Raw genomic sequence first — 122,545 nt, forward strand, 5'->3', positions numbered from 1 at the left:
ATACTATGTAACAAAATGGGTGGAAGCTCATGCCATGACACATGCAAGAGATAATAAGGTGGTTGAGTTTCTTTATGAAGAGATATTTACAAGATATGGAGTACCAAGGGAGATTGTCTCAGACCAGGGGCCTCAATTTACTTCAATAGTGAGAGCAGCTTTGGTCAATGAATGCAATATAAGACACAGGAAATCTACTCCATATCATCCACAAGCTAATGGGCAGGTAGAAATTACAAATAGGGAGCTTGAGGCTATTCTTACTAAAATAGTATCTGTTCATAAAAAAAACTGGTCTCATAGGCTTTCAGAAGCAATTTGGGCATACAGAACAACTTGGAAAACACCAATTGGTTTTACACCTTTTGAGATGGTTTATGGAAAAGTAGCAATGATGCCTATTGAATTTGAGCATAAAACTCTGAGGACAACTTTTCAATTAAATATGACATTATCTGAAGCATAGAAAGAACGTATTCAGCAATTGAATGCTCTGGATGAATGGAGGAAAATAGTTGTCCAGCAGACAGAACTAATTCAAAATCAGAGAGCAAAGTGGCATGATAAGTATATCAAAGAGAAGAAGTTCAAAGCAAGTGACTGGGCACTACTATATGATTCCAGATATAAAGATGCTATGGGGAAGCTGCAAACCAGGTGGCTAGGTCCATATGAGATAGAAGAAGTTTTCAATAATGGGGTTATTTGTTTGACCACAATTGATCTTGTTCGGTTTAAGCTTTTGCTGAATGGTCATCGACTGCGTCTGTATCATAAGTCAGCCACTAAAGAGGAGTTTATGTAGCAATTTCACCAAAAGGATGAAACAAAGGTTCTTGCAGCAACTACTAAGGTTCCTGCAGCAACTGACAAGGATCTTGCAGCAACTGATCAGCTTCCTGCTGCAATTGAGAAAAGTAATAAAGGTAAGGTTCTTGCAGCCACTGTAGTGAACATGCTTGCCGCTTCATAATTCTTCTTGCATCATTTCACAATAAATATTTCCATATCTTATGGGAATAGTCTTCTCTGTAAATAAAATTTCATCCATGTCATTCCATCCCACTTTCTTATCTATCATTTCGCCATCATTTTCGTACGACTGCAGGTATGTACAAATTGTGTTTTGTTTTAGTTACGTATTTATTATTTCATTATGATTATGCCTTTTTAAATCTGCTACACTCCCTGAAATCTTGTCAGCTTGTGTGGACACATGCTAAGTTAAGTTGGGGGGTGCTTTATGGTTCAATTTCCAAAGTTATTCATTATCTATCCTTTTTGGTACTCATAATTGATTTCTTGCCATCACTCTTTAACAAGTTATTATTTCACGCAAGGAAATAATAAATTTTGCCGCCAGAATTGAGATATGTATGGAATTTTCAATTTAGCAAGTCTATCGGATATTTTGGTCCTTTGTTTCTCAGTTGCAGAGTGTTCAATACTAGCAGAGTAAGAGATGGGTGGTGATCCAATCCGCCATGAGCCAATAGTTCATGAGGTGTTGCTACAGGATTCTCTTTGTGAGCATTATTTTAGACACCATGGCTGGCTAGATTACTTCTTGAAAATCAGAGATTATAACGAAGAAATTGCTGCAGAATTTATGCATTCCTTCAACGAAGGAGAAGCTACAGTTAAATGTTTAAGGGTTATTGCTACGGAGCAGCGAATAGAAGAAGTAACAGTGTTGCCGCATGAAGGGGAACTATTTCCAGAATCAAAAGACGCAAGGAGCGCCAAGGCAGAGTTCACAATTCCCACGGATGGACCTCTAATGGTGGACAAGCAAGGGACTAGAAGGGTTTCCCTGCCAGCAGAGTGGCCTCATGTAGCTTTGTATGTCATTAAATACATTACTTATGAAGGGAGATATTCAAATCTACATTCACCGCATTTTAAATTACTTAGTCATTTACGACATGGTCAGAGGGTGAATGTCCCTAATTTTCTATACCACCTCATTTCTACAAGAGCTAAGGAGACATGGAAAAATGGAAATCGTTCTGTTAGCCATCATGGATTAGTTAAACTGCTTGTAGAACATTCCCTTAGAGATGTTTCATAGATGGAATGGGGAGTATTTGAGGATATACAACAGTTTAGGGTTGAAGATGCCCCTCTTGAAGATTCTCCTGTTGCAGAGAATCCATCGGTTGAAGAAGAAAATGTTGCAGAACCCTCTTCCCTGGTAGTTGCTGTAGAGGATGATTTGCTTGTTGTTGAAGGAGCTATGGTTATTATGGAGGAAGAGATGGCTGAAGCAAATGTGGAACAACCCTCTACTTCTCTTCAAAGAGAGTCACCAATTGCTAGGAGAAAAGGGAAGAAGTTGGAAAGGAATGAAACAGATGAACAACCCATGGCCCAGCTGCAAGCAACTCAAATTTCTCCTGTAGACAAGAGACGTAGGACAAAAAGAAAAACTCCCGCAGCAACTGAAACCATTTCTACAGCCACTCCAAAAGTTTATGTGAGAAGAACACGAAGTAGGACCCAGAAGGCTCATCTAGAAAGTGATCCAAAAGAGGTTATTGCAGTGGAAACATCAGAAGAAGGAAGCCCTACAGATATTGAAATACAAGATGAAGGAAGCCTTGCGAATGCTGAAATCCAGGTAGAAGTTGATGAAGATAGATTGTCAAAACTTTCTTTTGTAGCACAGTAGGTTGATGAGGTTAATGAAAAAATTTCACAGCATCTTGAGGAAATTGTTGGAGATATTTCACAGCAGCCTGAAGAAATAATTGGAAAGATTCCAAAGAAGTTTGAAGAGACTATTGGAGACACTTCACATCAGTTTGAGGAAAATGTTGGAGAGATTCCAGCACAGATTGAGGAATTTATTGAAGAAATCAAACGGCCTAAGGTAACACCTATTAGACCTCCTTCATCCCTAAGCAGTTTATCTATTGCTTTAACATTTTATAGACAATGGGAAATAGAGAGGGCTAGATTGCAAGGGATTATTGATAAACAGCAAAAATAAATAGAAAAGAGGGATAACAAAATTGAGGAATTAGAGTCTAAGGTTGAAACAATTGTTAGTATGGTCCCCGAATTGATGCAATGTAGGGCACCTCCAAGGGTTTATTCTTTGCATTTGAAGGAATGGTAATTAAATTTCAAATTGAACAGCATTGTTAGGGACCTTAGCCCCTATTTAGAAACTCCTGAAGAATTCTTTTATGCTTACCAAACCTCTCCACCAGTTGTGAAGAATTTGCTATGTGAATTTTATTTACATAACTATGTTGTACCCTCAGACAGTGAGTGGAACCCTTTATTATATATTGGGGATATCCATATCAAAGCTTTAATGCCATGGATCCAAAATGAGCTCAGCATGGGGGCACAAGCCAGAGCATATAAAGATTTAGAGTTTGACTGTCCATTGCCATTAAGGAAATAATCAAAAGAACCAAGAGTTCTTTATTATGAATGGCAAAAATTACTAGTAAGGGATGATGTTATAAAACTAGTGCTTCCAATGAGAGAAGAAATCTATCAGGCATATGAGCATTTAGTTCAGACTGACAGTGCAGCTACAATAGATGGGTTAACTCAATGCTGGAATTACTTACCAGATAAATTAAAGCAGGGGGAACCTTGTTCACTACAAAATTTTCAAGCAGTTATGCAAAGAGCCCCTAGATATATACAGCTAGGTAGAGAATAAACCAACAACTGGCTACCACTGATCTTTCAGCCTCTTATTCTCATGTGGCCACTATTGGGATGTCAGCCTATGGATCAGAACTATGATGCAGTCACAGAAGAGTCAGCCAGATGGTCCAGGCTGGAAAAAATGAAGGGATTTTATTGGAATTTGGCTTCAGGAGGGACAGGTCAGGGCACCATTGGTGATTTGAGAGTTAGTGCAAGAGTTAGAAATTTTCCTTTTGATGTAGGATCAACAAGCTCTTAAAGTTGGAGGGCATGATAAGTTGAGACTTTGTTATATTTTTATCCTCAGAACTCTTGAGTTTTTGTTATCTTTTGGTTTGCATAGTATTAGTGATGTATTGGAAGTTGACTATATGTATTCCATATGTTCAGCTTGAACTTATTAAATCATGTTTTATCTTTGCCAATCTATTCCTACAGCCATACCATTTATTCCTACAGCCATATGATTTATTCCTATTGCTATGCGGATTATTTAGGGTAATATCATATGTGAGTTAATAGATGTGTTAATTAAATAAAATGTGTATGTATGTCCTTATATGTCATCTTTGTTGTAGTGTAGGTAATAAATAATGTCGCGGTGGATGTTCACCTATTGTGCCTGATGAAGGGAAGGATACGTAAGAGATAACTGAAGATCAAACTGTAGAGGACCAGAACAAGTGCAAGGTACGACATAAGTGGAGAAGTCAAGCGACACTACCAATGTCTAACTTCAGTGGGCATTGAATTTGCAAATACCGCCATGGCATGCAAAGACTGTGGTTTGGTTTAGATCCACATTTCCTGCAGCATAGCTCCAGTTATCTTCTTTATCGGTCAATCATCCACCTCTTCTTCTGGGCATGATTTGTGTGGTCTATTATAGTTGATTTCTTTTTACTAATAAGCTCTTCTTCTTCTGAGAAGCTAGCCAGAAGGGAGAAGAATTGAGCAGAGGAATTTTTATCATCATTCTTGAGTTTCTTTTTCATATTAAAAACTATGTAATCAAATTCAGAAAAAAATGAATAAAGTTATGTTATTCTGATCTATTAAGAGTTATTTTCGGGAAGCCTGGTATCACTCATCCAAGGAGGGCCACTTGGTGAGTGATCCTATGTGTTCATTAAAATTAGTTTTCTTTCCTTAGCTGTAAGAGAATTTTTTGTGTTGACTATTCTTGCAGCTGTTGGAAATAGATCCACTGACTGTTCCTGTAGCCAAGCCAGAATAGAGTAATTTTTGTTTATCCATATTGAATTTATCAAACATTGCTTTTATGAATTTATTCATAAATTTTCCTGTAGCCTTTCCATAGTTTCCATTCTTGTTTACCATTTTCGCATAATGTTAGTTACTACAGTAATGCAGAATAGTTGTTGCAGGAACTTAGTGCATATATACTGCAGACCCATTTCAAGTACTATGTCCCTGGGTTGACATTCAAATGAACATTAGCTATGGAAATAGTGACTTTACCAAATGAATGTCCAAACTTTGGATTGAGACTTCAATTAGAGTTATTATTCTTTTTTTTGGGGTGAACAGTGCCATAAAGAGATTAACTTCTCTTTCATCCTCATGGCCGTCATCGTCTGATGCACTTTCTTCCTTTGTGGCATAATCCTCAATGGTATATAAGTTGTTCTACTTCCGGTAGCTTCTTCTTCCTTGTCGGTAGACTTTCTTCTCTTTGTCTCTACCGGTAGATCTTCCAAAAATCCTTTGCTCATCTTCATCAGTTTCATTGTAGGGACATTTTGCAGCAAACTATCCAACTTTACCATAGTTGAAGCATTTGAGTGGTAACTTTCCTTTATACTTACCAGATCCTCTCTTGAGCTTTCTGACAAATTTTTCTACCTCTGCATCTAAGTCTTCACTGGATCCTTTATGAGCAACCTCTTCCTTGCCCTTTTTGATGGAGTTGAAAGCTGCCTCTTTCCTTGAAGATGCCTTACCGGTTGTCCTTATTTCATAGGTAGTTAAGGAGCCAAATAACTCATCCATTGTGAAGGTTTTCAGATCCTTGGCTTCCTCTAGAGAATAGACCTTAGTATCATACTTAGATGTGAGTGATATAAGTACCTTTTTGACAATAATTTCCTCTCCAAGTCCTCTGATAGTGTTCACAGTTTCATCTACTCTGTGAAGGTAGTCTGTAATCTTTTCTTCATCTTTCATTTTCAAGCCTTTAAGCTAACCTCTTAGAGATTTCATCTTGGCCTCTTAGACTTTGGCATCTCCTTCAAATAATCTTTGCAATTTATCCCAAGTTTCCTTGGCGGATGATCAGTGTATAACCTTAACAAACTCATTATCTAACAACCCACTTAGAATAGCATGTTTAGCTTTTGCATTGTTCTCATATTCCTTCTTAGCATCTGGATCTATGGGAGGAACACTAGGGATATTATACCCATTCTTGATAGACATCCACACATCAAAACCAAGAGAGGAAAGATAGGTCTCCATTCTTCTACTCCAAAAGGCATAGTTAGTTCCATCAAACATGGGAGCTTTTGAGGAGGTGGACTCATTTCTTGCCATTGTGTTCTTTGACTAGAATCTACCCAAGCTAGAGAAAGCTTTGACCAACCAAGAACCTAATGCTCTGATACCAATTGTTGAACATAATGTTCCACTAAGAGGGGGTGAATCAATGGTTCCTAAAAATCTTTACCTTTTAAACCAAGCTTGAGTACCAGTTAACAACCTAAGCACTAAGAAATAAAATAGGTAACACATGTGAGGATATCAAAAAGGCAAACACACAAATGCATAACTCACAACACTAGATGTATGAGGAAAACCCACTATGGGAAAAAACTTGGTGAGAAATGTTACTGGAGTCTATTGCTCCAATCCAACCTCACAATAGAATAATGGATTACAATGATTTAGGGCACCAACCGAAGGAGCACCAACCCCTACACCAAGCACCAACTCGATGTAATACAATTAAATACAACTCGATACAATAATATAACCTTGTCGCAAATGAGTTTTGCAACACCTGATCAACTGATGTTCCCGGTTACCAACCTCCTCTATTTCATCGATTCTTCCACTATCGGTTATCGGATTGCTCTCTCTAATCACTTACTAGTTACTCTCTACCTTTCTTCTCTTTCTCTAAACCTCACCCTACATATTACCACACTTGGATGCCTTCCTAACCTTTTAATCCCTACCAATATGCTTCACTGTAAGGACTATAACAGTTCACCGGTTACTCAGTCTCTGTTGATTATAACCTCTCACCAGTTTAGCCTACTAACAACACTTTGATTTTCAGCGAGATACTTCTCAAACTGACTTCTCTCTGCTTTCTCAGACACTCACTCTTCTCAATATTGGCATTCGGCATCAATCCTCTCGGTCTTGAGTTCACATGTTTATATGTGAGTGTTCCCACCAAAGGAAACATTCAAACGGTGGCGTGCTAGGGTTTTCCTCCACAAACTCAATCCACAACAAATCAATTAGCACCACATCAATTAGCACCGCCATTTCCTCACCTTACAATGTGCATTTTCTATTTTTAGATGTATACAACATGATTTTTTGGCATTTCTCTATCAAACACCATTAATGGCTCAGTTATTTCCTTTAGCCAATGAGCACAAGGATCAAATCATCCTACAAGATCAGTTCAATCACCTTGCCACTCTATCTCCCTCGAGCCGCAACATCCTACCATCATCCCATGATTTGTGGGATCTCCATTAATGTCGACCTACTCGTCAAGTACCATGTTGATGAACACATCACCAACCTCTGCATGCTTACCATCTGGTATCCACCTATCATTCTTGTCGACATCCACGTATGCTCATACTACAAAGTCAGTTTGGCATAATCTTCAGGCTGCTATGTCAGTTTGACATCCTTCACCAACCAAGACTCACTACCGGTTCAACTAACCTTACCTGTGGAGCTTCATTCCTGCTAACATCTTCTTTTTTTATGAATCAAGTTGATCTACCATCAAACATACTAGTCCATTCACTAAGTCCATTTACCGGTTGCATTAAACTTCTCTTTGTATACCAGTGATCACAACACTATGTTCTTCTTTGCTTTCTTGTCGGTGGTCCTGCTTTACCAATAGATGTTGCACTTCATTTTTACTGGTAACATGCCTTTTCTATCTACTTACACACTCCATCCTTCATACTAGTCACCACTACTTACTCACCGGTGACCATTCCATACTGGTTGACATCAATGACAACCTAATGCCAACATAATCTTCTTACCCCAAAAGATATTCTTGTTATTATGTTTGATGATTTGAATGTACTGATACATCCACTCATGATATGTATTGGAAGTAGGAATCCCTTTTACTCTGGTGAGAAGAGTAATAAAGTCATTCACTTCCTCCTTAAAGTCACTTTGAGGGAAAGTCTTCATCCATCTATAAATTGTACACCTAGCAGTCTTTAACCAATTATCATTGATGTTCCTCCTACATTTATTTGAATTCTTCTCATGATAGGCCTCAACAGACTTTATATCTATATCTTCATATTGCCCTATACTTGGACATTTGAATAAGGAATCAAATAAATTCTCACTCAACATAATTACTTTCTTGCCATCTACATCTTTCACACTTTGACTCATAGGATCAAAATGATTTTCCAATGTAAGCACGAACTTTGGATTTTGAGCTAACGTAGGGAAAGCTGCAACTAAATGAATACTACTATTAATGGTGGGTACCATTAGATATTAATGTGGGGGATTCTCAACTTGCATTAGAAATTCATCAATATCCATGTGGCCTATTTTGGTGTCCCTGATATTTGTGATGTTTGATGCCACTGTAGATGGTGGAAAGATTGGATGAGGATCTTGTTTCTTGAACTTCATTGTCCTCTTTCTTGGAGATGGTTCTGACATCTATAAGCAACTTGAACTACATCAGAATTCAAAAAGGCCATCCAAAATTAGATTAAAACATCATTGTGGAATAATATCTTCAATACTTATAGATCTTCAACATTGGTACAATTTTTATACGAAAACTTTTATAACTATTGGTTGCAAATTGGGTTTGTACATCCAACTTGCATATTGACATGCTAAGGGCGCTCATTTTTAAATGAAAATAAGATCTATAGACCTGATTTATACCTCAAATGAAAGGTATATGTATAATATAAATCAGGTCTATAGACCTAATTTACACCTTTAAAAAAGTGGTATATAGAATCGTTCGTGTGTTTTGGGTCCATAGGCCCAAACAACACATAAAAGAGGTGATTGGGGTGTAGTTCGGGTCTATGGACCTAAAACACACTTTTTGGTGTGATTCAAGCTTTGGAAAAACTTGCTTTATTATGTAGTTTGGGTCCATAGGATTGAACTAGACCAATGAACACAAACAATGGTGTTGTTTAGATCTATGGATCCAAACTACACCATACAATAATGGTAATACTTTCGATGCAGTTTGAGTCAATGAACCCAACTACACTAGTACAAGTGTAGTTTAGGTCCATTGGCCCAAACGGCACCGTAGCATAATGCAAAGAAAAAAAAATGTGTGGATAGGGTATATCAATCTATACTACATGAAAGAATAATGGTGTTGTGTAGGGTAGGTCGATAAACCCTATCTACATGATAACAACAAATACAAAGGATAAAGGAATGACAACAATAATGTATGGTTCAGGTTCATGGACTTGAACCACATCATAATGCAAAGCATTATGGTGTGGTTCGAGGCCATGAACTCAACTCATGCCATAACTAAGATCATTTGTAGGGCGTAAAAAGAAAAGGATATTTTGTGGCCATGGGCTCAAACTCAAGTAAAAAACAAAACTCTAGACTTAAGCCAAAACCAAAATAAAGAAAAAATAAAAAAAGAAGGAAAGAAAACATACCTGGATGAGAAAATGATTGAGGATAGATGAAAATGAAGAAAATTGATGAGCTTGTCTTCCAATTCGAGTGACAATGGTAGAAATAAAAACAAAAAGCTTAAAAGATGGATTAAAAAGAGGAAAAAGAGACCTAATAAAACTTGAACTTGGAAACATAAATGCTCAAGTTGTGGATAATAAATGAGATGCCAATCAGGTTTGTGGACCCAATTTGCACTCAAAGGTGCATTTTGGCTTCATGAACCCATTTTGCACAAAAAAAGGCAAACCAAGTGTACAGTCGGGTTTAGGATCTGATAATACACTTAAATGACCAAAAATAAAAATAACTTAAAATTGATACCAAAGATGAAATAATCACTCTAAATCAATTTAGAGCTTAGAATTTACCAACCATAATTTGGACAAGAATAGTGGGGGCTATCCCAAATTTTTACTGAGCTGAAACTAGGATAATAGTTGGCTCTAACTAGGAATGTGTTTTCTTGATCATTATTTAAAAAAATCAAAAAGTAAGAGATTCCCAAAACTCTAAGTTCCTTCATTTATTCCATTGGGCCACGGAGTCAAGCAAAAGACAAAAGATGCAAAAGAAAAGACACAAAAATTAAAGACTATACAAATATTTACAAGGGTATTTCACAACTTCACTAAGTGAATAACTTGAGATGTTGTACACTATGAGGTAGCACGAATAGAGTCTCATCGTCATATGAAAGGAGATAACTGTCATTCCCACAGACTTGACGAATTGTGAATGGACATGTCCGTAGGGAATTAAACTTCCCATGCATGCCTTTAGGTTCTTGCCACTTGGCCTAAAGAAGGACAAGATCATCAACCTTGGATTCTCTTTGCTTTGCTCTCTTTTCAAAGAGAAGCTTAACTTGCTTCAAATGTTCTGCAATGTAATCCACCACTTGTGCATGTTGTTCATCCAATTGAGTAAGGAACATGATCCTTTAGCCAATGGAACTTTCATAGGTTCCATCTTCAATGACCTTTGTTAGCCTTAAGGTCGATAGCTCTAGAGTAATTGGAATCTCAGCATTCAATCCATACAAGAGCTAAAATGGAGACATATCAATGGCTTGCTTAGGTGTAATGTGATCCATCCACAAAGCATCATACAAAGCCTTGTGCCATAATCGTCAATGTTCATCAACCAATTTCTAGATAATGGTGATCAGATTCTTATTGCTAGATTTTGTCTGACCATTTCCTTGTGGATAGTAATTATATGAATAAGTAAGAGTAATTCCATATTCAAAACAAAACTAAGTCACCTCCCAAGAGGAAAATTAGTTGCATTATCCGCTACAATTTTGTGCGAGACACCAAACCTATATATGATGTTTTCCTTGTGGTAATGGCATACCACCTCTAAAGCATGCTTTACTATGTCAAACTTGTGTGAATATTGCCATTGTTGTCATTGATGTCAAATCTAGTTATTCAGTTAGGACCCGATGGAGTATGTTGTTGGAAGAAGTTATTTGTATTGTAGTTTTGGTATTGCTGGAAGATAGGTATGTATGAGAGGTGAAGCAGTAAGGTATAGATCTATTGGAGTTATTTTCAGAAGATCGTCATCTCTAGAATCCTAAGTTGTGCTTATCTTGATTTACATTCAGTTCTAGTATCCATTGTGTGTCCCAACATTAGTCATATTAGTTGTACCCAATTGTATATATCATTTTTTATGTTCCAACATCTATGGTATACGTGGTATCTATATTTTGGAGTTACGAGTTTTTGTGCCTAGAGTTTTGTGCTTATGGGTTCATATCTATGGGTCCAGTAGACCCTTGTTTTGTTCTGGTAACTAAGGTATATGCATCGATAAATAAAATGTGCATTAAGGAAGCATGTAGGAGATCTTGCAGAGGCTAACTTTGTTATCATATTTTTTGGTTAGGGATTTATTGGATAACATGTTGATCTGAGTAGCATATTACATATTCTTGAGCGACATATTATCCCAATGTATAAGCTTTCTGGTATATATATGTGTAATGCTAAAGAAGAGTAGAAAAGTGTGAGATGCATGATGTGAAGTGGTATATGAGAGAGTACAATTTGTAAAGTGAAAGTTGTGGATAGAGAAGTAGTGTTAGTAGAGTCAGAGTGCAAGCAGTATTGCAGTAATCCTTTACCGGATTTGTTGTAGGAGTTTGTGGATAGTGGTATAGTAATCCTTTACCGGATCTACTGTAAGTTTTGTGGGTTGTGATCTAAGATTAATCTAGAACTGATTTCATGAAATTTGGAGATGCAACTTTCCTCGGTTCATTTGTATCTATTACAGTGAGCATTCCAATAGTGAACCACCTTTGTAATTTGGCAACGAGTCACCCAGCAGTGAGCCACTTGGCAATGAGCCACCCATTTTGTAAACACCATATAACTAGTTATATTATCTTGAGAGCTAACAGTCTCCATGGTTTTTTTCATCTGGGTTCTCCATGTATAAAATCTAGTGTTCCATTTGTGGTTGTGTTTCTTGTTTATTATGCATTTGTTATTTCATGTTAATAAGATTAATTGATGAAATTTGTATATCAATAAAAGTCGTAGAAATAGTGGGAAAGTTTTAGAATCGATGGGAATACTAATTCAGCCCCCCTCTTAGTATTCCGGTCCTTTTAACCAATAGAGCAATTGATATTAGAGCTTTGGCCCCTTGCTTGAAAGGTTAACCACTTGTGGGAGATCCTTGTTGGTTGAATCATGGCACCAATGAGTATGATCAGAGAATTTCAATTGGATGAAGAATTGCAAACATCCCTTGAAGATCTAGAAAGTGTTGAATTTGAGAATGATGAATTGAAAGAGAATGTCAAGGTAGTGAATAAATGTGTGCAAAAATTGAGAGATAAAATCCAGAAGTTCAAATTGAGGCATAAGAAAGTTAACAATCAATTGAAATAGGCGAATAAGACTGTTAAAGATCTAATGCAGAAAATTAAGGAAAAGAAAAAGATAGAGTAAACCCTGAAAGAATCAATCAAGCTAAAAAATGAAGATTGCGAGAATCTAAAACAAGAAGTGAAGAATTTGAAGGCAGGGAGTAAGGTTCTTGATAGAAATAAGCTCTTGGAAGAATTGATCAGCATGCAATACAAGACTTGACTCATATTTCAACCTAGAGAATGTTTAAATCGGAATGACAAAGACAAAAGCAAAGAAGTTAGGGCAGAAGCAGAGAAGAAATCAAAAGATGCGAGCAAGACCCAGAATCAGAGTAGTAATGCAAGAAGACTATTGGTTCATCAACCTAATGCACAAAGGTACCCATCATTTAATGGCTATTGTTTTCAATGCAATAAATTTGGTCATAAGGCAAATTACTTTAGAAATCATGCTATGAATCGAAATCACAATCCGGTTGGAACAAATAAAGTGAATAATAACTTTCGTGGATATTGTCATGCATGCAATGGTTATGGTCACAAAGCTAATTAGTGCAGATCTAGAATACATTCAACAAATTCAATACAGAAGATCATCAGTTGTTACAAGTGCAAGCAATCCGAACACTATGCTAATCAATGTAGAAATGAAAATATGGAGAAGTTTGTTGAGAAGAATGTTGTAAATGATAGTGGATCAAAGAAAAAGTAAATCTTGGTTTGGAGAAAGAAGGAAATAAACAATAAAAGAAAACCCGAAACCGGTGCAAGCACCTCTTCCTTTAGTAACTGAGCATATTGCTTTGGCTCAGGGGGAGTTCTTCAAGGAGATTTTTTGTTTCCCCCCTTCTGAGTGGATCATGTCATCGTTCTAGCATGACTATGTTGGAGAGGCTATCCAGTAATTAGAGGTTTGTGTTGACATCATTGACAAGACACTTTTGGCAGCAAAACCCTAAAGGAGATTTTTGGCAAGATAAGTATCCATGTTTGAAATCATTTTTCTTTATCATGTTAATAGTTCTTGAAGAGGTTGTGAGTAGTTGGAGATAAGTAGAGTAGAAGAGTAGCACAAATAATCATGGAAGCCAAGATGATCCTCAAAGAATCAAGTAGCGAAAACTTTCAGATTGTGAAGAAGGTATTTCTAGATAAATTTAACCTTGAAAAGATAAAAAGTGGAAAAGAGATTGTGTGTTGCAGATTTGCAGAAGATCAAGGAGTTAGAGCATAAAGGAATAAATCTATGGCCTTAATTTCCTTGGTTTGATGATGAGGAGATGATTAGAGTAATTCTTAGTCGTATAAAGGATGATTGCATCGTGTTGGATAAGCCCTATCCAATCACAAAGGAGATTATTTTGGTTGTTACTGGTTTATGTGACAATGGATCTGTTTCGGTTAAGAAATCTTTAAAGAATAAATAAGTTGAAACCCTAACTGGTGTAATGGGTGATCAAAGAGCATTGATTATCGACAAAATTATCAATCATGTGGTGAGGTATGTTGCATATGGCATTTCTTACGAGATTTATTTTAGAAATAGGGAAGGTTCCACTTCGAATGTTATTGTATACATGGTGCATATGCTTATTATGGAAGACAGAGTGTTCAACTTGTGTGAATTGCTAAGGGATTTATTGTCAAAAAATATCAAGATGTCAAAAGAGAAAGGTTAATCCTTTCAGTTTGGATCACTACTTGTATGCTTAGCTATGTATTGTTTGGGATCTCTTTCGACTAAGGAGAATGTGATATGGGAATCTAGAGTCCTATTTGAGAGGCAAATATTTAGATATTTGAATGGATTGGACAACAAAGAGGATGCATGCAATGTTTATTTCAAATATTCTTTGGACATGTGGAGTATCATTTGGGTATCCCCTACTACCGGTCCTACTAGAGAAGGTTCTTCCATCGGAAAGAGGGAAATGAGAGAGTATGTGCCTTCCAGTACCTTGAAATCTAAGAAGAGAAAGAAGGATTGGAAGGAAAAAGATATTGTTGTAATTGAATATTCAAAATCTCATGTGGCTAAGGGAGAGATGGTTATTGCAGAGCAGAGAGAAAAGGCATCTAAATCTGATGATGGATCTAACTTGTTGGAAATCATTGGCAATGTAGATGGAATAAGAAAGATTGGAAAGATATGGTTGACTTCATTTGAGGTAGATAGAATTGAGTGTGTCCTGATAGATCACTTGGTCCTGAACAATATCAATATTGAAGATGTTAGTGATATGATTTTGGAATCCCTGTCTGAGATTGTAAAAGAAAAATTGATTGAGAAACCTATTGATCTTGAAGATTCAGAAGAAAAAGGTGATGATATGTATGTTTACAAGTACTATCTTTCATTGATCGAGTATGTTTATAGGTATTGTCTTTCATGGCTGACAACTGCAATAAAGCATAAAGCAAAGATTGATGTTGTTGAAGATGAATTGAGCTCCTTGGGTAGGTCATTTGATTTTCTGAGAGACAAGGATCGAGAGAAGAGGAAAAGGATAAGTTCCCTTCAGGTTGAATTATTTATTTTGCAAAGGCAAAGAGAAGATTTTATGAATGTTTTTGGAAAGTGAAGGAGATTGTTGAAGCAAAATTGGAACATTTCTCGGTATTGCTTGATAGTGTTGTTGAGTATGAGTAGAATTCATCTGCTCTGAACAACTTTTCTCATGTTGTTGATTTATTGGTAAAATGCAGAAGTTAATCAGTTAGCATTAAATCGGTCGTTTATTCGTGGGAGGTTGTTCTTCCAAAACTAACGGAAAACTACGTGATAATATTTTAGAAGAAGAGAAGCAAAAATTCTTTTGGGTTAGTATGCAATTTTGACATTCTTTTTGCAGTTGAATGTATTCATTTTCTTTCTATCTTTTCTTTTTCAACAAGGGCATTGAAGCAGTCACCGGTGAGGAGGGACCTCAAAGAGATCAATCTAGAATGGTTAGCAAGAGTAAACACAATGGAAACATAGAGATATGATGTAGGTAATGCAAAACAGACTGTTTTATTGTATGAAAATTGATTGCAACCAACTAGTAACAACCAGGTTCCAACATACTGGTTCACAGGCTTGGTAGAACATACAGAATAGGTCACAACTAGGACCTTGAATCTTGATATCTATCTTCTATGCATAGTCTAGCTACCTGATTCTCTTATTAATTACATTCTAATGTGTAATTACAATTATATATCGATCCAAAGGATCCAGTTGGCCCAAAAGGGATCAAAACCCGAAGAACAAGACCTAATGTGTAAAATAACAAGGTCGGCCTCTGCCAAGAGATTCCTCTAAAAAATTCAAAGGATAAAATGTAGATCGCAGGAAAAGGTCAATCACATGCCAAGGAACATCGGAATCAACACCCAAGGCTCTGCAAGCTTCGGAAGGGGTTCTGGTAGATCACCAAAAATAGGCCCAGGTAACCAATAATAAGAATTGCCAATCGGTAATAGGAAACTGTCAAGGAAACCAATAGTGATATCTTGTCGAAAAATGATCCAAATGCAATGCGGTCTGGAAACAAGAAAGATGACCAAGTCTTCAAGTATAACCCAACTCCACAAGATCTGGAGAGCCAAAACTGAGACACATAGAAAGGAAAACTAAAACAGTAAACAAAAAGAAAAATAGAAAGGAAAATGTTTTTGGTTTATGCACGATTGCTATGAACTAGGGATGCTCCTGCATTAAACATCCTTTTTTCCTTGATGTTAAAGGAGGAGAAAGGTAATAGAGTAGGAGAAATAAGGAGATATATGAGTTATGGGGAGTTTGTTGGACTTGTGTGAATAATGTTGTCATTGATGTCAAACCAATCTTCTAGTTCTATACCAAACAGTGTTTGGAGGCCCGGATATTAGTTCGAACATGTGCAGTTCAGGTGTTGCAATTTTTGGTTAGAAGTTACTATGCAGCATGGACATGTTTGTTTTATGATATTTTTTAGGTCCTATTGAGTTCTCATTGACCTCAGTATCCCAAAGTTAGGAATTATGGCTGATCCCAGTATTAGTCATGTGTCTTTGTGTCAGCAATTTGCAGCTTTGGTATCTATCAAAAGTATCTCGTCAAGTTTTGTGATTGTGGTTTCCTTGGTACGTGAGAAGTCTACATTTTAGAGATATTTAGTGTGATCTTATGGCAATAGGTCTACTCTCTTGGGTCCAGATGTCCCTTTCCCTTTTCTTGGTAATCATAGTATATACATTGGTAATTGGAAGTATGTAAAGGAATTGTGTATAAGTATTGTGGAGGCCAATATAAGCTTATTGGTAACATGTTGGGCTTGGCTAACACACTATTTTGTATGTGTTCTCTCTGGTACATTTGTATATACATGTTCATGTGTGATAGAAGTGTGATAGAGAAATGAGACATAGATGAGAAGATCGATTAAGTGTGATGTGCGAAAGATAATTGGTAGTGAAAGAAGAAGTGTATATGAGTATTACAGACAGTGAAAGAAGATAGTAGTGCAATAGTCCTTTACCAGATCTACTGTCGAATAGTAGTGTAGAGATATCTAACTAGATCTTTAGTAAAGTATGAGTTTTGAATTTGATCTTGAACTTGGAACCGATCTAATGCATTTGTAGATGCAAACTTTCTCAGTTCAAACCTTTCTATTGTAGTGAGCATTCCAATAGTTAGTCGTATACATCTTTTTGTATCTACAATGAGTAGTCTAGTAGTGAGTCATTTTGTAATCTGGCAATGAGCCACCTATTTGTAAACTTAACTATAACTAGTTATATTTTCTTGAAATATAATACTCTATGTGGTTTATCCCATTTTGGGTTTCCATGTACAAAATTTTGGTTTCATCTTGTGGTTGTGTTGTTCTTATTTGATCTGTATTAACTGTTTTACTTCAGTCAAAGCAGTGTGATGTTTTGAGAGATTCAATTGGTGAAAAGTTTATTGCTTTTATCTTAAGTAGGAATATTGATTCAACCCCCCTCTCAGTATTCCAGTGCTTTCAACATGGTCAACAATTGGTATCAGATCTTTGGTCTCTTGCTTGGAAAGCCTAACAGCTTGAGGGAGATCCATGTTCATTGAGCTATGACACCTATGTACTTGGATAGAGAGTTTTTGTTGGATGAAGAATTGAAGGCAACCCTTGAATATTTGGAAAGTGTCAAATCGGAGATTGAAGAATTGAAGGAGAATGTGAAGATAGAAATTGAGTGTGTACATAAGCTAAGAGAGAAAATCCTAAAATTCAAATTGAGACATAAAGAGGTTAACAATTAGCTGAATCAAGCGAATGAGACCATCAAATACCTGATGCAGAAGATAGAAGACAAAGACAAGATAGAGCAGTTCCTAAAAGAGATATCGAAGCTTAAATTTGAAGAGTATGAGAAGCTTGAATGAGAAGTGAGAAATTTGAAGGAAAAAAAAAAAAGATCCTTGATAGCAACAAGATCATGGAAGACTTGATCAACATGCAACGAGTTAAGTCAGACAATGCCGAACTTGGTTACAAAACTAGTATGTGCCCATATCAGAATGTTAAAGAGCAAGTCAAAGCTGATACAGAGAAGATGTTAGAAGATTGAGAAAATTATCAAAATCATAAATCAAATGCAAGAAGACCACCAATCTAATAGCTCAATGCACAAAGGTACCCATATTTTTAATGTCTATTATTTTAAATGCAATAAATTTAGACACAAAGCAGTGAATTGTAGAAGCATTCAGTGTTATAGTTGCAAGATATTTGGACATAAGGCCAGTCTTTGTAGAAATCATATTGTGAATCAAAATCATAACCCGATTGTTGCAAACAAGAAGGGTCATAACTTTAATGGATACTACTACAATTATAATATCTATAAACACAAGGCCAGTCAATTCAGATACAGATCTCATCTGACAAGTTTTTAGAAGAAAATTGCTAGTTGTTTCAAGTGCAATCAACCCTAACATTATGCTAACCAATGGAGGAAAGGAAATTAAGAAAAATTAGTTGAAAAGAGTGCAATGAAGTATAATGAATCGAAGAAGAAGGAAACCTGGTCAGGAGAATAAAGAATGAGAACAAAGGAAGTGAGCCTAAAGTACCTAAATCTGGTGCAGGCACCTCTTCCTCTAGAAATTAAGTTCAAAGCCTTGGATTAGGGGGAGTTTTGATCTGAAAGAGAAATATTCAAACCTCCCCATCTAAATGGATCATTTCACTAATTCGACATGATAGTGCTTTTATGGTATCTGGTAATCAAAGGAATCATGATGACATTATTAAAAAGATAGTTCTTGGCAGGAAAACCCTAATGAAGCATTTCTAGTGAAATAAGTATTGGTTATTGAGTTTATTTCTTTCATATCAGTTAAATTTTCTTGAGATCATTGCAAATAGTAGAGAAATAGTAAAGTGAGCAGTGAAGAACAATCATGGAGAGAAAAATGATCATCGAAGGTTCCAATAGTGAAGAGTTTGAGATCGTGGACAAAGTACTCCTAGATGAATTCAACTTGGAGAAAATTAGAATTATTGAAGCAAGCCTGAAGGATGATGAATTGCAAAGAGTCAAAGAGTAAAAAGGTAAAGGTCTGAATCTATGGACCAAATTCCCTTTGTTTGACAATGCAGAAATAATCAGGATAGTCCTTAGCCGTGTGCGAGACAACTGCATCGTGTTGGATATCCCCCTATCCAATCACAAAGGAAATCATTTATGTGATCACTAGCTTGAGCGATAGTGAAGGTGTTCTGAAAAATAAATTAATTTTGAATAGAGAAGTGGAAGCCCTAACCAGCATGAAGGGTGATCAGTGAGCCCTTCTCATCAATACAATCATCAATCCTATGGTGAGATTGTTTGACTTGTGTGAATTGCTAAGAGAATTGTTGTTAGAAAACATCAAAATGACAAAAGAGAAGAATTATCCTTTCCGATATGGGCCATTGCTTGTGAGCTTAGTCATGTATTGTTTAGAATCCCTTTCAGCAAAAGATAATGTCATTTGGGAGTCTAGTGTGCCAATTGGAAGATAAATTTTTAGATACCTGAACAATTTGGGTAACAAAGAAGAAATATGCAAGATTTACTTTAGATCATTTTTGGATATGTGGAGATTTGGTTCGGTTTCTATATCTTTCTCTTATGGTTCTAGAGAATCATCTTCCAGAAAGAAGAAAAGGAGACAATATGTTCCTCTTGAAGCTTCAGAGTTAAAGAAAAGCAAGATTGAAGATGTTGTAATTGATGATTTGGAATCCCCTGTAATCAAAGGAGTTTCAGAAAAGGATAAACGAGAAGTTGGAGACTCAAATGATGTCTAATTTATCAAAGCTAATTGTCAATGCAGATGGAATTCACAAGATTGGTGTAAAATGGCTGACCTCAGACGAGTCAGATAGAATTGAGGGTATTTTGATGAAACACTTGATCTAGAATAATATCAACCTAGTAGATGTCAGTAATCTTCTTCCAAAATCATTGACAGAAATTCTGAAAGAAATAATGATTGAGCAAGAAGAAAGTTTGGATATTCAAAGTATGATAAATGAATGCACTATTGCCCAAAGGAACTTGTCAATATGCATAGAGGAATTGAGAGATTGCATCCGCAGTGCCAACAAAATCTATAGATATTGTATCTCTTGGCCAACAGCAGTTGTGAAGCATAAAAGTAAAATTGATACTATTGAAGCCTAACTGACAAGTCTAGGAAAATCCTTTGATTTTTTGAATGATAAAGATGGTGAGAAGAGGAAAAGAGTTAACTCTCTTCAGTCTAAGCTTCTTCTATTGCAAAGATAGAAAGAATACTTTGTGAGCATATTTTGGAAAGTTAAGGAGATTTTGGAAGCCATGTTAGAACACTTTTCAGGTTTGCTTGAGCATGCAGAAGAATATGTGTAGAATCCAACTGCTCCGGATAGTTTTTCAAATTCGATTGATGTGTTGGTTGAATGTAGAATCCTTTCAGTAAGTATCAAGTTGGCTACACATTCTTGGGAAGTCCTTCTTTCAGAACTGAAAGAAAAGTACAAGTTCATACTTTTGAAGAAGAGTAGCTGAAGGTTTCCTTGTGAAAGAATCGCATTTTTGGTTGTATATATTTGTCCTTTCTTTTCTTCATCAAAGACATCCTTTGTCCTTGATGTCAAAAAGGGGGAGAAAGTAAAGGAACATAAGTTCAAGGTTTTGAGAAATTGCATAAGGGGGAATTGGTACAGTCGTGTTTTGAATATGTTATGTCATCAATGACAAAGGGGGAGATTGTTGGACTTGTGTGAATAATGTTGCCATTGATGTCAAACCAATCTTCTAGTTCTATACCAGACAGTGCTTGTAGGCACATATATCAGTTCGTACTTTATGGATACGATGGATGATATATGCAAAGGCATTATAGTTATGTATGTGCAGTTCAGGTGTTGTGGTTTTTTGTTAGAAGTTACTGTGCCACATGGACAAGACTGTTTGATGATATTTTTGAGGTCTTATCAAGTTCTCATTGACCTTAGTATCCCGGAGTTAGGAATTATGGTTGATCTCGGTATCATTCATGTGTCCCGATGTCAATAGTTTGCAGGTTTGGTATCTATCAAAAGTATCTCTTTGAGTTTTGTGATTGTTGTTTCCTTGGTCCGTGAGAAGTCTACATTTTGGAGATATCAAGTGTGATCTTGTGGCGATAGGTCCACTCTATTGGGTCTAGATGTCCCTTGCCCTTTTTTCAGTAATCACAGTATATACATTGGTAATTGGAAGTATGTAAAGGAATTGTGTAGAAGTATTGTGGAGGCCAACATAAGATTATTGGTAACATGTTGGGCTTAGTCAACACACTAGTTTGTATTTGTTCTCTCTGGTATATATATACATGTTCATGTGTGATGGAAGTGTGACAAAGAAATGAGACATAGATGAGAAGATCAATCAAGTATGATGTGTGGAAGATAGTTGCAAGTGAAAGAAGCAGTGTATGCGAGTATTGTAGATAGTGAAGGAATATAGTAGCACATTAGTCCTTTACCGGATCTATTGTGGAATGGTAGTGCAAAGATCTCTAACTGGATCTTCTGTAAAGTCTGAGTTTTGAATTTGAGGTTAAACTTGGAACTGATCTCATGCATTTATAGATGGAAACATTTTGAGTCCAACCCTTTCTATTGTAGTGAGCATTCTGGCAATTAGCCATTTCTGTCTTTTTGTATCTAAAATGAGTAGTTCAGTAGTGAGCCATTTTGTAATATGGTAGTGAGCCACCAATTTGTAAACTCAACTATAACTAGTTATATTTTCCTGAGAGCTAACACTCTTCATGGTTTTTCCAATTTTAGGTTTTTTGCGTATAAAATTTTGATGTTCATCTTGTGGTTGTGTTTTTCTTGTTTGATCTATATTAACTTTTTTGCTTCAGTCAAGTTAGTGTGATGTTTTGAGGATAGATTCAATTTGTAAAAAAAAAAATTCTTGTATCTTAAGTAGGAATATTGATTTAGCCCCCCCCCTCCTCTCGCTATTCTGGTGCTTTCAACCTGATCAACAGAGTCATATGTAGATATGTTTCTTTTTGAGATGTTTTTCCATCAATGACAAAGGGTGAGATTGTCAAACTTGTGTGAATCTTGTCATTGTTGTCATTGATGTCAAATCTAGTTATCTGGTTAGGACCGGATGGAGTATGTTGTTGGAAGCAATTTTTGGTGTTTCTAGAAGATATGTATGTATGAGAGGTGAAGCAATAAGGTATAGATCTCTAAGAGTTATTTCTGGAAGATCCTCATCTTCGTAATCCTAAGTTGTGCTTATCTTGATTTACATTTTGTTTCGGTATCCATTGTGTCCCGACATTAGTCATATTAGTTGTTCCCAATTGTATCTATTATGTTTTATGTTATGGCGTTTGTGGCATATGTGGTATCTATATTTTGGAGTTAGGAGTTGATGTGCCTGGAGTTTTGTGCTTATGGGTCTGTATCTATGGGTCCAGTAGATCCTTGTTTTGTTTTGATAATTAAGGTATATGAATTTATGGAGGGTAACTTTGTTATCATATTTTTTGGTTAAGGCTTTATTGGATAACATGTTGATCCGAGTAGCATATTATTTGTGCTTGGCCGACATATTATCCCAGTGTATAAGCTTTCTAGTATATATGTATGTAATGCTGAAGAAGAGTGGCAGAGTGTGAGATGTATGATGTGAAGTGGTAGATGAGAGAGTACAATGTGTGAAGTGCGAGTTGTGGACAGTAAATCAGTTGCAGTAGAGTCAAAGTGTGAGTAGTATTACAGTAATCCCTTGCTAAATCTACTGCAGGAGTTTGTGGATAGTGGTATAGTAATCCTTTACCAATTCTACTATAAGTTTTGTGGGTTGTGATATGAGCTTAATCTAGAACTAATTTCATGCATTTTGGAGATGCAACTTTCTTCAATTAATTTGTATCTATTGCAGTGAGCATTCTGGCAGTGAACCGCTTTTGTAATTTGGCAATGAGCCACCTATTTTGTAAATACCATATAACTAGTTATATTATCTTGAGAGCTAACACTCTTTGTGGTTTTTCCCATTTGGGTTTTCCCCGTATAAAATCTAGTGTTCCATTTGTGGTTGTGCTCTTGTTTATTATGTATTTGTTATTTCATGTTGATAAGATTAATTGATGAATTTGGTATATCAATAAAAGACTTAGAAACTATGAGAAATTTTTAGGATCTGTGGGAATACTGATTCACCCCGCTCTTATTATTCTAGTCCTTTCAACCAATCCAACACACCAAAATAGCCTCCACCCACTTGGCGAAGTAGTTTATTGTTGTGAGAACATATGTATGTCTAGCACTTGAGGATGGATTGATGGCGCCAATGAAATCAATTCCCCATTTCTTGAAAGGTTATTCAATTAGAGTTGGCTTCAAAGAAAGGGTTGTCAACATTTGTTTTCTGACAAACTCTTGACAAAGATTGCACTTACACACCCACTTATATGCATCTTGAAAAAAGTGTGGGCCAATAATACCCGGTCCTAGTGCAGAGAAATTTCCATTGTAGGTAAAGTTATGAAATGACTCCAACAATTTCTCTTATTGTGTTTTACAACACATCTCAAAAAGTAACATCAATATTCCTTTTGTACAAGAAATTGTCAACTCATGAAATGCATAGGAGACTCAATCCCATCAATGTTCCTTTTGTACAAGAAATTGTCCCAAAGAACAAAATTTGCAGCTTTGAGATTAATGTTCCTCTTTTCCTTGTAACTCAAATGACAAGGGAATTCTCCATATGTAATAAAATAAGCAAAATTGGAATACCATTCATTAATGGTGATAATAAAGAGAACTTGAAGGAAAGATCATGAATTTCACCTTCTTCTTTATTAGGCTTATTTTCAGTCGTGAGATAGCAAAAACCTTTACCATGAACAAGCTTTGTAGGCTTGATCTCTAGATCATACTCTTGGATCATGACAATCCAATTACCTCTCTTATTTCTAAATTCTTACTGAGTCAAAATAGATTTGACAGCCATGTCAGAAACTAAATTCTTACTGAGTCAAAATAGAATTAAGAATGTAGAAATTGAAATGCTTCACTAACTTAGCAACAACAAAAGCATGATTTTCCATTTGGTAATACTTCAACTCATGAGGCTTCAATGGGCAGGTCATGAAAGCAATAGGAAACTCAATCCCATCTTCATTTTTCTACACTAAGATGGTGGACATCGTATTCTCTAAAGCATAACTATACATGATAAAATCCTTGGTGTAGTTTGGACAAACTAGAACTGGAGCATGTGTAATATCCTCCTTGATTTCATTGAAGATTTATTTCCCTTTAGCACTACAATGGAAAGTGGAATTAACTTTCATAATATCAACAATATGATGAGTCTATTCTATAAAATCAAGAATAAGCACAAGAAATTTACCTTTCCAAAGAACGAATAAATAGCTAACTTACTAGTAGGTAAAGAGAGATGTTGAATTGGATTGACCCTTTCTAGGTCAATCTTAGAACCTTCTTTGGACACAATGTATCTGAAGAGTTTTCCTTTTGTTACCCCAAAAACTGACTTCTTGGGATTAAGCGAAATACCATGTTTCTGATGTCTCTCTAATACTTGTTGTAAGTGATAAAAATGTGAAGGGGGTTAAATCTAAATCCTAATGGTTAATGCATGAACCAAAATAAAACCTAAATAAAATCATTCAAATGCACACATCAACCATTATACCTTAGTTAATCACTTCTTCCTCTGATTGAGCTTGATGAAGTAAAGGTGCCCTTGTTACTCTACTTGATTTTATCCTTGGATGAGGATTGTGGATTTCTCTCCACACACAACAAGATTGGATTTGGATTGGACTTGAATGATGATGAACGATGAGAGGGATTTGGCTTAGATGAGAGAATATTTGGACATTATGAGGATATGGTGAAGGATCTTGGATCTCAAATGGACAACATAAGATTAGATGAAAGGTGGATGATTTGTGAGGAGAGGAGACTCCAATTTATAGATTGGAGGAGGCCAAAATTAAGGGCCAAGATTGACTTTGGGATGAAGGGTTGAGAGAGATTTGAGAGGGAGCACATGGATTGAGAGGACAAGGTGTGGAGACCAAGAGATATGCCATAAAGGTATTTCTTGTATCCACACCCCTCAAGGTACATGGGGAAGAGAAAAAGGAATATAAAATTCCTTGGGGGGAGGGAGGAGAAAAATTCCAAAATAAGAGGATGCGTGGGAAGACTAAATGGATAAAGAAATTAAAAATTCCTTGGGAAGAGGATGCATGGGGAGATTCAAATAATTTGAATTTCTTTGAAAGGATCAAAGTGATTAGGGATGTGCAAATGATTAAAGGGATTGGTTAGGTGGCTTAATGTGTGATTAGAGTGCAAGTGGGAAAGTTAGGAGGATGTGACATGAGGAGAGAGAGAATGAGTGGAGGAATTTAAAATTGAGGAATAATGGTAATCATGCTTCTAGAAGAATTAAGAAGTGATTTGTAGGAATCACATAATTAACTTAGTTAATTGAAATTATTTAAGTAGGGTTTAAAAGAAAAATGATATTTGATTTTAGAAGAACAGAGGAATAATTAATTTATTGATAAATTAATTATTGGACTATAGTGATAAAATTAATTAAATTTGATTTAATTAATTTTAAGAGGAATAGAGATAAACATAATTAAATAAATTAACTATGTAGAAAGGCTTAAATTAATCAAATATTAATTTAATTAATTTTAGGTGTCTACATTTTGCCCCTCTTTGATATAGCATCATGAAGTCATGTTATATTAAAGAAGATTATAACATAGTGGATGAAAAGGATAAGGACTAGTAGCATGATGTCCCAATCATAGGTGAGATGAGGAAGGATGACGAGGATGTAGTGGTATGCCCCCTCAGGAGGACATGTAGTGAAAGAATGTAAAAAGGATAAAGATGATGAAGAGGCAATGAATGAATTGGAGGCTCTAAGATAAATGGATGAAATAAGATGAATGAAGGAGATGAAGTAAATGGATGGGATTTCTTGTTGTGTAGATGTGGAGAGCAAACCTAGTTTTGATATTGCCAAGGATGATCCACACCACCGATATAGGAATCAAGATGTTAATAAAAATCTGAACCGTGGACTAGACTCTCAAACAATAGGTATCTCAATGCACACAGGCTCACAAACACCAAAAACCATCAAACACATCATACCATTAAAACTATGCCTCATTATACACCAACCAAGACATACCAAGACATACCAAGATATAGGATGATCAAGGCAGCCCTAAACAGGTATAGTCCTAGGACACAAGATAAAAATCAAAACGAAAAGCTCAATCATGCAAACAACATGCATATGGCCAACTAATATCTCTTACCAAGAGTAGGAAATGGATCTGGATAGACTGATGGAAATGGGAAGGATACATCCCTAAGGGTAGGTGATGGATATGGATAAACTGCCAGACATGGGAAGGATGCATCTTGATGGGAAGGGTGAGGATAGATTGATGGGAGGCAACAAATAAGCTAATTGTGCAGGGTCTATAGATGAGAGGATTGCCACTTGGATTTGGTTAGCATAGTATGGATGAGTGTTTGGATTACATGCAAGTCAATATAAGCTCAGGTTGATGGGAAAAGCTCAATGTGATGGGGATCATGATTTCTTGGATAGGAGATGGAGAGATTAAGTAGATGGATAGTGATAGGATATGGAAGAATAAAAGATGAAAGATAGGTGGACTGGGGGTCAAAGAACTATGTTGCAAAGGAGGAAAATGCCCCACTAAAGGCAGTGCAATTAAGGATGAGATGGAAGGATATAGTGGAATGGACATGGATGGAGGGGGAATTAAGGGTTGTATTTTCCAAAGAATATATGGATATTATTTTCCCTCTATCTTGATCAAGATCAAAGGTATGAATAGAGGATGGATTTGGATAGGATGAGGGATATGGATAGGATAGATGGATGACATGTATAGGATAGTCAAGATCAAATATGGGTAAATATGATGAGCTTAGATAGGACGGTGGATATTGGATGAAGGATAGATGGATTGGATAGTCAAGATCAAAGATAGGAAAGGAAGATGGGCTTAAATAGGATGAGGATAAAGGATAAGAGAGATGGAGGATCCCATTGGTAGGATTGAATGGATGAAGCTTGCCCCCAAGTGTAGAGTGCAAGAGGATGATGAGATTACACATGACTCTTGTTTACCAAGTTTTCATCATGGTACTTACCTAAGGCACCACAAGATGTGGTTTTCACCATTGGATGATTTTTTTCTCTTTACTTTTTTTTTTCCTTTTTGCTTTTTATAAACTTCTTAGATGGATAAGGATGAAGATAAGTGGATTTGGAGGATAGTGGATGTGTGATAGGATAGAGGAAGGACTCAAGCATCTAGATCCATTGATGGTATCCATTGAAGATGTGTTATAATAGACTCATATAATTAGAGGCATGCTCATAGATGTTGGTTAAAATAGATGGGGATAAGGATTTATGCAAACATTTGGACTAGAGGAATGGGATTATGAAAAATGGATGGGGTTTTGAGAAACTTTTGGAAGATCATCATTGGAACACACCTTGAAGGGTGGTGGAGTTGGAGAAGAGGAGGTTTTGAATTAGATGGAGGATAAAATGTGGTTTTTGAGGCATAAGTACCCAAAATAGATGAAAGGGGTGATGGAGTTAAGATAGTGGATTTTATGACAGAAGGGCCCAAAATGGATTTTGATGATGGTGGATTGTTAGATGGTGGATTGGAGGACTTATAAGGGGAGGGAGCTTTTGGATTAGCAAGTTTGGATGCCAATTTGGATTTTACTTTGAGGTGAATTTCTTCTATGAGTAGCTTGGGAATCCACATAATTTTTGATTATTTATTTTTGGGTCTTTGTCACCTTTTGGATTTTTCTTTCTTTTGGATCATATTTTTCTTTTTTCGAACATGTCTTTTTGAGGGGACATGTTGATCCTTGGATTTTTGTGGATTTTTGTCTCTATGCATTTTAGATTTGGCATCCAAATTGCTTCCAATACCAATGGTGTGGGTGCATGAGGATGGGTGACTTAGAGATTTTATGAATGGGATGATGGAGGGAGAATTTTGGAAGGAATTCAAGGATGTGTGCCTTTGTTAATCTTGTTTAGGGATAATTTGAGGTGATGGGGTGGTGGATGGAGGGTTGTAAGGACCCAAGATGGATGGAAGGGATGAAGGGTTTATCTTTGGAACATAAGGACCAAAAATGGATATGGAAGATAAGGGATGGTGTGATTTTGATGTGGATTTAGGAGGTATGGAAGATATACTAACATATCGAGCATGAGATTTATAGCCAAGGCCATATGAACTTTCATTTTCTTTAACTTGAAGGGGTTCCAATATACCTTGTTCATGGAGGCCTAACCCTTTGCCTTGGTAATTCATTTTTTCACAGATTCTTTTTCCAATAGGATACTTATTATTTTGGAAACAAGATGCGAGTCCATTTTGAGGGGGATGGGATGTAGAATGAATTGTAAGCTCTTGGAGGAAACCAGAATGGATGAAGGTAGAAGAGGCAACTTGATAGGTATGGGATTTGTGGATAGACTGGATAAGGGTGTTGGGATCTTGTGGAGGATTGGGTTCTTATGGGGGATTAGGAGGAATATTAGGATTGTGAGATATATTGAGATCATGACATGGAGATGAAGGAATACTTTGATCTTGACTTAAGAGGGTACTATGTGTTGGAATGGAAGGGATGATTGGACCATGCAATGGAAGGAGAGGATTGGATGGAGGGATTATTTTTTCTTGAGAGAGAGTGGATGGGATGTGATAATGAGGTGGAGTGGAGGGTAGACATGGATTTTGAGATGGGGATGTATCATGAGGTGGAGGGATGCCTTGATCTTGAGGTGGAGAGGAATATATGCTAGCATACTTTGGAACAATCTCTTGGCATGTTTGGAGTTGTGGGGATTGTATGATGGAGGAGGATATGGAAGCTTCAACCTAGGTGGATGGAAGGATGGGAGTATCATGAATCTAAGGGGATTGAGTAGATGGAGGACTTGGGGATATTGGCCAACTTTGTTTGGAGGTGGGGATTTTTTTCTCTTTTTATAGTATTTCTTGGATAAAATTACAGACTTGGAGGATGAGGATTATGTGGATTTTGGATGATAAGGATTATTTGGAGGTTTGGTATTAGATGGAGGATTGGGATTATGGATTGTAGGATTAGGAATAAGGCTTGCAAAACTATGGTGTGAATGATTTGGATAGTGAGTGATGCGGAGCATCATGAAAAATCCATAAAACCTTCATTCAAGGGTAAACTTTAAACTTGAATCAAGAGACATATAAAAAGATAAATCACTCTTCTCAACTTCAAAACAATTTCAAAGGTTATATTACATCCTTAAAACCCTTAATTAAATATTTCAGATCATAGAATTCACCATAACATGAGAGAACAAATTCTTTATTGCCATGGAATACCCTAGTTTAGGGTTTCATCCCTTAACAACTGTTTTCACCAAAATAATCACAAAATATTCAATTCTTAACCAAATAAAGTAATACCAAAAGCAATGGAAAGAAGATTCAGAGACCTTTCCAACACATATATCCTTTCTTCAATATTATCCCTCATGTGACCACACCAAATGCTACAACCGGGTTGTTGCTGCCTTCACCAATCTGCTTTTCACCGTGAACTGTAACAAACAGTCATCAATAAAATTTTACATATTTCTCATAAATACAATCTCTTTGGTCATAATTTATATCACTAAGTTAAACAAGTTATCTCAAAATTTCAGCCAGATCCAACGGTTAAATAAAAATATATGATCATTTTCCCAAAACTAGGTAACCCTTGGCAGGGTTTTGACAATTATTGAAAAACAAACATATCTTGCCAAATACTCCACAAAAATGCACAAGAAAGGATTCATCTGAAATATATTTCATCAATATATCATTAAATAACATCTACATATAAAAATTACATCAAATTTGATCCTCCATGGATCTATGACAGCCATAGATTCCTTAAAACCTCATGACAGTTTGAGGGTTTGATGGATAATCTTTGTCAAATCCCCTCCAAACTGATCTCCCTTCTTGATTTAGACCAAACATGGTTTTATAAACCATTTCCAACTCCTTTCTAACTTCTCCAACCACCTCATAACCAATGGATTTCATTTTTACACTTTTGTTGCACTTTTGGCAATATTGCAACTTTGCAATTTTTACAATTTTTGACATAAATGACTCTAACTCTTACATGGACACTTTTAAAACTTCAATATGGACCAAATATGATATATTTGGACAAAATGGATCATTTAGCCTTACATATTATGATTTAATTGACTCAAATAACCTTAATACATTATGAATGACTCAAATACAATAAATTGTTCATATTATGACTTTTGACCTCCTGCTATGCTTGTGTGCTTAGGTGCCTCTGCACCAGTGAGTGGAGGTGATGGATTTATTTTAAAAAGATGGGGATTGGGATCTGGATGGGGGAGAAGATGAAGGTATGGATTTTGGGTGGGAGGGGTATGTGGCTGGAGGATAATATGAATAAATGGATGGGTAATAAGATACATTTCCCTTGTCAAAGGCAGAGGAAGGATAAGAGATGTGATATGAATTGGGATTGGATATAACGTGTTGAGGTGGGATAAATGAAGATATGGTAGATGAATGAGAGCTTATGGGATTGACTTGATAGGCAGGTTGAGGTGGGTATGACTAATAAGATGATCTGTGAACTTCCATGAGCATTTGCTCATACCAAGCTTTGAAGTTTGGATGTGGATTTTGGGTAGCCATATAACCTCAAAATATTGAGAAAAGGTCAACAAGTTGGGATTGGATGAATGAACTTGGTCAAGAAAGGTGATGAAGATGATGTTAGATAAAGATGAGGACTAGGACTTAGCAACTTTGGATTTGATTTGGATTGATTGGATTTGATTTGATTTTCTTGGATTTAATTAGGTTTGATTTGACTACATTGGATTGGTCCTTGGATTAGGACAAGATTTATTTGGATTAAGATGAAACCTTAGCCCTTGGATTAGGACTTAGGTGGGGTGTGAAATTGATGATGTGGACCACAAGAAAGGTGACAACCAATCCAGGTAAAATTTAGACCTTTGCAATTGATAAAACCTTATTCTACTTAGGGTAGTCTTACATTCCTAAGCAAAAGAGGGTAAAAGGATTAGGGTTTTGATCAACCCAAAATGATTAAGAAAAGGTACTTGGGGGAGATTATTTCCCAAGCACAAAAGCTAACTGATTGATTAATTGAAGATAAAGGTCTAAATTAAACTCTCACATAGTGGCGACCTTAGGATGAGGTTGATTGATTGATTCATTGGATAATTTGATTGATTGGATTGGTTTGGATTGATTAAGATGATGTGCTAAGTCTTTGAGGATGGAATGAAAATGATTATGGAAGAATGGATTGATGATAAGTAGAAGAAGGGGAAGGCTACCCAGCACTAGATTGATGATTGGCCAAAGATATTGGTTGGGGATTGATGATCATTTGGATGGATGAAAATGGATTGGGGATTAGACTTGAATGGAGATGATGAAATAAGGGTTTCATAATGACAAAATGAAAATTGAAGGGTTTGGTCAAATTTGGGAATGTTTTGGATGTTATCTATTCTTGGCAAGAGAAATCAAACAATGACAAACACATTAGCCAAGTATATCACTCAATGATGAGTGTGAAAGTGATGAGGGGCCTAGATTAATTGAAATTGATTTTACAAGTGTAGCACAAGTGAAGACACTTGAAGACAACATGACTTAGGCTATAAGATGGAAACCATTCAATAGGCCTCTCACACAAGCGATACCTCAAACAAGAGGATAGATAGAGATTATGGTTGCACTAGCTCCCCCTTACAACACACTTACTTCTCAGGCATACCAGATTCTCTTACCCCAAAGATCCAAGGATCTATTATATGGGGAATTCCTATCTCATATTGAGTGGGTACATGAGAGGTAACTTCGGGGTACGATCCACATCCCTTTCACTATGAATGTGGGATTTTGGGCTACTAAACAAGGTTCTTAGTGTAATTATGAGGGATCACCAATCCAATGATAGATTCTCAAAGCAAGCCACTTAAGGATCTAATTGAGCTTATTGGTGCAGAGGGGGGCCTCCACATACATTGAATTCACTCAACACTTTAGATGCCTAACCGACATATTTATATAGCGGCTCAGAAAACCCACTTGAGATCATGCTGGGAGAGTTGATATCCCTGATGTGTCCCAATTTGAGATACCCTTGTGAGGTGATCAAATCCTCATAAAAAAATACCCCTCACTACAAAAAGAAAAATACAGGTGTTGTTAATTACTTTTCTCTTACACCCAAGATCCACGAAGGCGAGGGGAGAGGATAGTAAGCGTAACGGTGAGTTCACCCTACACAGGTGCAAGTGCACAAGACACAGAAAATGCAAGTTCTTTTTAACCCCAAAATATATGTTTTCTAATCTAATGCATGAAATAAATATACTTTAGTGGAAAACCAAAAGCCTTTGACAAATGTCCTACAAAAGATGATTAGTAGTTTGAGTTTTTTTGTCTTGGACCAATGAAAAGGCTACAAAGACAAGATGATTAGTACAAAGATACAAATATTAGGATTTCTTATGATTTTATAATCACAAAATTGGATTCCTTATGTTTTTCTATATAATTTCAAAAAAAAGTTTAATGAAAAATGATCTCATATGCTAAAGTTATGCACATTTAAAGTTCAAAAATAAAGCTTGACTTTGAACGTGTTAAAATAATTTTTGAAAAATGATATGCAAAATATATTGACAAACATAAAATACATTAACAATATGCATTTTATTAGTTTACATCATTTTAAAATTCAAAGCATATATATCACTTTTTATTGATTCAATTTAAAAAGTCGAATTAGCATTGGCTAGTTCCTTTATAAAAGTGTGACACAACTTTGTGCTTTTACCTCTAATTACCCAAACCCACTAATAAATTTATTAAGGTTATCACTTGAAATTTAACATAAACTCTTCATGTGGTCCCATGACTAGTCTAGACCCTTTCCTAGTTGTCTATTGCTCATGAACCCAGTCCTACACATGCAAGAGCCCACTCTCCCAGCCATGGACCATAACCTTAGGGTAAAAAATACATCAAATAACATTACAATAACATCATGAAGGCTTACAAATGACATAGGTACAGTCACAACATCACTGACACAAACTGAAGCACAATATGAAGCATACATTCAAAATGCAAGCACGAGCCTTCACCAAAGCAACATCTTAAAGATCCAAAGCATAGGCATGAGTTCAAAAGATATTACAAAATAATTTCCAATCCTCAACAGTGAGGCAACAACATCCCACTAGAGCTATCATAAACATTCCTCAACAACGAGGCAATCTTCCTCTCGTTGGAGCAACTCATCGTATGAACAATCCCCTCAACGGTAAGACACAAAACCTCTTACCAGAGAAAAAAATCAATATGTGAAGATCAAGATGACATCATAAACACTTCTGAGGAACTCAATAAAATCACAAAATGCCTTTGGTAAATGCACAAAATTAGACTCCTCAAACACAGTGACCAAAATGGCAATTATCTACACCCTGGAGCAGTTCAATGCCCTAGGAACCTAGATTAGCATTCCTAGAAGCTATATTGGCATTTTTGGACCATGCTTTGGTGTTTTGGGGTCTTAATATGGCATTTTGGGGTCATACATTAGCAATTATAGGGCAGAACGTAGAAATTAAGGAAAAATTGATAAATAACATAGTATCGATGCCCAGTTCGACTTTCGGGCTCACAAACACATCCAAATCACTTCCATAAGGAATGAGAGGAAAAAAATAACATGAGGACACACATTAAAAAAAAAATGGTCTCACATATAGGATTCAACAACAATTTCCAATCAAGATTGCACTCAGAAATGCACAAAACTACACCAAATCTGCACTGCGACTAAGGGAGATACAATATTGAAAGAATAGGTTTAATACAAAATTTCAAAGGCTATACAAAGCCCAAACATAAACTAAGACATCCATAAATAGGATCATGACAAAATGCAGCACATAAGGCTTCCCGAAAACAACTTCTGGCAAGCCATATTTACTCCAATTTGCAAATAAACACAGAATCATGCAAAGGTGCAGAAAATGCATAAAGGATAATCATATAGAAATCCAAGACTCTTGAAATTAAAGAAATATCTTAGGGGAAAATAAATTAATGATTCAATAGGGAAAATGTGGAATATACATTCTTGACAACACACACCATTACCAGATTTACACCCTAATCATAATATATTATCATTGCTTATAAATTTTCCCCAAACCAAAATGAAATCTTAAAAATCAATCTCCAAGCCCCAAACAATAAATCAACAGTCACAATGTATACAATCTTTTCCAAATAGAAATGCAGAGAATGGAGATTGAAGCTCCAACCTAGAAGATCGTAATAATGGCAAAAAGGAAATTTGGAGAAGAGCAATCAAACCAACAACTTCAATCAAAAACTTCAATAAAAAATATCCCAACAATCCAATCCAAACTCCATCGAAAATCAAACGCTCAAACCAAAATTTGCAGGAAAAAACCAACCCCGTAGTGCATGACAAAATTTATTAAATAAAAATTAAACTCCAAACTATAGAAAATCACCGGCCAATCAGAAAATTCCAATAAACTATAGATTATACCTACCATGCACATTACCGAGGTAAGTATTATTTAATGATATTATTTACTTACCCGTTCAAAATCAACCAATAGAAATAAGGGGAAGGTAAACTTATAATATAACCAACTATGCAAATAATAATAATAATGCAATAGTATAAACATAAATGGGATAATAACAAATAAAATCCCATTAATAATTAAATAATCAAAAGCTTATATAAATAGAAACTCAATATTAAATATATTATCAAATCAACAATAAACATAAACATTAAATAATAAATCAATTAAATAATAAATAAATAATCATTAAACAATAAATAATTAATAAACCAATAAAGGATTAATAAAGCATTAAATCAAAAATCAAATAAATCAACTCAATTAAATATATATAAAATCTCCACAATAAATAAATATCAAATAATCAATTAAACACTGGATAAACCAAATAAATAAATAAATATCCAGTAAACAATTAGTCAATTAATTAATAAATCAAGATCAATGAATCATTAACCAAGCCATGAAAAAAGAAATATTAAATAACCAACCAAGTAATAATCAAATAATCAAACCATCAAATAAATCAACTATAGTATTAATACTATACTAATCAAATACTAATTACGTATAAATCACATACTCACAACACATCAAGCAACCCGACATAGGATCGAGCATTGACATAAGACTCTAACCACCAATTTGCGCCATGACACAACTGACAGGTAGACAAATTAAGCCTAAAATATGAGACGGAAACACATGCCATCTCCGACAACTTGCCATTGGGATAGGACACTCTCAGATCTGTGAGACCAGGTAGAGTCGATGTCCAGTACCTGCAAGCCTGCAACCACCACTAAACACAATACAACATATATTCATCATAAATGATCAGGCAAGTGATAGAGAATCGCAACATCATATCATGCTCACAATGAGTGGTATGACATCATCTCTAATTGCAAAGGAACTAGAAGACAATCAAAAACATCGTAGCATCAATTCAAGCATCACAATCTTAGAGTAGGGTTAGCGTAATCATAATGTCATCAAAATCTCATAAGCAGTATGATCCATCATGAATAATGAATACGTATAAATCATCAAATATAGATCCATCTTCATATCCAATTAAATCATGAAATAAAGTTAGTACATAGCATGATACCAACAAATCATCATAAAGAAGATTAAGCTAGATCAATATATTCCCTTGATGTACAAAAAGACAAGATGAAATATGTGTGTGTGTGTGTGTGTGTGTGTGTACATATATGTATATATATGTATGTGTATATATATGTATATATGTAAATATTAAATATGTATATACATATGTATATATATGTATGTGTATATATGTATATATATATATGTATGTATATACATATATGTATGTGTATATATATATGTATCTATATATGTATGTATATATATATGTATGTATATATGTATATATATGTATATATTACATGTGTATATACATATATATATATATATGTATGTATATACATATATGTATGTGTATATATATATGTGTGTGTGTGTGTGTGGGTGTATGTATATATGTATGTAGATATGTATATGTATATATATATGTATATGTATATGTACATATATATGTATATATACATATATGTATATGTATATGTATGTGTGTGTGTGTGTGTGTGTGTGTGTGTGTGTGTGTGTGTGTGTGTGTAAGAAGTTCAAATCTAAACACTAACTATTACATAAGAAAACCATAGATTTTAAAAATCATAAAAAGAAGGTTGGCATATGCAAGATTGATTACACTTTATGTAGTACCCCTCCCCTAATCAATTTCTAATCTCGGTTTGACCTTGGTTAGTTTATCATAATATAATGATTATAGTTAGATGTTTTGATTTTAGTGCATACCTGTTAATGTGGTTTTCACACCAATTTGTATGCAAGTTATTAATTCTCCTATTTCGTGTTATTATCTCGGGCTAACACTGTCATTAAATTTATATATGTATGCATGTATGACTCTTGGTTGCAGGAGATTTCAGGTACAGTACTGCATGGGTGCAAGGTTTGTCTCCGCCTGATTTTGTAGGTTTGAGTGTACCTCTTTAATCCTTAGAGTTGGGTTAGGTGGTCATAAGATCCTCATTTGACCATAGTCGTGCTCAAGTGAGCATCGTCAATCGTCATTAGTATTCCCTTTGGTTGGGTATGCAGGTCGTCTGTCTGTTTGGCTTCTTGGGTTGCGTGTTTTGTGTGTATGGTTAAAATTGAGTAATTAGTCCTTGGTATTAATGTGATTATATATGTGTTTGTGCATTAAAGATTAATGGACTAAATTAAACAGGGTTTCTTTATGCGATTATCGCTATTTGAATTGCTCGAGTTAGTTTGGTAGCAAGTTCAAGTAAATAGTTAATTTTAATGTTAAATTTAATATGTTTGTGCTGTTGGAAAAGAAAGATTTAAATTTAATTGAAATAGAATTAATTTAATCTTGTTGTCTTTTTGAAATAGAAAGGTTAATTTCAGTTGTTTGAGAAAATCAATTTTAAATTGAAAAGCAAATTTAATTTATTGATATAGTTTAAAAAAATGATTTTTGAGATTTATTTTAAATAAAATATTTTTAATTCCAAAAATAAATTTTTGGTCAAACTTATCCCATTTAACCTAGACTTTTGGAAAAATATGGAGATTGGGTTTTTTTGGAAAACATTTTTGGATGGAAAATTTGGGGGTTTTGGAAGGAGAAGGATTTCTTGAGCTGTCGGTTGGGGCTCTCCATCAGATCTTTTCCAAGAATGCTTATTGAGGTAGGAATTTTGTTTATCAATTTGGTTAATTGTTTAAATAAAAAAAATAAAAAATGGGCTTGGATGTTCTTCATGCTGTTTTAGTTTTAATTTATCCATTGATTGCCCTCAAGGTTATGAATTATTATGGAAATTAGTTAATAATGGCTTATTGTTTGAATCCTTGCATGAAAAATGAGTTTTCTTATGCCCAAAAAGATTATTTATTTGGATGGTTATTCCACAAATTCTTCAAATTTTGAAAACTTCTATCATGCTGGAAATTTTTATTTTTAAGTCTCATTATGAGATTGTTTTTTTTTTTAAATGGGGGTTTTTCTTTTAAGAAAGAAAAATGCAAAACAAAAATAAATTTCCTAACAAAATAGATTTTTATTTCAAAATCAAAATTTTATATTTGTTTGGAAAAAATATATATATATATATATATAATTTTGGGGATTGGAGGAGCGGGGAGCAGAGGCTCAACCCGCCGCCTCCTCCCCCTACGCGGGTCTACGACCAGCGGTGGCCACAGCTAGCTGTGACCCCCATAGTGGCCGCAGGGTCCCCCGAGGTGGCCGCGTGGGCGTTGCAGGACCTACGTCCACCGCGGTGGCGCCGCTCCGCGGCTAGGGCACGACCGCCCTACCCCTGCATGAGGGAGGTGGGCCTGGCCGCCCTCGCCGCCCCTTTTTTTTAATTGTTTTTTTTTAATATGTCAAAAAATATATATTCATTTAATATTATTTAAATGATAATATTTAATAAAGTTTTAATGTTAAATTTTATTTATTAAATTATTAATTAATGAGTAATTAATACATATATTAATTATTGGTTAATTTGCATTTTGATATATTTGCAAGGAAATAATATAGTATTTGGAAATTGAAAAAGAATAAAATCAAATATTATATTAATTTTTAATTCTTGGAAATTAACCTATATGTTAGTAGGGAATTTGTGAGATTAAAATAATATATTATTTGGAAATTGAAAAAGAATAAAATCAAATATTATATTAATTGTTAATTCTTGGAAATTAACCCATATGTTAGTAGGAAATTTGTGAGATCAAAATAATATGTCGATTTGGGAATTGGAAGATTGATAGATATAGTTGAAATTTCACGACAACCTCTCTTAATGAAATGTGGATATTAGATGAGGAAATGCATCTATTAATGTTTTGTTTTTATGTATTGGAATAGAGACACGATCTTATAATGGCAATTTTGGCATTGAAATTACTATGTAATGGTGATTTTGTTCAAATATTATTATTTTGGAAACTTAGATTATTTAGAAAACTTGATTGACTTTTATTCATTAAATCAATAGGAAAGAAGATTGTATTTTCTGGTTATTGCCTATGCGAGTTTAATTTCTGTATTCGCTTTTGCTTAAGTAATGGCAAGCCTTGCTTTGTTTGATTGGACCCTGTTGTATGGTTGATTTGGGTACCTGTTTCTATCCTCGGTCTCGAGTTGACTGTTATTTTGTTGTGGTGTTGTATTGGTCATATCCTTTATGTGGGTGTCGAATGATGATTCGTGGTTGACCATAGTTGGTCAGGTCTCTGGTTAGAGTACCATCAGTAAGTGTACCTCTATTGAGTCATGTTTGACCAAATGTTTGTTCCCTCCTTTTTGAATTCCGTTTGCTTGACCATGTATGTTCCTTGGTTTCTGAGGTCACTTGAGTATAGTCTAGTGTCATATGGAAAAGTGGCTTTCGATTGGGGGTCGTACCCAAAGTGGTTGCTAGGTAACCCATCGAAAGTGAGTCTAATAAGTGATAACCTAACAGTAGATTAGAATGTTAATCTCTAAGTAAGATAATTGTGCCTCACACATGGGATGAGTGCTAACACAGACTCGACATGTTGTGAGAAGGCTTGAAATGGCAAACCATCATCCTTGTCTTCACGAAAGGATGTGTGGGTCCACATGAGGCTTGGATGGGTCGGAGGTTCGGATTAGGTTGCCAGGGTAACCCAGTGTATGGGGCCAGAACCTATGAAGACCTTCCATGGTAACCATACCAGGTTGTGTGATGACACTTGTCCTTCGGTTCACTAGTGTGTGGTTGTATTGTCTTGATAGGAGCACATTTGTGGGTCATCCTATTGTTTATGCCCTTGTGAGTACCTGGTTTCATGTTAGACTTGGGTGGTGATGACTTAGTTTTGTTGATGCTCCAGTGGACCTTTGTATTTGCTCGATTATGTTCAGCTGGATCCTTTCCTTTTCAGGGATCGTTTATGTATTTATTGACCGATGTGGTCATTTGTATATTGGTTATGTTTCGCCTTGATGGCAGGATGGTAAATTATGAGATCATCTTGGTGTTATGTGATGCTTTTGCTCTTATGATTCCCTTTTCAGTTTTAGCATGTATGAATGGCATTTTGATAGAATGTATAAGTGAGTTAGAAGAAATTAATCTTAAATGCATGTATACAGTCCTCTCTTGAATGCAGTAAATTGTATCATGAAAGAATGTAGCTTAGAGTAATGGAATATATTCAGTTGTTATTAAGGAAATTAAGTATGCATGGAAAGATCTCATATTTTTATGATGAAATTCTTGTGTGTTAGAATATTAGATGCATGGCTTATATTTTAATGAAAATCTTGAATGTAAGGTATGAACGAATCATAATGGATAAACATTAGCATGTGATTTATATTTTCATCTTCTAAAAGAAATTATCCTTGTTTAAGAATTATCTCATTTTTAAGATAATCAGGTTATTGGATTAATAGTGTGAGTTAAGTTAAATGTGTAATTAAGTAATCATGTTGGGAAACTCTTTAGGTGTTAGATGATGTCTTCTGCTATGTAATCTGAACTTTGATATCTCGTTGTATCCTAGTGTTGTGTAACTTTAAAAAAAAAAATTATTGCACTCCATTTGTCTGTTTTAGCTTTATCCCTTCAAGGTTTCCTGGCAAGGCATTACATTTGGTATCAGAGCCCAAGTTGCAAACACTGGGATCTCTGGTGTCGTTTGTGGCCTTAGTTGGTGTGAGGTGTATCGACCTTTTGTACATGCTTGTCCTCCTCTTATATGTGAGTGATTGAGTAGACTTTAACTTATGTGTAACACGTGTGTTCACATCTTGTTTTCATCTTCTTGATGTTGGTGTTTTGAGTGAATAACTGTGCTTTGTTTGCTTATTGATGTCTTGGTCTACGATTACTCGTATTCTGCAAGAGATTCATATGTGCCTTCCTCATTGATTGTTGTACTCTTTAGATTAATCTATTTGGGTTGGTCAGTGCTTGTCTTAAATCTGAAAGTGCGAATTGTGCTTGTTTAAGATTATGATCTATCTTAGCGTTGTCAACTTGAAGGACTAGTATGTTAAATGTTGAATGCTTATTTTGTAGCAAATTGAATGGTTATAACCCTTCCTCCTCTCTCTCTCTCTCTTTCTAGAAATTAAAATGTTTGGGATGTGTAATTATCTCTGATTTGAGTTTTCTCTTTGTGAGAGAAAAGGGTGTGACTTCTTGAACCCTTGTGTGAGCCTTATGACGCTTATGTGGTTTTAGATAATAAAGGGGCTTTGGGTTTCAAATTTAATATTGGCTATTGGGAGAAAACTGTATGTTCACATTAAAGAATTCTCCATGTATAATGTAGGAGTAACATAATTAAATTCTATCTTGAGTGAGGTGCATTAGTATGCAAATAGTTGTTATATGAAACTGATTTGTTTGTAAAAGAAGTATAAAAGGGAACATGTTATAGTAGCTTCAAGAGTGTATTAATGTGTTCCACGAAAGATTGTCTTATGTGTTTCATTAAACCAGTTCGATTGAGGATCTATTTTAATAATGCTCCATTGAACGTGCTTTTGGATATATGTAATTTCATTATTATGTTTAGAAAGTGCAAATGAAAAGCCTGTTTGATGTGTAGGCATTGATATGTATTAATTTGTTGATAACTCCTCGCTTACCTTCTTATCATATTTGATTTTCAATGATATGTTTTGTATTGAATTAAGAGTCATGAGTGTTCGCTTGAGGCCTTGCATTATCGAAAGATTGCATGTTTTGATCTCTATTGTTTGGAAAAATAGAACATTGCGTTGCAACCATAATAATTGGAAATGTCATGTTAGGTTGTTTGGAATTCTTGTAAAAATAGTAGTGAAATGAAAACTATGCAATTAAATGATAGGTCTATAGTGAGAAATTTTAGTATAAAGTGTGATCTTGTTGATCTTGTGTCTTTGTAGGAAATAGTTTGATTATCAAACTCTCTTTCCCTTCTCGTTGCCTATATTATAAGATTTTTAGAAATGCTACGAAGAATGCATTGATTTAAATAGAATGTTTATAAAACATGTGAAATTGTACTGTTGCATTTTGGCTTCATATTGAAAGATGAAAGTCCTTTTTGGAAAAGAATTTGCATAGTTGGTAATTTGGTTATGAATGCTTAGTGAAATTTGAGAAAGATATAGGAATGATGTTATTTCCTTATGTAATTGTGAACTGTTAATAATTTCAGTACTTGTATATAGAGTAAACTTTATTCAGTTATTCATGTGGGAAGCATTAATAAAATCTTCCTTGAGTAGATGATAGCGTACTGAAAAGTACTCCCCGTAAATGTGACTAAACCAGTACTGGTGTATTCGTGTGTATTGTAAGAAACCAGTGCTTATTATATGTGCCCATGGGTTGGTGAAGTAATCAACCATGGAGGATATGTTGCTTATTAGTATGGGAAACCATACTATTTATGTGATGTTGCTTATTTGTTTCCCTACTGAGTACCAAACCTCGGGTTGTGGGTAATTCAGTATGTTAAGGGGTAGTATTAGAAGTCACCATTCCTTGAATAGTATGGATTGACGTATGAGTAATGTCGGTGTGAAGCGACTTTAGCTTCTCTATTTCGAGGAATGGTATAGTTATACTATAAAACTATATCAAAGGTGTACTTAATACTTTCCCTTTTGATGAATCTATTTATAGGTTTATGTGTGGCAGCCTATTCATTCCTTTATTTGAGCATTTTGATGGCATTTCTTGAGCATAGTGATGGTGTATTTTGGAGGATCCCTTGCCTTGTCTTCATGAAAGGTAGGTTTATCCACATGAGCTTCTAGTTAGTATGTGTTGGTGGGCATGTGGGTGGACCTTAGTCATGTATACCTCTGGCTTACGACGAGTATCCTTATACATACGTCGCTATGCGGGACGTGACCTGCACATGCTTGTTTCCGTGAGGTACACTACAATGCGGGATACGTCCATTGCGTGTCTTTTTCGCTTGGGGTATTGCCATGCCATGTGACGACATGATGCGGGGTGATGTCAAGGTGCACACCGCCATGCCATGTCATGATGAGCTACTGTGATAGCTAGATGATTGTTCCTTCCTTCCTCGTTGGTGGCTAGATGCTAGTCACATAGTGATGTTATGTGCACTTGTGATATTCTTTATATTTCTTTGGGGACTAGCAATTTATTTTACTTTGACTTTGAAGGTTTAGCCATGATCTTGTGATCTTTTGCTTACTTGATTTGGTGTTGCAAATTCCAGATTATTTTATTGCCTTACTGTTGGAATTGATGATTTATTATCTTTATTCATCTGTACTTTGGTGGCTAAACCGGTTTGTCATTATTGTTTTCGTATGTTGGTCTTGTGTTGAAATGTGAAATTCCTCTCCAAGGATGTATGAGACAGTCTTGGTAGAGTGTGTACAAGGAAGTAGACGTAAGGAACCTTGAGGATGGGGGTATGTGAGGCTGTGATGTAGCTAGGATCCACTACCTACCTATGTGTGGTGACTATCTCTTGGAGGCTAACCATCTTACTCAACAAGGGATGTTCATGAAGGTCTTGTATGGAAGGTAGCACCGCTATGGTGTGCTTAGCACCATCGAGCCTTGAGTGAGATATTGGATATTTATGATCATATTTTGGTTCTAAGATCAGACATAGAGATGTTGATCATGCATGTTATCTTTGATCAAGCATTAGACATGCTCACATGTGGCCTTTTGAGTTATGCATTCCAATTATGTGGATGGTTATTATGTGTAATCATGGAGTAAATTGTGTTAACTTGTCACTATGTTATGGGACATAGTCATTGGAAAGGTTTTTGTGTGTCTGGCAAGTGTAAACAATTGAGTTATTTATGTTGCTCTTATTTCATGGAAGTTAACTTGGTTGAAGAAATTGATCACGATGGCATGTTTTCTTGTCATATTTGGTAGATGAGTATGGTAATTATTGTTTACCTCTTTGTAATGCATTAACTTGATGTAATGAAAGGGAGAAAATTCTTGTTTCTCTGCTATGATTGTGGATAATTCCTAGAATGTTATAAGAAATGTATGGATTTAGATGTATCTTGCCAACGGGTAATGGCATTTGTAGAGGACTTAGCAATAATGTTTCATTTATTTATGGAAAGATTCCTATGTGCAATTTAATATTTGTTGAATGAGTTTCAGGGATTATGCATGCGACATATTCTCCATCTAGCCTTACGACTTCCAGGAGTAAATCAGAACCTAGGGGGGAAGAATATAGTACCCTTGCCCTAATCAATTTCTAATCTCGGTTTGACCTTGGTTAGTTTAACATAATATAATGATTATAGTTAGATGTTTTGATTTTAGTGCATACCTGTTAATGTGGTTTTTACACCAATTTGTATGCAAGTTATTAATTCTCCTATTTCGTGTTATTATCTCGGGCTAACACTGTCATTAAATTTATATATGTATGCATGTATGACTCTTGGTTGCAAGAGATTTCAGGTACAGTACCGCATGGGTCTCCGCCTGATTTTGCAGGTTTGAGTGTACCTCTATAATCCTTAGAGTTGGATTAGGTGGTCATAAGATCCTCATTTGACCATAGTCGTTCTCAAGTGAGCGTCGTCAATCATCGTCAGTATTCCCTTTGGTTGGGTATGTGGGTCGTCTGTCTGTTTGGCTTCTTGGGTTGCATGTTTTGTGTGTATGGTTAAAATTGAGTAATTAGTCCTTGGCATTAATGTGATTATATATGTGTTTGTGCATTAAAGATTAATGGACTAAATTAAACAGGGTTTCTTTATGCGATTATCGCTATTTGAATTGCTCGAGTCAGTTTGGTAGCAAGTTCAAGTAAATAGTTAATTTTAATGTTAAATTTAATATGTTTATGCTGTTGGAAAAGAAAGATTTAAATTTAATTGAAATAGAATTAATTTAATCTTGTTGGCTTTTTGAAATAAAAAGGTTAATTTCAGTTGTTTGAGAAAATCAATTTTAAATTGAAAAGCAAATTTAATTTATTGATATAGTTTAATAGAGTGATTTTTGAGATTTATTTTAAATAAAATATTTTTAATTCCAAAAATAAATTTTTGGTCAAACTTCTCCCATTGAACCTAGACTTTTGGAAAAATATGGAGATTGATTTTTTTTGGAAAAATATTTTTGGATGGAAAATTTGGGGGTTTTGGAAGGAGAAGGATTTCTTGAGCTGCAGGTTGGGGCTCTCCATCATATCTTTTCCAGGAATGCTTATTGAGGTAGGAATTTTGTTTATCAATTTGGTTAATTGTTTAAATAAAAAAAATAAAAAATGGGCCTGGATGTTCTTCATGCTGTTTTGGTTTTAATTTCTCCATTGATTGCCCTCAAGGTTATGAATTATTGTGGAAATTAGTTAATATTGGCTTATTGTTTGAATCCTTGCATGAGAAATGAGCTTTCTTATGCCCAAAAAGATTATTTATTTGGATGGTTATTCCACAAATTCTTCCAATTTTGAAAACCTCTATCATGCTGGAAATTTTTATTTTTAAGTCTCATTATGAGACTGTTTTTTTTTTAAATGGGGGTTTTTCTTTTAAGAAAGAAAAATGCAAAACAAAAATAAATTTCCTAACAAAACTGATTTTTATTTCAAAATTGAAATTTTATATTTGTTTGGAAAAAAATAAAAAAATATATATATATATATTATTTTGGGGATTGGAGGAGCGGGGAGCGGAGGCTCAACCCGCCAGCTCCTCCCCCTGCGCGGGTCTGCGACCAGCGGCAGCCACAGCTAGCTGCGACCCCCACAGTGGCCGCGTGGGTGCCGCAGGACCTGCGTCCACCGCTGTGGCACCGCGCCGCGGCTAGGGCACGACTAACCAACCCCCGCGTGAGGGAGGTGGGCCTGACCGCCCTCGCCGCCCCTTTTTTAATTGTTTTTTTAAATATTTTTTAATATCTCAAAAAAATATATATTAATTTAATATTATTTAAATGATAATGTTTAGTAATGTTTTAATGTTAAATTTTATTTATTAAATTATTAATTAATGTATATAATTAATTAATGAGTAATTAATATATATATTAATTATTGGTTAATTTGCATTTTGATATATTTGCAAGGAAATAATATAGTATTTGGAAATTGAAAAAGAATAAAATCAAATATTATATTAATTGTTAATTCTTGGAAATTAACCTATATGTTAGTAGGGAATTTGTGAGATTAAAATAATATAGTATTTGGAAATTGAAAAAGAATAAAATCAAATATTATATTAATTGTTAATTCTTGGAAATTAACCCATATGTTAGTAGGAAATTTGTGAGATCAAAATAATATGTCGATTTGGGAATTGGAAGATTGATAGATATAGTTGAAATTTCACGACAACCTCTCTTAATGAAATGTGGATATTAGATGAGGAAATGCATCTATTAATGTTTTGTTTTTATGTATTGGAATAGAGACACGGTCTTATAATGGCAATTTTTGGTATTGAAATACTATGTAATGGTGATTTTGTTCAAATATTACTATTTTGGAAACTTAGATCATTTAGAAACTTGATTGACTTTTATTGATTAAATCAATAGGAAAGAAGGTTGTCTTTTCTGGTTATTGCCTATGCGAGTTTAATTTCTGTATTCGCTTTTGCTTAAGTAATGGCAAGCCTTGCTTTGTTTGATTGGACCATGTTGTATGGTTGATTTGGGTACCTGTTTCTATCCTCGGTCTCGAGTTGACTGTTATTTTGTTGTGGTGTTGTATTAGTCATATCCTTTATGTGGGTGTCGAATGATGATTCATGGTTGACCATAGTTGGTCAGGTCTCTGGTTAGAGTACCATCAGTAAGTGTACCTCTACTGAGTCGTGTTTGACCAAATGTTTGTTCCCTCCTTTTTGAATTCCATTTTCTTGACCATGTGTTTTCCTTGGTTTCTGAGGTCGCTTGAGTATAGTCTAGTGTCATATGGAAAAGTGGCTTTCGATTGGGGGTCGCGCCCAAAGTGGCTTCTAGGTAACCCATCGAAAGTGAGTCTAATAAGTGATAACCTAATAGTAGATTAGAATGTTAATCTCTAAGTAAGATAATTGTGCCTCACACATGGGACGAGTGCTAACACAGACTCGACATGATGTGAGAAGGCCTGAAATGGCAAACCATCATCCTTGTCTTCACGAAAGGATGTGTGGGTCCACATGAAGCTTGGATGGGTCGGAGGTTTGGATTAGGTTGCCAGGGTAACCCAGTGTATGGGGCCGGAACCTATGAAGACCTGCCATGGTAACCATACCAAGTTGTGTGATGACTCTTGTCCCTACGTTTGCTAGTGTGTGGTTGTATTGTCTTGATAGGAGCACGTTTGTGGGTCATCCTATTGTTTATGCCCTTGTGAGTACCTGGTTTCATGTTAGACTTGGGTGGTGATGACTTAGTTTTGCTGATGCTCCAGTGGACCTTTGTATTTGCTTGATTATGTTCAGCTGGATCCTTTCCTTTTCAGGGATCGTTTATGTATTTATTGATCGATGTGGTCGTTTGTATATTGGTTATGTTTCGCCTTAATGGCAGGATGGTATATTATGATAGCCTCATGTATTCTTAACTTTATTAATTATCAAAGGGTTCTTGCAGTTGAGCAGACCCGGAGATGTAGCCCTTTAGGGGTGAACTCTGAGATCATCTTGGTGTTATGTGATGCTTTTGCTCTTATGATTCCCTTTTCAGTTTTAGCATGTATGAATGGCATTTTGATAGAATGTATAAGTGGGTTAGAAGAAATTAATCTTAAATGCATGTATGCAGTCCTTTCTTGAATGTAGTAAATTATATCATGAAAGAATGTAGCTTAGAGTAATGGAATATATTTAGTTGTTGTTAAGGAAATTAAGTATGCATGGAAAGATCCCATAAGTTTATGATGAAATTCTTGTGTGTTAGAATATTAGATGCATGGATTATATTTTAATGAAAATCTTGAATGTAAGGTATGAACGAATCATAATGGATAAACATTATTATGTGATTTATATTTTCATCTTCTAAAAGAAATTATCCTTGTTTAAGAATTATCTCGTTTTTAAGATAATCAACTTATTGGATTAATAGTGTGAGTTAAGTTAAATGTGTAATTAAGTAATCACGTTGGGAAACTCTTTAGGTGTTAGATGATGTCTTCCGCTATGTAATCTGAATTTTGATATCTCTTTGTATCCTAATGTTGTGTAACTTTTAAAAAAAAATTATTGCACTCCATTTGTCTGTTTTAGCTTTATCCCTTTGGGGTTTCCTGGCGGGGCATTACACTTTACTTAGGCAAGTAATCTAGGCCAATTTAGTTAAATGCTTACAAATGAGTAGAATCAAACTAGTTTAATTAATTATGGAAAGAGGTATTTGATATTATGATAAATGTGTGAGTTATTTTAGTAAATGTAGATAAGAAGGTAGGGGTTCTTTTATATATATATATATATATATATATATATATATATATATATATATATACATATATATATATATATATACATATATACATGTATAGATACATATATACATGTATATATACATGTATATATACATGTATATATACATGTATATATACATGTATATATATATACATGTATATATACATGTATATATATATACATGTATATATACATGTATAGATAGACATGTATATATATATATAGATATACATGTATATATATATATATATAGATATACATGTATGTATATATATACATGTATATCTATATACATATATATATGTATATATATACATGTATATCTATATATATATCTATATATATAGATATAGATATACATGTATATATATACTTATATATATATATATATACATGTATATCTATATACATATATATATGTATATATATATATATATATACATATATACACACATATATATACATATATATATATGTATATAGATATACATGTATATATATACATATATATATGTATATATGTATATACACACACACACACACATATATATATCTGTGTGTGTGTGTGTGTCTGTAAGAAGTTCAAATCTAAACACTAACTATAACATAAGAAGACCGCATATTTTAAAAATCCTAAAAAGAAGGTTGGCATATGTAAGATTGATTACACTTCACTTAGGCAAGTAATCTAGGCCAATTTAGTTAAATGCTTACAAATAAGTAGAATCAAACTAGTTTAATTAATTATGGAAAGAGGTATTTGATATTTTGATAAATGTGTGAGTTATTTTAATAAATGTAGATAAGAAGGTAGGGGTTCTTAGGTTTATGACTTGTTGATAGTTTAGGTGAAAATGCAATAAAATCATTATTTCTTAAAGTTTATAAATTCATTAATAATGATAAAAAAATGTATGGAAAAATAAGTAATAGTGCAACAATAGAATATGAAGACCATAATAACACTAATATATGTGGGAAGAATCCTTTCTACTAGAAAACCCCAATACAATACTAAAGAGAGTACAAACTTGTATTAGTTTCAAATTTAGAATGCATCAATATAAATTCTGCCTTTAATCCAACAATATTTTAGTAGCATATAACGACACAATCTATAAAACTTATAATCCACTATCACAAAGGAAATAAATATATAGGAAAAGACAATACATTATACTATAAATAATATTATAAACCAAGTGCTAAAAACATGATTTTGCAAAACCCAAAAAGATGGCTTCCACAAAAGTGAAACAAGAGAAAAATAATGTGTGATTATGGGCACAATGGATTAGATTAAATTTGATCTACTACATCACATATGATGCCTTTCTTATAAAGGCAAGGTTCATAGGTAGGATTAGACAAGATTGTGACAAATATCAAACGATAAATATCAAATGACCTAGGACAAGAAGTAAATATTAAGATAAGATCTAATAGACAACTAAGACTTCTAGAAATATTCCTAGGACCTAAGGAAACTTAACATGTGAATGGGATCCACTAGTGAGCTAGTTAGGTAAAATACACTATTAACACCAACAAGACCACACATCGTAATGCCCCTCACATATGTAATCTCTTTGAATACCATGTAATTCCCATATTGTAAGGAATTCATCATAACTTGTCATAGTCATCATATTAGTCAAAATGTAATGGTGCTTTTCTCTAGCATATAAAAAGTTAGATTTTATATATCAAAGTTTATTCTATATGGCAATGAAATGAAAGCACATTTATTAATTTAAAGATTATAAGTATATCTCTAATTCAATTACAAATGCATAAAAAACATTTGTTTATCAATATTAACTAGCTCAAAGCTTGAGAATGTTAAGATCAACAATATTACAATATTAATTAGCATCCCACAATATGAAGAATATCTTAATGGAACAATAACATCTTCTAGGGAATTATGATTAGAATAACTCCATATTATTTATACTTAATTTTTATATATCATCTAATAATATAAGTTTGATACTTATTTGCATGAGTACACAAAATGATCACTCTCATCCTCAAAATATTTTAGTGGTTTTTGACCCTCATAAATATGGCACACTCTAGGAGGAAATATTTTTTATTTATCTAAACATAACATTCTCTAGAGCTATTTCTCAACATTTACAACTCAGCACACTATAAATTAATTAATCAACATGCATACAACATGCTCCATAATAGTTACTTGACATGCACAACAACCCTAGCTAAGACAATTATAGATGTACACCATACCCTAAGTTAGATACACATCGTGTGCACCTTCTCCAATGCCAATAGCCCATCAAACCTTCTTCTTTAAGTGATCTTCAAAACCCTCTCCAAGTTAAGCATAAAATACTTTATATAACCTTTCAAGGGGTGGTTTCCAAATCACCACACCCTTTTATAATTATTTAATAAATATAATTATTTCTCTCATAAAATAATAATCTATTGAAAAATTCATTATTATCCACTCATTTAGGTCCTAATAACCTTTATTTTCTATCTCCTTTTTTGTTGGTGTAATTAAGGTATTTTACCTTAGTTATTTCTCACCTAGGTCCTAATTACTTGCATCACTCAAGCTTACTTAGGGAACCACATAGGAGTTGTTGGAGCATCTCCACTTTCAGTAGACTTATCATGTTGTCATTTCCACTTTACGTGGTGTCTCCACCTTTAGTGCTTTTATCACATTATCATATCCACCTTTTGTGGTTGCACTTTTCCATCTTTGGTGGGTGATCCACCTTTAGTGGTGTTATCACACTATCACTTTTCCACTTTAGGTGGGATGATAACCTTTCACTTTTTATCTCATGTCATAAGATTATGACACTCATCATAATCTTATGCACTCCTGTGTTCTCACCTTTGCTTTATAACTAGCAGGTCTCCTATGTAATAATAATTTAGTTGATCCATTTGTATTGCATCATTGATGAGAATACAATTTATTCTTGTCATGTTCTTTAGATCTCTTGTTCATGTGATTTCTATTAGGACTCTAGATCTTTGGTGACTACCTTCATAACAAATTCTTACACTTTTAATTCTAAAAGATTGTTTCATAATTAAAAAAAAAGTTGTTTTACTTTGGGTAAATGGTCCCATAACGCAAAAGATGATCTTACATGTTACCATAGGAAACTACCATAGATGTTCTTCCACTAAAAAAAGTAGAATAAGGCAATTTTTATGCCCCTTTTATTTAATGCCACCTTACAATACAAATTTTTCAAGTCATTAGGAGAATAATGGTTAAATATTATCCCTCTTCTTCATGCACCCAAGTTGCCCTGTTCTTGATTCTTGGAGATATATATTAACTTATTTGACTAATTAAATAATAAAATCAAGTACCATAGTCATAGGATTGCAAGGTGAATATCACCAAGTCCTAACATGATTAAAGAATGAGCGTCAAATGAAGAAGATTGTGTGATTAGATTGTGTATACTTATAAAATGATGACTATATGTTAGTGAAATTCCTCAATGTTTGTGCTAGATCTATCTCTTGTTATAGGATAAATTTGTAGATATGAGACAAAATCATAACTATGGATTTGTACTTTGAGTTTAGACTCATCCTGATAGTTAATAATGATTTGCTCTCCAACCTAGCTTGATGTGTGACAATCTAATATGTTCTTGCATATTAAGAGACTTGGTGAAATTTAGAAATATTTTAAGGATTGTCGATTCATCACAAGGAGACAGGTTCTCCTAGATCAATCCTTGAAAAGTGAACATGTATAAGAACTAGTGTCACATAGTGGCAAGTACTTGCCATTCTAATATTGTAATAGAAGTAATAAATGTAATAAGATAATTATCTAAGATTTTATTTATTTTTAACTATAATTAGCTTTTAATGATAAGAATAAGAATTGACTATTTGAATTAGTTGATTAGTAGTCTATTAGTAAAGCTTGATGAAAGTGAAATTAAAAGGTTGAAGTTATATAATTTAGAGATAGAAATAATCAATGTGATTTGAGTTATAATTGTAACTTAGAATAATATACATTTTAGGTTAAAATTATATGTAATGTAATTTGATTTTAATTTTGACTTTGAATACGAGATATATTGTAATATTGTCTAATTAATGCCGAGAGGCATTGTACAATGGCAACAAGGGGTGGAGTGATATGACATGTATGTGTTAATGTTAAATTTTATTTTTAGCTTAAATTTGACAACCAGTCACATGCCAAAATATTAACCTTAATTATAAACTTAATATTTTTAAAATAAACATCAAATAAAACAAAATATACCTTCATCAAAATTATAATTAGATAAATATATAAATATAAAATAAATATGAGGGAAAAAATAAAGGAAAAAATAAACAATGTAGATACAATATAATTTAAATATTTTTGTATGTAGTAAATATAATTAAATAAAAAATTATTTTATCATTTTAAATTATATCTACTGCATATAAAAATATTTAAATTATATTATAACTACATTAATTATTTTTTCATATTTAAATTATATTGTATTTACATTATTTTTTTTTTCTGATACAATTTTTTTATTATATAGTTTTTTATAATTAATATATACATACATACATACATACATACATACATACATATATATATCTATGTGTGTGTGTGTGTGTGTGTTTGTGTGTGTGTGTGTGTGTATGTATGTATGTATGTATGTATATATTAATTATAAAAAACTATATATATATAGGGTAAGTGCTATCAAGAAGGGGATAGCACCCTATATTGATATTCAAACATATCCATTACATAGTTGTAAATGCCTGCAGATAACAAACCAAGGATCCACTCGTCCTTCAGCCATGATCCTAAACACATCTATCTATCTAGTAGTTGCCCTGAATGGCATGTATCACAATAGCAGAATATTCACAAATATTGGTGACATTACCAATCGGGGAGTCTGAGAGCCACCACTCGGGCTAGTTAGTAAGTATGCGGAATGGAGCCAAATCACTGTTGCGAACAGCACTGCAGAATACCTCCCAAGCATTCTCCCCAAAGATAAGCATTCTTTCACATTCTGCATCCCTTTCTTGCATCCTCTGGAAATAATGGTTTGCAGCCTCGTTCTAAGATTCACCATCCGAGCCAACCGAAGTCTCTTCCTCCTAAGAGTTCAAGGGAAGATAGTTTTCCACCTTAAATTATCTTTTGAGAGTACTCACCCGCTCATCCTCAGGGAGACTAAGTATGCCATCCGCTATAGCATCCCCAACCTCAGGCTTAACAAATCCATCTAGGAGGTTGATCAACATCTCGCGGGACTCAAGGATATCAACCAGAGGAAGGAGGACAACCTCATACACCGTCCAGTCGCACCAGTGCCTTTCATTATTGAGGATGATCTCCACCAAGCCCATCAAAGCCTCGTATACTTCCTCATCAGTTCTAAATAGGTTGCGGATTTGTGCCTCTAGGCTAACTTCGCAGTTAACATAGGAGACGCGGCAAAAGTATACCATACTACTACCAAAGAGAGCCCGACCAATTTTGGTTAACATCCACTAGAGCAATGAGATTAAAAGGAAAACACAGGATCTGGATGGTTCCACCCGCTTTCTCTTATACTGAAGTAGCACTGGGAATCTGTGGAGAGGCGTTGTCATGTACTCGGACCTATATGGACCACCAAACCATCGCCATGTACTCAGACCTATATTAAGGTCTGAATTTTGATTCAATCAGTGATATGACTGATTGAGGGGTAGATAATTTGTCAAAGACCATTGACTCGAGAGGGGAATCATTTCCTAAGTTAGCAAGTGAGTCAGCCAACCGATTCCCTTCTCGATAGACATGCTTGACCTCATATTTTTCGATCATACTGAGGAGCTGTGAGATGCACGTAATCCATTGGCAGAGTCTTCTATTTTAACAAATTTTGATTTCATAATCCCGTTTATAACAAGTAGTGAGTCGCCTTCAATTGTTATATTTGAAAGCTTGTTGGCGATACACATGTTGAGACCCGCAATGAGAGCTAGAATTTCAGCCTCATTGTTAGTCGCCTGCCCGATTGTACCAAAAGTCCCAACAATCAGCTCCCCAATATCATTGCATACAACTGTTCCATATCCAGAAATACCCGGGTTGCTACGACATGCCCCATCAAAGTTTAATTTGAGCCAATCAGGGGCAGGAGCTTTCCATCTGACATGTTTATAATCCTTCAATTGCCAGTATCTCTCCATGGATTGATCCCATATATTTATATATCTATCTAAAACTTATAATTTTGATAGGAGCATATTTTGTCTTATATGGTATTCATTTTAAAATTATTAAGTTTATAATTAATATTAATATTTTGACATGTGGATGGTTTCAAATTTAAACTAAAAAATAAAAGTTATCATTAACACACACACCATTTCACTTCACCCCTTGCTACCATTGTAGAATGCCTATCCATATTAATTATTATATTATTTTTAATTAAGATACATATTCAATTATGGAGTTAAAAAAATGTTATTATATTTAATATTATAGAATAAATTTTTATATGTTTATTATTTTGTTGTTATTTTGTATTAATATGTTATTAAAAATATCAATACTATATTGTTGAAGTTAGAAATATTATATTATTATACTTATGTTTCAGCAACTTGCATTTGGAGAGGAAAAAAAGCGAATGGAGTGCAGAGAGGAGCAGGATCGTCGCAAGGAGTAGGACCACAAGGAAAGGCTGGTCCGCAAAAAGCAGGATCGCGAAGATAAGTTGGCTCGCGAGGTTCAGGCGCGGAAGAAAAATCAGGCGCGTGGAAATGGCACTGTGGAAGTTGATAAATCGGTGCGTGAGTCAGTTGGGTGAACAGATACAAGCCGACTTTCAATGATAAAGAATTTCTGTTAAACGCCTTTAGCAAACAGAATGTCAAAAAATGGAAAGTGTGTGATGTGAATTGGGAGGATAATGTTATCTTTGAACACGAGGAGACCTGGGAAGACATCTCCCACAGAGACCAAAACTTAGGTCAGGCAACCAATTTTAGTCTCTGCAACCCTAAGTTGTGTGAAGTGGATTTATCAAAGGAAGTATTTGAGGATTGTGCTATTTTTGAAAACCATGCTATCATTGAGAGAGTTGTTGGACCTAAACTTCCCTAGAGTTTAATCAGGACGTGGGTGGATGAGAATTGGGGCAAAAATGTTGTCATTAAGTTCCTACCAAAAAGCTTCTTCATTACAGTCTTCGCAGAGGCTGAGGAGAGGGACAAGATACTTTGCTCTCAAAACTGGTTCTTGGAAAACCATCCTTTTTACCTTCAGCCCAGGTATCCTAATTTCAACCCTACTAAGTTGGTGATATATGATAAACCTCTGTGGGTTCGTCTTTACAATCTTCCATCTGAATATTGGAGTATCCCTTGCTTAGAATGAATTGGTCGAACATAGGGCACTCTGTTGGAAATTGATGAAGCGATTATTGATGCAGACCTATATATCTATGCCAAAATGAAAATTGCAGCGGTCAAAGAAATCCCGTCTTCCATTTCCATTATAACAAAAGAAGGGTGCTGGGTTCAATAGGTGGAGATCGAAATAGATGTTGTCTCTTGCTCTAGATGTGGTGGAAGGCAACACCCTGTCGAGAGATGTGGTATGTTCACCAGGAGAGCATTCAAAAAGCCTTTTAATAAATCTGATAAAGTTGGGAACCATTTACCTCCTGTGATATCAGATTTACCCCCTCTGAATGGACCACTGGATGGCAATATTGATCTGATTCCAAAGGACTCATCCCATGATATCGGTGCTCCTGATGAGGCTCCCTCCATTAACATCACCCCAATTTTAGACTCGGTATCCCTCCCTCCTCCGATTAGCCAGAACAACAATAAGGAAGACAGGCTCTCTGAAGAAAAATCTGAATCTTCCTGGCCGAATGATGAACCAAAAAACTTAGATGATTTGGATATTGTGGATCCTAGATGCATTAGTCAATCTGCGAATGCTCTCCTTGGCAGAGTCAAGGGTTCTAAGGGGCGCAGGAGTCACAAAGTTATCAAAGAACAAAGAGCTCACGAAAAAGGAATTGTCAGTGTTATGGATTTTCTTAAAGTATCCAAGTGGAGAACGATGAAGATCTCTTCCTGGAATGTCAGGGGTCTAGCAACGCCTGACAAGAGACACTTGGTCAAAAGAACCATGACCGAGCTGGCATCTGACATTTTTTGTTACAAGAAACCAAGTTAAATCCAGAGAAAGCGTTGGAATTAAAAATTTTTTGCTACTTTTGGGATGGTATTTTTCAGGAGGCTCGTGGCTCAGCTAGGGGGCTTGGGATCTTACGGAACCCCTCTCACATCAAGATAAGTTGCTTCGCTTCCTCTGATTTTTGGATGGCGTGTTCTGTCAAATGTAAAAAGTCAAATATAAGTTTTTCATTGTTTAATATCTATGGTCCAGTCAAAACTAAAGATAAGCATAAGGTGTGGTCAGAGGTGTCAGAATTGGCCCTTAGTCTAGATCTTGGAAAAGTTGTCATGGCTGGGGATTTCAACGCAATCTTGTGTGCAGAAGATAAACGGGGTGGCTTAAAGCTACCTACGAAGGTGGTGGAAGACTTCAGAGATTTTGTTACTATTTGTAAAGTGGCTGATATCATCCCTAAGAATGGTACTTTTACTTGGAATAACAGAAGACATGACTTTGTGAACATTGCTGAAAGATTGGACAGGTTCTTCGTTGGGGAATGGTGGATGTTAAGTCATCATTCAATTGATTATGTTATTGAACCCCAGAGTGGTTCGGATCATTACCCTATATCTCTTAACATTGGGCAAGATTTGGAGGCATAAAAGTTACTTTAAGTTTCTTAGTATGTGGTGGTTGGACCCAGCACTTCTTAGTCACATCAAAAATTGGTGGTGCGAAAGTAATGTTTTCTCAGGTTCCCCTAACTTCAAATTTACCAGAAGACTACAATTCATCAAACAAAGATTAAAGGAGTGGAATAACACCTCCTTCAAAAATGTTTTTGCTGAAAAAGCTCGGATAGAAGGTGATTTAGAAGCAGTTAACTTAGTCGTAATGACCCATGGCATGACAAATGTGGAGTTTGAGGCTGAAAAGTCCCTCAAGGCTCAGTATTCTGATATTCTACGGAGAGAAGAACAGTATTGGAGAGACAAGGCCAGGGAGAATTGGGTTGCTGAGGGCGATATGAACACCAAATTCTTTCACGCCTCTGTAAAGGGTAGAAAATGCACTAACAGAATCAGTTCGATCCAAGACAAGAATGATTCCTGGGTCCATACTCTTAAAGAAATAGAACAAGTGGCTCTTGACTACTTCGGGTGGCTATTGGGAGATAGTAAGAAGGAAGAGCCATCCTCCTTCCCTGCATTAGATGACATTATTCACCTGATGCTGTCAGTCGCGGATGGTAAGTTTTTAATGGCTCCTTTCACCTTAGAAGAGGTAAAGGCAGCCACCTTCGAGCTACACCCAAATAAATCACCTGGTCCAGATGGCTTAAGTGCTAAGTTTTTTCAAAAATGTTGGGATTTCATGGGGGTTGACTTATGGAGAGTAATTGAAGATTTCAGGAAGAGTGGAAAATTTGTTAAAGAAATCAACCATACTCTGATATTTCTTATTCCTAAAAAAGAAGAGTGCACTACCATGAAGGATTTTCAACCGATTTCTCTATGCAACACCCTGTACAAGATTATTTCCAAAGCAATGGCAGAAAGGCTCAAAGTTTTATTACCAAAGTTGATCTCAGAACACCAGAATGGCTTCACCCCGGGCAGGGAGATAACTGACAGCATCATCCTAGTCTCTGAAGTCATCCATACATTGCATAAAGATAAGATAGGAGGAATGGTAGTTAAATTAGACGTGGAAAAAGCTTATGATAAAGTGGTATGGGAGTTCTTGGTCCGTGTACTGGAGAAATTTGGTTTTCCTCCCCAATGGATAGCTTATATCAAGTTTTGTTTATCTTCGGTCAACTTTTCCCTACTGACTAATGGGGGTGTTTGTGGCTTTTTTCCTGCCACGAATGGTCTTAGGCAAGGTGATCCCCTTTCCCCATCGATTTTCATCATCATGGCAGAAGTTTTAGGAAAGTTAATCTAGAAAAAACATTTACAAGGGTCATGGAAGGACGTTTGCATCCATGATCAACTTCCTTCCATCACACATTCGCAATTTGCAGATGATACGGTGGTCTTTGGGGAGGCCTCGGTGGTAGAAGCTAGATGCATATTAGAAACATTGAATCAGTATTCAAAAATCTTGGGCCAAGTAATGAATAGGGATAAGTCACAATTCTTTTTCTTTAATTCTAGCAGACATATGCAGACATGTATTTCGGGTATTTTGGGGATCAAGATTGAGGCACTTCCCATGAAGTATTCGGGTATTAAAATTGATAAGGGTTGTCGTCAAACACATATGTGGGAGGATGTGAAACAATCCTGTGTGGCTAAAACAACACAATGGAAGAACAGATGGTTATCTCAGGCTGGGAGACTCACTATGATCTGATCAGTTCTATCAGCTATCCCAATCTACAACATGTCTTGCTTTAGATTGCCACAGGCGGTTGGAAAGAATTTAGATAATATGTTGAGAAAATTTGTATGGGATGGGGCTAAAGATACTAACATAATTCCCCTTATCAATTGGGATACTATGTGTTATAGTAAAGAATCCGGGGGGGCTGGCTTAAGGAAGATGGATCTACAAAACATTGCCCTTGGAGCAAAACTCTCTTGGAAGATGTATCGGGAACCCCAAAAACTATGGTGTAAAATCTTTCAAAAGAAGTATCTTGACTCGGTCCAACCGGACAGAATCCTTACCATGGCTAATTCTATTAGAGGCTCTACAACTTGGAACTTTCTATGGGAGTGTAGATCAGTAATTACAGACCATATATCTAGGCATATTGGTCGTGGAAACAGAGAAAATTTTTGGGAGGATTCTTGGGAGGGTGAACCAGCGTTAACTGAATTGATTTTGGAGCAAGATTGGATTAACTTAATAAAAGATAGATACAGTTCCTTCGTTGAGGACTATTTTGACCCAACTCAAGTAAATAGTAGCATCCGAAAGTGGAAACAGGTAGAATCCGGTAGCTCTGCTCTGTGTGAACAGCTAAGACTCATTCTTAGCAGAAGAAATATTCCTGTGTCCAACGCAGAGGATAGTATTTTCTGGTGGGGTTCGAAGACTAGGGAGTATTGTGTGAAGTTGGGATATAAGGTCTAAAGGGCAATTAGCCTGTTCACTGATTGGTCATCCAAACTCTGCTGGCACGATAGGCTCCTTCCCAAAGCCGGTGCCTTTTTATGGATTGCTCTTCATAACCGAATCCTTACTGGGGATAGGCTCAAATTGATTGGCATCTCGGGTCCAAGTATATGTGTCTTATGTTTGAATGCGGAAGAATCGGTTGATCATCTACTCTACACTTGCCCATTGGCTGCATCTTGTTGGAACTTGTTTTTAGATAAAATTAGCTTCTCCACAGTTGGGAATTTGAAATTGAAGGATTTCCTAGTTTCGTGGCCTGTGGATAGATCCTCTATGTGGAGTGATATTTGGATCGCAAGCCCTTCAATGATAGCATGGCATTTATGGAAGGAAAGGAATAGGAGGATTTTTAAAGATAAATGCCTCCTAGTGGACAAACTCATTGATCTTATCAAAGTGTCCATAGAGGAACTGATCAACGGGAAGCAAAGAAAGCAGTCTCAACACTTTACTGATTGGGATAGGAAAATGATGGAAAATTGGTCCCTGGTTACTCCCCCCTTGATGCCAATGCTCTCAAAAAAGAAAGGTATCAGAAAACATATTAGGTGGAAGGCTCCCCCTGAGGGGTGGCTAAAACTAAATTTTGATGGTGCATGTAGGGGGAATCCTGGGGTTTCTGGCTTTGGGGTCATTATTCATAACGGTGCTAGCGAGTTAGTATTGGGAAGTTTTGGGTCATTGGGTGTGGCCACTAATAACGAAGCAGAAATTCGAGCCCTCTTGAAAGGCCTTAACTTATGTGTATCCAATGATTTGTCAAAGATCATCATTGAAGGGGACTCTTTAGTTATTATCCAGGGGATTATCAAAAAGGGATTTGGGAGTAGGAACTTAAACAAATGGGTCCCATGCATATCTCGTCTCCCTAACGATATCAGCCATTATGAAATTATTCATACTTATAGAGAAGCCAATCGTGTGGCAGATTGTGTTGCCAATTTGGGGGCGGACATCCCTCAAGGTTCTGCCACTTTTGACTTACATTCCATCCTAGAACCTATCCGAGATCTAATTCAATCTGACTTCAGTCAGTAAAACTCTTCGAAGGTTTCATGGTTTGGCGGTGTGCCAGGACACTTTTGATAAGTGGGCTTTGTTTTTTGTTCAGTGCACCCTTATGGCTGCAATTGCTACAGACAGGAGGACCAAGAATGCAGTGGATTTGAAATCTTCACTGATAGTTTCCGATCCTTTGGATCACGCTAGATTCTACAAATCTCTCCGTGGTTCGTGTCGAAAGCTCCTAGAACGGGATGCCCACCTCTATTTATGTGTCCGCTCTTTGAAAAATTCTATACCTGAAGCTTATCCTAAGTTGGGATTGTGGTTAAATGGCCTTCTTTGGTGATGTCTCATGTGTTAATTGTGCTGAGGATCTGAGAGGGCAATTACAGGACTTGTTTTTTATAGTGGACGCGGCCTATGATGCCATGGAAGGTTTGGTTGGTGTGGTCCTCAACCACCATAGGCACTGGTGTGACTCTAAGGTCTTGGAAACTACACTTATCCTGGTGGTGGATGTCTTGGAGTCAAGGGAAAAGATGGTCGAGCTTCTTAGTGGGTTTGTTAAACCTCTCCTCGTGGATGCAGTGGCTAACTGTGTCTTAAGTCTGCCATCTGACCAGAGACTGAGCATATTAAAAGTTTATTTCCAGATGGAGAATTACTTGTCGTCTGATAGCTCGGACGATGGGTCGTCCGTGGAAGAGGAGGACTTGGACAATGAAAGGCACAATCGTGCGATGGAGAAATTTCTGGCAAAGATGGAAGAACGAGATAAGATGCGAGTCTTCTGTGAGAATGCTTGGGAAGTATTTCGATGTGCTGTTCTGAATAGCAATATGGATCCCTTCAGACGCGTTACTCAAGCTGAGGATTGGTGGCTGTCGGAACAGTCGACTAGCAATGTCATCCATGTTGGTGAATGCACATCTGCTATTTTGCAAGCCCTGCATGGCAGTTAATAGTGGTTTTGTTATTTTGGATTTATCTATGGTTTTTGAGTCAAAACTTTTTGTAATCTTTTGAAACATCAATATAGGGCGCTATCCCCATACTTGATAGCACTTACCCAAAAAAAAAGAAAAGAAAAGAAATATTATATTATTTTTATTATTATAACATTAAAATAATTTTTTATATTATTATAATTATCAAATTATTCATCTTATTATATTATTATTTTAATATTATAATAACTAAAATATTGTTATTCTATATATTATATTAATTTTATTATTTCTTAATAATACTATTTTATCATAATTTTTTATTTTATAATATATTCTAATATTATATTATATTATTTTAATAATATTATTTAATTATCAAATTTAAATATTATTAAATTGCATGAACATAACCCTAACCTAACTAAAATAAAAGTATTAATTTGTATCTTACGCCATTAATCTTTAAATTTTTAAAAAAGATTTAGATTAAATCTAGTTTTTAAAATTTATTTAATATATTATTATTATATAATATTATATTTAATTATTGTTATATTATATTATAAGAATTTAAAAACATAAAATATTGTAATCTAAAAAATTCTAAATTAAGTAATCTATTATATTATGATATAAAACATTGCAATCTAAAAAATTGCATTTACATAGTGAATCCATGTAAAATTGGAAAAAATAATCTCCAAAATTTATAAAATTAAAAATCATGCATCTTAACTTTTAAAATATGAAAAAAAAAGAAGAAAAAAATTCACAATTTTCATTGGCGAAGAAACAATAGAATATTAATGAGTTAAGAAATTGATTGCAATAGTACTAGGCTAATGACAATAAGTACTAATAAGATGTAAATGATCTAAGTACGTAGATTTATTTCTCCTTTTATTACATCGTATGGAAATAAAATGTGCTACTATTTATTGTTTCAATGCTCTAGGATGAGAGAGAACATGTGTGTACTTGATTTTATTGATGATTATATTGAATGCATTGAATATCTTTAAATACTAGCACACAACATTAAATTATGTGAAACATGTGTTCTCAAGAAAATGATAAATGAGGCTATATGACCAAATTTAATTTTTGAAACAAGAGAGGACAAGTTATGACCATGAAATTATCCTAGTATAGGCTAATAGTTAGACCTAGTTAACAAACATATAAATGGACTTAGGTAAATATGTAAGAATGTGTATGGATGGACAAAAGACTAGAGGAATAAGTCCAACTTCACATAAGAATACGTGGTTTGTCATCACATAGAAATATCAAGATATTTCCTTAAGACAAACCTAAAATTATGACATGAATGCAAATTTTTCAAATTAATTTTATTTATAATTTGTAAATTTCCTATTCCATATAAAAAATATAAAATTTATATTACTAAAATTAAAAATTCAAAGAAGTTAAAAATCACCATCATTAAAATAAATTAAAATCTTATATAAAAATATTTAACTTATTTTATTAAATTCTACATTAAAAATATATAATTTTTCATAATATGACGTCATACACAAATTAAGAGGACAAAGATACCATATCTAAAACCCACCTTGTCATTATAATGTGAAAATATCGTTTGAAAGCACCGCCGTCCCCAACAATTCATTTGTTTCTTGATGGAACCTGAATTAACGGCGAGGATTTCTCCGTGTAGGTGCAAATCGAATCTGAGCCGTTGCTCGATATCCATCTAATCCCAAACAACGTTTGTCGGGGAAGATACATATATTATGCTCAGTGTTTAAAGTCTTTTGCACATGTACTTTGACCCAACTTTCCTCTAAATTGCTTTGGGTGGTTGGGAGGACCGATTTTGGAATATTTTTTAGTTTGTTTGTATTTGGTGTGTACATTTTGATTTTTTAATTTAGAGTGGACGGTTGAGGGATGATTATTATTAAATTTATATTTAGGATTTGCAGAAAAGTTGGTGTAGATTTGTTTTAGTCTACTAAATTGATTTTAAGTGGTATTAGATTCAATTGAATACAATTTTTGACATAAAAAATTGTAGAATGAAACAAAAATTATTCAGAGTTGATTTTTAAAACACTCACAATCGACTTTAAAAGAATTAATCTATCATAATTTTTTAAAATAAAATATCAAGTTCTTGTCTATGTCTATCTATTTCAATAAATGTGTTAAATTAATATAATAAAACGTGTTGTAATTTTGACATCCATTTTTAAGATGATTTTTTTTTATGGAGAAGATAAATTTTGGGATTATGTATTTGATGTACTAATCATTGATTTCCTTTAGCATAATTTTGAGAAGGGAAGGATTAAGACTTTTTAATCTATGTTAATTACTGTTAAATTTTGTTGAAAAATTGATAATATTTGTAATGTCCACATTTGAAATCAAATTCTATAATCTATTGAAATCAAAATAATTCTACCTAAATGTGACCCATTGCATCCATGAAAAACATATTATTTAGTTTTCTCTATAAATTTGACAAGTTTATTGTCAAGCAAGATAGCCAAATTTGACAAATTTAGTTTGAACATGGTAGAAACACAATAACATATCAATGAAATGGACATATCTCCAAGAAAAAAGTGTTACAACATTTAAAAAATGTCAAAAACAAACATAGAACTTTCAATCAAACTCTACATTAGGTCAATGGTCTCTTAGGAGAAGTGTATCAACAATTGTTATAGCTAACTTCATGCACTCATAGATCTTAAACGGCTCATTGGATTTCAATGATTTTTTTTTTGTCTCCATATGCAACTTAACTACTTATAGCTATCGTGCAAGGGTAAAAAAGTGGTCATTTCATAGTGTCGTTCGATACCTACTTAAATATGTCTCGATAACCGTGCACTTACAATTGCCAATACTTATGCACAAATGTCTATGGGTACCAATAAAGGTGCACAGATAGGCCATGTATAGTCTAAAATACTAACTACTAGGGGTGGCTATTAGTAAAATATGAAATTTGTTAATAGATTTTTAGTTATTATTTTTTTTGGCTTCTTTAAAGTTAGTAAGTGAGAGGTTGAGAGAACGAGGAGTGAACACAATGTGCTCTTCCCTTAATATAATGAATAATCAGTCCTGTTTGGTGCAAAGCCCTCACACCATAAAAGACATTGAAATTGTGCCTCCAAATTTTTTGATAAAATGATTTTCCTCTAACTTTAACTCTTCATTAAGAAAGTTAACCTAAAACACGTGCTCCTATCTTGCGTAGGATAGGAATCTTTAAAAAAAAATAAAAAAAAAATAAAAAACTTAAATTCGAAGTAAAACAATAAAAGTTTGTGTTCCAGAAGTCCCATTAACTTGTTTTGGTCTGCTGACGTTATTAAAATCTGTACCTGCCTACCAATCTCTTTGACCACTACTCATGGCGGGCAGTGGAGAAAAGTTTACAACTGTCAAACCAAAAACCCCTGCTTTCACCGGGAATTGGATCGGATCCACATAAAAGCCGGTCCCGGATGTGTAGAATTATAGCATATTGACGGGTGGGTGCCATTTTACGTTTTAATTATTAATTATTAATTAATTAAAAAATACTGTCCATGGTACAATATGAGTGCCGCATAGACAGAATGTCATTTTTACGGCGTCAACTGCCACGTATATGTCAGTTTTTCTACGAAGTACACAGTACATACGCTGTTACGGGCCACGCGTATAGTTCAGAATTATCCCGAATCCATATAAGCAAGTGTGTGCGATACCAGGATTTTGTGACTGGAAGCCTTAAAAACAAGGGATTTTCCGTACCTAGGCACGTGCCAGGAAGACGGCCAGTGCTTCCGAGACATATCATTTGTGACGTTATTCGAGCCGTCATGGATCCGTCATCAGTCGGCAATGTTCGTGGCTTGGAAGGCAAGAGCCGTTGAAATAAATTCGGCGCAGCTTGTTTGTAGAATTACAATTCAAGAGGAACTGACGGTAAAATCAGGGACCTGAGTGGACGACGATTAGTGGTCAACAGAGGTAGGTGTCGAAAAGGATACCTATAAATTTGTTTATGGACTTCCGGGGGAAATTGTTCACTTAATCGGCTTCTTGGATTGAGGAGATCATCGGATCGAGTCTGTGCAAGCCATTCTCTGGTAAGTTTACCGGAAAATTGAAATCTTGGCCTTTTCGTTTCGGAATTTGGATTATTGTTGATTCATTACATTTTCCAAAGCAAATTCTTTCAAGTTCAAGGCCATCGGAAGTTAGATTTTTTTGAGAGCCAGTTTTAAAGCCCGGGTAAACGATTTGCTCTAAATTATTGTCGCATTGAGTAATTTATCAGTTTTTTTCCGCCTGATCCACCTTGGTAGTTATCGCAAAAAGTTTGTTTGAGCCATTTTTCAGTCAGGGTAAACGGTTTGGATTTGCAACATTGTCGCAATTAAGTAATTAATTAGGCTCGTCTCGTCCAATGAGTTCTCGTATAAAATATAGTGGTTTGGTTGTGCTGATCGGATAGAAAAATAAAGATGGGTTTGATTGTGCTGACCAGATAGAAAAATAAAGACCGGTTTTTTCGAGCATTTGTGTGTTATAGGCAGTGCATGCCAGAATAGTTGAAGAAAATTCTTGTCGCGATTTGAACCTGGGACCTCCTGCATCCAAGAGCTACAGCTGGCTGAGAATATTTGGCATGCTCCTTGTTACGGGGGATAGAAAAATTTAATAATTGCGAAAAAATTGCAGGGATATTGAAATCTAGTTCATTTGTTGTAGTCTGTATATCACAATTATCGCATATGTAGTGCAATGAAGAGTCAATTGTGATTGGTTGTAGCAATTTAGCTGATGCCAGGGTTATCACTTTGTCGGTTGTTTTATATTGATCTCGGTTAAGTAATTGCCCTGAATCAGAGAGAAGAAAAAACTTTTTTGAAAAGTTAAGGGATTGCAGTGAATTGAACCGAAGAAAAAGCAGTTTATTGCTAAAATTTGTCCGTTGAATAAGCTAAAAGATGGGAATTTCATAAATTTATTTGGAAAATGTATCTAGAGGCCATTTCAGAGCAACCTTCTTAGTAGTGTTTTTCTTGTGACAATGACTACATACTACAGTATTAGGGCCATTTTGCAATGGTAGAGAGATTATGATAATGTATTTTTCTTGTGTCTTGCACCAAATAGCTCATTTATCTCAAAACAAAGTAGTAAATTGTCTCTGCCATTCACATTTGTAAATAAAGCTGCACATCAGTTGAAATTGTAACGTGCAAAAGTACATCCAGGGTAATCAAGGAGATGACTCTATGAAGAGCAAAGGGATTGATAACGATATCATTCCCAGTCTGTAGTTGATTCGTCTATGGCATTGAGTTTGTAAGGTTACGAAAGAGACTGGGAATGCTTTCAAGAGAAAGAGAGTCTGAGAAACAAATCTGGTTTTGACAATATACTAAGAAACAATCCATTCACAACAGCTGATATGATGCTGAAGTGAGATAGTCTAAACAGATTTCTTTAATCAGATAAATAAAAGAGCTTGTATTAATATGCAGAATGAGATACACAATTAGCAGAAACTAAGTCTGCTGCTATTAAGGAATGTCTGAGAACGCTGCTTACAAAGAAATGACAAAATGAATACACGTGACCATGTCAAACACCTTTCTTTAGTTTACTTGGATTGGTTGATCAGATCGGATCAGATCTGATGTTATCTTTGACTTTTCTAATATAAAATCCGATCTTTTCTATTTGGCTTTTTTAAAATTAAATCCGATTTTTCCAAATCAAATCCAATTTCCCAGTGAACTAACTCCAGGCTTGGAACCCAAACCTCTGACCTATAAAGAACGTTTTGTTTAATAATTATGTTGAAGAGACATAAATTTGTAGGGGTATTCTAGCAATGTACCTGAAAACATTTGCTCTCCACTACCTCAAGGGGTGTATATGCTTTGCAATTTAATGAATGAGAAGCATGTTTTAGATTGAGATATAGACTTGTAAACTAAACCCTCATGCAGGCATGATTGATTGTGAAATTCATAGAATCACCTTCATCAGAAAAATAAAACTTGGAAAGAGTATTCTTCGAGGTCGTCAAGATGATGATGTTAAAAGTACTAGGATTAGCTACAAGCAGGGAAAACTCAAAATAGTATCTAGCTGTTTCTGCAAACTCTCAAAAGAATGAGCAATAAGGAACACATGATAGATTCAGTGAAAAAGAGTACAATAATCTACGTTCATGATGCAAGGGACGACCATCATCAACAAAAAATTTGTCTAAGAAAAAATTCAAGTTCGTCAATACAGATTTTAAGGAGAGTTGGCTAAAGATAACACCTTATTTACTCCAATGATACTCTTGAAGTTGAATCTTTACAAAGTCAGAGTTTATTAGTAGTCCAAAATGGGGCAAAAATTGTCTCATATAACATAACTGTAACAGTATAAAAATCTCAGAGATGTCAATATTACACAACCTCTAGAAATATATGTCTGGTTGCAAATTCAAAGGTTTAATTCATGCACACAAAAAAGAATAATACTTTCAAATACTATTAATGGACCTCCTCAATGATAACTTGAAGCGTATAAAATTGATTGACAATGTGGATGCTACAGTGCAAAGCTTCATGTTTTTCACAAACTAATAAATCATGGGGCAAGAACCATGAGGAAAAGTTAGTTTTCAGCAATTAATCGTTTGCAGAAAGGATTTCTCAAAGAAATAGAGCTAAGTCATACTTGATCATGAGGTTAGAAGGCAAGTAGTACTCATTCTTAAGGTAGGAAATGTGGTTGGTTTAATTTTTGACATAACAATTGCAATGTATGGTGGTGTGATGAATATTGGACTAATTTCCTCAGGGAGGGAGGCAGGGGATGGGGTGGGGAGATAGCGAGGAGACTGGTATTCAAAATAACATGGTCAATAATTGGGAGTTGATGAAAGATATGAAAACAGTGATTTCATGTATCAAAGACTTGCCATCGAGGTTGTAACTTGTACCAAATCACACATGCACCCTAACTCTAAAGGAAGCAAATCTATTTGAATCAAGGAAACATGGTATTCCATTAAGAGTACCAAAACCATGGGACCATCCAAATGAATGAGGTGCTCATTGTAAGCAATAATAGGATTTCTCTCATAGCTAAGGCTGTTCGTGAACCAAAATCCGTAGTCTTTAACTCATGAAAACAAGGCAAGTTGTCTAGAAGATATAGGCATCTAATGGGTCCTTTAATAGGCACTGAAATTGGTCAAAAGAATGACTTCACCCAACAAGAGATGGGGTTGGATCTCAGGGATGAAAGGGACCAAGGGCCCAAATTTGGGGATGGCGGGAAGACAACATTGCATCAAATATATATAGTACTTGAAAATTAGTTATAGAAAAATGTATAAGGAATGACAAATGAAAATTTGAAGTACTAAGCACATTGCATTGAACAATGAAGATGCTGAAATCAGTATATTATATTCAAGATGATAATTACATTCAAAATTCAAATACAATCAGTTTCGCTCAATGCCTCTAATCATTCCCCAAAGTCCATGTTAAAATCATTATCACTCAGACATTTAGACTCCTTGAGGTCAAGCTCCTCCAAACCAACACCAACCAACTTTATCTATGTTGCATCATCATTAACTTGTGCTGAATGCACAGGATTTCTACATCCCATTAGGCTGCTAGAATCTCCTTGTATGTAATTGTGCTATGGTGAATGAGATGCAAGGTGCTATGTACAACTACAAGTTTCTCTATCCTCCTAAAGACAAAACTTTTCCTCTTATTAGAGTGGATGAAGCCATAAGTAGACTAGCTCCTCTAAAAAAGTGGAAGAACTAGAAACCTAAACAACATATGAATGACTAGTATGGTTGTTAAAGAAGAATGCCCATGCACATTCCACCATAGAATTGGGTCTTCCTGTGCTTTAGTCTCCCTATCCAAACTTGGCCTCTTCTAGATATACCCTAAGAATGACAAATGTTGTTCACTTAGTAAGAATGATGGAGGCATCCTCAATACTGTACATCTTTTGAATAGCCTTCATGAACCTCGCCTTCACTTCAACATATTGCATAGGGGTAACTTTGTTAGGCCTTTTCTCATACCACTTTGGGTTCAATGCATAGGCAACCATGTGCAAGGTAGTGTTGAGCTTCTCCCACCTTGATTGAATGATTTCTTGAATATGTTAATGATAGAACTGCAATGTGGGGTCGTTCTTTTGTACAATGCCTTCATTTGACCAAGCATATTGTCAATTTACTCATACACATCTTCAAGGCTAGGTGCATTAGCATCCCCATATTTGATGGCTATGAAGATTGGAGCAATGATAGAGACAATGTATTTCACATCAGTCCAAAAATGTTATTTTTCAGCACTTCCACCCTCTTCCCTTGCTTTGGCTTGGAATGAAGTACAATCCATTGTACTATCATGACCATTAGTTGCAATGCTTGTTAAAACTCAAGCATCCTCTTTAAGAGAATGAAGTGTGATGCATATCTAGTCTCTACACGCTTCAAAAATTCCTTCTTGTCGAAGATCATGAATAGTGCATGTAAAGTGTGTTGGTTGTAGATAAACATTTGCGCATCCCTAGCATCACCAATGCCTAATTGATCAAACAAATTTTGCCCATGTCCTTGAGTGCATCATTCATTGAATGCACACAAGGAGTATAAACATCTTTGTGGGCCCTCAATTAACATCCTTGCAACTTTTCACACATAGACCACATCTATCACTAGTTGCATCACATTCTTTCGCCCAACCTCTTCAATAGCATCTTAAAGGATTTGGAATTGATTATCAACATCCTTGCAAGTCCTTGAACAATAAACAACCCTAAGTAAATGCCCTTAGTAGCTGTGACCATTATGTTGATGGGTGGATGTTGCCTTATGTTCATCGATCCATCCATGACCATGTTGCATCCACCATTGACCTCAGTGACCTTCATTTTCTCCATTATAATATTAATATTGAAATAGTTCTTATCCAAGATTGTTGTCCTCAATTTTGTTTTCTATGGTGGCACATATGATGGTCATGCTCTTATTATCTTTGTGACAACCTCTGTATAGTATTGAGAGCGAGTCAAGTGGAGTGGAATGTCATTAGCAAAGGATAACTTGCCAATGATATCATTTGTTACATTCTTCATTTTCATATTGAATAACTTTGCCGCTGGGTTTGGAGCATCACCCTTGTAGCTTGTTGTTGCAACTTGCAACCTTGCTCAATGTTGTAGAAACTAGATAGTGATTGGAGTAAGGCTGGGATCTTAATTTATAGCTTTTTGTTAGTGCTTAGGGTGTGGGTGGGGCCCATAAACTTGTAGCGTTAGGTTTAGTGGCTTAAATATAAAACATGTCTATTATTCTTTAAAAAAAAGAAAAAAATCAGCTTTGACTTGCAGGACAGTTGGGCATTTTTGGTGAATTTAAGAGATGATAACAAGTACCTCAAGAGTCCTAGGGACATCATGACATTTCTTTGGAGTTCTTAATTTGGGGGGCCTCAAAAACATCCTCTCTCTAAGGTAGACTTCCCCTATCTATTGGTAGTGGTGGCAGTAGCATGAGAGGATGTTTTCTTCCAGTCCTCACATCCTGGGGATTTCTTTATCCTAGAAATGATAGGAATTTGAGGGATGCATCCTCATGGAACACTATCATAAACCATCTTAGAGGGAGGACATATTCCTATGCAACCATACATTCTTATGAAACCATCTTTGAGGAAGGATTATGCAATTTGATAATCCTTTTAAAATTTTGCAAATAGATTACAATAATACGAATAAATTCTATTTAATCCATGCTAATGTGGGGTTCAAAAATGGTGTGGGGAAGGTTTAAAACCTTGTTTATCATTTGCAAGGGATATTGCAACTTGCTTTGTTGCATTTTGAGGCCACAATCATCAATAGGGGACTTGTGAATAGAAGGTAAATGGAATCAACTTTTATAATTCACAATGAAATTTTAGAGAGATGTGAACAAAACGACATATGGAGTTCATTGATATATGTGCTGATTTTACAATTCTTGGAGTCAATAACTATTGATATTGGTATTGTTTGTTCCAATTTTTAATGAGTCATTACAACTGCTTGTGGTTGAGTTGAATTTGTTAATCGTATCATTTATGTCTAGGGAAATCGTCTGCAATCCTCAAGTGGCAAAAAGGGTACAGGTGGCCCTTGCATTCATTAGAAAGAGTGGAGGTTGTTTGATGGAAGCTTGTTTGTGTAAGTAATAGATGAGAGTTAGGTGCACTAGTGGTGAAAAATTTGCCATTGGATTTTTTAGAATTGATCAACTAATGAAGTTATTGATAAGGTTTTCCTTGGGACATGCAATTTAGTGGAATGGTTGATGATGGTCCCCTTTTGAATTACAACCCTACTTGTATCCCTCTATGAATGATTTGAACTTTAATTATGTGAACATACACACAATGATATGCTGTAATAAAATGAGTTGTGACAATGCATTTGCATTGATAATAAAATTTGTTTGGAAAAATATAATGACTTGCAAAAATAAATAAGAAAATTAAGAAGATGAGATAATTTTACAGTATTCTTTTTATATTGTATGAAAAGAGCTTATGTGTTCTTTACACTATTTGGCCTTATCTATAGAAATGAAGGGTGATGTCATGCAATTTAAGGGGTAATATTATAGCATGCCTCTACATTGAAATAAGCTTCAGAATAAGTTCATCGGTCTAGATTGACAGGCAAGGGGCACTCACAAAGTTGAAGTCTTGATTTCATCCCTAGTAGGCTCACTCCACAAGTACTATTGAGACAAGGCTGGTTGGCCTAGGAGAAAAATTGGATCCTATAAGGTCTCCATGTACCCTTAGCATAAAAGAAATCTTTTGAATAGATATTCCTTAAATACTTTGTCTGTCTCACAACTAAGGAGTCCATACACGGTCAAGTTGCAAATGAAGATCCAATATCAAAATCCTCAGAGACTATTCTGTCTTGAATTTTAAAATTTCCTTTGACTTTGTGTATACTTATGCATTATCTATAAAATATTATGATTGGGTAAGAGAAGTTTCGAAAAAATATTGACAAAGATAAAAATCATTTGTGACAGATACTGCTATAATAATATAATATAATGCCCTGCACAATATGCAGATTTTAGATTGTTTATAAAAATGTAGATCAATAAATGATACTGAAAAATGAGAGTGCAATTTGGTTGGAGGAAACTAATTGATATTGGGATTGCTGTATGAAAGGATAGTGTAATAGATATATTTTAGATAACTCCTTTTTTTTCTTCTTTTTCTCATTTTGGCATTTTTAGATGTTTCAATACTCTTGAGCCAGTGGAATGGGATCCTGGGGCTGCTTGTATGTCTATGAAATGGTTAAAGCATCTCTTTGCGAATGCCCAAATTTAGGCACCAACCCGGAAAGGTAATAATAATAATAGTCAAACTAATGGATATAACCAACTTCTAAGTGGTTTAACTCTTGATATAAAATGCTTTGCAATCTTCATCTCAAAAAAATTACACTTGTAAAAACCTATCAGATAACCATGAAGAATGTGTCAAATGATGAAATAAATTTATAAATGCACTTTCATACATGTCATCTTTTCAATTTTGTGAATCTGATCATCATTCTAAGTGAAAATGTTGGGGTGAATATGAGTCAATAAGTGGCATAAAATCAATATATTTCCATTTTTGACCCATTTTCTCCTACAGCAGTTTAAGATATTGTATTATATTATTTTGTTGGCTGCTCTATAATAATCATGCTTGAACAGGTAGGATAAGAGAACTTATATAGTTTACTTTCTCAATGATTTCAAATACTTAAAGGAATTTTTGGCTTATGAAGCTTTTAATTCTTCAGTGAATTATTGATGCAGGTGACGATTGAAGAATAGTTAAACAAGGAATACTAAGTTCTGTGCTTAGTGGAAATTTAAAAGATCACCAACTAGGAAAAATGGGTTCTCGTACAGTAGACTTAGAGGAAGGTTCTAAATCAGCAAGTTCTCCGGACCAAAGGCTAAAAAGTACATCAGAAAGTAGTTGCCTCTCCATAGTAGTACTAGGAGCATCTGGAGACCTTGCTAAAAAAAAGACTTTTCCAGCTCTCTTCAACCTTTATCACCAGGTATGATACGACTCTTACTGTAAATTTTTGATAGCTTCTCATCCATTTCAGTTTGGTATTTGTCATCTAGTCATTCTTTGGAGCTAATGTTTATTTTTAGCAACACAAAGAAGTCTGTTGAGTTCTTTTCTTTTTTGATTCCCTCTAGGGTTTTGTTTATCCAGTCAAATTTAAATTTGGAATTGTAGTTAAATATTTGAAGTATACAAAATCACTCTTTGAGGCCTTGCATTTTCTTTGTTTTCTTGACCTATAGACTTTTGGTACTTCCTGAAAAATCAACCAAAAAATTGAGACACATATAGTTGCGGTCGGTTGTTGACTTTCCGCTATATTACCATTTTATTTTTTAAGTTATTAGAATTTGGGCCTTCTAAGTTTGTGGTATAGGATATGGGATTGACGTGCACCTTTATGGTGACTTTGCAATTGCTGTGTTTGAAAAGTCTCGTGATTTTTTACTTTTAAATTACTAGCTATATTGTAAAGAGAAATATTAGTATGAGCTAGTCATTGGAAGTCAATAATTCTCGAAGGGGCTCAAATCACTGAAACTGATAATTGTTAAGGAGTGTTAATTGCAAATTTATAGATTGTTCTTTGAAAATTTTATAAAGTGCTTTTAGAAGTGAAGCACAATCTATTGAATTATGGCCTGCAATTAGGAGTCATAACGTAATTTATGATGGGAACATAACGTCTCTTCTGTGGAAAATCATGAAACAATCAATTCCTATATTCTTAGACGCTTGTGTAGGGACTGACATTTCAACACCAACAATGAAAGAGGCTAAATATGCATTATAACTTTGATAACTTAAATCTGGAATTGAATGCAGATAACATTGAAATCACTAAGTTCTCAAGCTACTCATTCAAGATATAAAAAAAGAATATTGACACTTTAAATTTCAAACATAATTTCTTATTTTTTATTAAGAAGAATATTCTCAGTTTAAAGTCCAGTTTCAACTAAAACAAACAGCATAAATAAGATTAGAATTTACAACACAGATTCATAGTCCATGGATCATTATGTTTCAAGTGTCAATAGGGCAATCTGATCCAGATTAAGCCAAAAGAGAGTGAGTCACTATGGGGGTCAAGAGAAGGAATCCAAGATTTGAAATAGAGAAAATGATTCATCATGGTCCATGGTCCATGGTCCATACCTTAAAATGTGCTCCTTAACTCCAAATTGAAGAACCCTCTAGGCTACGGATAAATAATCAACTCCCCTTCTAGGAAATGTTTCCAACTCCAAGCAATCCACTCATGGAGGTTAGCCCATTTGGGACAAAATATGTGAATTTTACATATTAGAGCATGGCCTCACAAATATTCTCGTTCTTAGCAACCTTTGAATCCATTGAGATTTGTGGAATCTATTTGGAGATTTTGCATAAATGTCCATGCCCTTGCTAGTGTAGCCTATATTGAGCCCTCCACACCTATCCCCATACGGCCTATCGAGGATTAGGTGGAGAAAAGATGGAACATTTAACCTCTAAGTCATTTTGGGAGTTGTTGGATTGGGGAGTAGAAAAAGCATTTGGATATGAGCTACATGCTAATGCTTTAGTGTTTGTAATAGAAGCAATTGTTCCATGAGAAGTTGTCTCGCCAAGAAGCCTACAATTGCTGGCCACACAAAAATCATGATCATTTAAATTGGAGTTGCAAGAACCTTACTCATTAGATGTCAAATCCTCCATCCCTCCATCAACAAGCCTTCAACATCTTAGGCTCATGCTTGAGGCAGCAGCGGGTGAAGCAAGATAATCATTGGATATAAATTATAATCTATAGGGGATAATTTTGTTGCCTTTGATGGAAAAGCCAAGCATACCAAACTTTCTCTACCATTAAAATTTGTTCCATTAATACCTTTGATGGTCAAATCTGCCTCAACAATAGTTTTGTAATGAACATAGGTAGAACCTTATGGGTAGCATGTCTCATGATCCCTGGGTATATACAAATCATTCTCCCTTCCAAATTCTTTGCCTAAGGAATGCAGATTCGCTTCTCTCATAATTATCTGCTTGCAGAGACATAGGACCCTTTCATTATCCGCTTTAATGGATAGATCATCTGCTTCAATACTAACTAGAAGTATTTATCTCTACTTGCCACTCTTGAGTTTTGCAAAATTATGGGAGGCATATTCATGAGGGCATCAATATATGTGAAAGAATATTTTGAAAATATTTGTTGGAGGAGATTAGTGTTTGTATGTGTGTGTGGGAATATACTATATGCTCGTTATAAATATTTAAATCACTTGGAATAGTAAAGGGTTGGCTTTGTTCAAAAAGGTTATTTGATAGGCTTTGAAAGAGGTCATTTTTATATATAACCCAAATCTTAATTTTGCAATAATAATATAAAAATGACATGCAAATCATATTTTTATAAATATTGAAATCCTATTCCTACCCATTAAAAACAATCTTTTGTCATGCAAATGTTTTCAGCAAAACAAGGGAACACCCATTTCCAATGGAAATGGATTCACCCATATTTCCTGAAGAGAAAATACATAAATTTAATAGAGAACTCACTTCTTGCTGCTGAAACTTTTAGCTGTAACCTAAGAAAAGAGGCAATCACCAAGATCCTAAATCCTCCAATGGTCTAATGAGTGGTTTGATTCCAAATCTTTAACCTTCCTCTTTGAATGCTGAAAAACTATTCCTCCCTAACCAACTCAATTTTTGCAAAACTTCTATTCAATCTCTTATGATGCAAAAATGATTGATATATGGAGGAAACAGTTTTCTCCAACTCTCCCTCCAATACTTCCATGCTTCATCTATGCTCACACTCTTTCAAGCTTCTAAAACATTCTAAAAAAGTGTAAAATGTATTTTTATGATGATCATCACAAGGAGTTGGATATTATAGATAATTGATAACTATTATGAATATATGATCTTCGTCTTTAAAAATCGTCATCTTGAATTGAATATCTAGGCAAGTAAAAAACTATAAGTTTTTACAATTTTGTCTTCTTCATTCCAATGAAAAATTGAGCTGTTGAGGGTCTAGTCCCCACACTTGGTTGTAGCTTCCCACTTCGCCTAGAAGACTATGCTCGTGGCATCACCAAACTGCTAGATGGCAATGATTCTAGCCACATCAATGTCATCCAGTGACAATCCAACTTTTGCTACAACCATATTGTCCATAGCTTGTCTCTTGAAATCAACATTTTCTTCCTTTGTAAACAAGGAGGGCTCATTATCCCACATGGTCCAATCACTATAGGGCTCGATGCCATCCAAATCAAAAAGTTGCACATGCCTTATTTGCTTCTTTGTGTGACTCCTTGTTCCACTAGCTTCCAATGAAGGTTGTGCGCCATTTATGTTTCTAGGTAAAAAGCTGCTAAGAGTGAGTTGTACTCAAGCTAGATGAGATAAATTTGCCATATATGCATGAATCACAACTAGATTCCACAATGATTGTCACATCTACGTTGGATTCTATTGGAAAATTAAGAACAGTGGTTGTATTATGGTTGTTGCTTGTTCCCTAGCCCTCTCCAATTTCTTTGCATCCAATGATGCAAGTGCCATCATCTCTAGTTTCACCTCTTTTGGGGCCATTGCATATGACTTGAAATTGAAATTAGGAATGCCTACAAGATGGTTTTTGAGGTGATTGATGCCTCTACTAAGCCTCTTCGAGCACCAGGTACAAATCATAATCACTATTATTGATTCCACTACAACATATCTCCAAATGGGGTCATGGCTTCCATGGGATTTAGCTCCAATAGGATAACTTCCATTTGTTGAGCACAAACTTGATGTAGTTAGATGCCTTTGAGTATTAACTTGCAATATTGATAAATATTAAAAACAAAAAAACAGTGTTTAAAAAAATACAACAATTTCAACACAATTTTTTTTAAATCATGTAAAATTTAAATGCATTTGAAAATTTGAAATGTAATATAGTAATATGGTAGTTGAATTAATGAATTTGACAAAAATAACATCTTTTAACTCTAAAATATAAACACTATAAAAAAAAATAATAAAAAATTTGATTCAAATAAATTTGTATAACAATTAATCATCTAAGTTTCAATCAACAAACAAATATACATAAATTTAATCAATTCAATGCAATAAAATATGTAAGTTTTACATGCTTATAAAATTTGAAATGATTTTATAAATTTATATGCTTGAAAATAAAGAAAAAAAATGAACTAATTTTGTGCAAATCCAAAATTCTAGAAAATTGTTTTAATCAACTAAAACATTCTTCCAATTTGTTCAAGAATGCTTTGGGGTTGTTCGAATTTCAACCATGAAGTTTGAAATTCGGCGAACTTTAAAGCATCATTAAAACATTATTCAAATTCACCTTATTCTCACACAGGTAAAGGCATAGATTTTTTTCAATAAAATATATTTCAAACAAAAAAAGTTTTTTAGGGCTTTTCCTTTGTTCTGACCTATTGATGTGTATTTTAGGCACATGCGAACACATAATAAAATACCCAAAAGTATCTTATCCTGTCTTGATCAAAGTCTCTCAAATGCTGAAGATTCGCACAAGGATCACTTGAGATAACTCCAAGGTTCCTCAATGTCAGGTCACGACGTGTGGATAAGCTCAATGGTTTGATGTGATAATGTTGGAATCACAAGGGGACTTACATTGAATACTTGAATTGCTAGAACTTAGATTCTATCTACTTGCGTGGAGAATTAAAAAAGAGCAAAAGAGAGGGGTTTAGGAAGACTACGCTACTCCTAGGAATGTAAGAGAAGAGTGAATGATTCGATGGAATCCTATTGGGCAAGGTCTCACCATCAAACATAACAATTTGACACAAGCTCAGTGCAATCTTCTAAGGTGCAATTCAAAGATGTTCAAATCATGATCATCAAACATTGATTACCATTCAAGTTAACGCATAAACAATGGATGTATAACAATTGAAGTTAAGCTCATATAATTGCAATTGACCACGCAAAGCACGCTTACAATCAACAAGAGGCTAGTGGTATGGACTAAATGGATTCCGCGCAAATGCATTCAACAATTTCCTCCATGAAAGTAAATGAGAAGTAGAAACCATGGGACTTGTTGAAATAACATGTTTCACCATAACTTCAAGGAAAAATATCTTCATTTACAAGTCTTAACAACAATTCTTGCTTCTCATAATCTAACTTTTAACTATTATTAATCTTCTATTTTCTATTCTTCTCCTATTCACTAATTCTCTGTACTAACCATTCTCTATTCTATTAACCTTTACAAATGAAGAGCTTGAGCTTTATATAGAGAGCTCATTACAATGAGTGGCTAGGATCAAACCCCATCAATGACCAAGATTTTGCAATGAAAACCCTAATTAGGGTTTGTTAAAACAACTCCCTCTAGCCAATGAGAAAATTACATTTAGATTCAATGCTGAATGTGAACCAATAGAAAATGGGGGTAGGTATCTCGGAGCTTGTACCTCCATATGATGAGCTTGGTTCATTGAATTTGGACATGCTGATGTGGAACCTTCTGGTTGATGGAATGGTGACTAGTATGCCACCTCAACTTGCACTTGTGTATGGATTCGTCATGATGAAAGAGTGTTGAGCAATATTTCTTGATACTCTCAAGCTCGCTCAATGATGATGATGAAGGCGTGTTTTCAAATTATATCATGTTGTTCAAGTTGATCTTCTAACTTTGATTAACTCTTTTGAAACTATCCTCTTGAATATCTGAATGCTAAAAGCCATGAAGGTGCAAGGTGTAGATGTTGACTTCCTCTCAGTTTTGAATCTTGATAGTGCCTTGGGATGTACCCTTGATGTCACAACTGCTTCTTCACTCCTTTGGAATTCTTTTTTTGCTAGCTTGCCGGTTTGGGTTCGAAGAACCGGTACGTTGGTATAGCAAAATTTTGAAAAGGGGTTTGGGTTCGTTAGTACAAAAACATGTAAAATTTATATATATATATATATTTTAATATTTGTGCAGCCTGTAAACATGAATTAAGATTAGCATGTCACATAGCATCATATAAACAACATAACAAACATAAACTTGTAATCATAGCATCATGATCATACCATAATAGCATCATATACATCAAGTTTAATATCAAAATGACAAAATAATCAAGTATCATTGTTTCAACTTTCAACAATATAAAGTTTAATCATCAAATGGCTCAGCTAATTCATCATCCTCCTCCTCCTCCTCATCCTTCTCATCATTGACATTGACATTAGATGAGCCAACGCCACTTGCACTTGCGCTATAAGTTTGCTTGCCCTCCAAGTCATCAAGTGTCAATGCAAGAAGCTGAGAAGCGGGAGCATCCAAATCAGTATGCTCTGGCTCTATATCCCACATCTTCGTTTCCCCTTGTGTGTAGTCACATTGTTTGTTTTAAAGAAGACGTAGGTTGGAATGCACATATACTAAATTCTCCGCTCTTTTTGATAGCAACCTGTTGCGCTTTACTGAGTGGATGAAAGAGTATGTGCTCCAATTTCTTTCTGAAGCAGATGAACTAGCAACCTATGAAGACAAAGTAAACAATTAAAGTTATACATTAATAAAATTAAAATTAAAAATTACTAGCAACCTATGAAGACAAAGTAAACTATAAATAAACTTGTGATAAAAATTTTACAGCGAGGGGTTGTAGGTGTTGGAAGCATGCACCATGGAAGTACCACCAGCTATGAGCATCCTTCTTGGATCTATGACGAAGTGCCTCAACACTTAGACCATTCCCATTTGTGAAATCTATGAACTCATTTGTAACAATATCTCGCAATTAATCATCAGGATATAGTCTAAGAAATGTTGCCTTGTACCCATCAGATACTTCTAGATCTCTCCATAGTGGAATCCTTCTTGGTTTATCAAGAAACTGATTGCTATAGTACTTTGGTGTCAATGCATAGGCAAGAAGATGCAAAGGAGTGGTCATCTTATTCCACCTTTTTACAATAATTGCTTTCACTTCTTTGAAGAATTGCTCCTCGGGGTCATTCTCTTTTGCATTTATAGTGAACTTTATTTTTTCAAGCATTGAGTCAATGCCATCATAAATCTCACCAATGCAAGGCCTATCCATGTCGGTATAGCGAATCATACGCATAATGGGCTCAGTGATACTTAGGAGATATGTAACAAGATCCCACCATTTCTCATTCAATATTCTCTCCCTAATTTTTCCTGCCCTCTCACTGCTACTCTGCTTCCATACAGTCCAATTGTTGCTGATCACCATATTGCATAGTGCCACTCTAACTTTCACAAGTCGTCTTAAGACGATTGTGTTTGATGCAAAACGGGTCTCAGCAACCTATAACACAAATTAATGCCAAAATGGTTAAAAAATAAAGCCAAACTTTAAAGAAGAATACAAAATATAGCTTACACAATGATAGTTCCTAGACTCGGACTCGGCTCTGACTCGGCAAGGCTGACTCGACTCGTGACTCGGCTCGGACTCGGCAATGACTCGGCAACGACTCGACAAAATAAGAAAACCCTTGAAATTTAGAGATTTTTAACTATTTAAAACTTGTTTCATACACCCATTATTGAATTAAGCTTAAAGACACTATAACATCATCAAATAGAAGCTAATTTGATCACATACATAAACATACATCCATCACATGCGTAGAAATGTAAATTGTAGCTGAAGGAATTAGAAAACATAGATATATAGAGTTATAAATGTTGTCCAATGTATAATATAAAATCCATGACTACAAATGTTCCCAAACATATATCTAACTGTAAAGTGTAAAAAAAAACAAGTCTATGGCTCAGGCTCTGGCTCAGCCGAGTCTATCTGCCTCCTACAAAGGCGTCTAAGGTAGGTCCTGGATGACTGAGTAGCCATAGTCTCTGCCTGTGATGTGCCAGTCTGAGTAGCCATAGGTGCTGTGCCTGATCGTGCTCTATCCTCCTCCTCTGCCATAGCCGCAGCCTCAGCCTCTCTGTCTGCCTGGTCAACCCACTCAAGGTCCTCATCAGTGAAGACTGGATCGGTGGACTCAGTGAGCCAATCGGACTCAGGGTCGACTTCCTCTAGAGTGATCGGAGAGGAGTCATCGTCCAAAATCTGTCTGGTCCTGAGACGGAGGTTGTAATGAACAAAGACTAGATCATTCAACCTCTCCACAGACAATCTATTTCGCCTCTTCGAGTGGATGTGCTCGAACATGCTCCAGTTGCGCTCACATCCAGAAGCGCTGCACGGCTGGCTCAATATGCGGATGGCAATTTTTTGAAGGTTTGGGGTTGAAGGCCCAAACATTTGCCACCATCTATCTGAGATAAGGAAAAGAAAAAAACATTAGTCTCATTTCCAACTTTAAAGGTAGATTATAAAATGAAAAATTAAAATGCATGTCATAAACTTTAGAATTTTTCAATTTTCTACCTGGCTGCAATTTTGTCCGACCCTCTTTACACAATTGGCTGGCAAAGATTGCCCCTGATGCATTATTAAATGCATCCATCTCAAGAAGTGTAGCTGTGGTATCAGTGACCATCCGTTGTACTACTGAATATAGCCCGCTAAGAACCTCCTCATCCGCTTTGAAATCAGCACGGAAACGAAATGATGGATTGAGGTAATAAGCTGCTGCATGGATGGGCCTATGAAGTTGGTTATGCCATCTTCTATCAATTATGTCCCAAATGGGCCTATACTTATCCTCAACTCCAACATATATGGATCTAATGGCCTCCTTGGCCCTATCCATGCCCTCATATATGTAGCCCATAGCGGGCTTCTCCCCATCAACAACTCGTAGGAGAACTACTAGGGGCTCAGTGACCTGCAAATAATGTTAAACAAAAATAGTTAACTCACAAGTGTGCATGAAAATAAGAAAAATTGCAAAGTTGCACAATACAAACAAAACAAAAATATGCATGTAATATTATAAATTTATAAAATTACCTGCACGATCTCTGCACAAGGGATCCAAAAACCTAGCTCATCAAAAATGCAATCTACTACATCCATCCCTGCAGTGGTCGTAGCATAGGATGAGGAAGTCCACTCCTCACCAACAAACATGCGCCTCAAAGATGCCTTTGATTTTAACAAGGATTTCAATGTGAGGAAATTTGAGGCAAATCTCGTTATACCAGGACGAGCCAACTCCCTTTCCCCCGTGTATTGCCTCATAATGCTAAGGACCAATGCATGATTGTAAATAAATTTGCATATATTCTTGGCCCTTTCAACGCATTCTTTCACCCATCCAAGCTTACCTATATCCTCCAGCATGAGGTCAAGGCAATGGGTTGCACATGGAGACCAAAAGATTTTTGGGTGCCTCTCCATCAAAAGTTTTCCTGCAACAATTTTAAATTAGTTAAAGAATTAGATGTGATACGTATCAAGAAATTTTACCATTAATATTTAAAAGTTTAAAAGTTAAAACTTAAAACTTAAAAGAAAACTTTTAAAGTTTACCTGCAGCAACATAACTTGCTGCATTATCCGTCACCACTTGCACCACATTTTCTTCCCCCACCTCATCTATAACTTCCTCAATGGCCTCACATAAGTATGCCGCATTTTTGACATGTGAGGAAGCATCGATGGACTTCAAAAACATGGTGGATCCTGAAAATAAAACAAATTAATTATCAATAAATTAGAATGTAAATTATTCAATTTCAATCACAATGCATATAGAGAAGTAAAATGATCAATCACCTCCACTAGAAACAAGAAAATTTAGGAGTGTTCTATTCCTCCTATCAGTCCAACCATCTGTCATGATGGTGCAACCCTTCTGGCTCCAAGATTGGCGGTGGTCTTCTAGGTCAACTTTCATATCTTCCACCATTTCCAACAAGAGAGGGCCACTCAACTCAGTATCACTGGGGGCTTTAAACCCCGGCCCACAAATGGTTACTGCATCAATCATGCCTTGCCAATAAGAAGACCTGTCACAAATTGAAATAGATTAAATAGGAAAAGTTCAATTTCAATTTCAACTTTCAAATTCAAACCATAAAATTTTAAATTTTAATTTAAAACAATCAAATAAAAAAGTACCTGGCTGCAATAAATGGAATGTTGCAGAAGTACCAAAACTTGCAAATTGCTTTTCTTCCTGCATCATGGACCTCCTTGTTCCAAGACATGCTCTCAAGCGAGGGCTGTGTGCCAGGAGTAGTGCGTGGTACAAAAAAATTGTCTATTTTAGATTTTCGCACTCTAGGACCAAAAGTGTGACTAGGAGTAGGAATAGAAGTACTGGCACTAGCAGAAGCACTAGGACGAAAGGGAGGCATAGAAGAACCCTCTCCAACACAACCTACGGATGCGGAGCCAGATGCGGATGTGGGTGGAGGGGAACCAATATGACATAACTCCTCTCTTTGTCTTTTTTTTGTTTGCTTATGTATTTCAAAGTTTTCTAATAAGACGTAACAAAAACGGATTGCTTCAGGAGTTGCCTTGTCACAAGGCTCAGTGTCATGACCACGTATGCCAGCAATATGATATTTTAATCTATTTATCCCCCCATGGTTAATTTCCTTACAAAACATACACTTGGTTTGATTTCTTTGTCTACCAGGAAATTCTTCAGTGTATTTCCATGCCTCATCTTTTTGACCATGTTTCCTAGGTGGAGGATTAGGATGAGCCATTAGGAAAAAAAATTGTTTTCAAAACGTGAGAGCCGCTGCAATAAGACAATTTTACAAATCACCATTTAAGCATTGTGTTTGACAAAGTTTTAAATTTAAAATTTTAAACTAATTAAAAAAAATCAGCAAAGACTAATTTGTGCATTGTGTTTTTTCTTGAAAATTTTCAAATTTCAAAGAAAGAAATTAACAACTCAGAAAAATCAGCAAACCCTAGGTTTTTTTTAGAAAAAATTATAAATACATGTATACAATTTTTTCAAAAAAAAAAGTCTAGGGTTTGCTATGCTATTGTTCTATTTATGTCATTGTGATTGAATCATTGAAGTATGCAAGCAGCAATATAGATTTGGAAAGCTGAAGTTTTAAAAAAAATAACAAAAAAATGAAAAAATCCATAAATATAGAAAAAAAACCAACATAATCAACAAAAAATAACACTTACCTCTTTCAAATTTGTTGACAAGTGTTTGAAATGAGCTCCTTGATGCTCTCAATGCAACTATAGTGCTGCCCCAATGTGATTTGTGCTAGCTTTTCCCTTCTTCCTGTCTGCTGGTTGCACAACTATGGTTTTCTTTTTTCCTCTCTTCCTCTCTTTTTTCCTCTCTTCCACTCATAAAACTAAATGGGAATCCCTTTTAGGGTTATAACAAAGGCAAATGGCACAAAAAATAATAAAATTGTGTTGTGTTTTTTTTAAATTTGCGTCCACTTTTTGCAAGTTGCGCCGGCCGGGTCACGAACCTCGGACTCGGCGAGTCAGAGGGTGACTCGCTGACTCGGCGAGTTAGGCGAGTCACACCCTGTGACTCGGCCGGGCCCGGGTCAGGGTCGCCGTGACCCGGCAGAGGTCACCCGGCCCGCTGACTCGCGCGACTCGCGTGACTCGCCGCGAGTCTCGGAACTCTGTTATAAACATTGAAATTAAAAAAATCAGAAAATGTAAAATTAAATTACTATTTCACTTACCTTCAATAGCTCCGAATTCGAAAAGGATCTAAAAATCCCTTGAGACATGTGGTGGTTTGTGATGAACATCTGGATGTCCTTAGCCTCTGCATACACATCTCTGATCCATTTTATTTTAGTCCCAATCCTTTGTACCATAAGATTGAGTGAATGGACCGCACAAGGTGTCCAAAAGATGTGATCATAGCATTCCTCAACCAACAAACCAGCAGCTCTACAATTTCTTGCATTGTCCGTTATGACTTGGACAACATTGCAGGGTCCCACTGACTCAATGGCGGAGATGAGAATTTCTGCAATAAATTGGCCATCTTTTACTTGGCCCTCACAATCCATAGCTTTCAAAAACATTGCCCCTTTAGGGGACACCGCTATGACATTGATCAAGGGACGATTTTTAGCATCTTTCCACCCATCTGAAACAATTGTTACACTTGTCTCTGCCCATGAATCCCTTATGGGTTTCAATGCATCTTCAACCCTCTTCACCTTTTGTCCAATAATGTTCCACGTACCTTCTCATAACCTGGGCCCTTATACCCTCTTGGAGCTTCATTAACACTTTTTATCATTTGCTTCCAATATGGGGAGCGAACTACATTGAAAGCCAACCCATTTGCACAAATGCACCTTTCTATATCTTGGTCAACAATGTCTCTACTCTCATTTTGAAATGCGGTTTCTAAAGGCCCCTTTGTTCTTTTGCATGTCAAGGGTGGTTCATTTTTAGGTTCATTTGTGGAAAAGAAGGGGTGGTCTTGTACTACAACATCGGGATGAGATGGGGCTTGCATTCCCCTTGTTTTCTTTGCAGAGGTTTGAGTCAATCTACAGGCTTCTCTCTCTTCTGCCTCCTCATGCTCCTTAAAATATTTCATCACTATCTCATTTGGTATAGGGTTACCATCTTTTTCAGGGCATTTTTTGATGCCTCTTCCTTTTATTCCACACAAATGGCCTACTATTGATAATATGAACTATTACGTTCAATACCACATCCTTGGCATCTCCAACGGAATCCCCCACCTCCTGGAAGTGGGTCTAAAATGTCAACATACTTCCATCAGGGAGAATTCAGATCATTTCTTTGTTTTGTAATTGTTTGTTCATTGCCAACGGAGGAAGAGGTAGATTCCATTCTAGTTCCTATGGAAAGAAATAACATAAACATATTCAAAAACAAAAACAAAATAATGAAAAACAATTAATGTTTCATGTTTGAAAATTTGGGAAACAAAAATAGTTGGAAAAAAATGTTAAAAAATCTACCTCTTGTAGGCAATGTGAGCTTGCAAATGTATGGAAATAATGCTGCAGCGCTTGTTGAAGCTTCAAAAATCAGTCTTCAACTCCTATTTGATCTTGGAAGCCAAATTTTGTTCACCCTTTCTTCAACCTCCTCTCATAAAACTTTGTTTTGGAACACAAATGAGGTGAAATGAGTGAATATAATGTTTTAGAAGTCACTTTTAGGGTATAAGTTTCACTTTTTACATGGGGGATTTAAAAAAAAACTAAAATTTTGCATAAAAAAGTGCGTTTTGGGTCGCCCAGCCCTCCGGGTTCGACTTGGTTCGATCTTGGTCCACCCGGGTTCGAACCAGGTTGAACCCCCTCTGGGAAATTCGAACCCTGGTCGAACCAAGGCCGAACCGGACCCGAACTAGGGGTGTCTAGGGGCGAACCCAGTAAGCTAGTTTTTTTGTGATTCCCTTCATGTTGTTGATTCTTTCACCCACATCCTTGGATGTGTGGATCACGTTCTTGTATAAGTGAATCCTTCTTGTGTGTTCACCTTCTTGGTATCATTATGCTTGCTGGTGAAATCCTTCTTCTTTTGAATGTCATGCTTGCCTTGTGTTGTGTTCCATCTTGGCATAGTCTTGAATGTGCTTCCTCACTCCCAGATTTGATTCTTCATTCAGACCTAGAAAAGAAGACATTTTGAATCATATTGATGAAATAACAAAATTAACTGAATCAATACACTCCCTCTCACACTAAAAGAAGAATTTCAGACTTTTTGAGTGCAAATGGAGGAAGTTCGCTCTTGCAGGGGAGCAATGTAAGTAACTTTCACTTCCAAAAGGGAGCAATGGAAGAGAAATTTGCTCCAATATGATGGAAATGGAAATCGCTCCAACATGAATGCAAAGGAAGTGACATTCGCTTCAAATGATGAGCAATGGAAGTCATTACAATTTAGACACTTAGCTTGATTTCCTCTATTTACCCTCCCTTCTCAAATGCATCAAATTACCTTCATGTGAGGCCTTAGGAGCAAATTCACTCTCATGAAAGAGAAAAGGAAGACGTATTCGCTCCTAGAAGGGAACAAAGGAAGTGTTTTTCACTTCGAGACTCAGGCAATGGAAGTGACCTCAAATTCGTCCTCTAGCTTGGTTTCACCAACTCATGTCTTAGGTTTTAGTCTCTATGCACAAAAGATCATCAAGTAGCCCTCAATTAATGCCTTAGAAGTGAATTCTCTCTCATGAAGGAGCAAAGGAAGAGGAATTCGCTCCAAAGTGAGGGCAATGGAAATGGTCTTAATTTTTCCACTTAGCTATGTTCCATCAATTCATGTCTAGGTATTCTTGCCATCCATGCATGTGAATGTATCAAATTAACCTCAAGGAAGGCTTTAGAATCAAATTCACTCTCATGAGAGAGCAAAGGAAGGCATATTCGCTCCTAATGAGTAGCAATGGAAGTATAATTTGCTCCAATCAAGGAGCAATGGAAGTAACCTTCAAATTCACCGCTTAGCTAGGTTTCATCAATTCTCCTCTTTTCATCAACTTAAATCTTGTAGTTTTGCTCTCCTAGTGTGTAGATATGTCAAATTATCATTAAGGGAGGCTTTGGAAGCAAATTCGCTCTCATGAGAGAGAAAAGGAAGATGTGTTCGCATCTAGAAGGGAGCAATGGAAGCAAATTTCGCTCCTAAAGGGGAGCAAAGGAATTTTTTTCACATTTAGCTAAATTTTCGTCCATTCTCTCCATTCCATCAATCTATCTCATAAGTTTTTTTAATCCTCGTGCAAAATTTGTTAAATCACCTTCACCTAATGTCTTGAAGATGACTTCGCTCCTGTGAATGAGCAAAGGAAGACGTATTCACTCTTGAGAGGGAGCAAAGGAAATCTTCATGTACTTAGCCAAATTTTGCGTTAGGCCAGGCTAAAAGACCAAACTGGTCGCTTGATCAAAGCTCCAAATTGCAATTTGTGATGACCAATAGTGAATGAGAAAAGGAAGACGTATTCTCTCCTGTGAATGAGCGAAGGAAGACGTATTCACTCCTGTGAATGAGCAAAGGAAGACATATTCGCTCCTGAGAGGGAGCAAAGGAAATCTTCATGTACTTAGTCAAATTTTACTTTTTCAACCTGCAACTGACCTTCCTTAACTACTATGCTCAAATTGACATCGCTCGACCTCTTTCCAACCTAAGGAGGGAGAAATGACTCTACCATTGCCTAGCCACCCGAGAAAGTGCACTTCTTCAAACAAAAGGCTAATAGCAAAAGACCTTATTACTACCAACAACTAAGCTAAGACAACTAACCTAAAAAGCGAAAAAGTGGGGGTCCCCATTTGCAATGGGGCATTGTGTGAATACGTCACAACATGACCTAAATGTGTTCATTGAAGAACATTTTTTAGGGATTTTTCATGACATGTGGCATGAATGTGTTCATGCAAGAAACATGGACCCATCTTCAATTGTTCCTGCTTGACTTGGGCGAATCATCTTCAATTGTTCCTACTCATCTGGGCTAATGACCCTATAGGAGCTAATCACCCGCCTTCCAAGAGCATTCGACTAGAGTGAAACATATTCAGTGGGAGTGAAACCTCATACTCTTTGATGCTAGTCGAAACTCATGGAAATGAGATTACGAATAGAGAAAGAGGGCAATATTGAGGAAATAGAGCGATAAATTGTATGCTTTGTGGTTGAGAAGGGTCAGCTCCTCTTTTAATATAAATATTTAGATTTTAATTTTCAACTTTTAGATTTTAATATTTTTAGTTTTTTCGTTTTTTTAAAGTTTTAGGTTAGATATTTAGATTTTAATTTCTAACTTTTATTTTTAAAATAGTATTTAATATTTAATGTTTAATGTTTTAAACCATGTAGATTTGTTTTTAATATTTTAAAATATTTAAATTTATATTTTTTATTATAATATAGCTATTATTTATATATTAATAATATTAAAATTAAAATTTTAAACATATTTATTATATTATAATATTTTTTATTTTTTTTATAATTTACTCATATTTTATTTATTATGGATTTATTACTTATAATTAATAAAATCAAATTGGTCAAAACCTAGAGGATTGGAGGATGAAGACAAGGCAAGAAGAATGGAAGACAGTGGGTGTTGGAGACAAATTTGGCAATGGTTGCGGTGACAATGGTCACACTCTTGGCAGGTGGCAGCGGCAGTATCGATTGTAGCTGCTGGCAACAGTCGGTGATGAAGAGGGAGGAATCAAGTGGTAGAGGTTACAATGGTAAGGGAGGAGGAATCAGGTGGTAGAGGTTATGATGGTGAGGGGAGGAGGTACAGGAAAAAAAGAAGGTGGAGGAGAAGGATGGTGATGAAGAAAGGGGAGATAGTGGAGAAGGAGGAGGCTAGTGGTGGAGGAGGAAGAAGAGGCACTGGTGGTAGAGGAAGAGGAGAAAGGATGCAATAGAGGAGGAGAAGAACGTGTAGGTGGAGGTGGAGGAAGGACATGCATTTATGTCAAGGATGAGGCCCCTTGTTTGTGGCCTCACTTGGAGCTAGGGCCAAACTAAAAATCCTAGCACTTCACGGACAATTTTTTTTTAAAATTTATATAAACTGAATTCAATCATGATTTTTTTTTTCAAATTTTTCCCTTTTGCTGAACTTCATCTAAATTTTATTGTTGCCAAACACAAACTTGAACTCAAACTCGAACCTTGTGACATAGTTGCTATATGTTCAACATGGTCAAATAAGGATTTTAGAGGAAAAAAAATGTATCTTGATGAAAAAAATTCCGCATTATTTGCATGTTTATGGCATGGCAAGTCAAGTCATTAGATTTGCTGGATTTTTGGCAAGTACTTGCCAAAAATACGAGTTTTTTGAAAAAATTGGCGAGTTTTTTTGAAAATTGGGACAAATATTTGGTGAATATATGTCATAAACTTGTAGGTAGAGAAAGCTCATGAGTACTCGGTAACTTGTCAAGTTGGCTAACTATGTGCTATACTCTCTAAATTTTTACTTCTTGTTTAAGGAGTACATTTTCCTTCATAAAAGCTTTCAAAGTTGCTACAAACTGAACTTTGTTGCCAAGAGTTCATTTGAGAGTCCACACATTCAATTGGAATCTTGGCTGCCCAAGGAAATCAAAATGCAGAAGTAGACATGCAAGAAATTGTGTGAGATCTCATGGGGAGCTAAGAATTATTTGGGATGATCATGAAATTCTCCTTTTTGGAATACAAGTTTGGACCACAGATATTGGAAAATGACTTGAAATTTGAATGTGGATCTGGAATTCCAGGATTAACATGTACATCCACAAAGGTATTTCAAATTTAAAATGGGATAAATGTGGTAGAATAAATAAATGATGTGAAACAAGCTTGCAAGCCGTGCATATTGTATACCAAATAGTGATGAATATCTAATGAGCATGCCAAATGGAATAATATATCTAAATAAAAGGGTATAAAATATCATACAACTACTGCTACCCGCCAAGCTGTCTTTAAAGTGCATCTATACAAAATACAAAGGTAACCTAGTTTAATCAAAATCTAATCTAATTGTACAGATGCAGAATTGTTTCCAAAATTCCAGAAATGAAAAGGTGTTTCCAGGTGGGGCATTACAGAGACTGATAGTATTGTAGGAAGACTTATAAGGACAACAGGATGGATAATTGTCTCTGCGATTCAACTTTCTAATCTTGGATTGTGATCACCATGACCTCAATTCTTAGTCACGTTCTCGCATTTTTGTGGCCCAAAAATAGATGGAATGCCCTATTAAGAGAAGAAAAATTAATCATTTTGTTTACTTAGCCTTAATTAATTAAGAAGATTATCCATGCCTCTTTTTCATTTCAGTGAACTGAGATGCAAATTTTAAAATGATTATTGCTATTGTAAATTTTGAGTGTACATTTCTTTGAATATTTTGTGGATGTGCGAGGTATGAGGGTGTTTAAAATCCTACATATAATATATTATATTTATATCATACTGGCCTCTGGCCAACACAGAATCTCCTGTAGTTAAATTTTTTATTCTATTTATTTTTTCTGTTACATGAACTCCTTTAGTGATATCTTTTTCTTTTTCACTAGTGATTTATCATATTATTGTTTACTTTCAGTTCAGATGTTTGTAATTCAAAAAAAAATATCTTATGACAGGGATTTTTACAACCAAAAGATGTCTACATTTTTGGATATGCTAGAACGCAGCTTTCAGATGATGGCTTAAGAGATCGCATACGTGGGTATGTTCATTTTCTTAACGATCTCAATTTCAAAGATAATTGTAGAGAAAATATGTTTAACTGTTTGAAATGTTTTAAGTTATGGTTTTTAATGCATTTCCAAAAGTATTTTTTCCCCCTCTTATTTGAACATTTGTTTATTAGCTATTCCAAGGCACATAGTATATTCAAACATTTGCCTTCTGCTTCCTCTGTTTGTTGCTATTTCAATGGTATTTTATTTGATTGACATGGTTGTACAAACAAAGGGTGTATCAGATCATAGAGGATATTTTTCTTGATGATGCACAAAATACACTTTCTCATGTATATGTATTATATTGTCATTCATCTAGTTGTTATTGGTAATTCAATTTTGGTAATGCATAATATTCTTGGGTGTCAGACCATATAAATGCCTCTTTGAGGTGGTTGGCCATGGGGATGCTATGCATGCACATTGACACCAATGTGATTGGAGAGACAAGTTTCAAGGCTAGATAATGAGTTGCAGTGTAGCACATTTGGATACCATTTTCAGCTTATTGAAGTTATAACATATGTGTGCTTGCTGTTACAGTTTTATGATGTTGTTAGGAAAGGGGACTCTAATACAAGGCATGACATAACAGCAATATGAGATGAAGTGCAGACTTTGATGGTGATAATAAAGTAAATTCTTAGAAAGTTATAGACTATTTCCCATAGCAGCAAAAATGCTTTGTGGGAATAACTCAGGAAATCAAAGATAAAGATAATTTAAATTTAACAGGATTTAATCAGGAAAGAAAAGGGAAAATAATCAGGTTAGGGTTAGGGAAAATCATAAAAAATTACCACATAAATCGGAGAAAACCAAAACAAGGTTAATTTTTTTGACCAAAAAATTGGTGGAAAGTCCTGATACATTCACGGTTTTATTGGTCAAAATCACATTTGACTGTTTTTTTGAAATCATTACAAGTTTTTAAGGGAAATATAAATTACAATTTATCCCTATTTTTTAAAGATTCTTGCTTCTATGCTATTACCCACCTAAAGAACTTTCTTGATCTCTACATTGTCTTTGAGTAGTAAATTCTTCTTACTGGCTCCTTTGGCTTAGATGCCATGACCACGAGTTTCTCTTCCATCAAATTCACTTAAGACATTTATCTAGCCTTTTCTATTGGGGTTGGCCATACCCAGAATTGGATGTGGTATCTCACACCAATTTAACTTTTAGCATTTGTACTTCTAAGCATGTAACATGTCTCTTGGGGATTTGAACATGGGTCACCACTACAAAAGCCCCAATGATTTAAGATTTGAGCTCATCACATTTGACAATTCTTGATCTGTATTAAAAATTCAAACATTTGTAAAGAGAACTCTAAGAAGGTAGTTAAGACATTTTCAAAATGAGAGACCTATAGATTTATCAAATATAACCATTGAAGATTCAATACCCCTGCACAAGTGTTTATATTTATACACATGAAGTCCAAAGTTCAAGTTAAAAATACAAAAGTATCATTATATCATCCAGTGCACACCTGGACAAGCAATGGGAAAGGTTGAAATTGTAGTTGTAACAAAAGTGGTGCAATAAGTCCCAAAAACTACACCTGGTCAAAGGAGGCACCAAAGTGTTAAGTTTAAAATGACAAGATGGACACCATACAGCGAAGTGCATGGCTATGAAGGAGAGTGTTCAAGTTGAAAGTTAAAATCATTTAAGTTTCTTGCAATGTATAAGTTCATGCCATGTAAAGAGGTATTGCAAAAGTTTGAGTTCAATAATAGAAAAGGTGCATTCTATGTAAAGGCACACACCTCTCCATTCGGTGAGCTAGATCAAATCAAACAATAAAAGTCCCATTCAATGCCTGAGTGCATGCCTAATGGTTCTATGACATTTATTTACAAACATTAAAAAAGGACTTGATTGAAGGGACTGTTGTCTATAATGGATCCAGGGTTTATTTTCATTGGCAAAAGAAAGAAGCCATCAGCTACAAATACCATTGAGAGTTTTCTGTAGGTAAAGGATGCCATTTTTTACAGATGGAAGCACATTGAAAGTACATTGAGTATTGTTTCAGCAGTTTGAATGCAAATTTTCAGTCATCAAAGACAGAAAACATTAATTTGCAAATATCCAACAAGACACAAAGGGTTTGTTGCAGCAAATGTCTTTACACTTTGTGATAGTTCAGCAGATTTTTCAAGGATTTTCAGCAGCCTTTCTATGGCAGTATTCAGTCATCTCAAGTGCAAAAACAACAATCTAGGAAACTTCCCAGGGCTTCAAATACTCAAAATTTAGATTTGTTGAGGTTGCTAGTGTTTGGTGGAGATAACCAGCAAGAATAAGGTTTTTAAAATTCAGGTCAAGAATTTGTGAGCAAGTATTTCTATTGTGCAATAACATTTACAGATCGTGGATGCTCCTTCAATGTCTGGATAGGATCAAGAAGACTGAATTAGCTCACGACAATGTGCAAGAAGTGGAATTGGATGAGAAGATCAAAAGGGAAAGAAAATTGCAAAAAGAATTTACGATGGCAGTCTTGTTAGCCTCTTTTTCAATCTCTGTTCAAAGCCAAGAATTTGTCCTTGCCTGCAGAAAGCCATATGACCTTGAAAAAAGAGAAGTCCATATGGTAATTGATCAAATACTTTGTAGACTGGACTTGATGCTGATTCAATGGAACATTTTTTCAGTTTGCCTCTTTACAAAGAGACACCAGAAATTGATGAAAGCATGGAATACAAATCTTGTTGAGTGTCAAAAAGAAGTAAATAAACATTGTGTGAATGGCCAAATTAAAACACTAGCACCATTGATTTGAAATTATAATGGCTATATAATCTTACTTGTGACCTTCAAAATCCCATTCCAAAGCCTTCTTGGCCACGCCAATATCCCCTTCCTAATTAATTTTGGACCAGCTAATTATGATTCCATTTTGTTGAAGAATCTTCCCTGGAATCTCCCATGCCATTTGAGAATACAAAAATAGATGATCCCATATTCTTATCAATATTTTCTCTTTAATCAAAGATATAGTTAAGGGCCATATGAAATTTTCTGAGTGAGGATCATCATATGTCAGTTTCATAACCAAAATTGGTAACCATAAATAAGATTTATCCTATGGAACTCCATGCTTGATCCACACATTGGCTGAAAATTCCTTTCCTTTCACATCATCTTTCAAACGAATTCTTCACACACCTCTTTAACTGAGGTGTCTCCTAATTCTGCCTTGTCCCGTATAAGATGATCTTATTCTCTGACATTTGAAATGGGTTATCTTTCCAAACATTTCCAAAAATGTATCTCTATCAAAATTATGAGGACATCCCAAATACGTAATGTTTGTTTCCACATAAATATGTAATATAGTTTTGAATCTTGTCACCGCAAGTCCTTTTACATAAAGCTTTAGATTGGAAACTTCTCGTTTTGAGCCAAAGGAGCTGATAGTGTCGAGGTGTTGTCCATGAACAAAGCCTCGCCACTTTATCTTGCATCCCATTAAAATTCCTCTTTAGTTAATGAGATGCACTTTGGAGAGAGTGACGTTCTTTGAAAGAGAAACTGAATCAGCATGGTGATAAAAGCTATCAAAGATTTGTTCTTCTGGTTTTGCAAACACTACAATTTGCAATATACCTCTATGTGTCATCCTTGGCGATGATTCATGGAATTAAATCCAGGAGTAATCTTGTTAGGGTTAGGAAAATAAAAAAAAGTCTAGAAACCTAAATTGTTTAGACCCAAAAATCACCAAAAAAATCGAAAAAAAATCGTGATTTAATCATGGGTCTAAATGTTATCATGATTTATTCACACTTTATTGTCAAACTCTCATTTGACTGATTTTTTCAAATTATTGGAATCTTTCAAAATTGCATGGAGGATTAGAAAAGATAAATTGCATTTTTCAAAATTGTTGCATCTATGTCAAAAACCATATTTGTAGTGAAAAAATATTGGCGAAATGAAAGACAAGCACCACTCTCTCTTGAAGAAATATAGTGTTGGTTTTTCAAAGAGACAAACACCTTGTGAAGGGAAGAGCAATACGCTGCCTTAGATGGATTTGCCAATGCAGATATAATTCACTTGATGATGCTGCTATTAATCAGAGATAGTTCGCATATGAGAGGATAGATAATTCGCTTGTATTGTGTCTTGTGATCCTTGGTTACATTTCTTATATATGATATGATGCTCATCATTATCCCTTGGTCAGCCTTGCATATTTTGGCGCCAAGATATAATTTGGATTCACAAGTTACATATGGGTCAAGACCCATCTACAAGATACATATGAATGAGTCTTACAAGTTACAAGTTAAATCAATCGCCCAAATAGGGCCTGCCCCAATTTGAGTTAACATACAAAGTAAGCTACCAAAAAGCTAAGGCCGACGGGCCAATTAGCATTTAGGTGTACTTGGTCGGCCCTAGAAAGGATCTGACCTAGCTACACATCAACACTCCCTCTTAGCTAGGGAGGATTCCTTTTGAATAAGTCACATAGTGACTACCACCATGGCTACTCCCATGGATGCAACACATAAGACATTCACCGTAGCTACTCCTAGAGGGTGAACAAGCACAATATGGAATTTCTTCCATGATACCCACCATACCTACTCGCAGAGGGTGGGCCCACCATGCCTACTCGTAGAGGGTGGAAGAGGGCTTTCACCTCAAACTTCTCCCAGAGAAGAGTGCATTACCACCATGCCTACTCGTAGAGGGTGGAACGAGGGCTCTAACCTCAGACTTCTCCCAGAGAAGAATGCATCAACACCATGCCTACTCGTAGAGGGTGGATCCACCATACCTACTCGCAGAGGGTGGAACGAGGGCTTTCACCTCAAACTTCTCCTAGAGAAGAATACATTAACCAAAAGATGTGGCTTCCTCTGAAGCTGAAAGAAACTAGCTCCCTCTAAGCTGACAAGCTCCCTTTGAAGCTAAAGATGTCAAGCTCCCTCTGACATTTCCTCCTTTTGGAAAAGGAAGTCTTCATTTGACCTTTGCTCCTCCTGAGATGTCCATATGCCAACTTCTACAGAAGAAGCAAGAGGAGTAGACCTGAATTTGCAATCTCGAGCAAAATGACCATACTTGTCACACTTAAAGCACTGGATGTGAGATAAGTCCTCCTTCCTTTTTGATTTAGGGGCAGGATCTGAATCTCTGTCTCTATCCCACTTTCTTCCTTTGCCTTTATCCATATGCGAAGCAAGGACTTGATTTTCTACATCATAATGATCATGCTCAATTCCTCTTGCTATCAACCGTGACTCTTCTTGTATGCAATCTGCTCTCAAACGATCGAACTTGGGAAGTTCTGATCTTGCACTAATTCCTTGAATGTAAGACTCCCAAGATGCCGGAAGACCATTGAGAGTAAGCATGGTCAAGTCACTGTCATCGACAACCTTCCCAATGGATGAGAGTTGATCTCTCAAATCAGAAATCCTCATGAAGTATGCTATGACAGATTCGCCTTTCATCATCTTGATGTGATGAAGCTGCTGCTTCAAAGCTAGGGCATGGCTGGTGTTGTTGATTTCGTACATCTCTTCCAATGTCTTGAACAATTCGCTGACAGTCTTCAGCTTGGAGATGATTGGTACAATATGATCCTTCACGGAGTCAACCAGCATTCTCTGAGCTTGAAAATCTTTCTTACTCCATGAAGTCTTTTCCTCTTCTTCCTCAGGTTCAATGGATGATCTCTCCACAAAGTCTGCAAGATCACTTCCATTCAATGCAAGCATGATTCGGAATCTCCATGACGTGAAGTTGGATGCACCATCCAATCTATCTTCAACCCTGAGACTGTTCAATATTTCGAATGAAGTGATAAGAGAAAATAGGAAGAAGAGGAACAACTACGATCAATCTGATTACTCCTAATGCGAACCTAGCTCTGATAGTTTTAGCAATCAGATTGACAGTAAAAAACAAAAAACATAAAATGCACACATAACACAGTGATACCCTGGGAAAACCTCCCTCTTGGAGGTAAAAAACCCAGCAAGAAATGTCTCAGATCAGATTGAACAATAACACAGCGGCAGATTACAACTTCACCCGTCTTAGGGAACACATCAACTATAGCAAAACTTATCTGAATCTGGAAGCCAGAGTGTATATGCAGGTCACTGTCAATCTGAGACAGAATTTGGCAGCCTTGACATACTTCACAAGCCCTTGAACAAGTTCGGCAGCCCAGGATGGTATTTGCTCAGCCTTAGGTAATGTTCGCCCAGCTTGGTATGCAAGTTCGCTCAACCTTGAGGATGATCGCCCAGCTTTAGAACTCCAATTCGCTGCCTTAGATGGATTTGCCAATGCAGATATAATTCGCTTGATGATGCTGATATTAATCAGAGATAGTTCGCATATGAGAGGATAGATAATTCGCTTGTATTGTGTCTTGTGATCCTTGGTTGCATTGCTTATATATGATATGATGCTCATCATTATCGCTTGGTCAGCCTTGCATATTTTGGTGCCAAGATATAATTTGGATTCACAAATTACATATGGGTCAATACCCATCTACAAGATACATATCGATGAGTCTTACAAGTTACAAGTTAAATCAATCGCCCAAATAGGGCCTGCCCCAATTTGAGTTAACATACAAAGTAAGCTGCCAAAATGCTAAGGCCGACAGGCCAATTAGCATTTAGGTGTATTAGGTCGGCCTTAGAAGGGATTTGACCTAGCTACACATCAATAGGATACCCCATTTGAATTCTGAGCAGAAATCCCCATGTAGTTGTCAGAGGGGAAAAATCCAGAGTAGCGAAGGTGAAGCAGCTGGCATCTTGTGGCTTGCTTTTGGTTCTGCTCAATTCTATGATGCAGTATAAACCTGTTTGTGAGTTAATTCTAATATGAATAGTTATCTTTTTGTTTTCAAAAAATTAAGCTTATTATCATTTAGGTGCAATTAAGACCAAGAAGATAGGCCAAAGATCAATGGTGTTTGATACATGCTCTAGACTAGAAAATTTAGGTTCTGAAAATATCCCGAGTCTGAATTGTTTAGTTACAAGATATATAATTTATGACCAGCAATCTGCATGATGTCTTTTTTCTTCCTTCCCTGTTACAGTTTAAGTTACTTTTTGCTTGATGATGTGTTTGAATGCAATTCAATTTGACATATGTAAATGTGCTTGGATTAGGTACTTGAAGACAGGGAAGGCAGATTCAGAAAAGGAACCTTCTGAAGTTGTTTCTGATTTTCTGAGCTTGGTAAGAACTTGTATGTTTATGACTTCTTTTAAGGTGATTTCAACAATAATGGTCAACTAATTGTTTGCTATTTTTCTAGGTTGCATATGTTTCTGGATCATATGATAGTGAGGAGGGCTTTATAAACTTGGACAAAAAAATTACTGAGCATGAACATTCAAAGAGTGGGAGTGAGGGGCCTTCTCGAAGACTATTTTATCTTGCTTTGCCTCCATCAGTGTATCCAATAGTATGCAAAATGATCCGGAATTACTGCATGAATCAACGTATGTTAGTTCTTCCTATTCTCTTTTTTGACTCTAAGTTAGTTGCTTTAGCCTTTGACCACTTGGACCTGGGGTAGGGAGCCTCTTACCATTCCCCAACATTTTTTAGCCATAATATTTTATTTGTTAATATTTTTTTCTCTATTCTCATATAGTACTATCTATATTCACAGATAGACATTTATAAAATATCAATTCCCATAAAACTACTCACATTCGTTCTAAAAGGAAAACTACTTTTCTGCTATGATCTGTTGAGTCAACATTCCATGAGATGCACAGATACCAGAGGCTATGTAGTTTGAAGTCAAAGGCTGAATTACCACTGAAGTATCTGACATTATTCTGATAAATTGCAAGAATAACTGTGCTTTTAGAATTCCAAATCCCTGGCTGTGGTCTTGGAATATGCTGCCTATAAATCCTTTTTACTAGGATTTCAAATATTTGATACAAATGATTTATGGCTGAAATTGAAAGGTCCTTATTTACTTGATATACTGGCACAATGTTCCACTATGCAAAAAGTACTTATCAGCCTTGAACTGCCATGAAATTTTGCTACCTAATTTTAATTTTTCTCTTCTTGCAACATCATAAACAACGTAGATATGATCTGACTAGGTTTATCTTTAATGCATTCATTCAGTCCATTATTTGATATCACACAAATCATGATGCATTATCTTAAATTTATGGCTAATATACCATGGAGAAAAGTTAAATTGTCAAATTTCCTTTCCAAGTGCTGCATCAAAATGACCCTGTTTATTGTTTTGTTAACATTATTCTTTTCAAAATACAAAGTGGAACTGCCAATTTGTTGTAAGAAAGAAGTGTTGCTTTTTTTCCTTCATCATTTATAAGGGAGAGAGTTTTCCCTTCATTTTCTCTTGTAGTCTCATATTACTCTTCCATTGAATGAGTAACATTTGCAATCTCTGCTGCTATATACATCCTGTTATATAAAATTTATAAATCATAAGTAGAATCAAAACACAATTGGACGGCATTTTGGACTTGTTATATTTCTGGAGCAGATAGATAGAATTTAGAACCATAGAGCATGTCAATGTTTAGTCAAGGCTATTTAGTATTTTCCTTTAGTATTTGTGTCTAAATAAAAATTAATTATTATTGACAGGCTAAAAGTGTATATATTATATACAAAATGCAGGAAAGACCTGCCATCAGGTAGTTAATTTGGATGAACAAGAAAGATTTGATGGGACACAAAATATATACACAATGATCAAAGCCAAGATAAATACTGCTATGGAAAGTAATGAAAATTTCATAGTTGAAAAGCTTGGACTCAACAATAACTTGGCAGGCTTAAAATTTAAAAAAATGTGGGACTTCACAAAAAATCGGGGAAAATCTCAACAATATGGCAAATTTATCAAACATTTGAAATAAAATAACCATGCCTTCACAATGCCAGGATCATGCTCTCATACCACATGTGATGAAACAACTTGCACAATAGAAGAATAAAATAGGAAATATGCTGCAAGTACTTGATAATAATATGCCATTTCAAGGAGGCAACCTCCTTATCCACTATGAGGGGGATACCTCCAATAGTTTTCAATAAGATCAGATATTCAATATGATCATAATAACTATCCTCTAGCTCCTATATACACCTAATTATCCCTTGGCTGCCACCTAGGCTGACTTAGATACTTAAATATAACATATGATTATAAATTATAATAATGATTACTTATTTAGGAGTTAGGGTAGTGTTGTGATGTATTCACACATCGCCCCATTGCAAATGGGGACCCCTGCTTTTCGCCTTCTGGGGTGTGTTTTCTGGGTGTTTAGGGTTTGTCTGTTAGCCTTTGCATTTTGAGTGCTGTCGAGGGAATCGTGGGATTGCAAGCTTTGCTTGAGCTAGGGTGAGTCCATAGGGCCCCGGAATTAGGTTTTCTTTGAAAGTCTTCCTTAGGGCCTGGTTTTGCTCTTGTTGCTAATTGTGTCTTGCTTGGTGAGTGAGTATCATTCTTGAAGGTCCGAGCTAGGTCAAGTTGGTGAGTGATGAAGTCTAGAATGTCATCCTGATCTTCAAATGCCCTGAAATTTGGCTGTTTGGAATGTCCTGATCCTGAAATTTGGCTAAGTCTGGAATGTCCTGATCCTGAAATTTGACTAAGTTTGGAAAACTGAAGAATCCTCCAAAAACTAGATTTTGCAATATAACTCCTGGAGGTCCGAAACCACTCTCAAACATCCTGAAAGTATATATGGAATATAACTTAAAGTATAAGTGACATTTTTATGCTTAAATGTTATATTCCATAAAATGATGACGGAGAGACCAAAATGTCAAATTTTGCTCCTGACCCTTCCAAAGGGTCCAAAGCAAATTTCGCCCCTGACCCTTCCAAAGGGTCCAGAGCGAAATTCTCCATAAGACATTCTACTTTGACCATAACCTAGAACTAATGCATTCCAAGGCTTGAATGAAGGAAAAAACGCTTGTTTGAATGAAGAAATGTGAAAATTAAGTCAGGATCTTGGCCAAGACTAGGAATTTCGCTCCTAACCCTTCCAAAGGGGTCCAGAGCGAAAATCTTTATAACTCTTGTTTTCCTCCTTATTTTGGCTAGGTGTTGGTTTGATGGGAGATGAATGGGTATGTTTTTGCATTGACAGGGAGTTTGATTGATTTTGAAAAACAAGATTTTGGCCTAAAGGAGAATTTCGCTCCTAACCCTTCCAAAGGGTCCAGAGCGAAATTCATCATAAACTTCATTTGCTACCTTGTTTGACCTTGAAACCTTCTTCCTCGGGTGGAAAATCATCTAAGTTTGCTTCTTGAAGTGGTTTGAAGTTTGAAAAGTGAGTAATCTAGCCTAGAATGAGATTTTCGCTTCTGACCCTTCCAAAGGGTCTAGAGCGAAAATCTTCCCAAAGCACATTTCATCTTAAGTTTGGCTAATCTTTGACTTGCAGGGTACCTTGGAAGGAAGCTGGGACATTCTTATTGCCTTTGAAAGGTTTGAAAGCATTGAAAATGAAGGATTTTGGACAAAAATGAAAATTTCGCTCTTGACCCTTCCAAAGGGTCCAGAGCGTAATTTCTAAAAGCTCTTAATTTTGCAGTAAAGGAAATCAAGTTTTGATTTGTTATGGCATGGATGGAAGGAAAATGACTTACTTTTGCCTTTTGAGGTCATTTTGGAAAGTAGAAATGAAGGATTTAGCCCAAGAAGGGACTTTCACTCCTGACCCTTCCAAAGGGTCCAGAGCGAAAATCCTTCTAAGACACATTTCTTGCCTTATTTGGCGAAAATTTGATGTCCAAGGCATGATGAGATGAAGAATGAACATGTTAATGATTAGAAGATTGTGAAAATGAAGAGTTCTAGCCAGGATAGGAAATTTCGCTCTAGACCCTCCCAAAGGGTCCAGGGTGAAATTCCTTATAAACCTACCTTTTGACCTTTCTTGGACATAAAATCTTATTCCTAGGGTGATGAAGGACGAAATCCTACCTTGCAAAGGAGTTTCAAGTTTAGAAAATGATGATTTTGGGTCAAAAATGAAAATTTCGCTCTTGACCCTTCCAAAGGGTCCAGAGCGAATTTTCTCAAAACCTCTTTTGCTATCAAGTTTTTTGCTAGGTCAGTGTGGGATGAAGCAAAATCAAGAAGAGCATGCCCTTAAGAATGACTTTAAGTTGTTAAAGACCATGAATGATGAAGGAATTGAGCCTAGACAAGATTTTCGCTCCTGACCCTTCCAAAGGGTCTAGAGCGAAAATCCTTGAAAACATTGTTTTTTCAAAATTTTGGGCAAGGCCAAGCGAGGACAAGGGTGTGAGAAGGCATTTGGATTGCCTTAGAGTGGATTTTGGTCACCAAGAATGCAAATTTTGAAGCCAAAATGAGAATTTCGCTCCTAACCCTTCCAAAGGGTCCAGAGCGAAATTCCTAGGATCACCCTTTTTTCCTTGCAAATCAAGTCAAGTTTTTGGTTTTTATGGCCTAGATAGGAGGACAAGGCAAGAAATTGTTGCCATTGATTGTAAATAAGCTCCATTTTCATTGAAGTTATGGTGAAGTGTGTCGTTTCTTGCAATATGCATGGTTTCTTGTTGAATCTTCAATTCTAGATGGTAGATGATTAAATTGAATGAAAGAAGTTGTTGAATGCACTTGTGTGGAATCCGTCTAATCCATACCACTAGCCTCTTACTGGTTGTAAGTGCACCCTGTGTGGTCAACTGGCATAAAATGAGCTTAATCTCAAGTCGTTACATGTCTATTGTTCATGCATTAACTTGAATGATGATCAGTATCTGATGGTGTCCGATTTGAATATATTTGAAGCATCCCCTAGAAGATCGCACTGAGTTGGTGTTGAATTGTTCAACTTGATGGTGAGACCCAGCCCAGTAAGACTCCACCTAGTCATTCATCCATCTTCTCGCATTCTAGATAGTAGAGTAGACTTCCTGAACCCTGCATCTTTTGCCATTTGTTTGTCTTCCAGTTAGTTAGTAGGACTTGTGATTCCAGCAAATCAGACGTTCAGGTCATTGAGTGTAAGTCCCCTTGTGATTCCAGCAAATCACATCATACCACAAAGAGCTTATCCACACGTAGAGATCCTACATAACAGAACCTTGGAGTTACTCCGACTGATCCTTCAGCAAGATCTTCAGCAGTCGGGAACTTTGTTCAAGAGAGGATAAGATACTTCGGTATTTTATTATGTGTTCGCATGTGCATAAAAAACACATCAACAGGTAGCCATAGTTGACTTCTCATAGCCCAGAACAAATTATAGGATTAGGGGCATAGCATATTATTAATTAACCATGTCAGATAATATAATAAAAAGAAGCAACAGTGCCCTTCAATGGACACCAATGTGAGCTCCTTTAGATACTCCATGTTTTCTCAACGATATTCCTGTTTACTTTCTTTGTGAATCTTGAATCACAAAAGCTGCATTTGGAACATCTCCTACCGTACAGTATTTATGAAAACAAACAAATCCAAGCTAAGCCAGGTTCTACAGTAGCATCTCCAGAAAGTTTAGTGCAAGTGTACTTTTTTTTACTAGTTTTGTTTTGCTGGTATATACAGTATATTACATAATTCATGCAGTTAAAGTAAAGCTAGTTCATGCACCAGTATTACCCTGCAGTTCTTTATTGCATCAGATCTTTCATACTAAAAACTTTATTTTGGACTTCCTTCTACGTAAAAGGGCTGTCAACAGGATTGTCTTACATCTCAAAGTAATTAATTTTATTTATTTAATAAGCAAAGGTGCAAGGTTGAAGTTGTTGCCATTGCATTGTAGATTTATTTTGATGTTGCAATGATTTTTTTTCTTGTCCTGCCTATTTAGAACCCCCCCATGTATCATTCACATAATTAAAAAAAGAATAACTAGAGATTGATAGAAATGGATGTTTGTGGGTTCTCATACTTTTCTGGGTGATTAGAGAACTCAAATCTGATATGGTTTTTCTATTGTTTTGTTTACCAGATCTACCATCTCTGTGCACTTTGACCTTACTGGTCAGACATTGAATACTCTCACATTGGCTTGTCAATGGGAACAACTCTAAAGGACACTTTAACGTGAGGTGTGCTATGGATTTGGGACCTGATGTGCTTCCTACCATGGAGGTTCCAAATTCAATAGGACATTATTATTTTGTACTAATTTACAATCAAACCAAATTTGACCTATAACTTTCCGATGCTAGGTATTCCAACAATGACAACACTGGCTGCACAAAATCATTTATTCATACATAATTATTTTTCCGTATTGGTTATGTTTTTATCTCCAGAAGGATGCAGCCAAGTATACTAGGTGATATGATAGATGCCAAAGGATGGGTCATTCAACCCACAATGATGAAACGCCCCTACAACCACAATTGGCTGTCTCACTTTTTGATAAGTGAGGACTTGATTTAATAGGTTTTATTGATCCTCTTCAAGCAACTAATTATATCAAGGAGTGAATTTAAATTTCTGTGCATTAGTTGAAATTACATAATGGGTAGGTAATCATTAATTGGATTGAAAAAAATCTCATTTCTAAAGAAAATTTGATAAACAAAGACTCTCCCAATGAAGGAATGTATTCTATAGAAATCACTAAATGTGCTTCCTCACATTGATATGAAGGAAATAGTTACGTCTCTAACAAATATAACCTACTTTGAGTGTCCAGCCCTCCTTGGAAACAATGGAAAGAGATGAATGCATATTGTGCCATAATAAAACTCGGTATCTCTTTCCAAGTAGGGCTTGATACTCGAAGTATGCTATATTTGTTAGAGCCTAACTATTTCTTCATATCAATGTGAGGAAGCATCTTTAGTGATCTCTATAGAATACATTCCTTCCTTGGGAAAGCCTTTGTTTATCAAATTTTCTTTAGAAATGAGATTTTTTTCAATCCAATCGATGATTACCTACCCTTTCCTTTAATGGAATTTTGATTAATGTACATAAATTTAAATTCCCTCCTTGATAGAATAAGCTGCATGAGGAGGATCAATAGGATCTATAAAATCATGTCCCCACTTGTCAAAAAGTGATACAACCAACTATGGTTGTAAGGGGCATTTCGTCGTTGTGAGTTGGAAGACCCATTCTTTGGCATCTGTCACATCACCTACTCATATATTTCAACATAATAAAACTTTTTGAGATGTCTTAAATACATCTATCTACAAACCTGAAATTAAAATCTATCATGTGCTCATGTGGAGCTCTATTGATTGTGGTTAGCTACTCCACCAAAGACAAATGGTCTCATTTGTCTTCAAATTTTCTATATAAGGCCTCTCTCAGCTGATCCCAGGTGTTGATGATTAGTTACCTCGCTATGAGGACTTATAATGAATAACTTTGTGTTTAAAAAATATATGCTTTTTTGCATGACTTGTATACGTTGTATGTCAAAAAAAGTTGTGTATGCTTGATATTTTACAAGTGAAAGGATCAACGTATGTGGAAATAGCATCCCACAGTAATATTGAAAGGAGTGATGTATAAAAATACTTAAATCTAATCCAAAATTCCTCTCTTGTTAATGTAGCTATGGCTTTCAACACAATAAAAGTTAAAGTTGTATATATGTCTTAAATACATCTATCTGTAATCCTGAAGTTAAAATCTATTATGTGCTCATGTAGAGCTCTCTTGATTGTGTTCAACTACTCCATCAAAGACAAATGATCTGATTAGTCTTCAAATTTTCTACATAAGGCCTCTCTCAGCTAATCCCAAGTGCTGATGATTAGTTAAAAATATATTCTATAATTGACTACTCTTATTTTGGTGCATAGTTAAGTGATGTAAATGTATTTTGATCTATTTTTGCAACTACAACAAACATGCAACACAATAACTTGAACAATACACATTGATACACAAATATTGAAGCTTTTATTGACATTACAGCAATGACTACATACAATGGCCTCTCTTGCCTAAAGTGCAAGCTGGCAGCTGATCTATCTTCTCTCTTTTCTTCTTGATTTCTTCTTACAGAATATGGATCCAATTCCCAATCTATAACCACTGTTCTCAACATTCTCAAATGCATTGAAAGTATGCATATAAATATGCAAGCCTTCCTGTTTTACAATCACATGCACATTGCCACATCTGCAAGTAACTCATAAATTCTCTTTAGTAACCTATACATTTATGCTCTTTACATGCACATTTACCTGCATCTACTCCTTTAATTAATTTAATATCTATTATTACTCTGAAATCTTAATAATCGATATTTTTTCTAAGTAGTTTATATTAGGTGCCAATGTGTTTATTTGGAGAGGATGTGTTATCAATATCTTTCCAAACAGGTATAAACAGATTTTTTATTCAATATTTGATTTCTTGAGGCATCAATAAGAGCTGGATCGTGTTAACTATGAATTTCTAAAATAAAAACCACCCATATTTCATAAAATCAGATTTTTATGATTTATTTCTTTGCCAGGTGGTTGGACACGAGTTATAGTTGAGAAACCATTTGGAAAGGATTTAGATTCATCAGAGGCATTGAGTAATCAGTTGGGGAAGCTGTTCACTGAAGAGCAGATTTATCGTATTGATCATTATCTTGGGAAGGAATTGGTGCAAAATTTGGTGTGCCAAGCTCTCCCTAGTTTCATTTACAGTTGGAAATTTGTTTATAAATTATAATTATCTCTTTATTCATTGCTGATTTTTTAAACTGTTCTTTGATTGGCAGCTAGTAGTTCGATTTGCAAACCGACTCTTTTTGCCTCTTTGGAATCGTGATAACATTGATAATGTTCAGGTATAGAAAATCTGTAGTTTGTAGTGCTTACTTTCCTGAACAAAATGAAAATAAAATTGTATGACAGCAAAACTAAGTTTGACTTTTGACCCAATATAGAAATCTTAACTAGTTTTCATTTACCTGTTATCCTTTCTATAATAATAAAGATCTAGTATTTCTTAAAATTGGCTTTTGTGATGAATGTGTTGTCTAGCAGTGAAAGGGTGACCTCAATCCTGGACATTTCTTCTGTCTACATTTTATTTTGTATACTTAATTAACAATTTTATGAAAAATAATTATGTTTACCATAGTCTTTTCTGTTAGTAGACTCCTGCATGAATTAATATATACTGCAGGTACCTATAGCATTGGAACTCATTCTTCTGCTATAAGTTCATTGGATTTTTGTTTTGTTTTGATCTTACCTTCTCTAATGATTCACATGGTAGCTATATCATTTGAACTCAAACTTATGCAAATTCATTGATTTTCGATCTTAACTTCCATGGTCATTCATGTTAGTGATAATATGCTACTTGCCACAGATTGTATTCAGGGAAGATTTTGGAGTAGATGGTCGAGGAGGATACTTTGATGAATATGGGTACTCTTTGACCTCTGTGCTTACATATGATTTACTGACAATAATAAATAATTTGGATTATACATTCATTGTTTGAATTTGATGCTAATAAGAAAGCTATTTTGTGGTTGATTTTTTTTTCTGTGAAACATCTACTCTTAGTTATATTTATTGTAGTAATTTATTTTCCATTCTTTTATTTAACTATTTTGACTTTGAGAAATTTGATTCTTATTTTGTTTTGTAGAATCATCCGAGATATCATTCAAAATCATCTGCTGCAGGTGATTTTTTTTTTTCATTCTCTCTACTTCTGTAATTACTAATATGTTCTACAATCTTGGCCTTTAAATAAATTTGAATCATTTCATTATAAGAGTAAATAAGCTAAAAGAAATACATGGACCTTTAAATAAATCTGAATCATAAGAGTAAATAATCTAAAAGAAATAACATGGGAGAAAAGGTAGCTCTTAGTGCCCAATCATGTTCTTGAATCCCAAGATCGAGTGAACAGAAGATAATTTCCGGAGAATCCCACCAATGAGTGTATCTATGTGTTTTAATGTATGTTTGTGGAATAGCTACAATCACTCATAGAGAGGTTAAATCTTAGTGGTACTGAAATATAGATCTTAACAACACTTATATTTTCTCCAGGATTTATCATAATACAGTAAAAGGGTGCTTGAATAATATAGTACTTGATTACAATTCCAAGGACGTCATCTAAGGCTCATTAAATGTCTTGTGCAGTTTTAACAAAAATAAGATTGATAAAAGTCAGAAAGATCCAAAAATACATCTCTTCAGCAAGATCGCTATATATCATATGTCTTGTCTTGAAAAAGTTCTCTATTCCATGAGCTTTCTATAATCCTGATGATGGATCACAGAGTGATCTGAAACGTTGATGCAAACAAACACACACAATCTAATCCACAAGCAGTATGATTGTTAATATCAATAAGATAATGTTGGAAAAATTCTTATTTAGAGTGGGATTGATGGATGAATCTCCGGTCCCAGAAGTTAGCATTCAATTCACTGAATTCTGTTGTAAGAAAATGGCTTGGAAGTGTTAAACAAGTCAATAATCAGGATACATATACTTTTTCAAGAGGCATTACTGGTTTAAATTATTGTAGACTGTAAGAATTCCTATTGATTTTGCACCATTTTTTCATCTTTTTCATCATGTGCATTTTGTCAAATAAATTGCATATGTCAGATCAGAGGTTTATATTCCAGACTTATAGGGTTGTTTTTTCAGATTTTATGAGTTTATTTGTACAAAGCTTTTAAAGTTCTCATATATCATTTATTGGCATATGAAAATAGAGAAAAGATGCAATGTACTAATATTCAATTTTCACACAGTAAGCTTCTGTACAACAGTGGTATTTTTATTTAATTCGCTGCTATACACATACAGAAAATCATGAGAGTTCTGACCTATATCACTGCCAGGTTTGTCACTTCCGTTGAAAGGAGTTTGTACATGACACTCCAATGCCAATTCTCATGTCATCATAGAATACTGATACAAACTTTCACACCTACTTATTAAAAATGTGATTCTTGTATGACTGTAAAGTTGCAGGAGCATTAGTTAGACCAAAGGCCATAAACAAAAACTCATAATGTGCGTAGTGGCATCTTAATGTTGTCTTATGTATATCCTCCTCATGGATTCTAATGTGATGGTACCTTGAATGAAGATCAATCTTCGAAAAATATATTGTTCCATGTAACTAATCCAATAACTCATCCATCCGAGGCGTAGTACCTATTTTTGGTCTTCTTATTCAAGACACAATAATCAATGCACATCCTCATCACGCCATTCTTCTCCTTTACCAAGATCATTGAAGATGCAAAGGGACTAGAGCTAGGTCTAAAGTGTCCCATATCCAATAACTCCTTTATTGTTTTCTCAAACTCTTTGAATCTTTTGGGATGCTGGTAAGGAGTGGTAGTAACAGGCTTGGAACCCTCCTCTAACTCAATCCTCAAATCCATGATTAGGAGGTCTAACAGAGGGAATATCTCTAAACACCATACCGTGCTGATCCAAAACCAGTTAATATCCACATGATATTGCCTGTCATCACTAGAAGAAGATTTGGAAGACAAAACATTGCACTGCCCATGCAACCTTATCATGTCTAAACAAAGCCTCCATCCTCTTTGTTGTCAGTGCCTTGGTCTAAAGAAGGAAAAAGGCCAGGTCAGTAACAAGTCAATACCTTGTATGCAAAAAATTGTGAGGGTTGAGATAAACACAGATTACAAGGAATAAGATGATTCAAAAGGCATATTGATCATGATTGAATTTATGAGCTTACTTGGGTACTGAGCATACGAAAAAAGAAAATGATGAATTAACTACAGATCTTCTTAGTTCTTAGTTATACTTATTCTAACAATACGGGCACGTCATCCACCAAAGCTCTCAACACTATCTTTTGAAAATTCTGAATGTATATACCAAGTGAATGCAACCACTGGACTCCCAGAAGAACATCTACCTCACCAATCCCAATTACATAGAAGTTATCACTAACTATATAGTCACCCAACTAAATGCTCAACTATGAAATCTTCCTAGTACAACTCATTTTAAACCCATTAGCTACCATAACACTAAATCCTTGAAAATTCTCAAGCTACAAAACTCTCTTTACCACTAGACCCTCATCAATGAAATTATGAGTTGTTTTTCTATCAACTAAGCATGTAACCTGCTATCCCTTCAAGACTCCTCTCACTCTGAAAGGGTGATACTTAGGAACTCCTGGTAATGTAGCAATAGTACCATGCACCATATCTCCAGTAGCAATCTGTCACTACTCATGTTCACTCTCCAAACTAGTGTCTACTACCTCTTCATAAATGTTGGAAGTGACCTCTTCATAATGCTCTTTCCATTTCCCAAGGCACTTGTGACAAAGTTCACATGGTTCCTTGCAAGAGAAAACATAACTTCCCACGCAACTCATTCTTCATCTCTAAGTCCATCTTAGGTGGTGTATGCTTAAGCTGATTTCTCCTAAATAATTTATTATTCTTGAAACTCTTCTTTTGGGATTGATGTGTAGTAGGTGTAGACTCAAGATCAAGCACCATTTGGATAACACCCTATTGTATAATAGGATTGAAATCTTTCACCAAACCTCGCAAACTTGTATTCAAACCTTTTATGAACAACATTACAGTTCATTTTTTTGACATATCATGAATTATATCAACCTTTTGGAACTCATTGATGTAGCTATCAACATCACCACTCTATCTAATCGATGCCAACTCACGAAAATACACCTCTACATTCTTTCAATCGATTCTAGCGATCAATTGGCTGCTGAACTCATCATAGGATTGCATCAAAGCATGGTTTTGTGTCACCAAACCATGATGCCACCAATCATATGTTGCTCCCTCCAAATGCAGGGTTGCAAATTTAATAGCCTCCTCTTCTAGCATGGGTTTTGAGTGAAAAATGCATCAAGTTGTGTTCCAAGCACATGTTGTGTTTTTTCCTCTAACATCAAAATATGTTTCGAGTTAATTTACTCAAAGCATGTTGATACTCCTTATGCTGGCCTCATGGTTTTTGTTCCTATTTTGCCTTTTTCTTATCTTGGCACTGGTTCATATATTGGTTCACTGATAACTCACTTTTGATCTCTATAGGAAGTGAATGTTATCACGTCATCAACCAATGGCTGCTCCTTGGTATGAATATAGGTTGGAAAGGTCTATGTGAACGACATGTACTAACTATCCTTGGAATGTGATTATCTGCGTTGTCAACCTCACCAATATAATTCTGATTCACTCTTAAGAGAATTCATATTTTGTGACATTTGCCCAATGGTTGTAATCAATTGCTGTAGTAACTGCATAAATTGTTGCATCAGTTGCTATTGTCCACGTGCAAGATCATCCAATATATTCAATACACTAAGCTAGTCAAATCTCCTCGGTCCTATTCTGTGGACTCTTATTAGTTGAATCCATTGATTCAATTTCTATTGCAGCTGTGTGTGGCTGTGTTGCTGCTGAGAATGTGTCCTCTTATGGATATGGATCAGCTAACTGAAATTGTTTTCTTTTTTTGTTCTCTTTCTAAATATCGTCTAGCCCTATCACTAGTGTACATAACCCTCCAGGCTGTCAGGAGCCTAGCTTTGATACCACTGTAAGAACCCCTAGTCATTTTTCACCATTATGTTTCATCTTTTCATCATGTGTATTTTGTCAAATAATTTGCATACCAAGAGAATGTCAGAGTAGAGGTTTATATTTCAGGCTTATAGGGTTTTTTTTTTCAGATTTTCAAAGTTTATTTGTACAAAGCTTCCAAAGTTTCATATAACATTTATTGGTATATAAAAATCTTTGAAATTCTTTCTTTAAAAAAGACTTCACAAATTTCACAAAATGTCATCCTGCAGAAAAATATTTCTTGAAGATCTAAAATCTCCACAAATTGATCAATGAAACACAATGTGAGTTCTAAAATAAACTCACCAAAGTTAGCTGTATTGAGTTTTCATTCAATCAACCAACAAGAAACCTGAGGGTTTTCATCCTAGGGCTTGCTAAACCCATAGTTCCAGCTCACAAAGGAAAATTCCTAATGAAATTCAAATAACAAGTCAAGAATGAGAAAATGACTTGCCTTCACCTTATTTTAAAGGCCCAGTAGAACTCTATAGAAGAATATGATTTAACCTATTTTGAAGCTTCTAAACACTTAAATAAAGTGACTTTATAATATTTTTTTTATTTTTCACTTAAGTCACTTAATTAAACTAATTAAACTAAAGTCATCCTTAAGATTTACTTAATTGGGACAATATTAAAATATTTAATTTAATTTATTCCCTTGTAATATTCCACCTTAGCCTATGGGAATTAAATAGGCTTTAGGACTCCGGTAGATGGGAATTAAATAGGCTTTAGGACTCTGGTAGATGAGCACTCGAAAAAATGGGACATTACATTGACACCTTCTGAACTTGGTGGTTTTGAATTGTGTGTTGAGTTTGTGTGTTGGCTTAGATGTTGTACTGTGCAACTAGCGTTTTCTTTTCTTAAGTTATCTGTATCTACCGCCAGGGCTGTAAGTTACAGTTAAGGTGGATGCTTATTTATCCTGTCTCAATTTAGTATGCATGCTATTCTTTGATCACCTAATCTTATCTGGAGTCATAATATCTGTTCTTTTCTTTTCTAGTAGAAGACTTTTAAAGGTCGATGCTTAGTTTTAACATCATTGTGTTTACATTTCAAGATAGTGGATGCTTATTTATCCTGTCTCAATTTAGCATGCATGCTATTCTTTGATCACCTAATCTTATCTGGAGTCATAATATCTGTTCTTTTCTTTTCTAGTAGAAGACTTTTAAAGGTTGATGCTTAGTTTTAACATCATTGTGTTTACATTTCAAGATAGTGGATTGTCATTAGTCTATTTGTTCTTTGATTATGATCTGACGTTTGATTTTTTCTTCTCCTTTAGAACATGGGAAGATAATCTAAAACAATATACTCATCTTCAAAATAGTACATGAAATATCTCTAATGCAAAGTATTACAAGAGCTGTTCTTTTATTTGTAGAATACTTTAACAGTAGTTTATGTTTATTATCATCTTCAGAGTTTTGTGCAAAATTATTTCATGAAGGTTTTTATCAGTCCACTAAATGAAAAATGGGCCTCTTGGACTGTTCTGATATTACCTTTTTTTCCTGGGCAGGTCCTTTGTTTGATATCTATGGAAAAGCCAGTTTCCCTTACACCCGAACACATAAGGGATGAAAAAGTCAAGGTTTGATATTTCTCTTCCCATGGGAATTGTTCCTGCTATACTTATGAAAAATATGATTTCAATGCTTTGTTGACGATGCAAATACTATCCTAGTTTAGTTCATCTACCATAGAAGCTGCCCATCAGTTGAAGAATATCTTTCCATAGTGAAGATCTCAACATGCTAATAATTTTATAATTATTCAGTTTCATTTATTTCTTTAATAATGTTAATAATTTATCGAGTGTAATTCAGGTCCTTCAATCAGTTTTACCTATAAGACCTGAAGATGTAGTTATTGGTCAGTATGAGGGATATACAGAAGATCCAACTGTTAGCAAGGACTCCAATACTCCAACATTTGCAACTGTGGTTTTGCGAATACATAATGAACGCTGGGAAGGTGATTGTCTATTAGTCCAGTAATTTTAATAGACAATCATTTTACCATTACTTTCTATAATTAGTGTTGGATTAGTTTATTAATTTTCAGCATAGCTGAATTTTGAGCTAACTGAAGGTTGTGTGGTATGTCTGTGTTTTAAATGGCATGGTTTACATGTAATTTTATTGGTTTCTTGTCAAATATTGAACTAACATGATGCACTTAATGATTCGCAGGAGTTCCTTTTATCCTTAAAGCTGGGAAGGCATTGAATTCACGAAAAGCAGAAATACGTGTTCAGTTCAAGGATGTTCCTGGTGACATCTTCAGATGTATGAGGAATAATTATCAGATAATTGTAACTTAGATTTTTAAATACATCTTGCTTATTTACAAATCCTGCAGTATGTTTTCTTGTGGCTGTAGTAATATTCTTTATTTTCAATAGAGTCTGGTCATAAATAATATAGCCACTAAGAAGAATGTTTTCGACTTGAATGTAATAATTATGGACTTGTTAGTTGTTTGACATTTGGATATGGTGTGATTATAGGCCAGCCAAAGTCCTTAGAATTTCCTGATAAGCAAGGATGAAGACATAAATTATTATGTTGACCCAAAACTGCTTTGATTCCAAGATAAATCCCTCTAAATGAAAAACTAAAACCAAATTTAGTAGTATATCAGATTTTGTTTACCTTTCTTCAATACGCATGCTATAAACTTTTTACTTTTTAGCTTATGACAAGCTCAACTTTCCACACAAACTGGGTGATTGCATTGAACCCTCAAGTTGTGTTTGCACACATTGTAATTTTAAATGAAGAAAATATAACAAATTAACCTGGCATGAATGTAATGAACTTGGGATTAGTACAACCCTTTAAGCAGGTCAGGTCATACTCTTGCTGACACCAGCATAGAACAGAACACGGAGACACCTGAAAAATCGGTAAATAATCTCTAGAGGGAAAAATAAAGTATTACTATGGTTGGTGGCTATCAATGAACATGTTCATTAACAAGCATCCTTTGATGTTCCTTCCAATAATACTGGGATTCCGTACTTCACTAATTTAGGTCGCCTAACCAAATTTCCATCTTGGACTATCCTAATCACTGAAGTGTCCTAAAGATAGAGAGACTCGAAGGCCCTCCCAAATGTAGTCTATAGTTTTAGTTTTATGTAATTATCTTCTTTAAGGTAAAAGATAAAAAAGTATGCATCGACTATCAGAAATAAATTAATAATCAAATGAAATGTAATACATTTATGATCCCCCTAAGTTGTGGATATTAGTGCATGTTATGGTAGTATAACAAGTACCTATCATGACTTTTTTCTATATGTACTTGTTTGGGTTGATACTTTGAAGTTTGAAGGAAACTCTAGTCATCACATAGGCGCACATATACCAGAGACCATGCACATTCAATAGGATTATATGAAAGCATGACTATTTTTTATGTATATGCAATGTTTTCTATGAGAACTTAGTTGTCTTTTGTGAATTTCAAGATTTAACTTGTTCCCTATTGACCTTCTACACTCTAGCATTGCTGTTTTTTGTCCTAGAATTCGTCGCATGCAACCTTAAGTCATGCAGTCATAGTAAAAGAATTAGAAAGAAAGGGAGATAGATACTTAGATAATTCAAGATTACAAGGAAGAATGCTACAATCTTTGCTAAAAATCTAGTAGGAATTAGAGGAGATGAATATGTGCTGTATGCTATGTAACTAAAAAATGAGACTATCGCAATTCACTAAATAATCTGGAAGGATGCTTCATCTGAAGAGAACAGGAAATGGCCAGCAATAACATTTTAATTTATAAAAGCGTAATGTTTTTATTGAATTTGCACTAGAAGTGCCATAGAAGTTGAACATGGGAAAAGAGGATTGCGTTACAAAAGAGCAAGTCCCATTATTAAGAGTTTTATTTTGAAACACTACCAATGAATGCAAATGGTGGGAAAAGTGCATTAAAAAATGCAAAGAGAAAAGAAAAAAGAAGTGTAGCTGAAAATTAACAGCATAAGCATGTAGAGGAATTTGGTAGTCTATAAAACTCAAAAGGATTTTCTTTCTCAAATAAAATTAGCTTTGGTTCCAATCAATGTCATAACCAAGAAAGATGGGAGAAGGGACAAACACATGACCTCATATAGGTGTTATTGCCATATAAAGAGACCCACAAAGGGAAATTACAAGGAAAATCCATTTGTCAGTTGAGAATCTTTCAGTGGAGTGACACATCAAAGAAAAACCAAGAGTGCAATTCAGATTACCACAAGACAATTCCCTATCTGTCATAAATAATCATTTCCATTTTTTTTTTGCTAAGTTCAATATTGTAAAGGTAGTAACAAAAAATATAAAATCATACCATCTCACATCAAAGTGCATAATTATGCACACTAGAATTGATTGGAAACTAATACTAATGACTGTTAAAAACAATCATTATGTTTACAAGAACAAATATACTCTTACATGGAAAATCTATGGAAGTGTAAATTTGGAAAATGAACATTATTATGGGCAAAGAACTCACATCTGCATCAAAGTCTAATTTTTTTTTAATCTAGTACTAAGATTAGATGTTTTATCAACATAAACAAACAGCAATGAATCACTGATGCCAGAGCCATATGCATGTAGACTAGTTTGTTTCCGAGAAAAAAACAAATCAACAAGTTCATTGTCAAATAGTAGATTTCTAAAAGGCTAAAAGGTTTCTCCTTCTAGATGTTTGGACGTTGGAGCATAGATACAAGACTTTCCTAAACTCATCATTTCTCAATGAGTCTTGAGGTAGGAATACCCAATCAAGTGGCCACGGAATTGTGACTTGGGTACTTGGCATGTCTCACTAGGAAGACAACCAAGCTAATAAGAAAAATCAGATAAAAAATGAAAAAAAATGAAAAAGTCAAGCATTTTTTTGAAGGGTTTGGAGGACATTTGAAGGTTGGTTAAAGTTAAAATTATGAAAGGTGGCATGTGCCATGAAGATTTGTGTTGTCTCAAAGGCTTTAATTTGGGCTGCCCCCGGACCCCATGAAGGGCATTCTGCCCTTGCCTCTAGACCTTGTGGGGGTGCTACCCCTAAACCCCCACTCTAGTTATTTTAAAGCAAATAAAAAATCATATTGGACCATCCGTTGGATGGAAAAGCTACATTTTTTTTTTCTTTCAACTTTTATCCAATATAACCCAAGGAATTGGATTTACATTTACACTTATGGTTTGTCAAGTCAATCCCTATCCTTAGTAATGCTCCTATGTTTGTAGGAACATTAGTAGACTTGTTTAAGATACAAGTGCATGACTCCACATAGATAGCATAATACACAATTTTTGTGCACTTAAAACACTTGGCAAATTTATATATTAAAAAATATTGTTTTCTTCAGCAAAACTCTGTTTTTATACTTGTGTATCTATTTGATTAGTTTATTGAGTCTTTGAAGTTTATTTTTTGAAGGGTGCATGATAAAAGTTTTCAATCCTTGAAATCTTTATATTTCATGTATTTAGTCTTGGCTGAGTCTAAGCACCACATCCAATTCTGGGTCAAAAATTAACTTGCCAAGTCCAAGCTGTGTCCAAGTCTTGTAATATTGGTGTGGTTACTGTGTATACTCCCACACTTTGTTCCAGATCATTTGAGGCAGAGTTTAATTCCCACCTATTTGATATTTATTATTTTATACAAGCCATTAAAGCATTGTTTTGGATCATCTAAGGTGTGTTTGGTCAAGTCGTAGTTGTATAAGCCCTTTCGTAGGATACCTAATCCATTGGGGTTGTTTGAGGCTATGTGCACATTTTCCTAGCCATCTCAATGTGTGAGGAAGTTGCTTGAGCAAGATTATTTAAAATTTTTGAAGTATTAGGTTGTCAAAGGGGTTTTGGGATTTCCAAGGAAAAAGATATATGCTTATTCATACCCTAGGTCATTTAGACCAAATGTTGACATAAAGAAAACTTATATAGAACACATTTGTTGTCTAAACTTGCAATTTGTCAATTTGAACTACCAAAGGGGTGTTGGCGCAAATTCCAAGGTTTGTATGGGTGGTCATTTGACCTTGGGACATCATTGTGTTTTCACAAACCTTAATTTTCTATCCATTCAAGTATGTATTATTTATTAGGACTTGGAAACTCTTGGTGAGGACTTGCAAATTTGGCTTCAAGTCAAGTTCAGTGAGTCTGGAGCAGATTTTCAGAACTGGACAACTTTGATAGATGAGACTTTTGAATATGAGTTCAGCAGACTTGCTACTCTTGAATATCAAACTCAACCAAGTCTGCCAAAAAGAATAGACAATTAACTCAATTTAAAAAAATACCATCAAAACATTTTTTGATATAAGTGATGGTGAATTTTAAATTGCTAAGTCATGGACCAATTTTCCCATCAAACATGTTTTACTGGCACGTTTAGATAAAAAGATAACATGTTACTGGAAATGCAGGAACCCCTCTCCCTCCATGCACTTGAATTGAAACAGTTATGACTTTGATCTTAATTATCAAACTCAACCAAGTCTGCCAAAAAGAATAGACAATTAACTCAATTTTAAAAAAATACCATCAAAACATTTTTTGATATAAGTGATGGTGAATTTTAAATTGCTAAGTCATGGACCAATTTTCCCATCAAACATGTTTTACTGGCACGTTTAGATAAAAAGATAACATGTTACTGGAAATGCAGGAACCCCTCTCCCTCCATGCACTTGAATTGAAACAGTTATGACTTTGATCTTAATTGAGTTCAATCTAAAATTGTCCTGGTCTCAGAAATGGCAAATACCATTTTCATGATATTTCCTAAGGGTCCAGTATTTCCATGCCTTTTACAAGAGGTACCTGCAGCAGAATTCTGCTGTTGAAACTAGGAAAATAACCTTATCCAACACCTCAACTATATTCCCTTCTAAGAAAACTCAACCAACGCCAAACCCTAAAACAAACTAAACAAAAATGAAAGGTAAAACTTAAAGTTTATAACTTATTATAAGTTGTTTCACTCCTACATGTATATAGCTGAATAAATTAATTGCAACATCTCAGGGAAACTTCATTCCTATGCCAAGGAGATTGCATAGGCTATATCAAAGAGATTTATTAGTGGCTAATACTACAGTCTTATGAATTATGTAGTGTTTAGTTTATTTGATGCTAATTATGCGTATGATATTGAAATTTGATACTATGGTTATTTTTCTTTATGTTTTTATTTTTATAGTTTATAATTTCTGTATGGACATTTCCATGCTACAAAACAAGAGAGCCTTTCCTGAACCTGAACCCAAATCCTCACCTTTTTCTGGGCAATGAGGGGACATAAAAATCTTAAGAGAAACATAAATGATTTTATTTTCAAGGATGTTAAAAGGGCTCAATCTAATCAAAGATTAGCACAGTACATGAAGAAACACTATCTGCTGGGTGCGGTTTGTTTCAATGTTTGAAGTTAACAAGTTCTATCTGCATTCTTGATAGTTACAGTTTGAATTTTAATATTGAGCAGTGACATCATTAACTAACTATAATTATTTTCAGGCAACAAGCATGGAAGAAATGAATTTGTCATACGACTGCAGCCATCAGAGGCCATGTACATGAAGCTTACGGTATATACATTACTTTCAAATTTTAGAACTGGAAGTAAACAAGTGCACGCCATTTTTCACTTGTGTTTGTTTTCTATTTTATAGTTGACCTTAAACCTTACATCTATGTCTAGTGACTAGTTCCCTCATTTCATTCTAGAAAAATCCCATTTTATTTTTATTTATCTTAATTGGAAGGAATCATCATGCATACGGTATAGGTAATGAACATTAGGAAAACTTAAAAAATATAGCTCACAAGCTATTTCAATTTCATGTTTTTATCTTTGAGACCTTTTTGCTTCCTGCAGCAATCTATCTTGTGTTTTTATACAATTGAAAACCATTCATTTGACTCAGGCAGAGAAAACTTGAGATTTTTAAATTATTTGTATAATGGATGTGTGGATTAGAACATTATTTAGATTTTACTTTGCATTCTTTCATTAAAACTTGCTGATAGTCTAAAACTACTGCAGAGATTTTTATTACAACAGACCATGTATGAAGGTGTAGAGGGGACAGACAAAGTAATAATAATCTCTGGACAAGTTTTAGTTTTCACCATTCTATCCTTATCTAGTTAAGATGATCAGCAGCATTCTGTAGAACTTTCTCTTTCTACATATTTTCATTATGTTATCTTAAGAGGATGAGATTAAGTTCAAAATGTTCTATGCCCTTAGTGACAAATTGATAAGAAGTTGTCATGGAAAAGTTTCTCTCTACCACTATTTCTTTCTGCTACCCAAATGTTCATGAAATTCATGCAAGTTAAGTATTCTTTTCAATCTATTATTTCTACCAGGAGTAGGTTTTTTTTTAGCATTTTCCAGGAAGAAGCTGTTACATTCTTTTGTCCCCTTCTGCGCAGGTAAAGCAGCCAGGACTTGAAATGTCTACCACACAAAGTGAGTTAGATCTGTCTTATAGACAACGCTATCAAGGCATTGTTATTCCTGAGGCATATGAGCGGCTAATACTTGACACGTAAGTTAGCCTGCTATAATTTTGTTGTCTTCTGAGTCCATTTTAATGTTCTAACTGAATTGATAGCTCAAATTCTTCTACATCTGTAGTAGAGAATTTGTGTTTAATCCAGTAATGACCATATGAAATAAATCAGATAACGCATAGAACCTTAATTTGAGATAAACTAGATACGATCAATGGAATGAAAATATGTATGCCTTATACGGTAGTGCTACTATAAATTATAGTATAACATAATAGAGAATATTCATGGTTAGAGGGTAGTTTTTAGCTCAAGCCTTTAGTATATGCAATATCCTAGAATTTGCGAATAAAAAGTCAATACACATAATTGACTTTCCCTCCCCATTGACTGTCTCATTGACTTAAAGGGATTCAATTTTCAAGAGATGTATGAATAGATATTTCCCAGTTCAATCATTACAGTGGATAACTGTTCATGTCAATATTTGTCCTTTAGATTGCTTTAAAGTGGCACTTTCATGGAAATATTCTAGTACTATTTTATCCTTAAATTTGCTTATTAAGAGCTTATAAATAAGTGCTTTGAGATGTAATCTAATAAGAGTTGATGGTACACTTAGGCTGCAAAAACTAGTGCTCGGTAGAAATTTTTTTGCCATGTGTTGTGCTTTCACAAAGTAAATCAAATTGGGTAACAATATCAAACCTTGAATTCATATTTGTTATTTATTAAGTAGTGGCTTTGTATACTACGTAGGAATTTAATTTCAATAATCATGTAATCTTCATTTGTTTAACCATTCCTTGTTAATGCTAATTTACTAGTCTCTCATTTAGCTAGTAGTCAGCATTCGTTTGTGTTATTCCTTCAAAATTTATTACAACTGAATACTACCATCTACTTTAGCTAGTAGGAAGTTGTTTCCATTTGTGCTTGATAGTTTAACTTTCTTTACATCTAAAATTCTCACTACAGGGCTTGACTGCTAATAGTCCAACACTTGCACTTAAGGCAAAAACAGTCATCTAGATATTTACATTTAATGCCAAACCCCTGTGAAAGCTTGTACAATGTGCATACTTATAAATTCTATTAGTTTTAGGTTTAGTTAAGATCTCTAGGAGCTTACCCTTATAATTTGAAGAATGGTTCTACCCGACATACTATTGGAGTTTGAGTTGTTCTAAAAAGGACAAGTTAAAATGCTAACAAACAAAAACAATAACATTTTAATTGTCTTCTTTTTCCTTCCAAGGTCAACCAGTTGCACTAACAAATATAGCCATTGGAGTGAATGAATCCTTAGTGAAACATGGCACAAATAAAACCCAAAATAGGAGACCAAACAGACAAACAAATGTTGTTTCACATTTGGGCTAACACAATTTTCTAGA

The 122,545-nt window shown here is 35.2% G+C and overlaps 2 protein-coding genes across 2 annotated transcripts; one reads left to right on the plus strand and one right to left on the minus strand.

The window, feature by feature from the left end:
• Positions 1-65,361: 65,361 nt before the first annotated feature.
• LOC131033386 (glucose-6-phosphate 1-dehydrogenase, cytoplasmic isoform) lies at positions 65,362-121,183 on the plus strand (the record flags this gene model as incomplete). Its single annotated transcript, XM_057964610.2, is given in 14 exon segments — positions 65,362-65,731; positions 73,522-73,772; positions 91,857-91,942; positions 99,134-99,203; positions 99,283-99,469; positions 107,468-107,616; positions 107,723-107,791; positions 108,322-108,380; positions 108,607-108,643; positions 114,127-114,198; positions 114,434-114,581; positions 114,800-114,895; positions 120,144-120,214; positions 121,068-121,183. Coding segments are annotated over 13 exon segments (1,331 nt in total), but the record flags the coding sequence as incomplete, so codon positions are not given.
• LOC131857111 (uncharacterized) lies at positions 81,457-83,408 on the minus strand. The gene is made up of 4 exons (XM_059209207.1): positions 83,260-83,408; positions 82,738-83,138; positions 82,213-82,612; positions 81,457-82,100 (listed from the first exon to the last, which is right to left on the minus strand). Exons 1-4 carry the CDS (start codon positions 83,402-83,404, stop codon positions 81,586-81,588), a joined length of 1,461 nt encoding a protein of 486 aa, XP_059065190.1. The 5' UTR covers positions 83,405-83,408; the 3' UTR covers positions 81,457-81,585.
• Positions 121,184-122,545: the final 1,362 nt, after the last annotated feature.

The sequence above is a fragment of the Cryptomeria japonica genome, chromosome 7 (assembly GCF_030272615.1).
Source record: "Cryptomeria japonica chromosome 7, Sugi_1.0, whole genome shotgun sequence".
Taxonomy (NCBI): domain Eukaryota; kingdom Viridiplantae; phylum Streptophyta; class Pinopsida; order Cupressales; family Cupressaceae; genus Cryptomeria; species Cryptomeria japonica.

Coding starts and splice junctions, on each gene's coding strand:
- LOC131857111 (XM_059209207.1), bottom strand. CDS start 83,404: ATGTTTTTGAAGTCCATCGATGCTTCCTCACATGTCAAAAATGCGGCA. Junction 83,139..83,259: donor AGCAAGTTATGTTGCTGCAG/GTAAACTTTAAA, acceptor AAATTGTTGCAG/GAAAACTTTTGATGGAGAGG. Junction 82,613..82,737: donor CTTGTGCAGAGATCGTGCAG/GTAATTTTATAA, acceptor CATTATTTGCAG/GTCACTGAGCCCCTAGTAGT.